The 144,179-nt window shown below is 40.6% G+C and overlaps 1 protein-coding gene across 2 annotated transcripts; it reads left to right on the top strand.

The window, feature by feature from the left end:
- The first annotated feature begins 57,726 nt into the window (after nt 1-57,726).
- LOC117540262 (ankyrin repeat domain-containing protein 50-like) lies at nt 57,727-105,962 on the top strand. 2 transcript variants are annotated; one of them, XM_034206851.1, is made up of 5 exons: nt 57,727-57,978; nt 59,240-60,363; nt 77,961-78,193; nt 100,374-103,918; nt 104,208-105,962. In XM_034206851.1, the coding sequence occupies exons 2-4, from the start codon at nt 59,855-59,857 to the stop codon at nt 103,913-103,915; spliced, it is 4,284 nt and encodes a 1,427-aa protein (XP_034062742.1). In that variant the 5' UTR covers nt 57,727-57,978; nt 59,240-59,854; the 3' UTR covers nt 103,916-103,918; nt 104,208-105,962. The 2 variants fall into 2 exon arrangements, with proteins under 2 accessions (XP_034062742.1, XP_034062741.1); XM_034206850.1 differs by having other exon boundaries at nt 100,374-105,962.
- The last annotated feature ends 38,217 nt before the right edge of the window (nt 105,963-144,179 follow it).

The following is a 144,179-nucleotide window of genomic DNA, read 5'->3' as shown; positions in this document are numbered from 1 at the left end:
GTATCTTCGTATCTTCGTATCCGCATATACGGCCAGCTCTGTGAGTTGTACACCAAAACATGTAGACAGTTTGCAAGGCTGTGGTAGAGATGCTTTTCAGAAAGAAAACACATTGTGGTGGGAAGGATAAACACACTTTTTAGACATTATGAAAGACATGTTTCAACACGTTCCAAGGATTCAAATGTCGTTATTTGTCACAAAAGCTTCAGTGTTGTTGTTGCCGATAACAATCTAAGTCTTCAGCTTCTCTAACAAAGCAACATGCAATACTTAACATAAAAAGAGAAATAGGGAAATAGACATAATGGGGTAAGTAAGTTAATGTTAAAGGTCCCATGTCATGCTTTTCCGGTTATTACCCGTCCCTTTGTGTGTTATGTAGCTTTTTCTGCAGTACACCCTGTAGCGAGTAAAACTCTAACACAGAAAAGACCTGTCTATGCTGCCCCAGAACGCCTCGTTGGACATTTCTCTTTTCCCATTGTTTACTTCCTGGGTACAGTGACGTGCCCATACCCAAATAGACCCATTGGTCCAAATGGACCAATCCCGAGCCGTTACTCACACACACACTCAATCTCTTCTCAGCTGCAGCCCCACCGAATTTTCCTCCCTGAGACGGCGGGATGCGACGTGTGTGTGTGTGTGTGTGTGTGTGTGTGTGTGTGTGTGTGTGTGTGTGTGTGTGTGTGTGTGTGTGTGTGTGTGTGTGTGTGTGTGTGGTGTGTGTGTGTGTGTGTGTGTGTTGTGTGTGTGTGTGTGTGTGTGTGTGTGTGTGTGTGTGTGTGTGTGTGTGTGTGTGTGGTGTGTGTGTGTGTGTGTGTGTGTGTGTGTGTGTGTGTGTGTGTGTGTGTGTGTGTGTGTGTGTGTGTGTGTGTGTGTGTGTGTGTGTGTGTGTGTGTGTGTGTGTGTGTGTGTGTGTGTGTGTGTCCCTGGGCTCACAGGGAGGGGGGGCAGGAGCTCCAACAAGCCGTTTAGGACAGAGAGTGAATGCACATACTATACAGAGATGCTGTATGAGAAACCAATGTGATTTTGGAACATTGCACAATATAAATGTATTCTAGTAGACCTCAACAATGGAATTATGATCAGTAGAAATGGCCATGACATGGGACCTTTAACTAAAAAGGTCCCAATCTGGGATGAATAACGTATGTCTTATCAAATCTAAATAGCAGGAATAGGAAACATACATATAAGATAGACATTTTTTGAAGTGCAAATATCACAAGGCTGACCTTTTTAAGAATTGAAAAAATGAAAGAAGTCAGACGAATCCGCCATGCAACGGTGAAAAAAACTAAACATATATAATGTCAGTGTTTCCAGCGTTATTTTTTAAGTATAACCAGTATTTTCCATAAAGAGTATTTTTGTACTGTTTCTAGGGTAAAGACCATAAAGCGTTAATGTTTATTTATTTAACACTCCATTTTAATAACTTAAATAACAACAGTATATGGCGATGTATTTCATTATAATGTAAATACTTCATTTTGTCCTCTCTGGGGTTCCATAAAGATGTTCATTTGTGATGATACATCAGTTCATGCAGTAATCTAGCATTTCTGAATCATTTCAGTATGAACAGAAAGAGAAACATATTTGAGTGCTTCAGTCAGGGAAACAATCACAGATGGATGTCAGGTTTGTCTTAGAGAGATATTGCTGAGCTCCACTGCGGATTGTATGTCTCATTTTGACACAGATTTTCCTTCAGTGCAGCATTTAGTATAAAGACGGAGCTTTGTTCGCTCCACTGTGTGGGAGTCTATTCCACCACATGTGCTCATATTTCACTTAAAGCTGCAGAAAAGTATTCCAAGGTGGTAAATCTTGAAATAACTTTGTTCCTGCAAGCTGGGGAAATAAATATGAAGCTTAAGTCTGATGTAAAAATCAGTTCCATGTTGATCACGACAACAATTGCAAACTATTTTACAGTAAAAAGAAAAACATTTTGCATTTTCTAATTTTGCTTTCCTCCTCCATCCTCTTTGCTTTAGAAGTTCAATCAGAGTTTCATATATTCTCTTTGGGCCTTCACAGAGTGAGGAGGCCTCAGAAATAGACACAGCATAGCCTGAAATTATACTATCTAAAGCTCTAAAATATGGATCACAGAACGGGGTGAGACCGATTCCAATCCGCATAAATAGACATGAAAGGGTAATGACTCACACACCATGCTCATTTCCTAACCGAGGTTTGCTTACAATGTTACTGAATTTCCCTTCTAACCTCGGCAGAAATGGCTCGGTAATGTGACTGATACAACTCTGAAGTTAACAACCCCAGGAGCAGAAACAGCAGATTGCTTGGAATAAATGAAAGAACTAGGTAGAAAAAGTGGGAGTCTAACATGAGTTTAGATGAGGAAAAGAGCGCCTCATGGAATTGTTGCTAACATCCATCGACAAAGAAACGTTTTTTTGTCACATAATAATACCAGAAGTTTAGGAAAAGCTGAAAAATCCTAAAAGTTTTACACTTGGCTGAGGTGGAAAAGTTGGTACATCACGATGTGATAAAGGCTGAAATTGTATTGACACACCTTGACATTGTGGTACCTTCTTCTTTCACTGTAGACACAGTGTTCATGTAATGCTGGGGTGGAGTGTCTGGGTTGAGTTAAGGAGCTTAATGTCACAGCCTCAACGCGCCCACCTACACTGTATGGTAATGTATTCTTACTGAACTCACCCAACATCCAGGTTTAAAGCTTAAATAATTCATTTATTAAAAAATCAGAAATTAAATCCAGGAAGAATATTTTCGTAGTGGCCCCTTCTGGTCCTCCTGGCCAAACGTTGGTACTGTATCAGTCCGTGATGTCGTTTAGCCCGAAAAAGACTTATTCGCTTTGACTTACATTGGGAAACATCGACTACGAACACCTCTGTTGGCTAATATCCTTAGATGTTGTCAAATTTGCTAAAAGCTAGCTAAAACCGAGTTACTTTGACTGAGCCAAGGCCGATGTGGCTAAGCGGATTGGAGGTGGGACTTAAAAAGTGCACATGCTCTATGGGCCCAGATCCAAGTGTTGATACAGGTATAGTTGTTGTCGAGAGTCAGGCCATTTAGGCTTTTTACGCCACTGAGAAACTTTATATTTTAACAGACCCTGTCTGCAATGCTGTATTCAGTTATCTTTTATACTTCCATGGGTTAAATGCCCCAATCATAACATCAGAGTTACTTCTCATTTATCTTATCTTGATGCAAACAGTAAAGGCCCCCTATTTTACTGTTTTTCATAAATATGCTATAGGTCTCAGATAAATATAAAACATGTCTCTGAAGTGTTTGGCTCCAAACACCAAACAGATCATTGCAGCATTACCCATAATCCCCTCTGTTTCAGCTCTGTTTCCAAAGTGCTGATTCTCTGTCTGTTACTTTAGATGAAAATAAGGAGCCCCTCCCCACGCCCCTCTGAGAGACATTTGGTTACAAAGAACTCAATGGAGCTCTAGGAGGAGATTCAGGTGATAAGGTGGGAGGGGGGGGGGTACCTTGGTTGGTGATTGGCTAATGGTTACACAAGTCAAAACATCGTCATGACATCATAAAGTGGCCAAAATCTGATCAGCTCATTTTCAGACAGATTTTTATAGAAATGGATCAGGACAAAAAGAGAGAGAATCTTTGTTCCTGAAACTTTCAGAGTCTCTTTACACAGAGGGGACACATGTTGATGTAGAAGAGACGTGAAGAAGAGGGGACACATGTTGATGTAGAAGAGACATGAAGAAGAGGGGACACATGTTGATGTAGAAGAGACATGAAGAAGAGGGGACACATGTTGATGTAGAAGAGACATGAAGAAGAGGGGACACATGTTGATGTAGAAGAGACATGAAGAAGAGGGGACACATGTTGATGTAGAAGAGACATGAAGAAGAGGGGACACATGTTGATGTAGAAGAGACATGAAGAAGAGGGGACACATGTTGATGTAGAAGAGACATGAAGAAGAGGGGACACATGTTGATGTAGAAGAGACATGAAGAAGAGGATTTTGCATAATAGGTGACCTTTAAGTAACTCACATTACATAGAAGTTTCAGGCTGAAAATGTGCACATCTTTAATGAAAATATAGTGAGGTAATTAGCAACACCTTCGCAGAGATGTGCTACATTTGAATTATACACAGATGGTAAAATGGCAACTTCTCATGCATATTCTCCCAGTAAAGATCCTGGTTGAGGTGCACAGAGCAGACGGAGAAGAGAAAGCAGCTGCCGGTGTGCCGTATCAGTTTGATCTGCACCAGTTAACCCCGTCTGCAGCTCCAGCTCTGTCTAATGGAGGCTGTCAGCTGCAGATCTGTCCTCAGCCCCCCCTCTCCCTTTTCCACTCATTATTTCCCCCACACACACACACACACACACACTTGGTGTTTGTGGCTGCTGCTCTAAAAGCTTTAGGTCTCCATAAAGTCAACTGTTGAGGATTTAAGAAAATCAGGTTCATCGAATGATTAATGAATCTGTAGTTTAAAGAATATACAAAAGGCTATACAATGGTTTCTTACAGTAAGATCAGATATTTTCTTAAACTTTTGAACTCTCCGAGGACCTTGTACTTTTTTAGTGTCAGTTAACAGATGGATGAAAAATTAATGGAAACACCAACAATATGTTTCATAGTGAGGTGTGTTTCCCCTGTGAGGCTCCAGAGCAGCTTCAATGATTCATGGCAGATCTCCAAATCTCTAGAGCTGTATTCATCCAGAACATATTCCATCATTTGGTGTTTTGATGGTAGTCCTAAACATCTCAATCAAAAAATCCTCCAAGTGAGATGACTACAGCATATTTATCTCATCATGTTCATACTCATCCAACAGGTGAGCCCTTTTCAGCTAAATTTAATGTATCTGTAGCCAAATGTTTGTCTAGAACACAAAGCGCATTTTTGCCTTGCTTTAAAATTCATTGCTAATACTCATGCAGTCATACAACAGTCCGCCAATAAATCCTTGCTTCTTGGAAGCTATTGCGTGAAACTCTTTTACAGGTGTTGACTGTCTGAAGGGTAGACAAAGGTCCAAAGTGTTGACATTTAAATTAACTTAGAGACTTACTTCAATTAACCTGTCAGTGTTCTAGTTAGCTGGCAAACGCTAGCTTTGTTGCTAGCCTATCTATCTATCGATCTAGTTACCGTTGGCCATCTATTTACCTAGTTACCGTGGGCCATCTATTTATCTAGTTACCGTTGGCCATCTATTTACCTAGTAACCGTGGGCCATCTATTTACCTAGTTACCGTGGGCCATCTATTTACCTAGTTACCGTGGGCCATCTATTTATCTAGTTACCGTTGGCCATTTACCTAGTTACTGTGGGCCATCTATTTACCTAGTAACCGTGGGCCATCTATTTACCTAGTTACCGTGGGCCATCTATTTACCTAGTTACCATGGGCCATCTATTTACCTAGTTACCGTTGGCCATCTATTTACCTAGTTACCGTGGGCCATCTATTTACCTAGTTACCGTGGGCCATCTATTTACCTAATTACTGTGGGCCATCTATTTACCTAGTTACCGTGGGCCATCTATTTACCTAGTTACCGTGGGCCATCTATTTACCTAGTTACCGTGGGCCATCTATTTACCTAGTTACCGTGGGCCATCTATTTACCTAGTTACCGTGGGCCATCTATTTACCTAGTTACCGTGGGCCATCTATTTACCTAGTTACCGTTGGCCATCTATTTACCTAGTTACCGTGGGCCATCTATTTACCTAGTTACCGTTGGCCATCTATTTACCTAGTTACCGTTGGCCATCTATTTACCTAGTTACCGTGGGCCATCTATTTACCTAGTTACCGTGGGCCATCTATTTACCTAGTTACCGTGGGCCATCTAATTACCTAGTTACCATTGGCCATCTATTTACCTAGTTACTGTTGGCCATCTATTTACCTAGTTACCGTGGGCCATCTAATTACCTAGTTACCATTGGCCATCTATTTACCTAGTTACCGTTGGCCATCTAATTACCTAGTTACCGTGCTTAAATTAGCTACTCTTTTAAGCTAGCTTGTGAATGTTTGCTATCTAGCTACCTACAGCCAAATTGAGGGCTTTCATCATTTACATTGAAATGATTAGTTAACACTAAATGTTGCAGTGTGTATTTGTGTGTAGCGTTCAGGCCGTGAAAGTATTTATAAAAACATTGTAGAAATGTTTGTTTTTTTAACAGACTGACCACACTCATACAGCCAACTCTCCACAGCTCCAAACATCGTGTACATTTTAAAGTATTCTTTTTTTTGGATAAAGTAATCACATATTGGTAATCTAAATAGTTAGTTCCTCGGCTAAAAATCTGTTACAACTTAATAACAGGTCATTAAAAATGCTTAAAAACTGTTTCTTTAGCAAGTAAAGGATCATAAAGCTGGCGAAACTATGCAAATGCAGAATTCCCAAGACATTATACGGCAATGTTGAAGTGCCTAGAGCTGGTGCATAAATGGACAGGACAGAATAGAAAAATAACACCTCCACTCAGTACAACATAATATAGTTCAACTGTGCATACTGTAGCCTCTACATTACCCTATACTGTAGATCATTATCACACAATTATTACAATTAATTCACACAATTTCAGTGTATGGAAAGTTTTTGAAATGTTTTCTTCATGGCAAAAAACATGTTCAGAAGTAAAAGTACCTCAACTCACTTTTGTTTTCTTCTTTCACATTTTCACACCGACACATACACACAAACAAAACACAAAAACAGACTGTGTAGCTCCATGCTAGATAACAATCTATTGTTTGTGTGGTATTGCAGAAACTCCTCGACAGCTCGAGGATGCAGTGAAGTCTTGTTCTGCTTTAGCCAGGAAGTAAGTGCCAAGATAAATGTGTTCCCGTTTCGAGGCGGGAACATGCTGTGTGTATTCTCCAGGCCAGGACTGAATGCCAGATTCACAGCGAGGTGCATCATTTCCCTTTTTCTTTTTTGCGACAGAACCAAAAACATTACGTCTGGCATGTAAGTGTGTGTGTTACAAACATTCTTATGAAAAATGCTGTGTATCTTCCTGTTAAGGGCCTTAAGTGCAGAACACACATATTACTTGATTTCTCGATCCAAGTACGTATGTCAGAATATAAACAGCCATTCAGGATGTATATTGTACATCTCAGTAAACGTTCTGTTGCTTCAATGAAGCTAAATGTTCAAACTAGTGTTTTATGTTGTATGCAGACCATGTAGTAGCATTGCTTTTTCAACAGAGCATCTGAAAGGTTATTGCAATGTAAATCAAGGCAATTTGTTTTGTACAGCACATTTCAGCAACAAGGCAATTTAAAATGCATTAAAGGTCCCATGGCATGGCCATTTCTACTGATCATATTTCCATTGTTGAGGTCTACTAAAATACATTTATATTGTGCAATTTTCCAAACTCACATTGGTTTCTCATACAGCATCTCTGTATAGTATGTGTATTCACCAGGTATTCACTCTCTGTCCTAAACGGCTTGTTGGAGCTCCTGCCCCCCCCCCCCCTCCCTGTGAGCCCAGTGTGCTCTGATTGGTCGGGACGTTGCGAGGCTTGTTGCTGCTGCGAGGAGCGGACAGGTTTCCGGGTCAGCGAGAACAAGCGAAACTCATCCTGAGCACACACAAACACTCACAGCCGAAGTAAAAACAATAAGTGTGGCTTGATATTGAGTAAGAAAAAGGTTTATAGCGCTGTGAGAATGGGTCTGCGGAGAGCATTTCTCCGCCATCCCAACTCGTCTATTACCAGCCTTCAGGGAGCTCTATGCAAGTCAATGGGGACTCCCTGTTAGTTAGCCAAGGGATCCTGGTGTGTGAGGTGCTCCGCGGATTGGTCCATTTGGGCCAATCCGGTAATTTGTTGTTGATTTGGGTGTTCACACGTCACAGAACCCAAGAAGTAAACAATGGAAAAAGAGAAATGTCCAACGAGGCGTTCTGGGGCAGCAGACAGGTCTTTTCTGTGTTAGAGTTTTACTCGCTACAGGGTGTACTTTGAGGGTTTGTGACTCTGCAGACCGTTTACATGCAGAAAAACCTTCATAACACACAAGGGGACGGGTAATAACCGGAAAAACATGACTTGGGCCCTTTAAGATATAGTGCAATAGAAAGCATTATGGAACTTTATTTAATTACATTTTTAGAAAAAGTAATTAAAAAGCCAATAAAGAGAAAACAATCAAACATTTAAAAGGTCTTGTATAAAATACAAGACCACAAGTTACGGTGCAGTGTTAGATATGAATACTTATTTGATTTGATAAAAGGCAGCTGAAAGTCGTACAAAAAATACTGCCTCATAAGATTTGCACGTTATACAGTGAAACATAAGTGGTTCAAAACAACCATTGAAACTCCTCCTGAAGCATTATCCACCTTTCTATAGTGGTGGAAGATCTGATACTTAAGTAACATTAGCAATATGTCAGTGTCAAATCCTCTGGTACACGTTTTAATTCAGTAAAAAGCTGATAAATGTCTTAAAAATAGTAAAAGTGAAAGACATGGCCTCATTTTATTATCAACGGAAACAACTGAAAAAGTTAAATTACAAAATATGTATTTGTCTCCCTACAAAAATCTGCCCTTCCCATAATAAAACATCAGCTCAACAAGAGCATGATTAATGTTTTGTTTCATGCATCAATCATCTTTGTTTGACCTCAAATAAAGTCAGCCCTTCTGTCCAGATATTGTATCATGTATTTGGAAGAACTAAAAACGCAGATTAGGTCAAAAATATTGGTCAACGTGTCTGTTAGATATGTCTAAAAAGCATCCTGTATGCATAAGAACCACCTGGTTAACACATGTGGTTTCACAGATATGCCAAAATGTATTACATGGTATTTATCAGTGTTTAAGGCAAATCAGGTCACCACTTCATTTATTTCAAAGGGCCACAATCACACTTAGTTTATAATGATTACAGCACTTCAAATCAACACCAAACATGTGCACTGCTGTGATTGGTCGGTTTTTGTTCTATGCATTTAACAACAGATGTACCTATGAATTAGACATACACATAATTATTAACCCAGAAGACATAAACATTGAAATACCTCAGTTGTCATGCATGATGTACTGTTATTTCGTGTGTATCTGTTCATACGAAAAATACATTAATAAATCCATGTTTTTCATTCATCACTCCCATACAATTTAACAAATAACTGTCGCTGATCACGACTGGTTCAGTTGAGGTGAAGCACATGTCAGATTGAAAAATATCCAAACTTTTTTGCCAGAAAACAAACTTCACTTCTGATTTCAATGAGAATAATTATTGTAAACTCCAGGCTGATTGTTCTCAGTGCTCTCACTCAGAGCAGTCTGATTAAATCTGCCACGTAGTGCTATTCATTATAAAAGCCCTTTCTGTAAATAAGTAGCTGCTGTTGTGATGATGTGTGCGCCGACTGAATGACAGGAGCTCCACTCCCACTCTCGTTTGCGCAATGAGATGTTTTGGCAGTTATTGTAACAAATCATTATTAGCTGTGGGAGTTCTGTGCATCATTGTCATCTATTCTCTCTCTGGCTTTCTGCCTCAGCTTCTTCCTTCCCGTTTCCCTCGCGTCTCACAGCCCTCCTCGTCGTGTTATCTGGAGGTTGTTTGAGTGGAATAAAGGCAGAGTGGGAGCCTGAGAGAGCGGCATGGTGCTCTCTGGTTTGCTGTGTAAGGCCCGGGTGAAAACCTAATTACTTGTGTCTGTGGGAGATGGACGTGTTTGGCCCGTCAGCAGAGAGCAGCCGGAGATTTAGGGGCTTCGACGGCGCTCTGCGGCACGGCTGCAAGGCATTCTGGGAAGGCTGCACCTGTCAGAGGACCACTGACAGCTTGTCCTGTTCTTGTTATACAGCCATGCGTGATCCCTCCCATTAGCAGGCCAATGACACAGTTGACTTGCTGTCTACAGGAGGCTGAGTAGAGGGGGAGGTTTCTCTACCGGCCATGTTGCTCCTGTACTTTGGGGCATTAAAGATGTCACTACAACCTGGTGCACACAAGTCAGACTGAAGCATCCTTTGTGCTCCAGTCAATCCTCGCTGTAAATACAGAGCTGAGTCCTAGATCAAATGCACGCTGAAGGCTCTTTGAGCATGTTTTCTCTCAGTGATTGTGCTGTTATGTTACATGTTTGTTGTTTGTTTTTCATGTATTGTATCTTGATATTTGTCCATGTTGATGTTACACATGGAGCTGCTGTGATGCAAGTCACATTTCAGACTTGATCAATAAAGTATTATCGTATCACACTGCTATCTAGAAAAGGCTTTCTCCGTTTATTTGTTTTCTATCAGTCTTTATTCTCCTGTCTAACAAATGGAATCATTCCGTTCAATTACCCATCATCCTCAGGAGTAATGCTGATATTATGACTCGGAGTCGGCAAGATTTACAGCAAAATGTGCCAAAGATCAGTGCCAATGGAGGAGGAAGTCTGTCCTTTATGTAATAAGACACTAACGCAGCGTCCACACCGCGGCGTGCGTTGAAGCTTGCCGGCGGGCGTGTTTGAAACTTGACCAACAACCAATCACATGAATCTCCCGCCCCGGACACACAAGCACACGGTTTGATTGGCTAGAGCTTGTACTGGCATATGATTTGATTGGCTGACGCTTCCGCCGAAGCTTCAAAAGTGGAACATTGCTCAACTTTTGAGGCGAGCAACGCGAGTAACGGCCCGTCCACACTACAGCTTCAAAAAAAGCTTGGAGCTGGGCTTGTCTGAAGCTCGACCAACAACCAATCACATGAATCTCCCGCCCCTGACACACAAGCAGCGGTTTGATTGGCTACAGCTTGTACTGGCATATGATTTGATTGGCTGACGCTTCCACCGAAAGCTTCAGAAGCTTCAAAAGTTGAACATTGCTCAACTTTTGCAGCCTGAAACGCCAGGAAAGCTCCGCTCTGCTTCCCACAATGCAGTTCGGCGAAAAGTGACGTCACCCCATTCAAAGTGAATGGGCAGACGCGTTGGAAATATGGTTGGAAACCGTTTTTGAAGCTGTCGAAGCTGTAGTGTGGATGGGCCATAAAGCGAAGCGACGTGACCACAATGCAGTTCGGCAAAGCGTGACGTCATCCCATTCAAAGTGAATGGGCAGAAGCGTTAAAGCTTCAACGCACGCCGCCGTGTGTAGGGGCCGTAATTCAAACTTTTCACATCCAACATTTGTGCAGAGTTTGGTTGAGTAAATGCTCACTTTTTCCTTTATAATCTTTTCCTAAAGTGCCTGCCATGCACAAATATTTTTCCCGAAAAACAATTTGTATATCATGATTTTAAATATGTTAAACGTCTCTGTAAATATGAATCTGACAGCAAGATGAGATTATATTAGATTTACTTTCCTGATCCAAATATGGGATTTTCTTTTTTGATACAGCAGCATGTTAACACACGCACATTAGTTTAAAATGAACAAAAACAGTCAACCGTTAAAAATACTGTATCTAGAGTATCTCTATCAAAAACACAATTTCGTTTTTCATTAATTACTTTGTTTGTAAATTATGAAATCCTCAAATTGAAATATGTATTTTATGTTGCCCTTTGTTACCTTTTACAAACATTATAACCACAAATGTTGAATACATTTCATTGTTGTAGCTTGTGAGATGTTGTTTACTTTTCATAATAACTTGTTTAAAATGAAAAGTCAGTGAAACACACTTATGAACCAAACCACTTGTAAAGTCACTAGTTTGGACCCTGCAGTGAGCTCCACTCCCCAGCTGCCCTTGAGCAACCCTCTACCTTCAAACTGCGGAGTGGATGTGTGTCTGACAGCAGAAGGCTGAGCTTCATCCTGCTGTGTTTTCTATGAGCCTCCGTCTCCCTGCAGCTACTCTGACAGGCCATTTCTGTAAACAAGAATGTGTTCGTTCTTAAGTGCGCTGTTAAATAAATGTTTTTTAAGAATATGCATCGCTGTCTCCTGCCGGCAGGACTTGGCCAACTTGGGGCCCCAAGCGACATTGTGAGATGAGGCCCCCCCCTGCAACCGACAGGAGTGAAACACATTTTTTTGGAAACAAAGTAGGCTACTTTGCAAATATAATTCCTGTTTATTATTAGTATCAACACAGTTACTTTGTATACAGTGAGGTAAATGGTAAATGTGCAGGTACGTCTGTATTTCCTGCCAAATACTAGCCTCAAAAAGATTAAAATATAATGAATGCAAATAAACTACTTCTACTAATAATAATAATCATAATCAATTCAATAATATAAATACTATATTATTTTATTATAATATAGTCAAGACAAAACATGCTTATGACATGCTCTGAAACTGATATTTCTTAAATCTGTATTCAAATGTAGTTCCCTCTGTCAGCAATGTATCAACAACTACACACACATTTCTCTCAGTATTTCTCTGTGTTGTGGTTGACATGATGATGACTGTTAGGAGGGGGAAAATGCTCCATGTTTTTTAAGCTGTAAACTTTAACTGTTATGTAAGCCAAGTAGACAGACAGTGTATCACTCTTCCTCCTGTACGTTAGCAGATAAAAGGCATAACATAATGAATGTTAAATAAAGAATGCTGGAAATAACTGCATCTCCATTAGCCTATATGCTATGCAGAGACTGCCTTCTTCATATCGTGAATTGCAGCTGATGTTTTAATATGGCAATTGGCAATTTGACTTATACAACATTCGCAAGTTGTACATTTGACTCATACAATAATTTCACCGACATCTCTTCACCTGCACTAGTGGCCGTATCAAAGCCGTGATTGGTCAGATGTCGATTCATTGCAACGGTGTCGGGTTACAGACGTGCTCCCCTTCTCACCTCTCACTCTCGCGGGGGGTGAGCGGAGAACTGAGCGGAGAACTGCGCACAGCAGCTGAGGCCCTGTGGGCGGGGCCCCCTGCGCAAGGCGGGGCCCCATGCAGCCTGCGTGATTGGCCTGTAGGGAGGGGCGGCCCTGCCTGCCGGCAACCAAGCAGCACACTCTGGGGAAGAGCCGGGACACCAATACGGAAGTGCCACACACTGCAGTTCATATATTGGCCGATAGGGACTGACTGCAGAAAGGAGCAATTCCCACAGACCCCCATGTTAAAATGCCCAACTTTACAGCAGAAAAAAACATGTTTCTACCCATGGATGCAATAGATATTATTATGAATAAAGTTAGATTCCACCTTCATGATTATGGATCTGTGAGTGAATTGTTTTCTAACACGACCCTTTTATTTATATTAGGTCTTAAAGTTTTTGCATAAATTAGGGCGTGGTCCCATTGAGTGACGGCTCTGTCAAGTGACTGCTGCTGTTAGCTTCTTGTCTCTCTGCTAGCTGCTCCGTGAAGCTAGCTACAGGGACTCTGCCTGCTCAGCTCATCCAGGAAACACAACTTGTAGCCGGCCGTGTTTGTTTGTTCTTAATGCTTATATATCGGACTATTGTGACTCGCTCTGCGGTTAAAACAGACGGTGCATGCATGAGGTAAGTGAAAATCGAGTACTTATTTATGTGTTAACTTAATGATTTTAATCAGCTACGTAATGAATCTTAAGGCTTGGGTTAGCGTGTAAGCGAGTGGTAGCTATATCGGTGCTAACGATGCTAATCGTAGCCTCCAAGTTAAAACCATAGACTGTATATATAAAGGTTAAAACGAAATAGACAAGTGTTAAGCGTTAAGTGGGATAATACTGTACAACAAACGGCTTCTGTTTGAGGTTGATAAAATAAGGTTACATCCTTGTAACTTAGAGAGATATTTTATTATGTAGGTAGGAACTGTATGCATCGCTAAGGTTAATTTAAATTGGCTATGCTCAAGTATGTAGACAAGCTAACGTCAGAGTAGTGAATGTGAAATCAACCTCACAATAAGATGTGTGTGTATTACAATTATTAATGTCATGTTTCAAGATGATTACTTAGATATTACAATATGGTTGGTTGAGCTGGAGTTCATTATTGAGCTTACACGTTAACCTCACAGTCATCTGAAGAACAAACCCAAACCCTCAGCTCAGGTACAGACTCTTTTTTTCATACTGTACAAAGAATCAAGAAATATATTGGTTTAAATTAATGAAGTATTGACTTGAATACACTGATATACATTCCATTAAACAATACTAAATACTAGATCACCTACACATCAGTTAAGTTGAGGGTTTTTTCCATGCAAAAAGTTACATTTAGATGTTAACAAGCAATATGATTTTGTCAGCTTTCTAATTTAATGTATTGAAGGCAAAGATATTTAACACATAGTGAGAACTGCTACTATTTATCTCTCAATATTGTCTGAAAAAACGTGGTAAAAGTTATTATTTCAGTGAGACAACAGAGCAAGCTTCTACAGTTGCACTACGTTTTGATAACAGTTACATATTATTTTCATAATAACATATATTTCAATGTTGATGAACTTCATACTGTTCATTCATAATCTGATTGTCTTTGTAGCTCACTGTTGAAATAAAAAAAACATTACAATTACAAAATAATTATATCTACAGCCCCTAAACACACAAACACACCGCTTTCATAAATAACACACTTGTTCTGCAATAATATGTTTTATGTTTCCTGTCATTTTTGTTAGGAAAGGACATGCCTGAAAGACACAACATGTTCTCCTTCTCTGAGGGTCAAGAAGAACATCCAAGAGGAACATTAAAAGCTGATGTTATGAGATTTTAAGACCAGTACAGGACATTCACTAAGAAACTACTTTTATTGTGAAAACACAGTCAGCTGATCGAATGCAGCTATTTCCACATCTACACTCCATCAGCTGATTATTTATATTTGCCTCACTTTATGAGCTTCACATCACCTGTGCCTTGTACCGCAGAGTTTGCAACGTCACAAATAAATGGGGCCAATCTTCAGTCAGATGTGAATGTGTAATCTAACATTTTCAGTAAGAATAATGGACAAAAGGAGAGCAAATACAATTTACTGAAATGTGAACCAAAAGTTAATCAAATGTACATATGGACAGAAGGTGTAAACCTATTAAATGTATAAGTAAACACATTTAGTCAAATAAAGTGACAGACTAGGCCTGTGCAGTTGGTATCAGCTTTGCCCAGCATGGGCTCCTCCATCAGGCCTGGTCCTCCTCGCAGAGGAAAGACCCTCAGTCCTCTCCAAACCAACAGACAGGACGTCCATCACACGGAGGTTTCTCCCTGAAGTCTCTGCAGCTCTCTGGACACCATGCTGTCTCAATCCATCCACACTGAATATGAGAGGGGGGAAATGAAAATAATAAATGCTTTAGACAATAAGAAACATACAGTTAACTGTTGAGTTGCTCAGTTTTTTAGATTGTCAATATTATTACTGTATAACTAATATCTCAGGTTAAGAGGCACATTCAAATAAAGATTGGTCTTTAAATAAATGTTGTCTTTTGAATTGTTTGTCTAAAGTCAAGGATCTAGAACTGGTACAGTCTGGTTATTATGCTGTTTGGAGGAGGCCTCACAGGTAAGAGCGCTAACTAGCTACCATCACATGTACCTTAGCTTGACTTAAATGTATTAAACGTATAATTAAGTGATATCAAAATATAAATAACTAATGTCATGCAAACATATTAATATTTGCTTGATTCCAGTGTTGAATTTAGCACAATTGCATACAAATGTTAAGGGGTTTTAAGATTCTGAAGTATTATGCTAAAAACTCAATAACTTAGATTATTATTTATAGTTTTGCTGAATAGTTTCATGTCCGCTTACCTTAGAAACGTAAAATGCGACGGCAGTGTGCAGATGGGGAACATGTTAGCTTAGCTTGGTAGCTTCAGCTAGCTCTGGAACTTCCAGCTCTGTGGCAGCAGGTCCCGCCTCGGCTCAGGCTGGAGTTGAACTCTGATGTCACTGTCGAGCCGTTAGTGGCCGACTCCGCCTACTAAGGGCCAGCGCCATGAATGCTTGATCGTCACGTGGTTCAGGGAGACTCAATAGTTCCCCGGAAGTTCGTGGTGGGACATTTGAATGCATGATTACCGGAGATAGAACTACGATTGTTGGTAATAAGTAGTGAATAAAGGTTTTTATTTGCAATATTTATACAACATATCGATGTGTATGTAGTTACATCAATATTTGAAAAAGTTAAATTTGCTAATATTTGAGGATTAAGATAAAATAAGAAGTACTTTATTGATACAAATTTGGGAAATGTTTGCTTTGCAGCAGCAAAAGACAAGGCATTGTACATAAGACAGTTAAAAGACTAGAATTAAACAATCGAAAATGTAAACATCTCAAATAGAAATAAAATAGCAGAAAATATACATAGTGTGAACAGCTATCTTGCCTGTAAACATATACATGTTAGGCTAACGTTGCCTTGCTTAAAGAGCCTGTTGCTGTTGTTTATTGCTTTGAATTGTTTAAAACAAATATGGTAGTCAGGACCATCACTTCCTAATGTTTGATATATTTAGAGGGAGGGAAGGAAGGTTTCAAAATTCTGATTAGATTAATTTCTACCATTTCTTTAATTCATGGTGGTTTCAGTAATCCCCTGGTAATTGAGGACATAAGTAACCTAAATAAGTAATGTCTTCTTTATGACTTTCAGAAAGGACAGGAGACCCACAGGGGCCTATCAATGATTGTCAACTGACAGTAAATAAATGGAATTCAATAAACATTGAATAGCATGCATGCAGTTTGTCTGAGCCTTATCCTCCGTGTTGTCCTGGCATATAGTATCCCCCATGGTTTGCTGTGCTGCCTGGGGATGCTCCAATCGCTCAGAGAAAGGAGTACAAATGGAAAGTTTCCCCACTGACACAGAGAGGAGGAAAGAATGTCTGGCTCAAGTCAGCAGGAGCAATTTAACTATCACAAAAGACAACAACAGCAACAACATATGTGAGGTAATCATATTTTTCACAAAACGAAGACGACACCATCGGGAAGCTTAATGTCTGTTTAATCAAAATAAGGAACAGGGAGAGGCTTGCAAAACTCTGGGAGTTGAGACTCAGGTGCAGGGTCTCATTGCAGGTCTTCAGGCTCCATTGAATCCCCGTGCGGTTCTTGTGCTGAAAGAGGGAGACAGGAGAAAGGGTTAGATACATCTAGCAACCTATAGGATGGGAAATTGCTGACCTATTTTAAACGTACCATGTGTTTTCACTCTCACTTAAGTCCCTCTCCCTTTGCCATCAATTCAAAATCAGCTGAACTGCAACATAATACAGACAGGTAATAATCAACAGAATCACATTATATGGCTCTGCTAAAAACACTCACCCATAAGTTATGTTATTGTTTACTGTTTGGAAGTCTCAAATATCCACTCTAAATCCATATCAATAGCGATGTATTACAAAAATAGCTCTCTTCCTTATTATTGTGTAACGTTAACTATATTATACTAGCTTGAACTCCAAGATGGATATCCTCATTTCACCACCTCCACCCACTACAATCACACGCCCCAATGTTATATTTAACTAATATGTAACTCCCTCCACCCCGGATAAAAGCACGTTAAGAATCCCCTTTTCTCTAATTCCACAACGTTGGAGGAAATAACATTAGGAGAACGGATTAATAGGCTGTTCGTGGTTAACGTGTGTTGCTAACTTTATCCGGTATCCTAGCCTAATCTGTTATATGTAAACGTTAAATATACTGATTGAAGGGATAATCCACTAACATCCTTTAATACACATGTGTAGTTAATTTGATTCAGATGTTCTGATAATATCCGCAATATAAATCTTTAAACGTCTTCTTACCTTTAAAAGTCCATCACGAACGGTCTATTATGCTGCAACCATAGACTGCTAGCCGCAGATCCTCTCAATCGTTCCCCGGAAGTTAGCTTGCCGCTAACTTCCGGGGAACGATTGAGAGGCTCCACAATCCGCCATTGCTGTAAAAAACTGGTCCATTGGAGTGATCTAAACCTGATATAAAAAATGAAGCCCATGTATCACAACTGTGTGGGTTTAGCATATTAGTTTTGGACAGATTGCACAGTGAGTTGTCAGGACTTTAAAAGACTCTGCAGAGGATGGACATGTTATCTCGAAGTTCACGGCTCTCTGCACGTGTTTCCGGAGTTGGAAAATTACCCGATTGCACAAACAGCAGGAGAGTGTTTTCACACAAAGACAGCTGTTTTTAGAGACGTCTCCTGACTCCACACGCAGCGCTCTGTTTGTTGTCACAGCAGAAACTCCATCTGTGTGTGTCTCATTGTGTAAAGCCTTCATGAGTGTGTGCATGTTGGTGGGGCTGACAGTTTTTCACGTGTTTATTCCCCCTTTTTCACTTTGAACACCTCTTTCTTGTCACCAAAACACTCCTCTGCATTTTTATCTGTCAATCACGACGTTATGCCACCATAATGTTCTGTACCAAAACTCTCCTGTCCAAATGTTAGAGGACAGACTGATTAATGGCAACCCACAGCAAACAGACCACCACAAAGACTGTCGTGTGAAATATGACGCTCGAGTAAACCAGTGACAGTTTTGTTTTTGTGAAGAGAAGAACAAATTATAAAACCTTTCTGAGACATTTACAATATGTTACATCCAAAAAGCCACACAAAGTCGTGACCCCACGCATTTTGATTCCACACATGGAATCCAGCTCTTTATGCAATAATCAGATTCAGTCAAGTGTGAATATCCAAAGCTTGTAGATCAAAATCACAGCAGATGGTGAACCTAGATGTTTTTGAATCTAGGGTTTTATCTGCGGTTTATTGTACAAACTACAAATAATATGTTCAATATTTAAACTAGGTCCCTCATTAACAAATGCAAACATAACACTCTAAACCAGTGGTTCCCAACCTGGGGGGCGCCAAAGATCGCAGGGGGGGCGCTAAGCCTCAGATGATTTGAGGCCAAATATCATATTTAGACTTTTTTTATTTATTTTTTTACATATAACGCAATACATAATTGTCACTAAAAGCCTTGTCTCTACATTACAATAAAATATAAAAAATAATTGATTAATTAGTTTTAATACAAATGTGTTAGTTAGTAGCTAATAAAGGCATAAAAAGACAGATGTATAATTCTTTCTTTAATAGAAATGTTTCTTCTGCCCGTAAAGTGTCCCAAACCAGGCTTTTCTGGATAAGCGCATTTTTAAAACATAGTCATTGTCCATGCCGGTTTCAGTTGGATTATTTGTCACAGTTGCTCCGATCAGATCGGTCTCCTCCATTTTGTAGATTATTTACGACTTTTGAATCCACATAAACACATCGGCAAAATCCGGCTTACTTTGATGTGTTTTAAACAGTTTAATCCCTTTGTGAATTGTTTCCCCTTGCGTCGTCCTTTAATTTCTTCATACAGCGGGAATCCAAATAAAAATTAAAGTCACTCCAATAGTGCTCCTTAATTACGCTTTCATCCTCCTTTAACAAAATACTTCACATTCATCCAGTTTGTGACAGTAGTTGTAGCATTTTTGAGACTTTTAAACTTTAATTACCACTGTTGCGCCTTGTGTGTGTGTGTGTGGGGGGGGGGGCGCAACTTCCAACAGAAGTCATTTGGGGGGGCTCTTGGGAAAAAAGGTTGGGAACCACTGCTCTAAACCATTCCTCAAGCCAAAGAAGGCAAACCTTGGTAGTTATACACAAACATTCTGTATGTGTCTGCATAGCAATGTGAGGTTCAGTGTGACACAACATGTATTCAGCTCCTGTCTTCAGGGGACTGCCAACACATCAATGTGCAGCCCATAATTTACGACTGCACAAGTGAACGCGCAAGGTCAGCTGCCGTCAAAACAACAAAAACAACATTGTTCACAGAAATGTGTATGTTTTGCAAATGTAGACATTACATTTATTTAGCCGAAGCTTTTGTCCAAAGCCACTTACAACAAGGGCATTCAACCATGTGGATATTGTTCAAACATCATCAAAGCATATCAACTTTCTTGAACGTCCTGAACTGCTTCAAGTGCTTATTTCTGAATGACTTTGATAAACAAAGGCAGAAACAGCCTGACTGTCATATCACCGCAGGAGGTTGCAGTGATTTATGGGATGCACAAAGCATGTGAGTTTTACACTGAAGACCACAGTTTGCATCCCCTCCCCTTCCAGCAGTCATCGGTTTCTTTTAACCCGGACCACAATCGCCGTGATGGCGCCCTGTGGAGTTATCTTGTAAACAAACAAAAGTTATGTTTACATAGTGTTCTGACCACTGACCAGCACCAAGTGTGTGTTTCCTCGAGGGCACACAAACAAGCAGCCTTCCTGTACTGTATGCCTGTTGCACATTACTCACACTATAGTTTTATGGAGCCAAGACTGTTGACAGATGAGAGTACTACATACACACATCTAGGTTGGCTGAATGGACCAAAGGTTCATCCATTGTATGGTTTTACTACGAGAGAGTGGCTGGGTGGGCGTGGTTCAGCTTGAAATGTAGCATTTGCCATGTCGCTAAGATGGAGATTCATAATTCATCTTTCTATCGCTGTGTTTTGGGTAACTCCCATTTGCTTTTCCCTTCTTTGTGAACAGCTTGCAGCATCACAGATTGTGACCGCTGATCACTCATACTGTAACGCTGACGTCTTTCGAGCTGCAGTCGGACAATAGACGCCTTATGAGCCGTCACGCATAATTCAAATGCCTCTGAGTGCTGGAAAAAAAACATTGGCTTCATTTGTGTTGTATCACTATTCAGGATTGTGATGGAGGACTCCTCCAGTCAGATGACCTCTCACTCTGTTCTCATGTGACAGAGTAAAACTAGAAAGAAAAAAACAACATTAATTCATCTCAGCCCTAACATTTGAACGGTTCTTGTTTGGGGTTTTTCATTGGTCGTATTCAGGCTGTTCTCATTCCCTGTTCACAGATATACTCACTCATTTCTGTACATCCCAATATAATCAATTAAACAGTGAACCATAAGGTGTTATGCTGTGGAGGCTGTGTACTGTCCCTAACCCTAACCCTAAAGCCAATCTCCACTTATCCCAAACCAAACCTACTGTATGTGATTTTGTTGGTTAAACCTAACAAATGTATTTCCTGTCAAGAAATAACTTTATTTTGATAAGACTTAATGTATGTAACAAGAGGAAACAAACACACACATTATACCAAATATATACCAAATATGAAAAATACTGTTCCACGTTCAGGTAAATATATAAATCCAACATATATGCTCAAAACATAATGTATGAGTTCATCTGTTTTTGCAACACATCCTCACTCCCAGGTCGGCCTATGTTGACGTTATGTCAAGTCCTGTGTCGGCTTTTTCCAACGCAAGGGGGGGGGCCTTAGCGTCCATTTTCAACGCAAGGGGGGGGCCCTTAGCGTCCATTTTCAGCTTTCCGGGATGTCCATATGCTTCTATGGACGCTCATGGAAGCACGGCAATCGTTTGTGTCGGCTGCCCTTAAAGGCAATGTGAGCGTCCATTCTCATTGGATAACGGAGAATTGTACACCCGGAAGTAAGTATTCCCCTTACTGTCGATTGATTTTACAGTGATATCTGCACTACTCATCGACTAAAAAACACCAGAGTATCCTTGTTAATTACACAACATTGATTGGTTTAAATTGTGTGCAATGCTTTTGTATTTTTCCCCTTCCATTCGGAGAAACAAATATTTTTTCGGAGTAAAGGATAGCAGAAGACACTACACTACCCAGAATCCCCAGCTATCGTTTGGACTACACCATGTGCTCTGTTTGACAAACCCGGTGATAGTCCTCAAGCTCTGTGATTGGAGAGTGTGCTCCGAGGGTTACGCCGATTCTCGAACAGCACTTGAAATGGGATGGAACCATGCACGGCAGACTGTCCAAAACTGGATTTGAACGGGTCCACCGCGTCCCCCCCTCCCCCACCCCATCCCCAGAACTATACATGCTGGCTATTCTGTTTCGCAACATGTTCTCTATCTATGGCACGTCTCTACTGGGAGTTGTAGTTATAAAAGACGTTTTCGTATTTCCCATAATAAGAAGTTGCCAGTATTAAACTGTGTACATCCCTGGAGGTTTAGGGGATAGGAAACAGTCACATTTAAAACATATAATTAATAAATGGGTGAAAATTGCTTGTGCCCATAATGGGCAGCATTAATATATATAGGCCTACACACATGCCAGCTAAGGTCAGAAGAGCTTTATTTAACAGCTGGTCTTATGTGTGTGACCCCTGTTGTTAATTGATAACATTACATTACATTAATTGATAAGCCTGAAACATGCACTTGTCAAGGTTCAGAGGCACATTTTGCAAATTTGGCAGTAGCCATCGATCAGCTTAAGATAATATATACTTTATTGATCCCAAGTTGGAACATTTGCGTTACATCAGCATGTGTAACAGTTAAATATGCAGTGGTGTTTATTTGTAAATCATTTAGTATAATCACACAAATTCTGTGTTTTATATTCAACAATTCTGTGTTCTTTATTTATTGATTGTTCAATACCTGACAAGGTCGGAGATGAAATATCTACATACATCTTATAAGAGTATAATACATTATGTATAATATCAGTTAAAATAAGTGCTTCAACATAGTTAACATTGCTGGAGGTATATGCACAAATATTGATAGATGTCTTGTAATGCACTATTGAGGAACCTGCGACCCAAGTTTTTCATTCAATGCATAACTACTACACCATAGTTGTGTAGGCCTATATGATATGTCAATAAACCTTAGAAAATCTTGAAATCTTGAAAGGGATGTGCAAAATAGTCATTATATACAGTCTTTAATGAACTATTAGTAGAGAATAACGAGTAATGAATATACTTTATAGGGATCCTATTAATATCTAATAATAAAAATAATGAAATTCAATAACATGCTTTAACCACTAGGTGTCCCTTTATATCAGCTGTGCAACTTTATGGTGTAAATACAGCCTATCTACCAATTGGATCAAATATAAAAGTCAGCCGAATTAGTGTTGATACTGCAAGGAGACGTATTGTGTGAAAAGAAATGTAAGATGTTGTTTAATGGCTGATATATTTATGATCAACGTCACGTTTTCAGTTCCTCATGTTTGTCTAGAAGTCTTCTCATCAGGGCTCTATAAATACAGAACTACGGCAGATATGTAATATTTAATGCAGCCGAATCGTGTATTACAATGCCGGTATGTGATGACTTTCAAAGAGAAAAGCAAGCACACTCGGAATAAAGTATTATTTTATTTTTTTTAAATGTTTTCGGTCTGTTTCCGGTATTTGTTAATGACGATGTGCTGTGAGATGTGAGACTGCAATTGCACAGGGGAAAATAACGTAGGCTATCTTTAGATGCGGATTTTGTTAAACTAATATGTTTGCGCTGTGGACCAACACTATACATTGACGGGGAAGGGGGTAGCAATAAAGATAACACCATTAAACAGTTACACAACATAACAGAAATAATATCGATAGCAGCGTCCCTAGCAACCACCTTGGTAACAATGAAAACGTTATGGACGCAATTTCCTGAAGTAATCTTCGTAATAACTAGCAAACTAAAGATCATGTACATCCACTGCACACATAATCTGAAATAACAACTCATATTTCTCGCATCAAATGACATCAAAACGCATTTGAATGGCCAAACTAACTTTAAAATAGGCATTTTCCACCGAGAATAAAACGAAGTTCCGCCATGTTTGTTTTTTCTGCAGGGAGAAATGTGAAGATCACGTGACGTCAAACAGAGCACATGGTGTAGTCCAAATGATAGCTGGGGATTCTGGGTAGTGTAGTGTCTTCTGCCATCCTTTACTCCGAAAAAATATTTGTTTCTCCGAATCGAAGGGGAAAAATACAAAAGCATTGCACACAATTTAAACCAATCAATGTTGTGTAATTAACAAGGATACTCTGGTGTTTTTTAGTCGATGAGTAGTGCAGATATCACTGTAAAATCAATCGACAGTAAGGGGAATACTTACTTCCGGGTGTACAATTCTCCGTTATCCAATGAGAATGGACGCTCACATTGCCTTTAAGGGCAGCCGACACAAACGAATGCCGTGCTTCCATGAGCGTCCATAGAAGCATATGGACATCCCGGAAGGCTGAAAATGGACGCTAAGGGCCCCCCTCTTGCGTTGAAAATGGACGCTAAGGCCCCCCCCCCTTGCGTTGGAAAAAGCCGACACAGGACTTGACATAACGTCAACATAGGCCGACCTGGGAGTGAGGATGTGTTGGTTTTTGAGGCTCCATAATCATTCTGAGGTTGGTGTCGGCTATGGATAATATGTGTTTTAGTTTCCTTCAACCAAAAACAGTTATGTTATGTGTTTGTGTAAATGGCAGGGATAACTTAGGAGCTTTAATTACATGTGTTTAACTTAGACACTAAAGTATCAATTGTTGGAAACCATCATTGAAAATGTATTATCGTTTTTTGTATTTCCTTTTCCTTTAATGTTTGTCTTTTTTCTCTTTGCTTACATTTGTTTTCATCCAAATACTCAAATACTGTTTGAATTGTGACTCTCATCACATGAATAAGTATTGATTCATATAATCCACTCTTGCAATTGAGTACAACAAAACCCAGTTTTGATTAACTTTCTGTTGTTTGATTTGACAAAGCTTTTTGGCACAATTCTTCAGTTTATGAAACATCGACAGAAAGAAACTCTTTATTTCCTTTCTGAGTTATTGCATTCTCTAAACAATAAAGCCATATTTCCACAAAGTAATCTGAACAAAGGTCCAACTGACAGGCAGAATGATGACAAATAAGCTTTGCGAACAAAATAACAATAAATATTGATTATTTTTTTAGGTTTTAGATAAGAGTTTTTCTCTCAGAAATTACAGCAATCTAGAAGCATTGATTTATTTGTTGAATTATAAGTTGGGTACCAGTCGCATTATTCACTTTAAAGTGCAGATGATCCATTCTGCATGAAAAGTGTCATCGCAGATCTTAAATCTCATTGTGTACCAGTTTAATGTCTTCTCTGCTGTCACTCATTTCAAGTCCGTTGTATAGAATCAAAAATATTGTATTAGTCCCGGGGTGCAAATTAGTTTTGTGACAATTGCTCCATTTTAATATAAAAATGTAATGAAATAATAGTGGATATAAACATAGGACATCAAAGCAAAAATGTCCAATAGAAATACAAATAATAAAATCAAATAGAAACAAATATTCAGGATCACATAAGAAGTAATACATAAACATGTGTGCATTGTACTGTATTTTATGAAATATACAAACATTTAAAAATATGTACAATACAATAAGTAAGTATTATTATTAGTAATGAAATTGACCAGATTATTGCTCAAATACAATGTACTGTATAATTCTAATTGTGCACACTAATCTATCAACCTTCTTTCCACTATGGCTTATTGATTACAAATATATAATGGTAAATGAACTGTACTTATATAGCGCTTTATCCTGTCTCTACGACCCCTCAAAGCGCTTTACATACTACATGTCATCATTCATCCTTTCACAACTCATTCATGCAGAGCAGTGCCACCTTATCTAGGAAGCAAACACTCACACACACATTAACACACTGTTGCCCAAGGATACATCGACATCTTGACTGCATGGCCTGCGATCGAACCAACAACCTTCTGTTTGAAAGACGACCACACTCCCTCGCAGCCAAAGTCTCCCTAATGATTTTATGATTTATTTATTTTTTACAAAAAAGAATATGGTTGGGAATGAGTGTTTCAATGAACATTTCTAAAATGTAAAACGAGGGCGGGAAAGACGTGAAGAAGATGTGGATCCTCTGTTTGACCTGCTTCAGAAGCTTATTAATGATCATGAGCATTTTAACAGCCTCACCATCACTCCTCACACCCCCCTCTACTCTGATATAAGGTTCACAGGCCATATGCCCCGGTTTCACTTTCCTGCACACACATACACTCACGCTCAACACACACAGAAATCACATGAACGCTCGCACACACACACATCTGATACATATCACCCACAGGTCTCCAGAATACATCAGCAGATGGTGAGAGGAACTGCGAGTGCTGGGTCTGACTTCTGATTCTCAGATCAGTTTCCATCAGAGCAGATCCAAACGAGGTCTTGCTCTGTGTTGAAACCAAGCTTTAACTAGAATATAAAAACGGTGTATTTGGGAATGATTCAAAGGCTGAGAAAGAAGGAGAAAAATAGAAGAGGGAGAAAGCATCTAAAATGCAAAAACACTTAAGAGAAAATATATAACAAGGCAAGACAAGGCAAGTTTATTTATATAGCACTTTTCAACACAAGGCAATTCAAAGTGCTTTACAAAAAATGAAAGACATTAAGAAAATGGCATTTAAAATCAGTCATTAAAAAGAAAAGCTAATAAAATAAACATTAAAAGAAAAAATACATGGATAAAAGTTACAGTGCAGTCTAAGATATGAATAGTTCAATTAAACATTAAAAGAAAAAGTACATGGATAAAAGTTACAGTGCAGTCTAAGATATGAATAGTTCAATTAAAAGCAGCGACAAAAAGAAAAGTCTTCAGCCTGGATTTAAAAGTAGTCAGAGTTGCAGCGGACCTGCAGGTTTCTGGGAGTTTGTTCCAGATATTTGGAGCATAATAACTGAACGCTGCTTCTCCATGTTTAGTTCTGACTCTGGGGACAGAAAGCTGACCAGTCCCTGAAGACCTGAGAGATCTGGATGGTTCATAATTTAGCAGGAGGTCAGAAATGTATTTTGGGCCTAAACCATTCAGTGCTTTATAAACCAGCAGCAGTATTTTGAAATATATTCTTCGACACAGAGGAAGCCAGTGTAAAGACTTCAGAACAGGAGTGATGTGATCCACTTTCTTAGTGTCAGTGAGGACTCGAGCAGCAGCGTTCTGAATCAGCTGCAGCTTCCTAATAGATTTTTTAGTGAGACCTGTGAAGACACCATTGCAGTAGTCGAGTCTACTGAAGATAAAAGCATGGACAAGTTTTTCCAAACCCTGCTGTGACATTAGTCTTTTAATCCTAGATATATTCTTTAGGTGATAGTAGGCTGATTTAGTAACAGTTTTAATGTGACTGTTGAAACTCAGGTCAGAGTCCATGACTACACCTAGATTTCTGGCTTTATCTGTTGTTTTGAACATTGCACACTGAAGCTCAGCGCTAACTTTTATACGTTCTGACTTGGCTCCAAAAACCATTACCTCAGTTTTATCTTTGTTTAATTGGAGAAAGTTCTGACACATCCAGTCATTGATTTGTTCAATGCACTTACTCAGTGTTTGAATTGGAGCATAGTCTCCTGGTGAAATTGTTACGTACATTTGTGTGTCATCTGCATAGCTATGGTAACTTATTTTGTTGTTTTTCATTATCTGAGCCAGTGGTAGCATGTAGATGTTAAAAAGAAGAGGCCCCAAGATGGAGCCTTGAGGAACCCCACATGTCATATTTGTCAACTCAGATGTGTATTTACCTATAGAAACAAAGTTGTTTCTGTCCTTTAAGTAGGATTCAAACCAATTTAGAACTGTTTCCGAAAGTCCCACCCAGTTTTCCAGTCGGTCTAGTAATATGCTGTGGTCAACAGTGTCAAACGCAGCACTGAGATCTAATAATACGAACACTGAAGTTCTGCCACTGTCTGTGTTTAAGTGGATGTCATTAAAGACCTTTACAAGAGCAGTCTCAGTGCTGTGGTTTGGACGAAAGCCTGACTGGAACACATCGAAACAGTTATTTAAATGCAAGAAATTACTCAACAGTCTTTATTTAAACTGACTTGAGAAAACGCCTATAGATTGTATTCTAAGCTACATTTTAAAAGTGAAATCCAGCCCCCAGACTGTACAGAAACAGGAAGTAGTGAGGATCTTAAATTATTGTTTTGTAATAAAATACAATAAAATTCAATTGTTTTATTGACATGGAAGTTTCAGATTACATTTTTGCCAAAGCATCAAAATAAATCTTAAGTAAAAAATGATGGAATTTTTTTTTTAATTCATCTACAAAATTAATACAATTAAATACATAAACAAATCAAATACATTTAAAATAAAAAATCATATTGATGTGAATATTTAAATGAATACAACATGTATACACCATCTCCTTGCCACAATGATGCCTTGCATTGCATTGCTGGCTGTCCTTAATACCATTATGCCTCATCTCCTAAGTGAAATTAAATCAACTCAATTTAATTCAATGTAGTTGGCACTATCCTGTCTCAAAAGCCTCATTCAACTTAATGATGTGCTGCTTAAAAATATTAAGGTAATTCAATTAAATATATGAATGAAACTCATTATGATGAATTAAAGTAGTACTTCTTTTTCTTTTTAATAGATTTTCATTTGTTAAAATCCTTTGGTTTGAGGCTAACAGTGGGGGTTTCTTTTAAACAAACAGAAAACCAAAAACATCCCAATGCATCCATATTGAGCGTGGTTTCAAACTGTTAAACAACATCTGCATGTGACGTCACAGTGTACCGACACACCCTGAAATGCACTTCTACATCACTGCAGAAAGACGAGATTTATAACCACTAGAGGTCAGCAAAAACACGATGTTCAGCTGCTTCAAAACTTAAAAATCATATTCAAATACTCATCAAATACCTGAGAAACTTCGTTTTCGTAGTATTGAATCCCTGCGTTGTTTTTGTTTTCACAAGATAGCTGTCTTTCATCCTACTTATTGGAAATGTACTGCTTTTTACACAGAATTGAAAACACAAACTGTTAGTAAATAGTTCTGCAAAAATTAAAGGTCCCCTATTATACTCTTGTTCATCAATATATCATAGGTCTCAGATATATACAGAACATGTCTCTGAAGTGTGTGGCTCCAAACACCAAACAGATCATTGCAGCATTACCCATAATCCCCTCTGTTTCAGCCCTGTTTCCAAAGTGCTGATTCTCTGTCTGTTACTTTAGATGAAAATAAGGAGCCCCTCCCCACGCCCCTCTGAGAGACATTTGGTTAAAAAGAACTCAATGGTGCTCTAGGAGGAGATTCAGGTGATAAGGTGGGGGGGGGGGGGCGCTACCTTGGTTGGTGATTGGCTAATGGTTACACAAGTCAAAACATCGTTATGACATCATAAAGTGGCCAAAATCTGATCAGCTCATTTTCAGACAGGTTTTTATAGAAATGGATCAGGACGAAAAGAGAGAGAATCTTTGTTCCTGAAACTTTCAGAGTCTCTTTACACAGAGGGGACACATGTTGATGTAGAAGAGACGTGAAGAAGAGGGGACACATGTTGATGTAGAAGAGACATGAAGAAGAGGGGACACATGTTGATGTAGAAGAGACATGAAGAAGAGGGGACACATGTTGATGTAGAAGAGACATGAAGAAGAGGGGACACATGTTGATGTAGAAGAGACATGAAGAAGAAGGGACACATGTTGATGTAGAAGAGACATGAAGAAGAGGGGACACATGTTGATGTAGAAGAGACATGAAGAAGAGGGGACACGTGTTGATGTAGAAGAGACATGAAGAAGAGGGGACACATGTTGATGTAGAAGAGACATGAAGAAGAGGGGACACATGTTGATGTAGAAGAGACATGAAGAAGAGGGGACACATGTTGATGTAGAAGAGACATGAAGAAGAGGGGACACATGTTGATGTAGAAGAGACATGAAGAAGAGGGGACACATGTTGATGTAAAAGAGACATGAAGAAGAGGGGACACATGTTGATGTAAAAGAGACATGAAGAAGAGGGGACACATGTTGATGTAGAAGAGACATGAAGAAGAGGGGACACATGCTGATGGAGAAGAGACATGAAGAAGAGGGGACACATGTTGATGTAGAAGAGACATGAAGAAGAGGGGACACATGTTGATGTAAAAGAGACATGAAGAAGAGGGGACACATGTTGATGTAAAAGAGACATGAAGAAGAGGGGACACATGTTGATGTAGAAGAGACATGAAGAAGAGGGGACACATGTTGATGTAGAAGAGACATGAAGAAGATGGGACACATGTTGATGTAGAAGAGACATGAAGAAGAGGGGACACATGTTGATGTAGAAGAGACATGAAGAAGAGGGGACACATGTTGATGTAGAAGAGACATGAAGAAGAGGGGACACATATTGATGTAGAAGATACATGAAGAAGAGGGGACACATGTTGATGTAGAAGAGACATGAAGAAGAGGGGACACATGTTGATGTAGAAGAGACATGAAGAAGAGGGGACACATGTTGATGTAGAATAGACATGAAGAAGAGGGGACACATGTTGATGTAGAAGAGACATGAAGAAGAGGGGACACATGTTGATGTAGAAGAGACATGAAGAAGAGGGGACACGTGTTGATGTAGAAGAGACATGAAGAAGAGGATTTTGCATAATAGGTGACCTTTAAGGGATACAGCAGTAATTGAACATATTATCAACATATTGCTCCATGGTGCTACGAGTAGTCAAAAACAATGCACCTTTAATTCACATTTACCGAGTTGTGCCTTCATACATAATGACATTTGACGGCTTATCATAAAATGTGCATTTAATGTGCTTAAAAATATTGAGCTCTAGCTGAACTCATAATGAAAAACATCCATCACTAGAATCGGAGCTGGGTTGGCCTTTCTTCCGCTGCTCATCATTTGCAGAGACTCCGCCATCTGGACACTCTCTGAGCTCCCTTCAATTCAGCGTCTCACTATTTAACGAGAAGCAATCTTTATAAGACGTGTCTCAATGCTACTGTGTGTCATTACCCAGCATGCCCGTGATACTAGCTGGTGCCACTGTCCAAAAGAAAATAAACAAGCCATAGAAAAGCCCTTCCACCTGAATATAGCATTGTTGTTTCAAAGTGGACACAAAGGAAAGTCATTGTACCAGAGCCAGTAGAATGGAAACGACTTTAGTATGATTGTAGTATGTTGGATCACAATGGTGCCACACATTCAACATGATTCTCAGGAAAATAAATACTGTATCGTGAACACTGTGGTTCTAACATGTACAGAAAAATATGCATTGGCTCAATGGGTGGGGCTGCCTTACAGGGCCAATGCATATTTATCTAAACCTATTTGTGTGTTTTAACCACTGACAGACCATTAATGTGTGAAGTGAATTTGGTAGTAGAATGTTATGACCGATTCATATTTCGGTAGGTCTCTTCGGTGTTACATTTTGTCGACGGTCTCTCTTCTCAGGCAGCAGATAAAAGCTATCCATCTCGGAGGAAATAAAGTTGTCTACATTACTATGGTGCGTTATTCGATTGTTCCGTTATTGATCTGAAGTTCAAATCCGTGAATATCTTTTTAACTTTATGGAAATAGGAAAGCCCTCAGCCCTCTCTTGTAACAACAATATATCCAAGCCTTTATCTATCATCAAGTGTCTTTTACCAGAAGAGGAATTTTGTCTCAAAAATTACTTGCGAGAGTATCGAATGAATATGAAAGTATTAATTATTTTAAAAAATTGATACTACGTCAATAAATATTTAATAAGTATTCCTGCCACCCTAAAGTTCATCTTATTAGAAGGTGAAATCTGAGGTATATCAATAAAAAGAAAAAACACCCAAAAAATAGAAATGAAGCTTAGCACAAGTTCAAGAAGGAAGACCATACCCCCTGGTGTTACACGTCACTGCAAGCTCTTCTCCCATTAAGTAATCAGGGGCGGTACTCCCCAGCTAGCAATCATTGCACCTGCTAAACCCTTTAAATCTGCTCTTCCCTCTCTGTCAGTTGTCATTTCAGGTGTCAACGCACAACCCGCCTCCACCCCTTCGCCTCCTGTCTCCTAATTCAGGGCCAAGCTAATCCTTCTTCCTCCAGACCAGACCAAACCATTATCACCACCACCAGTGTCTAGACCCCGGGGGGTTCATCGGAGCGGTTTTCCCCTCCTGAATGATATCCTACAAACCGGGGCCTAATCTCCAAACATCAGTTGATTCATTGTTGTAATCTGTCAATCATAATTTTCTATACCACGTGTCCGGTATTAAACATGTATTTCATACATCACGTCTCTCATGATTGAACTTAAAGGTGGGGTAGGTAATTTTGGAGAAACCAGCTCGAGTGCGCTTGAATTTGAAAATACACAACCGGAAAAAATCTGCCCCTTCCTCACAGAGCCCCTCCTCCAACACACACGAACGCGCACATGACCAATGAGGGCACGAGATAAGTTTGTGCCCAGATGGACGGCTGACAGGCAGGTAGGCCATCCAGTTACTTTAGCCGGGCCGGCTCAGATGATTGGTCGTGCTTTTTACAGCGCCACGGCTTCCACAGATGATGTTTTTTATGGATTTTTTGTCAAAGCACTTCAGATATTCATTGCTATCAGGATGTTAAGAGCATTCCATGGAATATAACAAAAAGTGTATCTCGAGCCGGTTTCCCAAACGTACCCCATCTTTAAGCCTTATTAGAAAGTGGAACCAAAAAGTGAATTTCAGATCAGCAACAGCATCTGTGTTTTTGGTTCAAGGTCCATCTGTCCTCTAAAAAATTATAATAAAAAACAAACCCACTCGTGCATCTTTGCAGACAAACTGCTGACAAACAGAAAGTAGAAAACAATACTTTCTGGCTCTTTGAAGCCATAAAGAGACACCCACTCTTTCCTTTTTACTTCAACTGGAGCTAAAGCTGGAACATTTACAGAGACTTTTGGGTCATGTTTGGGTAAATATAAACAACTTTGGATAAAACAATAAAGCTTGTTGTAGGTGGCTGTGGGCTTGTGTTGTACATAAACAATATTTTGTGTGTTTTCATCATTTTCTCCAGCTCAGAAACAACATGGAGGACGACACTTTGTTCTTTGAGAAAGAGCAAAGTCACCCAGGCTCGGACTGGCCATCGGGAGAACCGGGAGGTTTCCCGATGGCCTGGCGTGCTAAGTGGCCTGCTGGCCTGAGGACTTTTTTTTTTTTATGTAGGCCTATGTATTGTGAACGCAACGCTGCGCAAATGTGGGTCTGACTCTGCCTCACAGAGGGTGACTGGCTGTCTACATGATGTGGCCTGCCGACATGGCCACTTTCAAAAAGGTAAGATAAACTATTAAAACTTGTTGAGAGCTAAAACTAGTCTTTGCTTCTGCCTCAAAGAGGAGCAGGAGGGAGAGGGGGGAGACAGGAGAGGCTGGTTCAGGAGCACAGACACACTCACAACTATAAATGAACCAAAAACAAATAAATAAACAAGTTTCAATGTTTTTCCATATTGGATATGGGATGTTATTGGTTATGGTCATGTTCTTATGATTTTATGATTATTTAAATGTATACAGTTATGTTTCATATGGGTGTAGTCTCTTTATTTCCCCCTCAAAGTGCACCAGATTGATGCATTTAAGTCCAACATTAAAAAAAAATCTTACCGAGGGAGCATGCCCCCGGACCCTCCTATAGGAGTTGAGGTCCACCCCCACTTAAAATATGTTCACATAGGTTCCTAAATAGATTTGCAATTTTTTTTAAATAGTAACCCATGTCCATATGTTTATTTTTGGGTAGTAGATTTAGAGGGCTATCACTACGGGCAGCAACGCTGTAAATATTGACAAATAAATCCAGCAAAATGGCACAAAAAACTGGTAGTGGCCTGGCTGGGTGTATAATTCCCGGCCTGACTTATTGTCCCAGTCCGGCCCTGAAGTCACCTATATGTGATTTTAGATGCTTTTTAAACGCTGGTGTTTTTTTAAGACCTGCTAGGGAATACCAGTAGATTGTCATAAACGGCCCATAATGCCAGTGTTCCCTGAGTGGATAGCATTTCCTACAAAACACACCATTTTCCAGCACCTGGTACGCCGTAGAGCCCACTTTAGGCAATAATTGCATATTGGTTGCGGAGGGGATGGAAATGGCACGCTGTGAATGGCCACCTTTAAAGAGGTTGACAAGGCAATCTTCTCTGAAATGCATCGGAGTAACGCTCCGCGGGAGAGCCCGGGGGAGTAGCAGGGAGAGATGGAATAAATAGAAGAGAGGGGGACAGCTTGCAAATGTTCAGATCAGTTGTATATTTCTCGAGGCATTACGTCCCTGTTGTCTTCCTATTGTAGATCGTAATGCTTTTTTATCGCTGGAATGGAGAAACCATGCTGCATTCAAAGGAGTCAAATCAATCTAGTGGGTGAATCTTGGGACTCAAAGCCACACTGAGCAAGGTTTTCATGGAAAAATACAACCATTTCAAGACAACATATGAGAGAGTAGTCCCACATTCCCTCAAAACTAAAAATGCTTCCAAGTTGTGTTGTCTGTTGCTGTCCGTTGCTTTAGCACAGAAGTGACTTAGGTAGATCAAAGCCTTTTTTTTCCGGACAGGATTAACATTACAGGGGGAGGTGGTGAAGGAGCATTCAACAGGTCTCATGGGTACTTTAACTAATTGTTATAGACGCCACTGAAACAATCGTGAAATTATCTGTCGGTAATAGAAAAAGACATTCAGCAGGACAAAGCCAAACAAGACATGTGTCGTCACTTACAAAGGGAGAGAAGTGTGAGTACTTTAATAATAATAATAACAATACATTTTATTTATATATCACTTTTCAATATAATATAATATAAATATAATATATATATATATAAATATTATATATAAATATATATATAATATAATTTTCAATAATAATAACAAACCTGCTTAAGATGCCACAGGCAGATAAAGTACGAAAATGCAATGTAGGTGGTATTACATTTCATTTCACAACATAAAGCAGGAATTATGTTGGAGAAGTGTTAAAGAGGACATACTATGCTCATTTTCAGGTTCATTTACTTTAAAGAGTCCTCTCCTGCTGATGCTCAGGTGTATATCAGTATGTAGTGTCTCTACTTTAAAGAGTCCTCTCCTGCTGATGTTCAGGTGTATATCAGTATGTAGTGTCTCTACTTTAAAGAGTCCTCTCCTGCTGATGTTCAGGTGTATATCAGTATGTAGTGTCTCTACTTTAAAGAGTCCTCTCCTGCTGATGTTCAGGTGTATACAGGGCCGCCCCTCCCTACAGGCCAATCACGCAGGCTGCATGGGGCCCCGCCTTGCGCAGGGGGCCCCGCCCAGAGGGCCTCAGCTGCTGTGCGCAGTTCTCCGCTCAGTTCTCCGCTCACCCCCCGCCAGAGTGAGAGGTGACAAGGGGAGCACGTCTGTAACCCGACACCGTTGCAATGAATCGACATCTGACCAATCACGGCTTTGATAGGGCCACTAGTGCAGGTGAAGAGATGTCGGTGAAAAGACAGTTTCAGTCCGGCACAAGCAAGAGGGAAAAAAACAAAACATGAAGAAACTAGAGCATCACTCGAAGGTGGGTTATTGTATGAGTCAAATGTACAACTTGCGAATGTTGTATAAGCAAATTGCCAATTGCCATATTAAAACATCAGCTGCAAATCACGACATGAAGAAGGCAGTCTCTGCATAGCATATAGGCTAATGGAGATGCAGTTATTTCCAGCATTCTTTATTTACCATTCATTCAAGTATGTGATGCCTTTTATCTGCTAATGTACAGGAGGAAGAGTGATACACTGTCTGTCTAGTTGGCTTACATAACAGTTCAAGTTTCCAGCTTAAAAAACATGGAGCATCTGTCCCCCTTTTATTCATTTTTATGTCAATTTGCACATTTCATGGTGATGCTCAGCCTCTCCCCTTAAGGCAAGGCAAGTTTATTTATATAGCACCTTTCAACACAAGGCAATTCAAGGAGCTTTACAAAAATTAAAGACTTCCAGACAAAGGCATTTAAAAACAGTAAAAGATAATAAAAGAAACATTAAAAGAAAAAGTACATGAATACAAAGTAAACTTTTACTCCTATGTGGTTGACATCATCATGTCAACCACAACACAGAGAAATACCGATAGAAATGTGTGTGTAGTTGTTGATACATTGCTGACAGAGGGAACTACATTTGAATACAGATTTAAGAAGTATCAGTTTTTGAGCATGTCATAAGCATGTTTTGTCTTGACTATATTACAACTATATTATAATAAAATAATATATTTATATTATTGAATTGATTATGATTATTATTATTAGTAGAAGTTGTTTATTTGCATTCATTATATTTTAATCTTTTTGAGGCTAGTATTTGGCAGGAAATACAGACGTATTCACCTGTAAACACATACTGAACGACATACATTTACCATTTACCTCACTGTATAAAAAAGTAACTGTTGATAATAATAATAAACAGGAATTATATTTGCAAAGTAGCCTACTTTGTTTCCAAAAAAAAAAAGTTCACTCCTGTCGGTTGGGGGGGGGGGGGGGGGGGCCTCATCTCATCTCACAATGTCGCTTGGGGCCCCAAGTTGGCCAGGGGCGGCCCTGGGTGTATATCAGTATGTTGTGTCTCTACTTTAAAGAGTCCTCTCCTGCTGATGTTCAGGTGTATATCAGTATGTAGTGTCTCTACTTTAAAGAGTCCTCTCCTGCTGATGTTCAGGTGTATATCAGTATGTAGTGTCTCTACTTTAAAGAGTCTTCTCCTGCTGATGTTCAGGTGTATATCAGTATGTAGTGTCTCTACTTTAAAGAGTCCTCTCCTGCTGATGTTCAGGTGTATATCAGTATGTAGTGTCTCTACTTTAAAGAGTCCTCTCCTGCTGATGTTCAGGTGTATATCAGTATGTAGTGTCTCTACTTTAAAGAGTCCTCTCCTGCTGATGTTCAGGTGTATATCAGTATGTAGTGTCTCTACTTTAAAGAGTCTTCTCCTGCTGATGTTCAGGTGTATATCAGTATATAGTGTCTCTACTTTAAAGAGTCCTCTCCTGCTGATGTTCTGGTGTATATCAGTATGTAGTGTCTCTACTTTAAAGAGTCTTCTCCTGCTGATGTTCAGGTGTATATCAGTATGTAGTGTCTCTACTTTAAAGAGTCCTCTCCTGCTGATGTTCAGGTGTATATCAGTATGTAGTGTCTCTACTTTAAAGAGTCCTCTCCTGCTGATGTTCTGGTGTATATCAGTATGTAGTGTCTCTACTTTAAAGAGTCCTCTCCTGCTGATATTCAGGTGTATATCAGTATGTAGTGTCTCTACTTTAAAGAGTCCTCTCCTGCTGATGTTCAGGTGTATATCAGTATGTAGTGTCTCTACTTTAAAGAGTCCTCTCCTGCTGATGTTCAGGTGTATATCAGTATGTAGTGTCTCTACTTTAAAGAGTCCTCTCCTGCTGATGTTCAGGTGTATATCAGTATGTAGTGTCTCTACTTTAAAGAGTCCTCTCCTGCTGATGTGCAGGTGTATATCAGTATGTAGTGTCTCTACTTTAAAGAGTCCTCTCCTGCTGATGTTCAGGTGTATATCAGTATGTAGTGTCTCTACAGGGACATGTCTCCATGCTTTAATGTTCAATAAGCTCTTTATTGTTCTCATACTGCCTGTGCTGCAGCACCTCTTTTCACCCTCTGTCTGAAACCAGAGCCCAGTCTGCTCTGATTGGTTTGCTGGCCGGCTCTGTTGTGATTGGTCAACCGCTTACAGATGTCCCGCTTCTTAGCCAATCATATTGAGACCACACTATAGGAAAGGGAAACCCTTTCAAAAAAAGCACAATAGTTCCCATTTAACGTTTTGGAAACATTATAAGAGGAACAAATCAAAACAAATACTAGTTGTATTGCATTGCACATATTAAACATCAAATTAAGTCATAATTCTTGCAAAGAGAGTAGGAAGGGATTTAATTTGCTCTTGACAACTCGTACACAACGTGCACATCTCATGAGTCGTATAGCAACAAACACATTTTCTCTCAGCATTTGGTTCACCTCTGTGAGATAATGAAGCAGATTAATCTCAGTTTCCCAGTTGCATAGTTTGTACTTAAGATTGTTTTCCTTCTTATGCAAATTGTTCACAATGATGTTTTTACATTTGCATTTTAAGCACTTAGTTGATCCCCCTAAGCAATGTGCAATACATGCAACAAGAGGATAATCTTAAATGCATATTACAAACTTTGTAGAAAACAATCTGTGGTGTTTATTGCAGCTAAATGTGTGACAAAATTCTGCAGCGACCAAGAATGATCTCATGCTGGAGGAAAACGCTGTGAACAACATTTTCAGGAAAATACTGGGAGGGATTTTTAACATTAAAAACATTTGTGATTGATTTTCATTTCACATTCCCTCTCACACACTCTGCTAACAGTACGTGGGACTTTATAATGAGGCTGTGGTTTTATTTAAAGGCTATAAGTCTAATGAAACAGATTTTGATTTGAACACACACACACTCACACACACACACACACACACACACACACACACACACACACACACACACACACACACACACACACACACACACACACACACACACACACCACAATGCTTTTCACTGTCCCTGACTGTCATAGAACAAGAAACAGCTCCTAAGGAATAAAGAGCTCCTTGTTTAATCCCACGTTTTTAACTGCAAAGATTCTTTACGATGCATTTTATGACTTTAATACACTTTACCTGGCATTTATAAGAATTTTTACTGCACATGACTTCTTCAACTAACCCTCGTATAACCTCCTGGAGGCCTTCTCCTGCTGCAGGGCATTCATCATTAAGTCACCAAATTAGTCCGAGTGGAAGACAGAGAAGAGAAGTTAAGAGGCTCTGCTCAGAGTGCACTGACCTCTGAACTCCTTGGCCAGCGCACACTTGAGTGAGCGTGTGTGTGACTGTGTGTGACAGCAAGGGGTTAACCAAAGAATGCATGCAGTCTGCTGGTACCTCGGATAATTGAGCCATTTGTTGCAAGGTCACTGCAGATCAAACCCCCAACAACCTCGTGTTATCGGCAGCCTTGACCAGGGCCCGTCTTTTGGAACATCAGCACACGGGATCGACCTGTTTTGGTCCTTTCTCAATCTCCATCTTTGAGCGTTGGTGCAGCAGGAAACATCAGATGTATAGCCGGAAAGAACGATCATGCAGATGCAGAAAAAGGTTTTATATGGTGGGAATCTGTTAAATCGCTTCTCTGTCGTATCAAATGACAACACAGAGTGCAAAACCAGATATCTTTTTTATGAGAAAATGTTGGGAAATATTGCCTTCGAACAGCACTTACCCATATGTATTGTGTTGGAGCATCACAGCAGTTGCTACAACAGATCTCGTTATAACCACGCTTCTGTATCAAATGACAATGTGGAAACAATGTTGGTGCGAAGGGGTCGCTCATAGTGACAGAGTATTATCACCTGAATCTGCTGCTCCCCTCGGCTTTACGCTCACAGCTTATTGTTGCCCTCATGTTTACAACTTCTACTGTTTTAGATCGGCAACAACAGGCAGCGGTTCAAGAGTAAAAGCTCTAAAAAGTCACTCGACACTCTCCGTATAGTTGAGCATTAAGCAGCTAAAGGCAGATCTGTTTGTGTTGAGCTTAAAGGGCCTTTGTCCATTAAGCTTCTCAACACTCAGTGTTATGTAATGCATATTTTGGTCATGAGTATTGCGCAATAGGTCTCCATTGCCAGTAGATGTGTCTGTGTATGTGAAACTTTGTAAATGTATAAAAGTCATGTGTCAATATGTTAATGTTTTTATCGAGTACAACGTTGTTTGTTTGATTTGTATCTTCGTGTCCAGAATACATTTCCTTATGGGGTCAATAAAGTACATCTTATTGTACCTGTCGTATCGTAGTGTATCATGTACGTATCGTATAGCTACATTCTGAGAAAAGTGACCAGAAACATAACTACAAATGAATGGTAATGATAATTAGAAACACATTTGTGACAAAAACAAGTGCAATCTGGAAAATGTGTTTGCCTTGAAAGGTAATTTACAATACAATTTGATGTGGACGTCATTTTTAGGAGTCTCATTGGGCTTTAACCAACTTTGGATACATCTGCAGAAGTTTTCGTTTTTGAGTCCTAAATTGTTATGTTTTAATGCAAGTCAGAATTTAGGGGACAGTTTCCTTTATTATTATCAGATACATTTATGTCCTTTTCTTACTATTATTTAAGTTTATCTGCATATTCCGTAGTTTCAAGACACTGACACTCATTTAGTTTAAACAAAGAAAAACACATTACATTGGAAAAGTAAAGTGGAAAGACATCTATTATCATTTATCAAATAATCAGAATACTTTTATATTGAAGGTATTATCCTGCTTACTTGCAAGGTAGCGAAGTTATTTCATAAAAATACTCCTTGCAACAGATCTCAAGATATTACCCACAAGTCTTTGCCCTCAGTGCAAGCGATCACTCGGAGAGGAAGTAGAACAAACAGGACAGTGTGTTGAGGCCTGGCTCTAATTGACTTTATGGCCTCCACAAACACGAACTGCAGCCTCAGCTGAGAGTGTGTGTCCTTTAAACAACCAGACGATCCTGGCCATAAAGTCACACAACAAGCTTCTCCTCAAACACTGGAGGAAATGTTGGGAGGGTGAACAACACAAAGAAGCTTTTCATTTGTTCGTTTAACAGAATCCCATTTAATGACCCATGTTTTCCACAAATAACATATTATTTATCTTAGTTTATGTTATTGGTGTCTATAAAGGCCCGGGCACACCAAGCTGACACCAAAGAACTCACACAGATGGACCCCGACTGTTGTGTCGCCTCGCGTCTCTGCGTCTTGGCCATGTGTCGCACTGGAACACACCGCAAAGACTTCAGCCGACGGCCAAGAAGCACGTACGAACTGCACATGCGTGAGTGGCAATAACTCTCCCTCCAGGCGGCGGTAGTGTGTATTCGCCATTCAAAAGAGGCAACAACCGGAAGACAGACTGCGTGATAACCGAGAGAAGAAGAACAGACTGCGTGATATAAACAAACAACAAATAGCGTGCGTTCCATTTTCCCTCTACAGCGAGAAGCTCACGGGGCTTTCCCGAACCTGAGTCGAGAGCTGGAGTCAAATGAAATCTCAGATTTGCCTTCTTAATAGTTTGTTTGGGTCCCTCACTTCCGTTTCGCTTCTCATGCACTGATTCGCTAGCTGAACAGCCAATCAGAGTGATTTCTTTTGCCGACAGCCTTTGGCCGACACGTTGACATGTTGAATCGGTGGGTTTTCGGCCGAAAAGGTGTCGGCACGGCTGAAAAGACACAACGGTGCGGGACACACCAATCTGAATAGGGCGTGTTGACGCTCATCGTCGGCCTGACGCCCATCATCTGGCGGCCAAAATCGGCTTGGTGTGTCCGGGCCTTTAGTTGTTCAAACTGTATTTGACAGAGGAAAGATTGTAGTTTAGAACTGATACGTACGATTACCTTTCAGTTACACATGTATGACACTTTAAGGTAAGTAATTGCAGCATTGCTTTATCTATCATAAGAAAGAGAGATGCTTTAAAAGCTACTTTTATTACCTTTTGGATTATTGACTAATTTCCGAACAATGCTGAGAAATTTGAGTTTAAAAACGACTTTTTACTTCACAACTAACGTTAGAAAGCTGATGTGTTATGTTGGCAACAACACATTCAGCTGTTAAAGGTCAACATTATCATCAATTGGGAGTCACAATACTGGCCACATCGCTAATGTTATTCCAATATTCACACTCTTAGCTAGTCTCCTCCACTTGTTGAGAAATGTTTCTGGCCTTTTGGTTAAAATGTTAAATAATTAGAATTGAAGTCCTCTGTACAAAGATCTCATAAGATGAACATATTAGATCAACATAATGTATACATGCTTTGAAGTAAGTTTTGATAAGCAAAGAAACATAATCTGGGCCCCAAAAACCTGTCAGTGAGTCAAACCCCTGGGTTAACAATTAAATAACTTTTGAAACAAAAACCTGACCCTGCAACTCAGGACTCAGAAAATAAAAGGAATAACGACCCCTTGTACATTTTCAAAGTGGTTGTTATTTAACAGATACACAACATGATAAGGATATTTTAAACTGATTCCTGTGCAGAGGAACAAACGTCTTACACCTCATCCTCTCCATCAGCTCTGTCTTAATGCTGCACAAAACGTATGAACTGTTTTACAGTGTTCACGAGTCAATTTCCATGTCCCAGATTTCTGGAGATGACATGTAGCTGAAAGACGACGCGCTGTGTTGTTTTAGAATCAATTATTCAGAGGGGTTATGAATTTAAAATGAGACGTTTGTGTTGAATGTGAGAACAGAAACTGTAGTGAAACCATTAGCTCACAGCGGCTGAGGAGCAGTTTATGAATCCATTCATGAATCCATTTGGTGATTCATCATTTCCATCATTAAAATCATGAATTGTGTATGTGTTGGTATTTCCTATCAGTGATTAGCATCCATACCATGGCAAACAATGTAGTAATCGTGGAGATATTTCAGTTTAAGACCAAAGGGGTGGACCCACGAACTGACAAGTCCAAAGTTGAATTCCCCAGGGCCATCATGTGCAGCTATGCAATCAAATTAAATAAAACAGTCAATGATCAATCTCATATTTGCTCACCTTCAAACATTTGTATTTCTTGATCTATCTGACTTTGTTGTCGTGATATTACTTTTTAAGGATCCAATATTTCAGCTTTCAAAAACCTAGTCAGAGCTTAAAAATATTAGACTTTAAACTGGAAGACCATTGTTGTAACATCCTGGACTTTTCAGATAAAAAACAACACTTTATTTTTGTATTTTATACGTCACCTTCGTCTGATTTACCCAACTTCTGACAAATGCAAAAATATTCAGAATCAACAAGCTCATAAGGCATTAAAGGGGCCCTATTTCTCATCATTTTCAGGTTTCATATTTGTATTTTTGTTCCTTTGACATGTCTCCATGCTTCAATGTTCAAAAAGCTCTTTATTTTTCTCATCCTGCCTGTGCCGCAGCACATCTTTTCACCCTCTGTCTGAAACCAGAGCCCAGTCTGCTCTGATTGGTTAGCTGGCCGGCTATGTTGTGATTTGTCAACTGTTTAGAAATGAACTGCGATTTTAGCTTTTGCAGACCATTCACATGCACAAAAACGTATATAACACAAAACAGGAAATGGGAAATCTCCAAAAAACCACAACAGGTCTGCTTTGTTACTTATTGTTTGTGGAGTGCGAGAAATTCCCATCTGTGTTAATATCCAAACAGAGGAGATATTGTTGTCAGTGACAGAGAAAGAAACAGCCTACAGGCACACAGGGAAGAACCCTTGCTTTAGTGCAGTGCACACATTATCTTGGTTGTTGTGCCACTTTTTTTTCTTCTTTTTCTCTCTCTCTCTCTCTCCTCTCTCTCTCTCTCTCTCTCTCTCTCTCTCCTCTCTCTCTCTCTCTCTCTCTCTCTCTCTCTCTCTCTCTCTCTCTCTCTCGGGACATAAATATTTCAGAGAGTGGTTGTTAGTTCCAGTCTGCTGGGCTGGACAGGCCCGTAGCGAGGCAGCAAACACCGGTCTCTAGACAAGAGGGACACAAGCTCATGACCCAAATAGAGGAAATAAAGTCAATGAGAGCAATGTGGCTTAATGATTTCATAGGTTGTTGCACCTAGAGGAAGTATTTTGGGTTGAAATTAATTATAAAGACAGCAATACAGGTTGGTTTCTCTCTGTGATAACTTCTTTTGTAATTCTTGTTTTTTTATTTGTGCTGAAAGTGGATTTTCTAAGATTGGCCGAATCTTGACCATTGACTTCCAATAAATCAACTAGCCTTATTATTATCATAAAAGAAAAAGAGTTGGATAACAACTGCTTGAAGTAGTCATTCACTTTTTCAAATGTCAACATTTTCGTTTCATGGAGGTGACTGTATTGACTTAAGGCCCTGACACACCAACCCGATTTTGGGAGTCAGAGGCCGTCGGGCATTCGCGGCGCCGTAGTCAGGTTGGTGTGTCCCGCACCGTCTGCCGTGACACGCCTTATTTGGACTGCCTGACCCGATGCATGGCCGATTCAACATGTTGAATCCATGGTTGAATCGGCCATGCATCGGGTCAGGCAGTCGGACCAAGCAATCACTCTGATTGGCTGTTCAGCTAGCGAATCAGAAGCGAAACGGAAGTGAGGGACGTAAACAAACGATTTAAGAAGTCACACACAGACCAGTGTTGCCAACTTGGCGAGTTTGTCGTTAAATTTGGCGGCTTTCCAAACCCTCCGGCTACTTATTTTTGTCAAAAGCGACTAACGACTGATCTAACGACTTGTAATGGTGTTATTAGGGACTTTTCTGGTGTTTGGAGACTCACGTATTGTTCTGCAGTTAACGAGCTGCCGTGAGCCCCCTCACAGGTGCGCAGCTATAGCTTTGCCTCCCGCAGCAGCTCAGCTGCAGTCACAGCAGAGAGGAGACAGCCACACTCTCCCGCGTCGAGACAGCTTCAGTCACTTAATCACCTCGTCCACTGTGTGTGTGCCTCTCTGTGACAAGCTAAACATCCACGTAGGTCATCGTGTCACAGTCTAAACTGTATTCACAAAAGTACATAAAGGAGTGGGAATCAAACCCTGAGTTTAAAGGATGGTTGAAGCCATTTATTGGGCATACTATACTGCCTTTATTGAGGGATATTTCTACTAAAAACTACTCAAACTATTTCTACTTTCTACTATAATACATGATAAAATATGTATCATCTGCATTATGTTATCCCACTTTATGCTTTGCTCTTGCTGCTTATTTTACACTGATTTTATATCTTATTTCTTACTGATGTAAAGCACTTTGAACTGCAATCCCCTGTATGAAAGGTGCGATACAAATAAAGTTATTATTATTATTCAGATGGATGTTTCTGCCCCTCTGTTCATTCTCCCATTATCCTCCTCAATCTGCCTAGAAGTATTTTAATGTTGTAGCTGTTACTATAACCAATACTAATGCTAGGGCTGCAACTGACAGTTATGTAGGCACATTGTTATTGTTTCTTATCGCTGTGTGATTAAAAGAATAAACACAAATAGCAGGATAGGCAATGCAAAACTTTTATTTCGTACCTTCATACACACATTAGAATGAGCTTTTATCAACGCCTACATGATGATAACCTGTCAACATGACATTAATACAGATTGGGCAGAACCCAAATCTATCTCCAGTGCCGCACGAAACATGTTTTCGATGGACGAGAGTGAAAATGGAACGCACACGCTATTTGTTGTTTGTTTATATCACGGTCTGTTCTTCTTCTCTGTCTTCCGGTTGTTGCCTCTTTTGAATGACGAATACACACTACCGCCGCCTGCTGGTAAGGAGAGTTATTGCCACTCACGCACTGAAGTCTTTGCGGTGTGTTCCCGTGCGACACATGGCCAAGACACAGGAGAACACGGCGACGCAACAGCCGGCGTCGGCGAGTCCTCTGGTGACTGCTTGGTGTGTCAGGGCCTTAAAGGTCACACACCAAGCCGATTTCAGCCGATTTCAGCCGTCGATAGATGGTGTGTCGGCTAAAGGCAGTCGGCAAAAGAAATCACTCTGATTGGCTGTTCAGCTAGCGAATCAGTGCATGAGAAGCGAAACGGAAGTGAGGGACCCAAACAAACTATTAAGAAGGCAAATCTGAGATTTCATTTAACTCCAGCTCTCGACTCAGGTTCTGGAAAGCCCCGTGAGCTTCTCGCTGTACAGTGAAAATGGAACGCACACGCTATTTGTTGTTTGTTTATATCACGCAGTCTGTTCTTCTTCTCTCGGTTATCACGCAGTCTGTCTTCCGGTTGTTGCCTCTTTTGAATGACGAATATACACTACCGCCGCCTGCTGGTAAGGAGAGTTATTGCCACTCACGCATGCGCAGTTCGTACGTGCTTCTTGGCCGTCGGCTGAAGTCTTTGTGGTGTGTTCCAGTGCGACACATGGCCAAGACGCAGAGACGTGAGGCGACACAACAGTCGTGTTCCATTGGGACGTGTTCTTTGCTGTCAGTTTGATGTGTAGGACCCTTAAGATAACAGAAATGTCAGTTTAATGCGGTTTTAAAAAAAAAGGAAATCTTAATTAAGAGTTTTGAAAACAGCTCTTCCACTTTGTGAACCTATTTCATATTTCCTTTCAATGTAGTCTTATTTGTTTCAGATTTTCATTTCAGGAAACTAAATGTTGACATGTAGCATATCAATATCCATTACAAAAAATGCATAACCTAGTGATATTTGATCAATTAACTGCATATCAATTGGTTTGTAACAATATTTGACGCATGTTCAAGTGAAATAATATACAACATAAGGTTGATGAATGTGTGATAGATGGTTCTGCAGAGCAAGTTGTGGATTTCTGATAAGACATCATGAGCTTATTGGAAAAGATTCAGCATTCCCTCAAGTAAACATGACATTTTAATTTTGATCCCTTCTCTCTATCAGGCATATCACGTTTTTTCCCCTTAGTAAAATAAAAATACTTCCAAACTCATGACATCAACACATTTCTCTGATTTGAAGAAACAAAAATCTAATTTTCTGCCGCTCAGTGGCCTTCAAACTGCCAAATGTGCTCCCTCATTTCTTCCAGGGGTCACTCATGTGAAGCACGCTGTTTTCCTGTCAACTATTCATGTACAGGCCTGAGGACACTGAGCACGGAAGACTTGTCCAATCTGACAGCGAAAAGAGAAAATATCTATTACTCCAAAGGCCTTCGAGCTCTACACAGACATTATAGAAAGAAAACATAATCGAAAAACTGACATGAGGGAGGAAAAAGCATACAAAGAAGAGATATATTTAATGAGTGAACAATCGTTTGAATGCATACAAATCTAATGAGAATACCTACGTGGGCGCATAATAGGAAAGTAATTGAAAAAATCTCAATATTTCAAATGAAGGTCCATTCGCTGCATATAACCGGATACAAATGTATTAAAAAAACGTCTTTGTTGTATATATATAAAGTATAAGAAGAAAATCAAAACATTTTTAGTAACCCTTTGTCTTAATTTCTCTATAAAAACCTTAGAAAATGTTATCAGAGAATACTAATTGTAAACATAGACAAAGATACACAAAATATATGAGTACATTTTCAACAGAAACAGGTTGAAAATGTAATTGCAACACTGATATATTAATATTAATATTAATGTTTATGTGTATAAAGTAAACTTATTAGCTAAGAATTACACATTTAAACATGCAGCAGATATGGAGCAACATTCATAGTGAAGTTTCTGATGAATGTGGGTTTAATGATCACTCTCTTCTTCCTCTGTTTCGGTCTCCACCACCTCCTCAGAGAAATATCTGTCCCATTAGCAGCTATATGTTCCACTATGTTCACTATTTAGTTACTAACTCACTCGTTTGCCTTCTTTTTGGTGCTTGTCAAATAGTGTAAAGTGGATTTTTGTACCTTTTTTGCTGAGCGGCTGGGGCACAGTAAAGTTGCGGGCCTTAACACCGAAACAACACACTGAAAGACATTAAAACATTTTGAGGAGGGAGCTGCAGAATCGCCTGCTAATTTTGATGTCTCAATTACTGACAAAAATGAGTTGATAGTAGATTTATTTCTCCTAGGTATTGAAAGCATTTCATTACATTTGAGCGGAGTAGAGGGATGCTTTATGAAGGGACTGTTTGCTGCGTCGAATCACTTGAAATATTATTCTATAAATAAATGGACACACTAATCAGCTGTGAATGCTACCAAGGTACATGCCAGGTTTAATCTGTTTTCGCACAGCTCATCATCGCCCACAGTAACAGAAATTGATCATGCATCTGAATTATTTCTGGTGGCTCATGAGCACACCTACACATACATTTTCACAGATGTATGCACACTCAGGGCACACAGAAAGAAAACTCTTGGAGTGCCACCGCTGCCCCACCCTGTGATTGCAAATTAGCGCTTTCAGGCCTGTGGCTTCGGGCTGCATGATTGCCAATTATGTTTTACTCAGCCTCTATTCAGAGACTGAGTGAAGTACTGTTGCATGAGCTATCACGGTCAGCATCCTCATTGTTCATTATTACCACATTATCATTCTGGGGTGGTGAAATATTGATTTGCTTGTCATTGTGTAAAAGTCATTTGCAGAATATGACTCAGTATTTGTTCAACAGGGACCACTGCGTACATTTTGAGAGGCTCCGTCTGAATTCTTTTAAATGTCTCCACCTCCCCCAATGGTACTCACCTCATTCTGGTGTCAGCCATACTATTTCAATTGAAATGCCATAAGAGGACACAGGCACAGACACTCATCTCTCAAATGTATGCACATGCACATCGACATCACCTTGTGTGGTTTGCACAACACCCGGGTGTACATATCTGCAGTGCTTAAGATAAGAAGTGCCTTTATACATCCACCATAGGAGAATTACAATTTGACGCAGCAGCACAAGGGAATGAAGTTATCAAAGAAACATTTCCATAAATACCTATAGATTCAAAACAGTAATATCTAATGTGTAGCCCGGGTGTAAATAACACTATTAGGACACCCGGGTGTAAATAGCATTGTTAGCTACGGACACCCGGGTCTAAATAGCATTGTTAGCTACGGACACCCGGGTGTAAATAGCATTGTTAGCTACGGACACCCGGGTGTAAATAGCATTGTTAGCTACGGACACCCGGGTGTGAATAGCATTGTTAGCTACGGACACCCGGGTGTAAATAGCATTGTTAGCTACGGACACCCGGGTCTAAATAGCATTGTTAGCTACGGACACCCGGGTGTAAATAGCATTGTTAGCTACGGACACCCGGGTGTAAATAGCATTGTTAGCTACGGACACCCGGGTCTAAATAGCATTGTTAGCTACGGACACCCGGGTGTGAATAGCATTGTTAGCTACGGACACCCGGGTGTAAATAGCATTGTTAGCTACGGACACCCGGGTCTAAATAGCATTGTTAGCTACGGACACCCGGGTGTAAATAGCATTGTTAGCTACGGACACCCGGGTCTAAATAGCATTGTTAGCTACGGACACCCGGGTGTTAATAGCATTGTTAGCTACGGACACCCGGGTGTAAATAGCATTGTTAGCTACGGACACCCGAGTCTAAATAGCATTGTTAGCTACGGACACCCGGGTCTAAATAGCATTGTTAGCTACGGACACCCGGGTCTAAATAGCATCTGCCTTGTTGTTTATAGTATCTTGTATATTTTTATTATTGAACTGACTGTTTTTGTACAGCAGACATGTTGGCTGGCCATGCAGGAAAAGTACATTAGATGAATAACAAGTGCATTCGACTTAGTTGAGCTTCTTCTGTCCTTGGAGCCACATGTAGGATGTCTGTGTTTTTATTTGTTATGTGGTATTTTTCACTCGATATTAGTGTTGGGTGTGTTCCCTGGAGCTTCAGGCGGAGTTAGTGGTGGTTTTACAGGAAGGTATTCACCTGCTCACATGGGTTTTTGCATGGACAGAGATAGGGAAGTTAAATATTTTGTTGATAGCAATTTCTACCTGCGATCGCAATTTCCCTCGCAATCTGACTTGCACTGCTGGTGCTGTATTAGATTGTATTTTCCTGTTTTTTGTTATAAATGGTAAATGGATTTGTTTGTGTGCGTCAAAGTGTTTCCTCTCGTGTTAAACCCCTCGCCCCAGCTTTTATTTTTTCGACTGCCTACAGCCGCAATAGTCCTGGTATTGTTAATGCTGAGTCATTTGTATCATGGCATGATGATGTAAAAATGTCTGCTGTAACATAATCTACTGTGCTGTATATGGTGATAACTCCAATAGGTATTAATTCTATATTTTGCAGTTCATTTAAATTATTGATCCTTTTTTTTTTTTTTACCCCTGTGCTATTTTATATGCTTAGGGCCTGGAGAGTGAATTATACATGATATAAGTTGTCATAAAAGATTCAGAAACGTATGTATTTTTGGAGGGTGTGTGTACCTGCTGGAAGTTTCTGTCATCATTATTCAGCTGTTGGTTGACTGCTGCTTTGGAGCCAGCTTCACAACAAAGCTTCCTTTTAGCATGCCGTCTTCCACCTTTTCTTTCTCTGTGCTACTGTCACCTCTATTTGTTGGGAACTGCCACTGGAAACAATGTGCAATATCCAATTTTGTTTATTTTTAAAAGGCAACATTAGCCTTTTTGTGCAAAGTAAAAATGAGCAACAGTAATGGCAAAATAATGGTATACTACTTTAAGAACAGACGTATACACATTACAGTGACCTTTATGGTAATTATCTGATACATGTGGAACAAGCAAAGCAAATAAATACTTATTCTTTTAGCCATATTAGTCAAACATGCACAATAACCATAATTACTGCCTTCCATAGCTCACTTGTTACAGCACTGTGGATCAGCAGCCAAGTCAGAGAGGAGAAGAGACACAAAACAGAGAAGACATGGACCAGTCCAACTCAATTTTCTAAAGCAAACCTAGTGTCCCCGAGCCAAACCCCAATCACCAAATGTGCGTCATCAAGCTGTTTATAAGAAGGCAGAGAATATTTCCGAATATTCACAAAAGAGGGGAACAATCACGCTGATTCAGCCTTCTGAGGACTTGGACCAGTTTGTATTTTGTCGGCAAGAAATTACTGCAATTATGGGAATTCGGCAGATTGGTGAGAACAGTGGGAGTGGATATACACATTGGTCTCGGTGTGATAAAATGGAATAAACAGCAACATGTGGCGTTGCAGTTTTCCTGGGGGGGGGGGGCTTGTAACTTGGCTCCTGCTGATACTGGAATGGAAGGCAGTTTGGAGAGTACTCGTGTTTTGCTGAGCACTGGCTACATAATCTGTGTGTGTGTGTGTGTGTGTGGTATGAAAATATGCTTTTACTATCGAAGGCCTACGACTAAAAGGTTCATTCTTTTTATAGAACATCTTGATGAACTTTACAGAGAAGATTTACTCCCTAACACTACTAGACTATGGGTCTATGCACACTAGACTGGAAGCACCTAGGACTTTGAATGATTTCTTGTAATAACGACGTCCTCTGATATCTCAAGCATTTGCAAATCTGCCATGTCCATAACTTGGCAAGTAAATATCACTGCATATTACCTTTATTTGGCCAATCACAGTAGTTATATGACATTAGCCTTGTGCAAATAAGCATCTTGTAATTTCTGAATACTTTGTCTACTTTTATCTCCCCAGTTGAGACTTATTGAAGTTGCATTTTGCAGTATGCAATTAAACATTTTTAAAGGGTTTTTGGGCAGCCAGTGTCTTTATTGTCAGTGTTCAATATAAATTAAATAACATAAAATACACACTGTTTCCACACATTCATGTAAATATATCGTATATGTATATATGACCCAATATGTATATTCACTTTAATTAATCTCTTATTTCATAGTTTTTTATCATTTTTATTTGAATCTTTGATTTCATCTTTAATTGTATTAATCTTTGTGAATCTGTGCTGTCCTGTTTTTCATACTTACCCTGTTGCTGTTAAACCACTGAATTTCCCCTCGGGGATTAATAAAGGACCTTCTTATCTCATTTTATCTTGAAGAGGGAGACAGAGGGGATGACATGCAGTAAATGGTCCCAGAGAAGATTCCAACCCGGTTCGTCTGCATTGGTACCAAGAACCAGTTCAGGGGCCGCTTACTCCACCAACTGATTTGACACCATTTTGGGTGTAACTTCAGGATGCCCATCTGGTTTTCTGAATAAAATATAAATGTAATTAGTATAATTGTAATAATATAAGTTAAAGTCATAGAGCATCATTTATCATACCCATGGGATAATATTAATACATTTGAATTAAAATACAGCTTTTGCTCATTCAACGCGATAGGGGTAATTTATAAATCCCATGAGATCCTCTGGAATACAAGTCCTGTGGGAATAGGGCTCAAGAGTAGAGTGATGCAAGCAGCTCTTTGAGGCTGTATATGTTAGGGCTGGGTCAAAAGTTCAGGACCTACAATGGCAGAGACCAGATGGAGTCAGTCTTTTAACAAAGTTTAATAAAGGAAAAAAGGAGCAACTAAAAAACAATCTACAAAATGAAGGTGGATCTAGTTCACACCGGTGGCGGCGGCAGGACTCAGACTGGCTCGAGCAGACACTGGAAAAACAGAGGAATAAACAAGGTTACTCTTCAACAAAAACAGCAAGAGAAAATCACACTAAGCTAGGATACTACGACGTTCAGCTCTACCGAGTGAGACGGAATTATCTGGCACTGTGAACATGACCAGGGTTTTATGGAGGAATTGATTAGATGAGTACAGGTGCTCCTCATTGTGAACCAGCTGAGCCTTCTAACGATCACCACACCGCACAGGAGAGAGAGAGAAGACAGAGGGGAGGAGGAGAAAGCAAAACACCTAAACCATAACAGTATATGCTCAACTTGTACCGAGAGCTAAAGCCTCAAATCAGCATGCTAACATCATGGATGTATAATAAGAACTGGATACAGCGTTGGAGGCGGGGTCTCGTTATTTCCTATGAGAGCTGCTCATTGGCGAATGAGGACAAAATGGCCCAACTTTTGAGAGAGCGCAACGTCACAGATTACCCATCATGCCTAGCTGTCAGAGCAGAAGAACCCGTGGGTGTTTCTCAATGTCGAGTAAAGCTGCTCCAGAGCCACTATTTCAAGCACACTACGTCATTGAGTGCCGCCTGTTCCAATGTCCAGCATACTTGGAATTCTACCGAGCCCGGCGTACTTCGTAGCGAGAAATTTCGAGGCTGCACATGTGTAGACTCCACGGTCTTAAAATCCCCACAATGCTTTGCGCACGGACCAATTTCCCCAAATCTCTGGCGGAAAATGTAAGGCGGGGCCTCTCATATGACGCACACCTGCACACTTGCTCGCCTGTTCCACTCTTCGTTTTCCGAATGCCAGGAAGGATTCTTGCCTCGCTTCTGAAGCAAGACGCTCGGAAGACATGTGCTACCAAGCAAGCGTACTCGAGAAACACCCCGTATGTGCGCTCACAGAGCATGCGCCCCTTAAGCCCCGCCCCCAGAGCTCCCACTCTCGGCTCAGTAGAATGTAGTGCATTTTACAACTTTAAGGACCGAATGATTCTAATAAAAGCTATAAAATAGTTCATAGTAGTTTATTTTGTTCTTAAAAAAGTATCCGCTGATTTACGTCTCTTTCCCGATGTTAGTCAATGGGGAAAAGTCTTTCTGGGCCCAGTGACGTCACGGACTGATACGGAAATTGTAGTACCGCCGTTTGGACACAACGAATATTTTCATGAGAGTCCGGCGCATTTCCTGGGGGCTTGCTTGGCTAACATGCTCACAACGACAATGCTAGCATGTTGACGTTTAGCATTTATTTTCTTCTTTTAAGACCATCTTAGCCTTAGCATGTTAGCATTACTATTGCTAATTAGCACCGGACTAAAGTATAACTGACACTTATGTATATGTCATTTGTATTGCAAGTATTTGGTCATAAACAAAAGTACATTTCCACCTGATGATAGCATGCAATGCAAATTAAGGGACCACCCATTTATTGACAAATCAATGATGCTAATAATGGTTCACTGCAGTCCTATACATTACATAAAGAGAGAGGGGAAATAAAAGCCCCGGACCGATTATCTTCTTCCCGTCGTTTCGTTGCTTATTTATTCAGGAAGAGATGAAGTATCGTGGGCGGTCGATCCGTGGCTGTGATAACTCTGGAGGGCGGTTCAATATATGGATTTGTTTATCTCCTCTCTGCATCCACAGGGGGTAACAACAGGTTAGGCATCAGACAGAATAGCAAACTCAATGAACAGCAACGTCTTCAAGTTTTCAGGGAAGGAAGTTCACCTAACGCTGAATTACGTGAGTCCTTGATGTGATATTTACTGTTTGAAAGCCTCTGCAGGGAATCAAGCTTCATATGTGACTGAATTAATTGCTGGTAAGTAGAGGGAGAGTGTTTTCATTTCCCCCAATCAGTGGACCTCCTACTGTTGTTTCCAACACTCTTATTATCTCGGCGGAGTGCTTATTTTCCTTTTCGATAAACCTAACAATGGGGATCATTATAATTTTCCCACAATATTACAATAGGGGATTCTTATATGTTTGTGGAGCTCAGTAATGAATGTGCTGTGTTCATATTTGTGTTACTCAGTTCGTGGGTCTGGTGGACCCGCTGCCTTTTTGGGCTTCAATTCAACACAATTAAACTATTTTATGTTAAAATACTCAACAGATGTTTACTTCATCCCAATTGCAAGCAATATAAACAGCATACATGGTTACTATTTGCCCTTTTACATTTGTTAGATCACATTAATGAATTAAAGTGCTACTTTAATCAGATGCCGTTGGTACCTGTACATGTGGATAGATATGTAAATTGTAATCCCTGTACATTTTGCTGTATGATGTCCTTGTGTTGTTCTGTTGTTTATGTTGTTATGTCTTCTTGTGGAACCTACTGCTGCAGGTCTCCCTTGAAAAAGAGATAATTGATCTCAATGGGATTTTACCTGGATAAATAAAGGTTTTGAATTTAATTGAATACTTGTTTTTTTGCCCGCTGACCAGTGGTCCGGGGGCTCGTCTTTTTTTTGTAACTAGCTGATGCTCAATCTCATCCTCTTCTTCAAAGTCACTGACAGACTCAACATTCTCATAAATGTGATCCTCACATTCTGAAACCTCTTCCTCCTCCTCTACATCATCATCAAATGGTTCACTCTCTTCCAAAATCATTTGCAAGGCCCTCTGAGCAGAGAATCTGTTGGCCATCTTGATCAGTTGTGATAAGGACCCAAACTGGCAAAGCTTTATTTATTGTGTCCCGCCCCAAATTTGCAGCTTGGATAGAGTGTGGAAAAATAAAGATTGGTTCCCGCAAAACATAATGCGGGAATGTGAGAGCAGACGGGTGTCGGTGCAATTTAAAAGTTTTAGAAACACATGAGAACCAGTACAGTGTATACTGATACTGATGCTCTCTATATTAGAGCCAGATGAATGCGTTCAGGTGCTGCTGTTCCCCATGTTTAGGAATGTCCACCATATGTCCAACATAATAAACTATTATAACCAGGGGGAAATAGGACTATAACTGCCTGGTCGGGATTGGAGCTGATGGTCGCAATAACAAACTCTCACAGGCTTTGAACATTTGGATTCTGCATTATCATCATGCTACACTGAGACTGTTACAATACTCCTACACATATTTTCCTTTTGCAAACCCTCCCTCTCCTACTGGCAGTGTAAGTTGTGTAAATCACAGTCATTCTTCTCACTTGATCAATGTAAAATAATACGTCAGCATACTCAACGGTTACACAACTGTTTTTTTGGTAAGTTGTGAGGGTCACTGTCAACCCTAACCTTAACCAAAGTCTTACCTTAAATGCTTTGAATGTCCAAATAAAGCATAACACGTGCAACAATGCTAGTAGCTTTTATGTGTTGACCTCTGTCAGAGGTTATGTCACATTCTGTTTACCAAAACAATTTGCGCATACCCTTACATTAAACCAAAATAAATCTTAGCCCTAACCCAAACCAATCCTATCTGTGACCCCTAACCATAACTGTTTACCCGGGTTAAAGCCAAACCCCAAACACGGATGGCGGCAACACAGATTGGAAGTGAAAACTGACTCCGCAGGTATCACTGTCAGTTATTAGAACCTACTGCAGCTACTCCTCAAAGAAAAAGTCCCTGAAGCCCTTCCTCAGTGAGTGATAAATACGTTGTAAGATCAGCAGCCTCCAGCTAGATCAAAACACATCAACCTGTAAGCCCCATGTGCATCCCTGCTGGGGGGAAGGGAGAAGGATTTTTTTTTTTAAATCTCACTTTTTTGCTTTACAACTTGCTCACTTGCACTTTAAATGTGGGTTATGCAACATATTACATTTTCTTCTGCAGCTGCAGCAGAAATACAGCAAGCCGCAGTGAAAGTCAAAGTGAAAAGTGTTCATATTAACTAACCCCAACCCTGTAGTGAATCTCCGAATAATATTTACCAATCTTGGGACATTGCTAAATAAAAGCACATTCACATTAAGGCTGTAAAATAGTGGGAAGCTTCCTCTAATTATTCTCAAACATAATTCCCAAACACACATCTGCCTGCTGCTCACTAACATCTGGTGTTTCAGCTGTGAGGTTTGAAACACATCAGGTAACGGCTGGACTGTGAGAAAAACCTGAAAATGTTTCCAATTACTTTATTCAATTTCCAGATGATCCATAAACATAAACACCCAAGTATGAATAATTAAGTTGGAATGATACAAGTAGGTACATTAATAGTAAATTATCCTCGTGGTATTGCTTAAATGATAACTTTCCTTAAGCAGTATACAAGATATCATTACGCAGATTCTTGCTCAGCTGCCAAATGTTGCATACATCTCTGGTGCTGTTTGAACCCATTTGTCACAACCATGGATGATGTTGCAAATGCAGAATGAAAACAGGGAGCCAACAACTGTTACAACATGTTTTTAAAGAAGGAACTATTGCATCTAATGCACAAATATAGTCCAAAAGACATATTAAAGTGTAACATCAAAGAACCATCGCCAACACCCACAACTACCACGGATTGAGAAGCATGAGATTAAGCTTTATTTAAAATATATTCTCATCAATTGCATCTAATCTCTTAATGCTGGCAGTCTCTGTGTGTAACACATCCAAGTTGTTTTGAGCCATGAGCAACCACCGTGATGCATAAGTCTAACTAATCAGATTGTGGATTTCGTCCTTACTTTGTTCTTCAGATGTATGTCTTATTTAAAAGCCAGTACCAGTTGTTTTGATGCTGCTTTAAATAAAATATTTTCCACAGGATTTGAGATGTTCTTTGAGATGGAAGAGGCACAAGGACAGAGAACAGAGGGGCATGTTTATGAGAGAGAGACTGATAAAGTATTTCACTCAGCTCAATCAATTTACTTAATTTCTTCAAAATAATCCTCTCAGTATCAATGCCATTTTTCAAGAAGTCCCGCTTACATGTATTTAGAAGATGGTTTATCATCCTACTCCCTTTCGGACAAATATGATTTATTATTATTATTAATATGAAGACTTTTTTTTTTTTTTTTTTTTAATATACAAATATTACCATGAATGTGGATAAATACTGTATTATAACAATACGGTATTCTGTTTATCACATTTGTTATTAGTTATTTTTTAATCTGTTCGAAATAAAGACTGAAAGAAGAAGAAAAGAAGAAAAAACAATTATTTTTTTCTTTTATCTGTTGAAAAACAAAACTAAAGTACTCTTGCTTTTTTTGTGTTTTTAATATAGGATGTAGTTAAAAAAACACCATAATTTTGCCTTTAAATGTTACAATAGCAAATGTCATATATTAGACAGTATCACAGGAGATGGCAATACCACTTCATGTGCTTTATGAGGGCACCATTTCTATATTGATTAATTAAAAGTATTTTTAAAATACATGATAATACCAAGGCAAAATCAAACTGGACTGACATGTTTCTTTCCATTCTCCATTTCAATTAGTATTTTTTACAATTGTATTTATTTGTATGTCTTAAGTATACTGTATGTTGCATTATTGGAGTAGCATGGGTCTTCACATGTCCATTGCCAAAACAACAGTGTAGCTAATGTGCATTTTACACTAACTCTCACTAAAGAAATATTGGATATTATTATGTAGGAGAGGTTAGCACTCCATATCCCAGAAGACACCGCGCGGCTCGCTGTGTGTGTGCTCTGCATGCAGTGCAGAAGTGTTTGTAGGCGGAGAGTCAGTCGGCTCACTGTGGAGCTGTGTCGGGCAGCAGGAGGAGCACACACCGACAGAAAAGAGACATTCAAAGAAAGGCAAGACCGTCGCTCAAATGCACACATTTGGGCTTTGAATTGCACCGGAGCAAACGGGACTAATAATGTACCTGAACACTTCGCTTTCAACGTGGACATAAAGGGTGTCGACTACGGAAACAGCAACCCCCACAAAACAGCAGGAGGACCAGGGAAGAGGTGAGAGGAAAACCGTTTGGGAGATATTTGAAACTGTAGCGAAAACAGTGAAACGCTCCACAATTGGCTTAAATTGAAGTTGTTTAAGGAGCAGTTTTGTTTGGCTGCAGTTACACGACAGGTTAGGGTTTTCCCCCTCAAAGCATGCAACTGATGGCTACTGTGGACGGTTTTTTAAAAAGCCCCCATAGGTGTCAATTCTATCTGAAATGGGTGAGGTTTGTGCGGCCATACAAAAGACTTGTGCTGCCTTCTCAGTCCCCGGGTGAATTCATGTCGCCTGCTCTGATTGATAATGTGTCGCCTTTCGCATCCACACACAGCTGACCCTTGATGTATTTTATTGTTGGAGGTGGGGAGCGCCTTAGAAAAACAGAAAGGTGGCAATGTATCGCAGCTTGTGTGAAACCTTGTTATTTGGCAGAGGTACAAAGTAGCCAGCAACAGTGTGTGTGTGTGTGTGTGTGTGTGTGTGTGTGTGTGTGTGTGTGTGTGTGTGCGTGTGTTTTCTTCACTGGAGACACTGGGTAATATTTGCATCTGCTCCAGAATAGAGACAACTGTGATGAAGGGTTTCATCAAAAATATGCATTTAGCCAAAAAAGCATCAGAAATCAAGCTTAGATTGTATGCCATGTCCTACATCCAGATGCATTATCATTGCAATTAACACCATTCCTAATCCAAGACTGTCATATATTACATTACTCTGGATTAAACTAAGATTCCTGCCACTTTAAAAGCAATTAAACCCTTTTTGAGGTGGATTACCTTTCACTTCCACCCATGTAAACGACCTGTAAGTGCAGGAAAGGAAAGGGGGTCCTCTGGTTTGGAACCCCCCCACCCCTTTTCTACAGTTCAGGACGGATGTGGACTGTTTGGGATGTAAAGCCACATAGGAAGGATGGGGGGGATCAGTGGATAGACTAGAGAAACTGGACGAACCCCTGCCAAGAATTGAGTTGCAGGCAGTGATGTGGAGGATGAGAGCAACAAACAATAACTTGCAGCACCCACCTTTTTATTTGTAGCTGCAGGAATAGAGTTAACCCTTCTTTGTAGGATGTGCAAACTGTTGCAGCTTATATAGGACAAGCTAATACATGTGCATATGTTTTAATATTAGTGATTGTTCATTCTTGGCTCTAATGTTGTCTTATATCTCAACAATGTCTTTGAATTGGATGGTTAATGGTGCATTAGCATGTGTTTTATTATGTGACCTAATTTAGCCATCCTTTCTGTCTCTGTTTTCCAGGGAAAGAGCCAGGCTTTAGTATGTTATTGGAGAGATTGACTTGGCGCTGGCAGTCCCCTCCATGTTAATGTAATGGAAACACGCTTTGGTCACCCTCGGTAGCATCTGAAATGCATCAGCGGAAATATACCAGCAGCTCCCATGGCTAATTGTATCAAACGGCAGTGGCTCGAGTTTGCCAGTGGATGCACTCAAGAGCCGGGTGCCCTGCCATGCCCAGCGCCATGCTAAAGCAACACACTCATAATAACAAGGAGCACTCAGTTCAACCAGTGGGAAAGCTGTGGAAAAAGTTGGTGGAAAATCTATGGTTTGAGCCTCAATTTTGATTTCCTTTTTTTATTTTGACCTAGATATTCTGTCATCATAGCTTGGCTGCTTTTTTCCTGCCATCTGCAGCAGCTTCCTTTAAACCCAAGTTCTCTCTGGCTTGTTGTTAACATCAACACCAAGGACGGATAGACTGCGACCTGCTTTCCGAGAGGCACTTTTTCAGTCAGCAAAATGGATGTTCGGATTTACTGCCGACCTCTGCTGGAGTTGAACATGTGAGGGTCAGAATGAAGGGACCCCTATGAAGAGGAGGATTAGGAGGAAAAGCAGCACTAGATCAAAATGGCCCAAACCAGTTTGCTGCAGGGGAAACGCTTTTACTGCCGGGAGTGGGTCTTCCATAAGATCCAGCATTGCCTCCAGGAGAAAACCAACAACCTAATTGGAGTGACCAGCAGCACTCCATGTAAGCAGCCCCAGGTGACGCCCGGCGGGGGGGCGTCCAACCCCAGCACCCTGACAGCAGGATCCACAAAGTCAGGTAGCTCCTGGGGGGTGTTGCTGGTGGGGGGCCCGGGAAGCGGGAAAACGGCACTCGGCACGGAGCTGTTGTGGCCCTCGTCGACGCAGGGCACCCAGCGGGGGATGCAGCAGCAGACTCTGGCCTACCACTTCTGCCGGGCGGACGACTCGGACACGCTGTGCGTCGGCGGGTTCATCCGAGGTCTGGTGGCTCAGATCTGCCGCAGCGGGGTGCTGCCGGGGTTCGAGGAGAAGGTGCGCGAGCCAGCTGTGCAGAGCACTCTGCAGCCCGGGGAGTGTGAGAGGAACCCCACGGAGGCTTTCAAGAGGTAAGGAGCAACAAGTACACACACACATACTGACATCTTCTTCAGTTCTTGCTCCTCACTATCAGTTACTGCCAGAGGATCTCACTGATTAGCACACTTTGAGACAGGGCAGCAACTAATCCATGATCTGATGAAGAGTCGATTAATGGAGAATTAATAGACAACAATTTGGTAATCTGTTCTTTGAGGCAGATGTCAAGAGAAAGTGCCAAAAAGAGGATTATTAATTTTCAGTTTTATATCCTTATTAACTGAATATCTGTTTTTGTTTTTTAAACTGTTGGACAAAACAAGCATTTTGCAGACGCTACCACCTTTTTTTTCATTCCTTATTCTCATTACCTGAATGATTGATTGGAACAATAACAACAATTATCTGTTGAATTGCTAATAAAAGCAATTTATTGTTGCATCCCTGCTGGAAATCACCTGCAGTTTCATTTGTTAGGAATTAAAACCTGCATAATATTGGCTTTCAATTTCACAGTTGTTGTACAGGCTTATTAATCTACAATGAGGGCGTTCCGATGTGTTCCCACAACACCAGCTTCCAGGTAGTGTTTGAAATCTAGGAATCCGTTTTGCCTAGAAATGTAAAATGCCCCTCCCCCTCCCTTCCCTCTCCAACTCCTGACCCTGTTGCACCCCTCCCCCCCCCCCTATTTTGACTGCTCACACTCATTGCATAGCTCCGCCTCAGCAGCCCCTCCACTTATTTGATGTCACGGTTTTGTTGGTTTTCCCCCCCGGTGTGGCATGCTGGGTGGGACTGTCTCTCCGCTTGGCTTCCGATCCGAGAAAGGTCAGATATTTTTAAAGTTGCAGCCGAGGCTCAGGTGGCCGGAGACTCATGAGCAAAAGACTCTTTGAACTGCGACTGACTCACTGAGGCACCCGGTTCACTGCACTGAAGAGAGATAAAGTGCACATGTGAAGTATTGTGGACTTCGTGCACCGTGCCCGGGCATGTAACATGATCAAGATGAACTGTTATTGTAGGCAGAGGCTTTGAACAGAGCTGCACGTGAGTGTGTGTGTATGTGGTTTCCTTGCACGACTTGTCTACAGTGTATAGGTCATGCAGGCTATGCAACGCAGGCTGGAATGCAGCACTGAACACACACACTCACACTTCTTGTCTGGCCATCTGGCGGTGCTTATTCCACCAGTTCAACATCACACACAGGGGGGGAAGTAGGTCAAACGTTCAGCAAGGTAAATATTTTTTAATAGCTCAACAAAGCAACCTTTTTTTTTTTTAACCCCCCTTGTTCCCAGGAAGTATGCGCTCCTCTTGTCATCTGCTTGTAATCAAGTAGCTTCTAGCGATGTCTCTGACTTCAGTTTGACCCTCTCAGATAAAAGGCAGGTTATCGTAGGGACAGAACCAGACACTGAACCCAGCTGGTTCTCACTTCAGCTCTGATCTGTGTCACGCTTAGTGTCCGGGGCCTTTTGACAGTCACATTTGCTCCTCTTCGCATCATGAAACAAGTTTTCTGGCAAAACCTCGAGCTCTAAATCTGCGGACAACAAAGACACCATGCTTATCACCGCAGCTTGTTTTGTTTACGAGCCATATAAACACTTCGGCAGATGCCTTATCGCCATGTGAGGTGTAAAAGCACCGTTGTACACAAATAATCCACACGACTCTTCTACTGTTCTAGATGCTATCTGCTTCCAGGAAGATTATCGGCTGTATCTGGCAGTGACATTTAGAGAATAGAAGAAAATGAAGGGTGTACAACTTAATTATCATTCGCACTTTATGACCTTTCATTACAGCAGGGATAAACATTCACAGAGGGGTGCATACCTCATTTCGATTGAGCATATTCTGGCCTGTGCTTTACTCAATAAAAGTTATACAAGTTTCATTGAGTTAAGGGCCTTGTTTAACACAGATTTTTTTTTTTTAACCCCCCCACCCAACTTCCTTCCAGCTGTGATTTTAAATGATAGCTAGTGAGTGAATGCAAGAGGCCCCGTCAAATTCTTTAGCAGAGTCAAAGACAAACAAGTGTGTATGTTGATAGTAATCACCCGGCTTGTGCTAATACATTGAAACTGGTTCAGACACAGGTTTTACGTCCACTCAACCTGATCTTTGACATCTGTATGTCTGCAACCACTGACAACCAGAGCTTTTAAAGCTATGTTTTATCTCAAAAGGTGCAAATAGGCTGTCTTGCACACTGTCTAACACATGCAGATGTATATACAATTATACCTATTAACCATGGTTTGGTTTAAGGCCTTCAATCTGGCAAATGTGTGTATTTCTGCCCAGCGCCGGGTTTTATAACTTTCAATCAACAATTTGTCTTAGACTTTCCTTTGTAATGCCACAATGCACACACACATGGGATGGTTCCAGCTTCTCAAATGGAAATATATTTTAGTTTTCTCAATCTCTAGTGATAGCCAAGCGAATATTGTTGGATTTATGGACCATATGTTAGATAATGGCATTTTAAGATGTCTCCTTTACCTACAGTAACATAGAATGGACATTTTTAGTAGAACTTGCATGAAATGATATTGACAATAGCCCTTAGTTGCAGCCTTAATATTTAATGGAAAACCATCATGTTGTATTGATTACATCCATATCCCCCAGCTTCACTAGAATGTGTTTTCATTTCATATATTACAAAAAGTAATGTGTTGAATTATCTTGGCACACGCCTTCAAGCAAAGGTTATGATCCGGATAAAAAGCAGTTTCACCTTTCCTCTGCTTCAAGTCTACCAGAACAAGCTGATGTCTTGTCCCGACAATACACTTGATTCTAGGGCTGTAACGATACACTAATCTCACGATACGATACACGATATTCAGCTCACAATACGATATATATCACGATATTCAGCCAACGATACGATTCGATATAATTCGATACACTTATATCATTTTCTGAAAGATTTTAAAGGGACAGTGTGATTTTGGTGACATCTTGTGAGTGTTCCATTGACTTGGATTGAATTAATTCAACTGAAAACTGAAAGCATCAATTATACAATATGGCTCTGACAGAGAGTCTACAGCTTGCAAATGCTGGACAAAATGAATCAAAAGATGTGGTGAGAAAATTAGTTTCATTTATTGAAACAGTGCAAACTGTAGCTTACAAGCCTTTGAAACGTAAGTACATAAAGTGCAGTATCACAATGGAGAATTAAAAGGTGCAGCAGGTGGCGGAACACGGGGGATTTGAATGGGACTTGTTAGAAATTTAAAATCAATGTTTTGATGGCATAAAGTACCTTAAACATACCGTCAGTTTAAATGCTGTTTTATACTGAAAAACCAGAAGTTCTCGTGCACAACCAGTTGTTAAGCTTTTATTCTGAAAATCCTTCATCTCCGGTTAGCATTTAGCATGTGGCTAATATACCATTTACTATAGAGGTGAATTTAGTAGCGATATGACAGGGAGTGTTGCACACCGAAACCTACTGATTTCAACACTACAACTATAGACGTCGAGATATTATTATTGCTGAATATTAAATGAAGGTACAGTTTATTTGAATACGTTTGTTTACAGACGTGGGTAGCATGAGACAACATCCGGAACTACCGGAAATGATACCAGCCGTGAGGTATCTTTGGAGTATTGATTACAGCTTTTAAAATGTATTAAATGAAAAGTCATGAAAGAGATAAGGAGGAGAAAAGGCGTGTTTAGTTATATATTTAATGTACAATGTCTGAATCCTCTGTTATGCGCAACAACGAACATTGGAGACGTGGAGGGCCGGCCCCCAGCAGCGCCAACCGGCACACAGGGAGGAGCCAGCAGAGGATATTTAACAGCTGGAAAGGTGGAGCTCCCTCTCTTCCCTTCGCTCAAGACAGCCAGAACACAGCTGTTTTTCTGACTGAACCATCTTCTGCTTGTAACATTACCGTGCTTTTTATGAATTAAAGTTTACATTTGAACCTTCTCAGAGACTCAATTGGTCTCCTTTTTAAAGCTTCTCTCCTGGACGCGAGAATAACGAACACAGTTATCAGACTTAATGTATCGATACCCGCGGCTGAATTATCGATACTTTCTCGGAAAACTAAATATCGATATATATCGCAGGATCGATTAAATTGCACAGCCCTACTTGATACCCTTACTTGCATTGCACTGCACTATCTGAAGGGTTTGACACTTGTATTGTGCCGTCAAGGATTGTATCTGTAGACAGAGCCAAAGCACATTCCTCTGTTTAATGAATCGCTGTATTGCCTTTATCAAAGGCCACTGTCGTATTTTGACTGGAATCCTCCAGTTTGAATGCATTTTAAACAACTAGCGATTGCCATCCAACATGCCTCACTTTCTCCCTTCTGGACAAAAGAGCTGGCTTCAAATAGGTGGATTTAACCCAGGCATGTGGGTCAAACTAAAGGCAACAGTTTTTTTTTTGCTGATTGGACAAAGCTGCCTTTTAGTCTAGGTGTGACCTTATGTTGATCTGCTGTTGGGCCGAACATGAGTGAGGCTAGAATTGCAGCTGGACAAGTTTGTGTTTCTTTGTAAAGGGCACAGACTTCAGTAATGATGAATGGCCGGGGCTTACATTTGTGAAAGAGATTTGAAGTTACTTGGAAGTGTTTTATTCCCATAGCGGAAGACATTGATACTGCGGTCCAGATTTTCGACAAAACGATTGATTGATTTTTTATTTTCTGGCAACTACATCAAACATGACTTTGTAAAACGTCCTCTTTGTTCCAAACAAATGTAGATAATTTAGATGAGTAGTGACGTTAATCAAAAAAAGAAGCAGGATTAAATCGGGTCGAATAGCCTTGAGTGAACATGAATATTGTTTGGCTTTTAAAGGTCATTTACCAAGACATCATGACATTACCAACTTCCAGCAATATTTTGAGATCTAATCATTACATACATGTGAAAAATAAACCTTTGAGAATAGTGGAAAACGGTAAATTAAAGTCTCCCTTTGTCTGATTTTGACCATAGTTCAAATTAGGACACATTTCAGTTTCAATAAACCCAACTAAGACGATTTTTATTGAGTATGCAAGGGAGCTTTGTGGGTTTTCTTCTTTATGTTGACTTTGTGACTGTCGCACATTGGGCGGCCCTGCTTATTGGGGTTAAGGGACGCTAAATGAAAGCGGCCCGTGTCTTTCATGTGGTGCACGGCTGTGGAAAACTCTCTGCAGATTAGGGCCACGTTTTAGGAACAAAAATAAGGCTCCCAGTGTGACGCATCGACTCCAGTGGAGCAGATGAGAAGAAACAGCAGTACTGGTGTGGCTGCAACGATGACTCAGCAATCTTCGACCAGCCTCAGTCTCCACACCACAGGCGGGTGTGTGTGTGTGTGTGTGTGTCTGTGAGGGTTGTGTTGATGTGCCTACACGCTTGTGTGGGCATACATAAGTCATTCATATTATTGTTATACCCCACTCAAATAAATTAAAGCTCATATGTGATGGCGCCTGAGATCCTTTGACAAATCCTCCCTGAAAAATGTTTGGTCTCTAAAAATACCCATCGTACGTTCCTAGAATCCAAGGTTTGGCTTGAAATTGATTATCTCGTCTAACTTGTTGTCCAAAACCGGAAAGTAGCCTATCCCATTTACAATTAGAGAAAAAAGTATTTTATGTAACTAGAATCTGTAAATGATTTTTGCATGATTTAAAGTATTGGAAACAACATATTTAGGTATTATTTATGTGTATTTTGTCACTTTAAAACTCAGCTAATCTGCTTTACAAAGACTTTGTGGGTGTGGATTGATCACATTTGATTGACAGGGCCTTGGCAACAAAAGCAAACACTTGCACATCTGCTATTACATTTTGATTCAAATAATGCTGTGCTCTGATTGATTGATGTAAACATGTGACATCACCTATTTCCAAGTGAGAGATCTAACTTCGTAGTATTGAGAAAAGCAAGGCAGAAATGTCCACGGTTCAAACTCTGGCCCTCTTATTTTTCTTGCATATTTTGGATCCCATTGCTTATAATAAGAATCTAGTCGAACATATTTGGTTTTTAGGTCTTTTAATTGAAGTGTTATTGGTGATGTATTCATTGTTTTAGCACTATGCTATTTAAGGATATCACCATAGTATAGGGGTGGGCGATGTGACGATATATATCGTCGTGACGATATTAGGTCTCCAGAGATATCGTATCTATCGTGATAAAAAAAAAAAAAACTTGAAAAAAAATTACTGATGTGAAAGACATCAGTAATTTCTCTAAAGCTGTCTAGTCAGGATTCAGACAGTATTGCACTTTATTTATTGTCTTGGTTGATTCTGTTGGCTTATATTTTATTTTATTTGCGTGCATATGAAACGCTAACCATTCCCATTGAGATCATTAAAACTGTCATTTGAACGGCGATCAAGCTTGAAGCCACAGAGACGGACACGATCCCCTGTCCGGCTAGGGTTAGGGTTAGCCAACACACTCTCACTCCATAATCGTCCAGGAGCGACGTTTGGTCAGTGTCCGTGGCGTGCAGTTGTGACGCTCCTAGGCTCCTTCAGCGTCATAAAGGGACGCAAATAGCTTTCAACTGATTGCAATGTATTCCCATCTGCGGCGGGATTTGACGCTCATGGAAGCACGGCATTCGTTTGTGTCGGCTGCCCTTAAAGGCAATGTCAGCGTCCATTCTCATTGGATAACGGATAATTGTACACCCGCAAGTAAGTATTCCCCTTACTGTCGATTGATTTTACAGTGATATCTGCACTACTCATCGACTAAAAAACACCAGATTATCCTTGTTAATTACACAACATTGATTGGTTTAAATTGTGTGCAATGCTTTTGTATTTTTCCCCTTCGATTCGGAGAAACAAATATTTGTTCGGAGTAAAGGATGGCAGAAGACACTACACTACCCAGAATCCCCAGCTATCGTTTGGACTACACCATGTGCTCTGTTTGACAAACCCCGTGATAGTCCTCAAGCTCTGTGATTGGAGAGTGTGCTCAGAGGGTTACGCCGAGCCTCGAACAGCACTTGAAATGGGATGGAACCACGGCGGACTGTCCAAAACTGGATTTGAACGGCTGGGGGAGCGGGAGGGGAAGAGGCTCTCCGTGCGCGGCGCAGGGGGCTATGACAGCGGATGGAGAGCCTCTTCCCCTCCCGCTCCCCCAGCCTCACCTACTGATTTTAATTTCACCATATATCAAGCCCGATCGATTTCACAATGTCAGCACACGTCTGCTTTCGTGTTGGTAGTTCAGTCCGAGTTGTTTGACACGCTAGTGCTAGTGCTACCTCAGAAAGTTCATTTTTATACTGAGAAACTGTGCCTTGAACTTGAAGCCATATCAAAATGTTGAATTGTTCATTCAGGGATTCATTTCAGAAATAAAACCAGCTTGAAATGCTATTTTGGTCTGTTACTCCTTTTTGTTTTAGTTTCTGAAACCTTGTCGGTGGTTGTACTGTTAAGTAACTTGAAAAATAACCATAATAACCGACATGAAAACATATCGTGATAAATATCGTCTATCGTGATACTGCTTGAAAAATATCGTGATAATATATTTTTCAATATCGCCCACCCCTACCATAGTATATTCTTCAGTTTCAAGTCCATGCCAAAACTGATTTTCGACAGTACATGCTGTAGTACCCGATGGTATCAATTGGGCTCCCCTCATTCTGGCATTAGTTCAAATGTAGTCTTGTAAAATCTTGTTTTGGCAAAAAGCATATCAAAAACGAAATTATGGCTTGTTTGCCCTAAAAACCAGTTGAAGGACATGGCTTTGTTTTGGCTATTGAGGCAGACTAATGCCTTTCTGGAATCACGACATCCCAAATTCTATTAGTATGATATGCCATCTCTTCCATCCAGCTCACACTGCTGCCTTTTTGTCACCAGAAATCTGCTGATCCATGTACAAAATCCTCTCTTGCCTGGCAGCGGACACCTTGCAGGTTTACTTGTCCGTGTTGAAATGCATGAGGACTGTGTGTATTCATTCATGTGTTGAGGCTTTTGAACACAAAGACAGTTGTGTGAGGAGAGCAGAGGGAACGGTTCGGAGGCAAACTGTGGCAGGAGTGTCGGCGGGGAGAAGAGGGAGGGGGTTGAAAAGGATGAAATTTCAGAATCCTTTGACAGTATTGGATAGCCGGCCAGGAATGCACACCTCGTCTGGGTTGGGAAGAGCTCGGGGGCTTAGAATAGTTATCCTAGGTATGTGCGCTTTCCAGAAACACTGTGCGGTGTTTACACTTTAGCAAATCATTAATAGCCTGCATTATAGGGGTTAAGGAGTTTGAATGGTGATTGACGAGGCTGGATGGGAATATGTTTCATTAAATATACATCTCAAAAACGTTTTAACAAGGTAGGTTTATTGACTTCCAATGGCAACTCAAGAAAGTATCATATTTTTTAACAGCAAAAATATGATGTGATGTAATTGAAGGGTGGGGAATTGGTTAGATGTCAAGATGGACAACGCTCCAAAATGCAGCCCCTCACCCTCACAAAAACAATGTGATCACTGTGTGTGACCCATCCCATGACATGCTTTTTAAAATCAAAAAGCATCATAAGACTTTATTCTAATATCATCAGATAGCAACACGAAGTTTTGGTTTCAAGGACATTAGTTAGGGTTGTTTGCGAGGCTCCATTTTGGGCTCGTCTCTAAAAGAAACGGTTGTTTTTGTGTAAGATTTTGGCTCTCACTCGACCTCTCTTCCCCCTGACCAAGCAGTCTCCAGGACATTGTTCCTCAGACAGCCGGAGGCATTTGTCTGCTCAGGATCCAGCACAGAATTGATTGTGCAAATCCATTAAGCCGAGATCAGATTCTCACATTGTCCAGCATGTTTTTAGAACCGCAGAAACAAGCACTTTTTAAATACTTGCATGACCCAATTGCATTGTTTTTTGTTGCTGAAGTGTTATGTCAGAATATGAGGTAATGTATTGCTGACAGCTTGTAGAAAACGCCTACCTTTTCATCACTGACGTAGGTGTGTCCTGAAGGGCAACATGCTTCAGAGGTTCAGCTTTTGCAGAATTGGTCCGGGTATATTAAACAACTGGTGCCAAATGGAATTGTTGTGCCAATACCAACATTATACATACATTAAATAACTTGAAAACCTTTCCCTTACACATGCAGCTGTACAAGAACTTAATTAACATAAGAAAATGAAAGACGTCCTTATTAAAATTGGAAAATATTATAGCCGCTTTCACACCAAGTACTTTGCCGTACTTAGTTCCCAGCACTTAGTACCCCCATGGAACTAAGAGTCGATCACGTTCACACCGGAATAAGTTCCTTGAGGGAAGATTACGCAAATGAAGCCGCTGACGTCACTTCTTCTTCACGGCATATACTGCCACCTGAAGTCCCCGGCTGGAAGTCCCCGGAGTTGGGGACTGGCCTTCCAAGTAAATCGCCAGAACGCCGACACCTCCTCATCTCCACCGCTCCCATGTTTTTTTTTTGTGTTGCCATAAGTTATTCTCTCTCCGTTGGTGCGCGAGGCTAATGCTAATGCTAATAGTGCTAATGCCAGCAAATACAATGGCGGCTTCAAAAAACTTTTCAGAGTTTTACGGGGCGTGGTTTGCAATTTGCCCAGCCAATCGAAATTGGTACTTTTTTCTCCCCAGGATAGTACCACCTCTCTAGCAGGCACTAAAAATGGGGGTAAAAGTTCTCTGAACTAAGTTCTCTTTTTGGTGTGAACGCAAAATTCCAGGCGCTAACGGAACTAAATGGGAAAAGTACGGGTAAAAGTACTCCGGTGTGAAAGCGCCTAATGTAAAATGGGTAAACAAAGCTATTCCATGCCAATTTTTGGACATCAATGTCTGTAGAAATCTTCATAGTACTCCTCCAGTATTTGTTGAGAAGTGGTGGACCAACTGACTGACTGACCAAGAGAAATTGCCAGCAAGTGGGGCTAAAAACAGAGGAGATGAAATCTTCAATGAGGAATTGATCAGCATCTGATCTTTATAAATTCCAAACAGCAGCCGTCTCTAAGAACTCAACCCTAACTTATGTAGAAAACAACTCTCTGAAATGTGGGCAGAGTAGCTTCACGTTGAGGGAAATGTTGATAAATTGTGCACTTAGTGAAAAAATGTCTGCATACTTTCAAGGCCTGTCTCTTTAGACACAATGCGGTTTAAGTTAAATGGATTTTTAAAAACCTTGCTCAATTCTCCTCTGATGAACAAATGGTTGCAATGGGCATTTCTGTATTTAAAAAAAATAACTTTAATTTACTGCTGCGAGGTTCTCAGAGGGTTATCTGTGTCATGAAAGGCTCTCAGCACAAATGAATATAAATATGCCTCTCCCCCGCTTACATAACTGCATTTCTGCTCCTGTGTACCACTCTGCATCAAACCCTTGACTTATAAAAAGCTTTGCAAAACAAGCTTTATTCAACGCAATTCATACCCACTTTGCATAAACTGTAATGAAGCCGTTTAGATTTAGAGTTGATGTCCAATCAGATAAAAGTGGAGTGTGATGTGATAACAGATTGAGGAGGAAACAGGAGCATATGGCTGATGTAGCGGGGATAATACAGCAGGCCGGGCTGTTCAGAACATTTGCTCTCAGCTCCAAACGCATCAATCTTATTGTCCGCATCGGTGTGATTACTCTGAACAGCATGATTGCACTTATGCATAATGTACAAATTGCATAAGGAAGTACGAGGGCAGAATCTTAACGGTAGTTGTCTCTTTGCTTTGGGCGAGCTGTTGTATGACTCAGCGGTTGTTGAAGTTCTCCTAACTTTGCAAACATGCTGACGAGCTTCCTGCAATCGAGTAAATGAAGAGATGCGGGTTTCTTTTATTGAAAAGTATCTCTAGTTTTCTGCTGATACCGTCTGAAAGGTTTGTCAGTATCACTCTGCGTCGTGGTGGTCCGTCTGAAGCTCCACTCACCAGTTGGTCTCTCTTCTATTAATAGAGCGGTGTCAAGGCCGGACCTGGATTGAACGTTTCACCGTCTGTTTATGTTGGGCTTCGGCTGTATCCTGGGCAGCGTTTATGTGTGTGATGTTTGAGTATGTGGCATGGATTTCAGGCTCTACGCCCGCTCTATAAAATGAGCCGTGTAAATTTGTAAGGCGCTGGCTACGAGCCCGGTGCTGCCCTGTCGGCCCAGACATCTTCACTGAACGTCACACTGAAAGCTTCACTTTGCACATTGTGGGGAAAGCGGCCGCGGATGCAGTCGCAAACACACATGGAGAAATGGTAGATGCAATTCACATCAAGTTCTTTCCCCTTTTTCTCTTGTTTTTTAGTAGCAAATCAACTTAGCCATATGTCGAGGACTTAAAAGTTGGAACAAATGTGCAATCCCACGGTGTGTGGCCGAATCGCTTTAAATGTGTCTGGCTCAGGTATGCCGCAGGTTTTTCTGGCAAACTAAATCGGCTTTTCCCGAGCTTATTTTCTCTCCATCTCTGGTATCCCGGGGAGTTCTCTTTGTCTGCAGCCCTTGTCTTTTGACTCTTTGACAGCCCGAAAGTAGCTGGATTGTGAGGGAAGAATGCCTCTTTGTTTTGCCCACTTGCTGTCACCGTGGATTTGATTGTCTCAGTAGGCAACATGGCCTCAGACACAGCCATTCACACACACACACACACACACACACACACACACACACACACACACACACACACACACACACACACACACACACACACACACACACACACACACACACACACACACACACACACACACACACACCCCTGTGGATGGATATTCCTTTTGGCAAGGCTCCCAGATGGCGCCGCAGGTTCTCTGTGGGCTGCAGCCATCATATGGAGTGATGGACTCTGTTTCTGAAAGGCTGAACAACATGACGACCGAGTGTGAAGGTTGGACACACTTTGCACTGACTTCCTTCCCACTGAGAGTTCAAACTGCTCTGTGTTTTTGGACTGTTTTGCGGTACAACACAAGTTAATGGGATACATTGCCTTGGGCTTTGGAGACTTGTGATGATCATTTAACCAAATATTTAACATTTTAAAACCCATTTTTTATGCATTAAAACTAATCGGCTACATTGCAAAAAGAGTTCAGTGTTTTGAATACAAATTATCTTTGATCTTTCATCCCAGAAAGGCAACCATTTTGGAAAGGACGCTTCAAATGAATGTTTTAATTTGCAATGTTAGTTATTGGCATTTATGTCAATCAATCAATCAATGTTTATTTATATAGCCCAATATCACAAATGTTACATTTGTCTCAGTGGTCTTCACAGTGTGTACAGAATATCAGTATGACAATACGTAAGCCATTGGTCAAGATAAAGTGTGATTTTAGAAGAACTGAAATAAGCAGTACACTTTATTATGAAGCCTAAAATATGCATATAAACGGTCTTAGTAAATGCCAATCATCAGCACCAAATGTTCCAATCCAATGTTGTTTTCCCAAAGACTATCATTACACAATCTATTATGCTTTTTGAGGTTTTCCCTTTCCTGTAGTGTGTTCTATGGGTTTTTGTAATGGGTCAATGGTCTGCAAAAGCAAAAATCCCTGGGTGTTTCTCAATGTCGAGGAGGCTTGCTTGGTAGCACATGTACTTCCGAGTCACTTCCTTCAGAAGCGAGGCAAGAATCCTTCCTAGCCTCGGAAAACGAAGAATTGTGGAACAGGCTAAGGGGTGTGCGTCATATGCGAGGCCCCGCCTTAAATGGAGCGCGATTTCCGCCAAAGATTTGGAAATTGGTCCGTTCGCAAAGCATTGTGGGGATTTTAAGACCGGAGGATACACATGTGCAGCCTCGAAATTTCCCGCAGCGAAGTACGCCGGCCTCGGTTGAATTCCAAGTATGCTGGACACTGGAACAGTCCTTCGGCGGGACTCGATGACGGAGCATCCTTGAAATAGTGGCTCTGGAGCAGCCTTCCTCGACATTGAGAAACACCCCCTGTGTTACTCCAGAGGGAGTTTCTCTCACACACTCCCCCCCCCCCCCCTGCCTGAAACGCCTCCATTGGACTCTAAGCGATTGACCAATCACAACAGAGCCAGCCAGCCAACCAATCAGAGCAGACTGGGCTCTGGTTTCAGACAGAGGGTGAAAAGAGGTGCTGCAGCACAGGCAGTATGAGAAAAATAAAGAGCATTTTGAACATTAAAGCATGGAGACATGTAGAGACACTACATACTGATATACACCTGAACATCAGCAGGAGAGGACTCTTTAAAGTAGAGACACTACATACTGATATACACCTGAACATCAGCAGGAGAGGACTCTTTAAAGTAGAGACACTACATACTGATATACACCTGAACATCAGCAGGAGAGGACTCTTTAAAGTAGAGACACTACATACTGATATACACCTGAACATCAGCAGGAGAGGACTCTTTAAAGTAGAGGCACTACATACTGATATACACCTGAACATCAGCAGGAGAGGACTCTTTAAAGTAGAGGCACTACATACTGATATACACCTGAACATCAGCAGGAGAGGACTCTTTAAAGTAGAGACACTACAAACAAATATGAAACTGAAAATTGGAAAAATATGGCATATTTTCACTGAGGTAAATAATATTAAGCATTACATAATTGATGGGATTTTTGTTATGCAATATTCAGTTTTGACTCTTGCACTTCTCTATAGTAATGGCCTCTTCTCTATGTCCCAGTAGGTTGAACTGAGAGCACACAGACCTTCACTCCAGTCCTTCCCGCCCCCATGTGCTTAAAGATAATGAGCTATGGGTAAAATATAAGCCTAAAATGGTACATACTTAAAGGAAATGGCATTGGAGCCGCCACAGGCTTAGTGACAGGCTGTTGAGCATCCAGAAGAAGTCTCATTAAAACCGTTTTTATGACAAAGAATACAAGCAATGTCAGCTCCATTAGGAAAGAGTGGTAGGTGAAGAGTCCCATCATCTGGAAGGGGACCGCATTTAACTTCCCCTGAATCCTCAAATGCACTGCAGCCGTCCCTCCACTCTTGAATCAAGTTTTCATGTTAATTGATTTGCTCAGCCTCTTCTTAAGTGTTTGATTAACCTAAACCCCCCCCCATTAAAATGTCACTAATACGAAGTCCTCAGATTTTTTATCACGGCCAGTTGGGCTAGAAGTAATTTTCTGAATGTTGGGCAATTACTTTTTCCCCAAACGGACATTTTACAGCTCAAACTGTTGCAGGCTAGCTTGCAGTATGGAGATGATGCAAGCTTAATGTAGCATTCAAACTGATATATCTCTGTGTGCTCGGCTGCATATTGATGCGATGCTTGATGCAGAGTGCCATACTTCATGTTGACTTTATCACTGTACGCCACGGGGCTGGTTTTAATGGCTTTTCCTATTTAAACATCAATATTTACCGTAAGTTGCAGGGATACTTGTTTGTTTGACAAATCTTGCATGTGTATTTGTCATGATAGTTGCTCAACACATTCCTCTTCACATCTGTGATGAAAACTCAAGGCTAAACATTTAGCTCTCGGCTGTTTTTTGTCGAATAAAAAAAGCCCGCTGAATTATAGATGGCTGTATCTACTCTGGATGTTCCTGTGAGCTCAAAGCATCCACAGTGGGCCTGTTAATGGATGCAATATGTGCTGGATGGAGACATATTTAAACGCTTAACTCCCGACCAATTGAGACTGATGAATTGAGAATTGAATTGAGAATGGTACGGCCCAAGAAAATCACATTCTTGGTTACCATGTTGCACCTCCAGATAGCAAAACATCATCTTTCATGAAATAATGTCTTGAAGAAATACTGAATTGACACCCGACACCTGACACTGAGAAAGGTGAACTATATGTAAAGTAGGGCTGCTCAATGAATCGTATTTTAATCGCGATTTACGATTATGGTTTGCAACAATTACGAAAACAACGTAATCGAAATAAAACGATTATTTTTTTATAATTATTATTTTTTATGGTTTTTCAGTTGAATTATATTTAAAGTTCAGGGTAATCAACTGTTAAAAACATACTGTTAAAAAAATGTTTCTCCAATAAATTGATGTTTTCAAAGTCAATGAATAATCGCATTTAATAATCGCAATTACAATTATTGACCCAAATAATCGAGATTATGATTTTTGCCATAATCGAGCAGCCCTAATGTAAAATGGTATTCGTCATGTTAAGAGATGAATAAACTTCAGATATTTAATCATGACTGAGCAGCACAGAGTTATGCATTATTGTTATTTTGATAGATTGAAACATTTACACATAATTTTACAACAAAAACTACACACATCAACCACATTTTTTACATTTGCAAAATATCATACTGTTCTCAAACTTTTGCTTTCATAAATAAAAAAATCCCCATCAGGAACCAAAACAGTAATAACACTAGGACCGATTTACCAAGTAATATTTTGAAGAGGTTAATGCGATTTCACACTCTTCCTCCTGTCCTCTGTCTCAGCTTCAGTGTCTGACAGGGTTCTCACGGTCATTACAAACCTGAAAAAGTCATGGAAATTCAAAATGCTAATTCCATGCCCTGGAAAAGTTATGGAAAACAATATTTTTCCCAAAGTTTTGGGAAAGTCATGGAAATGTAACTAAAGTTGCATCAAATATAATTTATATTTTATCTAATCGCCGACATAGTAATACTATAATGATAATAAATACTGTATGGTATAGTAATGAACGTAAAAAACTTAAAATGTAACTGTCGAGGTGTTTTGCTGGTGAGAGATTTGAGTTGCTTTAGCCTGTAGAAGCTAGTAAGCCTATTTGATTTGTTTTAGATAGGCACAACAGGTTTCATATGCAGACCTTATTTTCCTGTTCCATGTTAAAATAAACCATTTTCAGTGGTACCGCTGAGAAAGAGTAATGTTTTTGGTCATGGAAAATTAGGTAAAGGTCATTGAAAAATCATTGAAAATCATTGGTGAAAAAGTGTATGAACCCTGGTCTGAATCACTGAAGGTCAGCAGGTGCATGTTTTTGTTTTGTAGTATTACATCTGGCACAAGGGTACCTTCAGTGAAATACTCATTCAACCAAGATGCACCACACAGAGACATGGAAGTCCTTCCTCCCTCTTGGCATCTGACTGTTTAACCCTCCCTCCGAGCGTCAGGCACTCTGAGTCAATATGCTGGCACCTTGTTATCTCTTATTGGACATTTTACTTAAATTCTTATGTTTTATATCTGTATCTTTTATAGCACATTATTACTTTTTAAAATGATATAATACATTATATTTCATTTTATTTATATTTTATTGTATTAATTCTATTCATGGGACAACTGTCACGAAAACCAATTTCACCCTGGGAGATTTTTTAGTATTTCTGATTCAGATTTTCAGTATAAAAATGGTTCATATTTTCTTCTTGAGAAAAATCATTTGTTCTATTGGACTGTATGTGTAGTGTTGTAGCTTGTGGACAAATTAACAGCTTCCAGTCTAATGCAGCCAATTTAAAAAGTAACAACAAACATGGCCATTGAAGCTCAATCTGACCGACTCGTGCTCTGCCTCCAGTATCTACTTAGTGCAGCCAGAACTTGAGAAGAGGAGACTGAGTAATCATCCCCTGACCTACCATATTTCCTGGAGGTTCTGGGAACATGATTCATCCCTCTGAAAAAACAAACTTGTAATATTCAAGTTGACACTTAACAGTACATCCAAATGTAATAAGTGTAATTTAAGCAGACGCCTGGTGTTTGCTGGCGCCAGTCAGAGTGAAAATGAGATTCTGATTCAACATCAGGCATGCTAATGGCGAACAGTAGCCTAATGCTATCATTAGCAGGACATACAATGGCGTCATTAACAGGAATTACGATTTTGTTACAATAGTTAACTAATTTAGACAACTTCTCATTTTCATTTGTGAAGCTCCACAATGTCTAAAAGAAAGAACATTTTATTTGTAATGTACTCGACATCTGCCTTCAGACGAGTGCTGTCTCTCTGAAATGCTTGTTAAACAAAAACATATCTTATTGGTCAAACCGAAAGATGAAAACATGATTGTGAGGGAAACTTCTGAAGCAATTGGAAACAGGACTCAGAGAGACACGAGGAGAGCTGGAGCTTTGATCAAACACTGGTGGTTTATTTGGAGTTACGGCCGGAGAATTGACAAGACAGGTGGTGTGTCACGAGTTGACACAACGGTTGCCAAACCAATTCTGAAGAACTCTTTCTGCAGCTCGAGGTTTTAACTAGTTCAAAGTGTAATACTGAACATTCTTCATCAGCGAGACTAAACAATTATGGACCCTGAATCTAACTAGAACTCTCGTCCATAGGAAAGAATGTGCGTCAGGGAACCTACGTCCCTGAACAGTAAACTACCTCATGGCGGCTTGTGCTCTGTCATAGACTGGCAACAGCAATGTGCCCAAGCTGCCCTTCCTAAAGAGAGATAGCAGCAATACCCAAGGCCGTAGAACTATGCCATGGGGAAAGAGACAGTGAAGAGAGAAAACGATGAACTGGGTCGAAGGTTGAATACCTAAGCAAATGATTCCCTAACAGTTAACGTTTTCTCTTTGTCTTTTCCCTCTGTCCTCAGGTGTGTCCTCTTGCCTCTGCTGAGCGTTAAGCCCCCGCAGCAGTCTCTCTTCCTGCTGGTGGACTCCATCGATGAGGGCTGTCAGCTGGGTGAGGGGGAGCAGAAATCCCCCGTGGGCTCCCCCAGGACCATCGCAGAGCTCCTGGCCAGTCATCTGGAGTTCCTGCCTCCCTGGCTGCTGCTCATCTGCTCCGCCCGGCGACAGAACAAGGCCATCACTAAGCTCTTCACAGGTAAACAGCTGCTGTCTGTAATGGATTGCCCTCTTGGTCAATTAAGGTCATTATTCTCTAAGTGATGGCCAAATAATTCATTTAAGGTGTCATGACTGTTTGATGGATAAGACTATTTGCAGCCTTCTTCATTCACGTTTCAGCTTAATGGCAGCTCATTGTGTGTCTACATGTGATGCATTGAATTAGAAAAGCATTTACAAACAACTGATGCAGAAAGCGTTCTCACATCACGACATGCCTAAAGACGTTAGGGTCACCACTGCAGACCACGTACAAGTAGCAGCGCTTCCTTGATGTCCTCTAACTCCACACCAGCTGCTATTATCTCCCTGTCAGCCAGCAGCTTCCTGTGTGGTGATGAGCTGGCATTACATTAATCAAGAGCCTGAGTGTGTGGGAGGAAGACTCCTCCGCAGACTCGCACTGCTGTGTGAGCCCTCTCTACCTTTCCAAAAACCCTCTTAATGTGGGAGCTTCTCGTGCCTCATAAAACATTACGTAACATCCAGCAGTACGCAGTGGTTTCTGTGCTCAGGAGAGGCATGAATCAGGTTCAAGGCTGTGTGAGCTTCATGTATATTTAACCTTTTTTTTGCCCCAAAGCATCCTAATAATTTATATTCTTTAGACCAAGTGTTGTTAAGCAAAATATGTAGATTTTAACAGAAGTTAATTTCAGCCCAAATGTTACAATGGCCTGTTGTCAACATTGCATAATGGTCAAGTATTTGCAGGGTGTCCGCGGGGTAGGGCTGCACGATTTTGGGAAAAAATCTAATTGCGATTTTTCTGACAAATATTGCGATTGTGATTCGAATTGCGATATTTGTTTTTAAGCGACCCAACGGAAGTTTATTGTAAAATGCGGCCATATCTCCGGCTAGGAAGGTCGTATCAACGTGCTCCCGTCTCTAGCACCCCCGCAGCCCGAGCTACGAGTGAAAGAACTAAACTTACATGAAACTTCCGTTGGGTTGCTTTAAAGTCAAGCTTCAGTTTAAGATTCACCCTGTAATAGAAACATGTGATGGAGCATTACTAACCTGACTTATGCCCCGGCCACACGAGGACGAAAACGGCCATTTGCGTTACTGTTTAGTGTCATATAGACCATTCGGCCATACGAGGACGACCGAATACGGCACTAAACGACTGAGGAAACGATAACAGGTCCCAAGGTGGATAGAACGGCATACGCAACGCTCTGGGGGGTCCAACGGCTCCGTGTGTACGCCCTATACGATCATTTTCTGATAATGATGAGGCAATAGCCCCGCCTCTCCCCACCTCTGCTGCTCACCCCCGCGTCAAAGTAAACTGCACACTGAATTCAGATTACCAGGTCACCTGCAGCTCCTCCCGCTGTGATGCGGCGGTGAACGGAGTAAAACACACACACTTCAAGTCAGATCATCACCCTTAGCTATTTTATTTATTACCTCTCAAACTACCTAAACTAGTTATAAATATGTTTATTTTTACTGTCGGCCGGGTCACTCATTACTGGATCAGCTGCTGCATGAAACAGACACTGACGCTGTCCGAAGAGAGGGAGGAAAAAGAGAGGCTCCGTGTATTTTATTATTATAATATATAGATTCGTTATTCATTTGTTTTAAAGCTCAATAAATAACAAAGAAGACCTTTGACCGGCACTTTTATAATTTTGTCGGAAGATTTAAACTTTAATACACGTTGACTGGCGAAAAACTCTGCCCGGTTCCCTCGGCCCCCACCGTGGAGAATAAACGGAAGGGTAACCATGACAACCATGCTTCTTCGCTGCTTTTGTGGAGGAAGTTACAGCGCCACGTACAGGCTCGGCATATGTACTGCAGCTTCTCCAGCGGTTGGAGCTAAACGGAGCGGTCTCGTGTGGACAGACACTATCCGGATGACTATTGCGTGTGGACGGAAGCTTTTTTGCGATTGCGTTTGCTTTAATCCTATGCGTTTAGCCGTTTTCGTCCTCGTGTGGCCGGGGTCTCAGATGGTTTGTTTCACCAAACCATCTAAAGCTCCATTGGAAGCCATTTGGAAAGGGCAGGCACTTTCAGAAGCACTTGGCAGGTGATTGGATCAATCTGTCTATCACCTTCTATCATGGGCCACTTCTGATTGATTAACAATGGCTGGTACATGTGGAGCACAGCACTTCTGATTGGTGTACTGTGGATGACTGACATGCGATTTGATAATCGCATAATTTCAAATCGCGATTTCGATTTAAAAGCGATTAATCGTTCAGCCCTACCGCGGGGTCTTAAAAAGTATTAAAAGTTGATCAATCTATTTAGCGAAAATGAAGGCTATTAAAAAGTATTAAACAGCATTTTCCAAGGTATTACATTTTGTAGCTTGTTTTCAATAAGTATATAAATGGTCCAAAGAGGTTGTGTTCTACAGTCTGCCTGAATGTAATCATTGCGTAGGTGTGTAGTGTGATTCTGTGTAGTTTATTGATGGCATCCCGTTGGGTTTGACGTCATCTGGACAGGACATCGCACGCTCACTGCTTGATAGCGCGTGAAGCTCCGTTTACGCCGGTTGCTAAGCAACATCGTTATGGGGAAATGCAAGTTTGCGTCCAAATGGTTGGAAGATAAGGAGGAAGGACAATCAATACTGTATATAGTCAATGTGAGGTAAAGTGCGTCGCCAAGGTAACCGGTTAAAACTCAAAGTGGCGATGAGGTCTTAAAATTTGTGGAACGGGTCTTAAAAAAGGTCTTACATTTGACTTCAGGATTCCTGCATATACCCTGATTTCCCAAAACATATATTACATACTACTTCTATCACATTTTCATTATCAAATTATAAAGATTTAAACAGAACTTGCCGTATTTTAGCCCAACTGTTACAATGGCTTGTCAACAATTATTCCAAAACATGTATTGGGTTTTGTTTTATTTATAAGTATTTATATAAATACTACCTACTGAGGGAGGCTTGTGGCGCAGTGTAATAATACGTTGGTGTTGGGTTCAAGGGGGCACAGGTTCAAACCCCACTGCAGTCAGCATGTCGTTGTGTCCCTGGGCAAGACACTGTGGGGATTGCCCACAGTATTGAGCATTTAAGTCGCTTTAGATAAAAGCGTCTAACAAGTGACATGTAATGTACTGCTTCTGTCAAATGTTCATAGATTTGAACTGACTTCATTTAAACCCAGATGTTACTGTGGCATGTTGTCCAACATTGCATAATGGCAAGGGCCGGTTGAATCTACACACAGTTTCTGTCTAAAATAGTAAGACACTTACGTTTTTATATATGCAGCTCAAATGACTCGAGTCCAGACTTAAGTTATCTTATAAACTGCGTGTATTTGTGTGTTGACTGAGTATAATTGCACAATGCAGTTCAGTGTCAGCATTATCAGAGCACCTGTCTCTCATTAGAGTGATTGTCATGTGTTTACACCGTACCTCCACACTATAGTTTGAAAGTAGTTTGTAAATGATCGGGTGCAGTGTTTGGGATTAAGTGAAATCTTAAGTGTAGGCGTCGGACTGGTGGAAGTGAAGTTTAGATCTGATCGGTGTTGACAGTGGCAGTTAGAAAGCGACTTGTTTTTTCGGGACACCAGAACTCTTTCTGAATCTTGTCATGCATCTAACGCGACAAAGCAACTGCGATGCAAGCTGCCCACTTCTTCATAATCGCAGAGACATGTCCACCCACGCGTCCCTCGAACATCAAAGCCTCCACGTAGGTGCCCGTGCTAAATTAGATTCTGGATTGGTATCAGAGTGTACTATGAAACATCCTCACTGCATTTCCCCAAAACTTTGAGCCCACAGACAAAACAGAAGTTTAATATGTGTGTGTGTGTCCGTGTGTGTCCGTGTGTGTCCCCGTCCCAGATGTGAATGTTAATAGGAACATTTCATGTGCAACTTTCTTCCGAGTCTCTCGGGCAGTTCTGTGATTGCCTATTTGTCGTCCGTCCTCTTATGTTGCCAGCCAAAGAGCGGTCTGTTCTTTTTGTTTCTGATATGGTTTGAAGGGAATTTCATCTCGGAACGATCTGATAAACTACAGTCACAGTCTTATACTCTTTCTTTCTTCTTTGGACTGGCTCTCATCTCATTCCCCTTTTTGACTGCTTCTTTGATGATGGCCAATCTTTCGTCAAGCTCTTATTTCAATTGCCCAGGAATTGGTTTAAAAGAAAAGCGAGTCGTTTGAACAGAGGACCAGAGCCAAACTCACACATCAGATGAGATGCCTCCATTCAATAGGAGTGAAGGTCAGGATTTAAGTGAAGTCGCTTTGTTTGTGCAGACACGCCGTTCTCGATGTGATGGCTTCTATTATTCCAGCGTCTCATTGGATGCCATTGAGTTTGTGCGCTGAGATGCTCCTACTATACGCCTCAGCCTTTCTCCTTGGCTGGTGCTTTCGGCTGCGCCTTTGTTTTGTCTAGATTCAGTCTTCTGCTTTTAGTTTCGACCGTGGAAATTCTTCTGCTAGACTTGGCTATTTCCCCCCTCACACATAAACGGATGTAGGCATGCAGGCAAACTCACTTCCAGCATCCTCCATTAGCTCGTATGCCTCATTATAAATACATTAGTGCGAATACTCCCAATTCCTGCAGCACTGGACCTAAAATAGACCAAAGGACTTCAGAATATGAAATTGAGGCCCCTAAAAATACCCTCTGTATTGTTTACAAGTCAGTGACTGGCCAAAAACGTCCACTTTCATGCTCTATGCAAAGCCAACTCTTATTTTATATGAGCAGTCTATTTTGTCTGGGGTGGAGGTTGTGTGGGTTTCCCAGTATACTCTGGTCTGTGGTGATGGGAACTTTGTGGTTGTGTGGATAGAGCTTGAGGAATGACCTTTAACCAGAGGGTCGCTCTGCAGAAAAGTCGCTGGACTGGAAACCCGCGCAGATGCTTACAAGAGCTCTAACATTATTTAAGAGAAGAGTTTCACTCATCCCTGATTTGTTTGAATTCCCTTGAGTCTGACAGATACTATATGCATCAATAGGAATGTTTTTTTCTTTCCAAAAGAGATGCCTTTCCCCCCCACGAGCAGCGCGTTGAATTATTTCCTCGTGTCTGTCGGAGTGGAATGTGCTTTGGGAAGTTTTCAACACCTCTGAGACCGAGCAGGAAGAAGGAGGCATTCTGACTTCAGCGGCAGAATGCCTCGCTCGCATCCGCTCTGCTAAAGCCTCGCAAACAAAGACCGTTCTGTTGGTGAGGAGGAGTACAAGAATTTTGCAGCGTATCCTCCTGGCTGACTCACATTATATGATCTCTCCGTTTTTAATTAAGTCTCCATTTGTTATCTTTGAAATGGACGTAATGCAGTGTTGAGACTAAAAACGGCAGTTAGTTCGATCGGGAGCTGCTTCTTCACGCCCCAAGTGACAGCAGAAGCAGCTTTTCCTCCACATATCTCCCTCTGTGAGCTGTGCTACTAAGGCCATGTTAGAGGTAGCGGAGTGGAAACACTTAGGCAGCGATTTTGGTTGGGAGCCGGGGTAGAACCTGTGCCAATTTTACAAGGCCTCCGGCAGCAGGGAGAGCAAGGGAACGGGGGGGGAGAAGGCGGGGTGGAGGTGGGAGATGTGGCGGAGGGGGCAGGGCGTCTAAATAGAAACAGCCTCTCAGACATGTGTCGTTTTCAACAGCTCATACCTTAGCCTCTCATCATCCTCTCACTCATAACGGCGATGATATCTTAAAATGAGACGGATCTTAGCTTGTGCTGACACGTATAACTTCTCAAATTCCAGATATTCAATATATTTTAATTCGCTTTTTGTGGACTCCGTTTGCTTGATTTTTCAAATGTACTTATGGTATAATTAAAATGATTATAGAGTGAATTCAATCCTAATCCTCTCCATAGCGTTTGATTTATCCTAGTGTGTGATCTTTTTATCGAGTGAAGCCATCACTGGACTGTAATAGCTACCATCTGTCCAATATTGTTTATGGTGCTTGCTTGTCAAAATCACTGTTAATCTAGTGGATACGTGTGTGTAGCCTGCTGTCCTGTAGCAGGGAGAACTGCATGGAGAAGATGAAAGTGCTGGGAGTTTTAACATATTCATAAATAATAATTTGATAAGAATAGGCAAGTATACTCATACGATCAGTAATTATTAAAATCATATATCAGAATTGGGGTTGAGTATATAATTACTGGCTCGCTCAAATCTGTGCATCAATTGCATCATTATTGATGCACAGATTTGAGCGAGCCAGTAATTATATACTCAACCCCAATTCTGATATATGATTTTAATAATTACTGATCGTATGAGTATACTTGCCTATTCTTAACTCTTCAAAAAGTACATTTACCATTATATTTAAAGGGGCCTATTATGATCATTTCCACTTTCATATTTGTATTTAATGTTCAAAAAGCTCTTTATTTTTCTCATACTGCCTGTGCTGCAGCACCTCTTTTCACCCTCTGTCTGAAACCAGAGGCCAGTCTGCTCTGTTGTGATTGGTCAACCTTTTTAGAGATTTAGTCTCTTAGGCTACAAATAAGAAAAATAGTGCCGCTTTAACCTTTATGTTTTTTGTCTCAGAAGCAGAAATAAGCAGCTTTCCCACATAGTCATTGTGACATCCAGCTAGCTAGTCATCCAAGTTTAAAAATCATCTTTTCAAATCAGAGTGCTTGAATTTCCCTGTGTGAACTAGCTTTTAATAAAACAGCAGCAATTCAATAATTAATGTATTTATTTAAGAATTGACGACAGAGTTTCATATTCAAAGAGTATTCTAGCAGTAGGCGTCATTCACAATTTGTTTTTCTCTCCTAATTTCCTGTCATCTCCTGACATGCATTACCCGAAAAGAGGTATTATACCACCTGATGAGAAAAATAAAAGACTTGATTTGTTTCTTAAACTATTATCCAATCTGCCAAATCGTAACCCTAGGAGATAAAAAGGGCTTTTTGTCAAATCTGAGATAATCGGCGTGAGCAGATTATTGCCTCTCAAGTGTCTCCTCCCGTGCTTGTCGTGACTAATCCACGAATACAGGAGTAGCTAGATGACAATGATACAGCACCGTTTTTAAAGGGAACACAAAACAAAACCCTGTGCAATCTGTATTTAGGATTTTGAGAGAGAAGCCAACATGAGCGAGGGATGAGGAAGTATGGAGCGAAGACATGGATTTGTCGACTGCGGTGCCAGTAGTTATAATAATATAGCATCAGATGGAGCCGTGAAAGATAACAGCTCCCCTTAAACAACCACATTCCTGCTCTCCAGAGTTACAGCAACTTCAATTAGATTGATTTCCTCTATCATAAAATACATTATTATTTTCATGCTTTTTCAATTTTTACCGTTGGTTCTCACTGTCGGTCACAGGGGGCACTTGGCAGGCGTTTTGAGGGTGTACCAGTGAGAAACTTGGCCACACATAAAAGCCCCTCTTAGTTATGAATCACAGCTGTAATTAAGACGGTTATATTCCTGGCTCAGTCTGAAGAATGTCGGAGTAGCGCGTGGCCCCTTTAAGAAGACACTCATCCTGGGAGGCATTTAGATGCAGGGTCTACTCATTTCCTTCCTAAGATGACACATGAGTTTTTTAACTCAAAAGTAATGAGCAGGGGATCTTTCATAATCTCGGTTATTTGGGTCAATAATTGTAATTGTGATTATTAAATGTGATTATCCATTTACTTTGAAAACATCAATTTATTAAAAAAATATATTTTGTCTTTTTTTTGGACGAGCCCTCATTTTTATTTTTTTTATTTAAAGAAAATGTGAACAGTATGTTTTTAACAGTTGATTACCCTGAACTTTAAGTATAATTCAACTGAAAAACCAAAAAAAAAATAATAATAAGAAAATAATCGTTTTATTTCGATTACATTGTTTTCGTATCGTTGCAAGCCATAATCGTAATCGCGATGAAAATATGATTAATTGAGCAGCCCTATAGATATGTCAATATAAATTCCAAAGCTATTATATTATAAAAGCTTCACTTTCAGGAAACGATGACTCTAGGGTGGGTCTGTGTTTGTGTTTCCTGTATTTGAGAGGAAGGGGCAGCCCACCCGCACACTTGAACCAAATCTTCCACCTCCGTGAATGGACCTTTCTTTCTGGCCAAGAGACAGAACTGATTTACCACCGATGATCACAAATGAAAAGAACAGCCGTGTTTTTAAAGTATGCACCCTCCTCCACCTCCCTAAGCAAGATAAGATAAGATAAGATGAACCTTTATTAATCCCCGAGGGGAAATTCAGTTGTACAAAGCAGCAACAGGGTAAGCGTGAAAAAAACAGTACAGCAAAGATTCACACGGATCAATAAAATCTAAAATAAATAATAAATAACATAAAATCAAGGAAATAATGACCCTTTGTCCTGAGGGTGAATCCGACACACGCTCGTTCTGCCGCAAAAAGGTCAAGAAAACTCTTAACATCTCACCTGGATGTGTTATTTCTGTATACTTTCTTTCTGGTCTAATGTGAGACCTCACTGGAGGGACGGAGAGATCTTCTGGCCGACTGACAACACAAACACAGTCGTAAAGCAGCGAGGACGGTTTATTTCTTCTGGGCTGAGGAATGCTCCCTGAAGTGAGACAAAGAGGGCTCTGCTTTCCGACTCCCCAGTAAATGACATTTAGGGGCATCGTTTAGACCAGGGGTGCCCAACCTTTTTTGAACCGAGAGCTACTTTTAAAGTTGCCAGTCTGCCGAGATCTACCAGTCCAAATAGAGAGGCGTAGCCATTACTGACAGCCTACTACCAGGTAAATACACACTTCTACTTGTATAAAACTGACCTTTGTACGATTAATACTCCATAAAAATACTGCAGATCCTTTATCTTACCTCTTTCTAATCTACACACATACAAGTATTTAACTGAAGTTACACAAGTGTTGTTGATACAGAGTTGGAGTTTATTCACACGTCACTACAGTGGGTAATGTTTTCAAGAAACATTGAACAGTGCTGCCACATATGACACAGGGAAAAAATAAAATATTCTGAACCCTTTCTTTGCCATTTAAAATTAGGCTTACTAATAAGACAACTCAGATCTGAAGCTACACAGGAATCTGCTGCCAAAGTGCAATAAAAAAGACAAAATTAATAGAATCAAACCCTTTTTTTGTTGCATTTTAGTAGAGTATAAAGAGAAATGCCTTTTTAAAATAGGATTCAAGCAACACTAGTTTCTTAACCTGAATTGATGATAGACTATAATCAATTTAAGTTTGCATTCTTATACCATTTTGTACAATAATTATAATGAATAAGTTCAAACAAACTAAAACTTACAGCTGATTAATAACGGTATCTAACTTGAGTTTTTATTATATCAAAAACCTGTTGAAATGCTTCTGTTATTTTTACTGTCCCCAAAAAGCGCGTCGGCAGCCTCCAGGAATGCTTCTTTCACTATGGTTAATTTCGTCAGCTATTTTTTTATTTAGTTTTAGTCTTAGTCCTGTGTTAAATTTCCTTTTTAGTTTTAGTCATATTTAGTCACCTTCATCCTGTTTTTATTTAGTCAAGTTTTAGTCGACTAAAAGTCTGAGCATTTTAGTCTTATTTTAGTCAAAGCAAACTAATTATTTTAGTCTACTTTTTGTCAATGAAAACTGTTGAGTCTTTTTGAGTCATCAGATTATATAGAACATTTCAGTCAAACTAGTCTAGCCAAAACCAATATTTTGTCATTTTAGTCAAACGTATTTCACAATAAAATTATATCTTGTCCTTATTTGATGAAAAACACAGGTTGAATGATTAAGAAGCTTTGCAGAGAGTATCTGCTCAGGTTTGTGGTGTTTTTGTGTTATGGCCACATTGCTTCCCTTCTGATGAAACAATGCATTCGCTTTTTTTCTCCGCCTCATTGTACCGAAAATGGGCCCAAATATCACAACGTTTCTTTCTCCCAAGCAGTGGTGGCTTTAGACTTTTTCGTTGTCAGTCATTTTGACGGACAGGATCGTAACATTTCCGTCATAATCCATTATTATCCATCGAGTGCACAATTTATCAATCACTCACGCTGACGGGGGGGTATTCGGTTAACGCGAGTGCGACCACTGCTCCCAAGCCCTGTTGTTGCCATTTTATTTTCTGTTAAATAAGGTTAGTTAGACCATGAGTTAGACCCGAGTCTTCTTGACAGTTCATATTGTGCCGCTGCCCGGTGTAATTCAAATGTACCGCCGCGCGCAGCACAGACACACAGCTGCTGCCCTGCCGCAGCACCGGAAATGGAACTGCTGGGAGAAAAACTGACTATCAGAGATGTAACGTTATCTTTGATAATATTTTGTCTCCTCATTTTTCGTCAGCGAAAGTAAAGAGAGATTTTGGCATAGTTTTTATTTAGTAAACTACATTTTCGTCTCGTCACTTTTCGTCAACGATATTGCATGATGATTTTGTTGCAGTTATTGTTTACTGCCGTCGGTACCGTCTCGTTTTCGTCATGGAAAAAAAGGTCGTTGACGAACATATTTCGTCATAGTTTTAGTCAACGAAATTAACACTATCTTACACAACTTCGCCGTTGCCGTCCATGTGTTTCGCAAGAACGTGACACGATAAGATGCTATGGTAGCAGCCTTGCTCTTGTTGTTGGGCCTGGTGAAAATGGACTGCTGTGCATTTAGCTGTCCTTTCAGGCCCCTCCCCTTTTGGAGCGTAGGGCAGAATTAGGAGGGAATTCCGTCTCGTAGCGGTTGTGCACTGTTTTGAAATGCCGCTCCTAAATTACTCTTCTTCGATAAAGCCACGCTCGCATTGCAGATGAGAGACAGAGGACTTTGAATTGGAATAGATACAAAAATAATGATCCTCCCACTCGGAGTGAAAATTATATATTTTGGGCTTTTTTGCTTCTGCCATAATTGCGGTCTTGTGTGTGTGCGGACTGTCACTCCTGTTGACACGGACAACGTCAGCAAAATAGTGCCCACTGCCCACCAGCCACGCCCCGACACATGGGGTCTAGCCGGCCAATGACCAAGCTTTGATGCGTTCAAGTGCATTATTCTGGCACGGGAAGATTATGTTATAGGGCAGGGGTATTCAACTAAAATTCAGCGAGGTCTAGTTAGAGAAAATGTCCCCATGCAAAGGTCCGGAACATCAAAATGTCTAACTTGCGTTATGAATTAGTGTGATATATATTGAAGTAGCTGTAGCTTTATCAACGTCTGCATGTAATCAACAACTGACTGCCAATCAAATAAAGAAAGTGCAATTCAAAAACAACAATATGTATTGTCAATTAACATTGAACTATACAGATATACAGTAAATACTGTGGATATGTGTAATGTTCCTCTCTGGCGGCATTTATAAATAAAATAGAGAAAATAAATAAAATAGCTTTTGAAAATGTGTGCATCTTAAAAGTGCTTAATTTTAGATAAATAAAATAAAGTGTAGCAGCAGCTTGAGTTTCCCTTTTTCTTTGTTAACCGTTTCACATCATGACTTAACTGTTTCAGACGAGTATAGAACAATATCAGTCTTTACACATCATAACAATTTAACAGTTTTAAAGTTTCTCTTTCTTTCCCTCTTATATTGCAGTCCCTCACTCACTTTGTTTAAATTCAGTGTGAGAATTGAGCTCGAGCTTGTCCTGCCAGGAGTTTGTAAATCTGGGCTGAAATGGAGTCAGGGCCATTCTCATACACATGCAGGTGCTCATTGGTTACTGTGATGCAAACACAGGTATGGTGAAAAAAGAGAGAACTATTCGAAGCAGAAAAAAAACAGCGTAATATATAGGGATGCACGATAATTATCGGCCTGATAATTATCGGTCCGATATTAGGAATTATGACGTCATCCCGATAAACCCGATACCAGTATTAATAGCCCCGATAATATACAATATATTTTTTGAGTAAAAAAAAAGAAAAAAATACTGCGGTGTGGGTGGATTGGGATGAGGGGCGCTTGTTTTTCACTCGGCTCCTCCCGTTTTGCCAGTACTGTGGTATTAGTGGTTTAGGAAGAGGGGAGTTTTTCACAAATCCAGCGCTCCCTAACTCATGCCTGGCTGTGACGTAAATGGTGTGCGGCCGTGAAGCCAGGACAGTAAACAAACATGTCGTCGGTGGTATGGGCGTTGGAGCTATGTGCAACTCAAGGCATGGACGCTGCAATCATGTTGCGCACTATCCGTGCTGAGTGTGCTGACTTTTCGTACAATGTCCCACTGTCTGGCTTCCTGCATAAAGTCAAGTGCTCGGCGCAGTTGTGGCGAAATGTCGCTCCTCTGTTTTCATTTAAACAGCTCCTTCTATCCGTTATCGCAGCTAGCTAGCACCAGATGCTAACAACAACAATGCACGTAAGGTCTCTCTCTCGCTCGCTCGGGCCACACATACACACACCCTCCCGGTCCTCCAGATGGCCAGTCGGTGCCTGCCGGTGAGCGTGGAAGTGTGGTCTGCCACAAGCGGGCGGCAGGAGCGGGGCTGTCAGCATCAGCTTGTAGATGGTATTTTAAACTCGATGCGCTCTGAAACTACGAGGCGGCCGAGGAAAAAAAATACACATGCGTTAATCGCGTTAAAATAATTAGTGGCGTACATTTTTTTTTATTATCGGTATCGGTCTTGAGAAGCAGGAAGTTATCGGTATCGGTTTCAAAAAAACAATATCGTGCATCCCTAGTAATATACCATCTGACAAAGGCCTGTGCTATAATGCTTCAATTAACTGCTATTCTTTATAATATACTCAGATCAATAGGAGACAGAGATGTTAAGTTATAAATCAAGGGTTTTTATTATTATTTACAGCAGGGGTGGGGAACCTTTTTTCCTTTCAATTTTTACAACATCCTCCGAGGGCCGTACAAATGATTGAACTCAACCTCTGCTTAAAAAAACTAAAATCACAGCCCATTCATTTCGCCTTTCTTTCATGCTGTGCAAAGAAAAAGCAACCTCTTAATCCAGATATCTCACCATGACTCACGCATGCATGCATGTGCACGGTTGTGGCATGACCACCATAACAGAAAGATATGGACACAAGATGTGTGTAAATGTATTTAGTATCCTATCCATGACCATGTGAACATGATTTAAGTGGGGGGGGGGGGGACCTAAACTCCTCTAGGGGGGTCCGGGGGCATGCTCCCCCGGGAATATTAAATATTGAAGTTAAAAGCATCAATCTGGTGCACTTTGAGAGCAATATGAGGAGATCTATGGATACATCTTTCAACACCCATATGAAACAGAACTGTAAGCAGATTTTTGTTTTTGGATATTTTACAAATCACTCTCCTTTTAAACTCTATTCTTGTTATTTTTAACAACTTTTTTGTTACTGTCATATAGTATTTTATACCTGTTTTTCATCTAGTCTCATTAATAACTATAATGATCATATCAAGGTGTGCCTTAACCTCACTAAGCTGAGGTTATTTGAGCCTCTCAGGAGAGAGCTCTCTTCCACCTGGTTGTAGAAAAGCTCTTTAAATTCGTTAGCATAGCTAGCTAACCAGATGCTAATAACAACAGATCGCCACTGTGCTTACAACTAAAGACACAGCCACATAAACACTGTGGCATGTGTACGGCTCCTTATGGGTACTGCAATATTTGAAGGGCTGGAGCGGCGTTCCGGTGCTCTCTGTCAGCACTCCTTTCAGACGAGACATACTACGTGAAGACACGTTACGCTCGTGTTGTGTTCAAGGAACCTGTCCATGGCCAGGAAAAACAGGTACTCGCTTGTTTAATGATTGTTGCGGTCTAGATTTCTTCTTCTTTTTTGAAGTGAGAAGTTGTCCGTCAGTCGGACTGACGGACGGACTCCCCAACCCCAAAACGAAAACTCTTCGGTTCTCCACGAATTACACAAAAAAAAGCGGGAGGCGCCGAAAAATCCCCTATTAATGTATTGATTATAGCTCCGGGTCCGTCTGGGTCCGGATCCGGACCGCGGTCCGCCTGTTGCCGACCTCTGTTATAGGGCCTTAACGATAAAACAGAATATTGTTGTTCTATTTTTAGACACATCTCACGATCGACTGGGAATCTCTCTTGATTGGTTGGGCACCCCTGATTTAGACGGTTGGATGTTCAGCATCATGAATGCAACAGATGAATTTAAAACGTAACTAGAAAAGTAACATTTTTATGAGAGCGAGTTGATGACAAGAACCATTTTCACTACTGAAAGGCATTCTTCAAACTTAAAATTGAAGTCTTTATGTAATCGTTTATTCCAATTCCAACAGGTTCTGCATTCATCACAAAGACTAAATTGCACAACATTAAACCAAAGAGCACATTCGACAAATGCCTCCTGCTTCCAACACATTATTAAAGCTTGTTCTGTCCTCCCTTCTTAAAAGTTTTTAGTATTGATCTCTCTGCTTGATTTCTGGTTTAACGAGACCAAGGACAACATATTTAATTAGCTTAACTCCCTCCTTTCTTAAAATCGGCTTACACAGACAAGCAGATTTATGTCCATGTTGGTGTTCCAGTTGTCGTCTGCGAGGCTGCACGTCGAGCCTCACTTTGGATGAGCCGAAGACCATAATCCTTGCTGAATACTGTAATTTACCAGCATGCAGTCTGACAGCCGGGCAAATTACAGGTCTACCGTGTCTGTATCTGTAACACCTTGGGTGCTCCACTGCAGTAACATGACTCTGAACATGGCGGGCGAACCGGCTGGCCTCTTATCTCCTGAGGTGATGCCCTTTGGTATGTGGCATGCCCCTGCCACATTTTTATAGACTTTTATGGAATTTCTTTCAAGGCAGTGATGCAGAGTACGACATGTCAGATTCTGCTTTAATTAAAGGGTAATCTAATTAAGTCTTAATTTAACTTCTGTTGGAATCAATGCTGTTGAATTCCTGGCACATTTTTGGGCTGGTGTTGCTGGAGGCGTAAAACCGTCAAAGAAAAAGGTTTTATTTGTATATCACACGGTCTCTTAACCTTTATGCTATGAATGACTCTGCAAGTACCTGACTCTACAGCAAGCTGCCACACCTTTCCTCTTTCTTAGAGGCTATTTACACGGAAACGCAAACCAAACGAATTCGATATAAAAAAACTCTTCCATTCACACGGATACGGCTCAATAAACGTTTCCGTTCACACGAGACCGCTGGAGACGCTGTAGTACATATGCCGGGCCTGTAAGTGGCGCTGTACTTTCGTCACAAAATACACCAAAAGCAGCGAAGAAGACCCCGGTGCATGGTTGCCTGGTTGCCTGGTTGCCTGGTTGCCCTTCTGTTTATTCTCCGTGGTGGATTTAGCAACATGTAGTTCATGTAGTTCTCCATGTCCACTTGTTGCTGATGGTTGTGGTAGAGGAGCTGTAGATTTTTGCACTAACATCTGCAGCATGGTCAGTAGCAGTAGCTACTGACCATGCTGCAGCAGAGGTGGGGAGAGGCGGGGCTCTGATAATTTTCCATCGTTATCAGGAAATTGATCGTATAGGACGTACACACGGAGCCGTTTGGCCCCCCAGAGCGTTCCGTCCGCAGATCTATCCACCTTGGGACCCATTATCGTTTGCGGGGTCCGTTTCCGCGGTTCCGTTACGGCCTTATCTGAACGAAAGGACTATACGAAGGTGAAAAGTAGCGGATACAACCCGTTTGCGTTCCCGTGTAAACAGCACCGTAAACTGTTGTCTAATCATTTTCCTGTGGAATCCTTACCAAATGCTCCCAGACCTTCCTGGCACTGGCCGGTAGCAGATTATGGCTTGTTTGACTGCCATGCTTCACTTAGTAGTTCCTTGTGCAGGTGAATAGAAACATGTGCCGGTCGGCTAAATGAGGTCACCGGGAGGTCAGCCGCTATAATAATGAACAAAAACACGGACAGGGATTGAGGATCCTTTGTGGATCAGGGAACTCCCAGCACTAAAGAGCTTACTGCCACCATGTAGACTTAAGACTTGTGTCTTCAGAAACAAAAGAGTCATTTTAGTTTGACAAGCAGGCCTTAATTAAATGACAGTTTATGGTGCTTTGTATCATGGGATTTATTAAGCACACATATGCCCTTTTTAACATTTAAGAAAATAGGATCATATGGCATTAAAATAATTGTCTGTACAAGCTTTACTTTCTCCATCCATTACAGGAATTGGTAAATGGGCATTTTTAATGAAGTTAATTTTGTTTGTTTGTTTCTATTATTTCTTGCTGAACTCTGTTATTATAGTTCACTTTTGGAATGTTTTCACTTGGTTGACATTTCCAGTCATTTGTGCAGCTGCAAGAAGCTCCATGATATATAGTTACATCTCTCCTGTAGAGATATCCATTATGGGATACAGTGAGTGAAGGCGCACACATGTGGCCAGGTGCACAGGCTCATGACTCAGTCTCTTGTCACCAGCTTAATGAGCTCCTGTCATTCAAAATCATGTGTACAGCGACTTTTCTATTTGGTTGTTAGGAAAATAAATCTATCACTTCTGGTGTGCTCTGCACGGATGATCATAAGATTGATATTTTATTCCCAATGCCGGTGGTTTGATAGGTTTATCAGAATGCACCTGCAAATAATGCTATGCTATAAAGCCTCTTTAATGCAAAGAGTGAGAGGGCCTAGATCCACAGTATGTTTAAAGGGGCCCTATTATGCTTTGGGGGGGGGGGTTTCCCTTTCCCATAGTGTGTTATATAGGATTTTGTGCAAATACATGAATGAAAAAACTCCTAAAATGAAATATTTATCCAAATAGGAATTAACACGTTTCACCTTGTCAGATATTGTAAAACAGTGAGTATAATTCACTATAAGTAACATTTTAGGATTAAAGTTAGTTTCCTGAAGCCATCCCTGGTGCCTATGATGATCATTAATTATTGCTTTCATGGCAAAATAAGTTTTAAAATCCACCAGTGGTGCAGTTTGAGAGAGAAATGTGTCTACTCCCCAACTATCGTACGTTTTGACTCACCAAAAAGAAGCAGATATTCAAATAACTACTGCGCAAACATGCAGCTCATTCCTCAAATGTTCCTACATGTCCTGATGAATCAGTTAAGGAATATCAAAGTCTGAGTAACACCTTTTTTTAAATGGGTAAAAACAAAGGAAAAAGCCATGTTTGAGAAAGCACTTAGTGTGTTTAATGTGTTCCTGTTTGCCTCACCCCCCGTCAGCTCTGTTCAGTTACAGCACAACAGGTTTGACTGGAAACCATTTTCACATCCCGTTTGAAATCAAGATAGAGGCGTGTTTGGGCAGGAGTATTTTCATGTGCTTTGCCTCAAAGGCAACATACATTAATTGTTAAAGTGTAATCATTTCACTGTCTCGCCTGGTGTTCGTTTAGTACAGCAGGAAACATAGTTAACTTAAAATGTAGCTGCCAATCTCAAAAGGATTTCCTCCTGCAATAGTTATCTCTGCAAAGTGGAATTATCGCCCCATTAGAGGCAACGCTTTGTCTTTTCTCACTTGTGAATAAGCCACATTAATGTGAAATCAACTCGAAAGTGTTATCTCCCTTTGTCTGTTAGAGTAGAAATTGGAAAGTGCACATAATCTAACAAGGAACATTATTTATTTTAGATTAATAACATCACTCATTTCAAAGCTCTGCTGTGAGCAGACCGTTGGAGCGGACTCTCATCCACATACTTTTGTTTGGGAGGTTGGCGCTCTCGTGTTTTTTGGAGCCCGGGTCCCTGCAGCTGTCGAACAGACGTTTGTCGACCGCAGGTTTACTGGAGAGACTGAAGAGAGGGCTTGGGTTTCTGTTTTCTTTATGGATTAGATGACCTAAGATGGTGTCTCGCAAAAAAAATCAGAGAAGCTGTCGTTCAGAAATCCCTAGTTGATGAGCTCGGCCCTCTAATTTCCCAACGTGCATGCACACACGCTGCCTCGTTTGTCATCTGAAAAATGAATCTAGAAGGCAAACAGTCCCTCTTTTGTACACAGGGCTCTGTCTCCTGTGGCTGGTATCCAGTTCTGTAACGAGCAGCAGCTGGCTCAGAGGCCTGTACTCGGGAGCTGCATCCCTCACCCCGATGAATGTGTCATTTGTTGCTTGTTTAGCAGTCGCTTTTGTTCGGTCTCTGAACCATCCTCGCTCACACACATAAATAGCCCGAGCAAACACAATACTCAGCTACAGTTTGTATAACCCAATTACAATGGTGCAAAAACTACTTCTTCATGTCTGCCGGGTTTTTGGAAAGACAGATAATGGTTCTTGGAAGGCATTTGGACATTAGTACCCAATGAGAGTTCTTGTATCCTTGTATAATGCTTAATAGTAGTTCTTGTTACACCACAGTCATCAAATGCAGGTTGAATGACGTTCCCCCTGCGGTTGTTTTGGTGCTTTATCTGCAGGAGTGAGGCAATAATAATGTCATGACCTCACAGTTGACATCCAAGCCGTATAAAGTGATGTTTGCGGATGACTAAAGTGGAAATTGTGGGTCATTATCCACCATGTGTAGGAAATCAAAGAAACGCTTTTGGTTTGGTCTGACTGGAGGCTCTTGCTCGTTGTATTCTTTTATTTCTTGTCTATAGAAATCGTTTTTTAACAGAGGCTAGAGATGTTTTCATGGTGGCTGCAGCCAAATGTCTGTCTCCTCCTCCTCCTCCTCCTCCTCCTCCTCCTCCTCCTCCTCCTCCTCCTCCTCCTCCTCCTCTCCTCCTCCTCCTCCTAGTCACTGTATCTTAATAATTGGCGTGTCAGCGACCGTGGAATGTTGGAGAAACTGTTTATCATAAACTACAGCACCGAAGAATTTTTTCTTTTGTTCCCTTGAGAAAATATTCATGATAGAGTAACATCTCCAGAATGTGTCAGTGATGCACATGCAGTCTTCTTCCAAGTCCCCTCTGTGAATAGAACAAATCAACGTCCAAACAATATTAAATCAATACTTTGCTAAAGTCACCGGCTGCGTGAAAAATTGTTTTTTTGTTTCCCCCCGTTAATGGCCTCTTCCCCTTTCCCAGCCAGTGGGTTTCCTGTCCCAACTGGAGCAAACCCAGAATGTCCAAAGAAGGAATCGGGTCCAGAAGGAGTAGGAGGACCAGTCAGGGACATCAAAGAGTCACACACATGGGCACAAGATCATACCAGGCATCAGATGTCTCGAAACTAAAATTATAAATGCTAATTTAATACAGTGTGCCTGTGTCGACTGAGGCTCTTGTTATTGTACATTAGACTCAAAAGCACGGCTGGGAAGCATGTACATTAGCTAGTTTGGCCTTTAAGCTAAACAAAAGCACATGAAACAAAAGACTAGAAAAAATAAGAGTTAGAAATCCTGTGATGTTTGCATGAGAGCCTGAAATTGGAACTTAATAGCTTGAAGATTGAGCCATAAGACGAGCGAGAAACAGGAGTGCATATGAGGAACATTTGTTAAATTCAAGTGTTTCTTTATCTTTTTGATACAAAGCTTAAATAATCCACTGCCAAGCTTAAAAGGACCCAATTGAGTTTTTCCTTGTCAACATGAGGAATCAGTCAGCTTTATGGAGCAAAGACTTTAAATACACACACAATTGGTAATGGTTTTCAGTACTTAAAGGTAGGAGTGCTTGAGTGTTTTTTTACATACCTATAGCTACTTCACAGATTCACTTTGCATCGTCTCCTGTAATGTCCACGACTTCTCCGGCAAGGGAGTGGGAACTGGTACTGGGGGTCGTGGAGCCAGAGAGAAGAGGGTGAAGGGAGGGTGGCACATTCACTGAGACATACTGAAAGTGGGTTAGGGTCAGTGGGTTTGTGTAACGATTTAGCAATGATATGGTATAACACTGTAGAAAGATATTTCATTGCTTTATTAATTAAAAATGTGTGCACAGCTGCCCCAGTGGCATATATTTGATTAGATTTATTGACATGTTTATTCAAAATAATCACTTTTTTATTACATTTTCTCCGTTTTTGTTCCAGTTTAGTAGAGCTAGACTTGTCCTTCTTTGAAATCCTAAATAACAAAAGTGAAAGCACCCTCCTTCCTTGTCTAGAGTAGGAAACTATGGCACAACATATTGTCAGTAATGTCCAACCTAAGATTGTAATTATTAAAATCAAAATAAGTTGTTCTCACATTCAAATGTTTGCCACGTAGGTCATTTACCATAGTATCTTCAATGTGAATGCCCTAAATTCCAGTTAGAACCACAACAAAGCTCTCAAGGACAAAGTAAGGAAGATGATTGTGAGGCACGGTTAGTGGAGGCGCGCTTATCTTAAACAAACTCAGAAGCAGATGATAAAGAAACCCCAGCGCTCCTGTTGTTTACCAGCGCTTGTTGTCCAAACTGTCAGTAGCAGCTTGGGAACTCACGTTAAACTCATCGTCTCTCTTATCTGGCTTCCAGGTGTGGTTGGCACCGGCCCTGTGTGGAGTACGATTTCACAGCCTTGTCTACCCACACAATAGCAGTCAGAATAACAGAGCTTAAGCCTAAGGCCTGGTGACAGAGTCTGATTCATATGATGTACAGGCAAAAGTTGTGTTATATAATCAAAGCAATCACAGTTGAGTGGTAAAAGTTAAAAGTCCTGGCATTGAATTGTACTCAATTTCAAAAGAGCAGTTTCCTGTCAGTACATGAAATACTCAGGAATGAGATTAAACTACTTTACTTATGTCAATACTTTCATGTTGTGTCCATCATATAATGCAGCTTTTTGGGGAGAAAATGCGGTTGCTTTTCCCTAAGCGGCAGGTCTGTTAGTCATTGTCAAATACAGTATGTCAACAACACAGAGACCCTCTAGTGACATTTATTTCCTGTTTTAGTAACCCCCCGAGAACCATGGGAACTGTATATGCAAAAATAATCTCGTTGCTCTCTGACTGGGGCTTCACAGATCTTGAGCAGATTGTTTTAATATGGAGGGAAGTTCCTTTTATGTCCATTAGCTGAGGCATCACGGAGCCATTTTCCCAGCTCAGAGAGGCATTCCCATTAAGGATCGTTCATTAAGACCCACTGTGATGATTTCCCTTTTTTCTCAAAAGGCTTTCTAAAGGGGTGTGCTGGGAGCATGTAGCATGGTAATAAGTGAGACACTGGAGTGATGTTTTACAGACCACAGATGTGCTACAGGCATGGAAATGATGTCTCCCTTGCTCTCCCCCCCTTTTGACTCTTTCTTTCCTACATCCTCAGCCCCTACCACAGATGATTTGCTCCTGCTGATTAAGCTCTAATAACCTCTGCAGTGAATGGGCGAGTTGAATGACCAATAAAACCACAACCTTTTTAGATTTCCATTATGACCAGGGAAATCCCTTTGAAGTCCTTCTTTTTTGATGAATACATTTGGTTAAGTTTAATGTTACATAGTCATTATATCAGTCGTATTTCTACTGAAATGAACATGTACTCTGACCCAGGCACACTTTGAACTATTACAGCTGAAATTGGATCTGCATCAAACTAGGGCTGTGTTTTAATCGTATTTCAATCTCGATTTTGACTTGCAACAATTACGAAAACAACGTAATCTAAATAAAACGATTCTTATTTCTATTTAAAAAAAAATATATTTTATTATTGGTTTTTCAGTCAAAACATACAGTTCAAATATTTTTTTTAATAAATGGATGTTTTCAAAGTAAATGGATAATCGTTTTTAATAATCATGGTATCAATTATTGACCAAAAATAATCGTGATTATGATTTTTTGCCATAATCCCACAGCCCTACCTCAAACACAAACAGTATTGCAGTAGTTTTCATTTTGCGTAGTGTTCTGCCTAATCGTTTTTTTTACCTGATCATTTCTGCTTCTAGCAGCCATAGGGGTTATGCACTCAATTCCTCTTAAGGGTTCTTCTTGAACAACATAGCTTTACTGTTAATCATTCTTTGCCTCAGGAAATGAATGGTTGGCTTGACCTTATTATCCAAAGGGGCAAGATCAATGGATAAATACTGGGTATGATCTCAAGGTCAGACATAAGATAATTACTCAAGTGGCTCTGTGGGAAGAGTAACACTAATCGTCATCAACAATGATTTCTACAACTACTGCCACTACATCTCTTAGATTCGTCTTATAAGAGATTTTGTATGCGTTTTTTAAGCTGTTAGATCCTCTTAACATCATCCATTTGTAATCAGACTCCTCTAATGTGCAATTCCTTTCTTTCAGGATTCCGCAAAATCAGCCTTGATGATCTGCGCAAGGCCTACATTGTCAAGGATGTGCAGCAGTACATCCTCCATAGGCTGGACCAGGAGGAGGCCCTGAGGCAGCACCTGACCAAGGAGACAGCCGAGATGCTCAACCAACTCCACATCAAAAGCAGTGGCTGCTTCCTCTACCTGGAGCGCGTGCTGGACGGCGTGGTGGAGAACTTCATCATGCTTCGCGAGATCCGTGACATCCCCGGCACCCTCAATGGCCTCTACCTGTGGCTCTGCCAGAGACTATTTGTCAGGAAACAGTTTGCCAAAGTCCAGCCCATCTTAAATGTAATCCTGGCAACCTGCAGACCACTCACCGTTAAGGAACTGTACCATGCAGTCTGGACTAAAAACATGACACTGACTATGGAAGAGTTTCAGAAAAAGATGGACATTCTCTCCAAGTTGTTGGCTGGTGGCCTTGGGAATACTAAAATCCTTTTTCACTACAGTTTTGCAGAGTGGCTACTAGATGTTAAGCATTGCACCCAGAAGTACCTGTGCAATAAAGCAGAGGGACACAGGATGCTGGCGATGAGTTACACTTGTCGGGCAAAACAGCTCAAACCACTCGAAGTGCAGGAATTTGCACTGCACCTTGTCAATTCCAATCTGCAGATTGAGCCATTTAATCTGGCTCTTTGGATGGTTTGGAATGGAACCCCTGCAAAAGACTCTCTGACCACCTCCATACCAAAAGAACAGGAGGTCCTGCAACTTCTGGTCAAAGCTGGAGCTCATGTAAACAATGAGGACGACCATGCATCGTGTATTGTACAACAGGCCCTGGAAAGAGAGGACTCAATACGGACATTGCTTGACAACGGGGCATCTGTGAACCAGTGTGACTCCAGTGGGAGAACTCTACTGGCCAACGCTGCATACAGTGGAAACCTTGATGTTGTCAACTTGCTCATATCTAGAAGGGCAAACATGGAGCTGGAAGAAAACCATGGACAGACGGCACTTACTCTGGCTGCGAGGCAGGGCCATACCAAAGTGGTAAACTGCTTAATTGGTTGTGAAGCCAACATAAACCACACGGACCATGATGGATGGACGGCCTTGCGCTCAGCAGCTTGGGGTGGACATTCAGAGGTAGTATCGGCTCTGCTTTATGCAGGTGCCAAAGTGGACTGTGCCGATGCTGATGGAAGAACTGCTTTGAGAGCTGCTGCTTGGGGTGGTCATGAAGACATAGTGTTGAATCTTCTCCAGCATGGGGCTGAGGTCAACAAAGCAGACAATGAAGGAAGAACAGCTCTCATTGCCGCAGCATACATGGGACACAGAGAGATCGTTGAGCACCTCTTGGAACACGGGGCCGAAGTTAATCATGAAGACGTGGATGGAAGGACTGCACTCTCCGTCGCCGCGCTGTGTGTTCCTGCAAGTAAAGGCCATGCTTCTGTTGTGAGCCTCCTGATTGAAAGGGGAGCAGAGGTTGACCACTGTGACAAAGACTGCATGACTCCTCTCCTTGTGGCTGGCTATGAAGGACATGTCGATGTAGTTGATCTACTTCTGGAAGGTGGTGCTGATGTGGATCACACAGACAACAATGGTCGCACTCCCCTTCTCGCTGCTGCATCAATGGGCCATGCCTCTGTTGTCAACACATTACTCTTCTGGGGGGCTGCTGTGGATAGCATCGACAGTGAGGGGAGGACTGTGCTGAGCATCGCATCTGCTCAGGGTAACGTGGAAGTGGTCAGAACTCTGCTGGACAGAGGGCTGGACGAGAATCACAGGGACGATTCAGGCTGGACCCCGCTGCACATGGCTTCGTTTGAGGGCCACCGCCAAGTCTGCGATGCCCTTATTGAGCAAGGTGCTCGTTGTACAGAGGTTGATAATGATGGTAGAATACCGCTGATATTAGCCGCACAAGAGGGACATTACGACTGTGTGCAAATTCTTCTGGAAAACAAGTCATGCATTGACGAGAGGGGATATGATGGGAGGAATTCTCTCAGGGTGGCTGGACTGGACGGCCACAGGGACATTGTTGAACTGCTGCTGAGCCACGGTGGTGATATCGATTACAAAGACGCAGACGGACGCCCAACACTCTACATACTGGCACTTGAAAATCAGCTGGCCATGGCAGAGTATTTTCTTGAAAATGGAGCAAATGTGGAAGCTTGTGACACTGAGGGAAGAACGGCCCTCCATGTGTCCTGCTGGCAAGGGCATGTTGAAATGGTCAGGCTACTGATTAACTATCATGCGGATGTGAACGCCTGTGACAATGAGAAGCGATCTGCCCTCCAGTCTGCCGCATGGCAAGGACACACAAAAGTTGTGCAGTTTTTGATCGAGAGTGGCACACATGTGGATCATACTTGCAACCAGGGAGCAACAGCACTAGGCATCGCAGCACAGGAGGGTCACATTGATGTTGTGCAAATACTCCTTGAGAATGGTGCTGAGCCCAACCACGCCGATCAATTTGGACGCACAGCAATGAGAGTTGCAGCTAAAGGTGGCCATTCAATGATCATCAAACTTCTAGAAAAATACGGAGGCACAACTCTCAATGGCTGCAATCCATCCCCAGTACACACCATGGAAGAAAAAACACCATTGGGTATGACTGGTAAAATGCAGTCCCTCACCATTAAATCTAGTAGCTCTAGCAGCACAGGAGCAGGAGATATGCAGTCGTCTGGACGGGGTCTACCCAACGGACCTGTCCATGCTTTCAGTTCACCATCAGAATCTCCTGATTCCACAGTAGATAGGAAGAAATCCTCACTTTCAAACAATTCCCTAAAGAGTTCAAAGAACTCCTCCTTGAGAACCACATCATCTACAGCCACGGCCCAGACTGTGCCCATCGACAGTTTTCATGGACTGACATTCACAGAACAAATCCAACAGCACTCACTGCCTCGCAGCCGTAGCAGACAGTCAATTGTGTCCCCTTCCTCTACGACTAAGTCTATTGGTCAGCACCCATCATCTCCATCCAATGACTTTGACTGGGACCAGTTAAAATCTGGTCCCAAGTCAACAAAGGGAAGTAAGACCGGAAATGGGACATCGAACAGTAAAGGAGGAATCGGAGACAAGAAAAAAGTCAAGAACAGCGGATCAACCCAAAGTCAGGTTCTGGAGTACGAGATGACACAGTTTGACAAGAGGATGGCTCTCAACAAATCAGTAGCGAACATTTCAGTGAAGGATCCCCATTGCAAGATCGTGATCGGTGGTTCAAATCGGCAGGAAAGGGGGCAGAGCCAGGATCAATTATTCATCCAGCAGCAGAGCTGCTCTGAGAAGAGGAGGAACGGCATCATGACCAACCCCAAATATCACCAACAGGGTAATCAGGTTTTCCTGAGTAGGGTATCGGTTCCTCGGACTGTGCAGAACAGAGGCCACCAGGATGTTCTAGAGAACTATCCCATTGGGGAAACAGAACTAAGCCTTAAACAAGCCCTGAAACTGCAGATTGAAGGATCAGACCCTGGGTTTAACTACAAAAAGGAGACTCCATTATAGCTGGTAAGAGATACTTTTCAAAATAGTCCTTCAGAATTGAATCTTGTGGCGAAAACATCAACCATTTGTCTCAAAGTTCAAATGAAGTCAGGGTGATGTCACGTAGGCAAGACTTGTCTCTTCATTTGCAGCGGCTAATAATTAGGCTGATAACTGACTTTTAGTTAGCACTCAAAGCAACCGTCAGTAATTGGAGTTAATCAGACTTGCATGAAGAATACTTCAATCTGGATAAGCAGATGTTTTGCCCTCCCAAACAACATTAACCCAGATCATTCCTGTACTGTTTCAGCTGTCTTGAATGCCATTCGTCATGCAGACATTGGAGGGAATGTGCCAAAGCAACTGTTTTCATCTGCGTAAAAAAAAATACTGGATGTTTTTTCTCATCATGGTGAGACCTCAAAACAAAACCAAGGGACGATTGTTGAATGCAGCTTATGTGAACTGATACATCGATGTGCCTACATCTGTTACAGCCTTCTTCGTGTATTCATGCAAACTATCATTTTAATTTAATGTAATGCTATTTAATAAACAGTGTATGCACTTTTAAGAGTAAAATGACAGACATGCATTTGTTCTATTCACTTTGTATCCCATCCATGTTTTATCAAAGTAACTGTTTGAGAGAAACATACCAATGTTTTTTTATTATGTTATATTATGTGTGTCTCTTTGTTCACACTGACAGCAATGTACCACCGAGTACATTGTCACAAGACCAGAGGACATAACAGTAACTCATGCCGTGGTATGATTTCTAAAAGCATTGATAGTCTGCCTTTCTAGAGACCCAAAACAATCTGTGTTAACCTTGGATCAGTGTGCTAAGCCTACGTTGTGTGTAATATGTTAATAGCAATGGCAATTTTCATCACAAGCATACAAGCATATTTATTTTTTGGAAAAAAGCCACTTTTGCTGCATTTTTTTGTTGCATTACGCTAAACCATGGTGCTGTGTTCAGAAGTTGCCTGCAGTTATTTTTGGACTCCCAATTTTGTTGGTTTTGTGTATTATTACAAATATGTAAGAAAGAGGGAGTTTCATTTCAAATGTAAAAAAAAGTTCATTTTGTCCCTATGGGATTTCTCAGTTGCTTGTGTGTTATTATTTTGTGTGTGCATAAAACTATTTAAATAACCCATTGTGTACCGTCAGCAAACGTCTGGTGCTAAATGCAGCAATTTCAAGTGAAAGCAGTGTTTTAAAAAAATAACAAAAAAGCAAATACATCTGTCTGCAGAGTTACATGTTACAATGCAAGAAACAAAATCAAAGCTTTGTTGCCTTCTTGTCATGTGGTTCATTTCCAGTCATTCCTGCTGGATTTTTTTCAGGCGCATGGCACAAAATGGTTTAAAAAGGGTTCAGCCATCAAGATGATTCATAGCTGTGAATGATATGCAGAGTTGTAAAGCCAAAGTTGGATCCAACGTAACTCTGTCCCACCTCCTCCCTGTGAGAAGCTGGAAATCGGTTCAACAGGACTTAACCCCTCAAGAGAGGAAGGGGGGGGGGGGGGGCTCGACTGTGATGCTGAGGGAACTGAAACATCTGTTTCTCATGAACTGTGTGGAGAGCTGCGTTAGCGTTTACAGGCTCTGTCATATTTTTACAGGCTTTTCATTTTGTCAACAGTGAGCTATTTTTTGCCAAGAACTAGGATCGGGGGGTGGGGGGGGGAGTAGAAACATATAGCATGCACAAACACTCAAAAGCCCTAGTGAAAGCATCAGCTCTTCAGTACTACAGTAGCTCAAACGTCCGCCATGAAGGGTCGTTAGAAGGATTCAAGGCAGGATGGGGTCTAGAAGCAGTGTTGGAAAACATTCTGTATAGTCTTATTCAGCAGTTCTCTCGTTTGTCTTGACTGTGTTTCGTCTGTCATCTTTGAGTTGACTGTCAGTGATTGGATTGTAAATAGCTTAACATGTAAATTCAACTTTCATTTAAAAATAATTCCTGTATTATATGAAGTGGAATTTTCTGATGTATATTAAAGTGCTTAATAAACATATTTGCTTTACTGCTGAAAAATAAATGCCTTTTTTTTGATAATTTATTTACATGCTAATAAAATGTGATCTTGCCGGTGGATATTTAAATTCATGTTTAGTATGTGATGTAAAATAAATGGATTTCTTTGAGCCGAATACTCCTGAATCCAAGGCCAACCAATAGAAATGTCCTATAATATGCCATTCATTTTTAATTGAATGACCAATTTATATATTATAAATACATTTGTAATACATTTCATAGTATTGTATGTCATAACAAACAATTAGGTATATCAGAAAAATATGATTAGTGTGTAATTAAAAACCAAAGTGTCACAAAATGTTATATAATAAATATTCAGCATCAAGTGTCCATAATAAAATATTTGTACTGTTTTACAAAAAATGTTAGTCATGAAAAGTGTTAGGTAAGTCTTAAAAACGTATATTAAATAAATAAATATGGGTTAAGTCCAAAAAAGCTAGGTTTAGTACTGATGCTCATATGACTGAAGAAGTCCACACTGTTTTAGCATAAATATAATATACACAGCAAAAAGCCAGACAGATATTTGAGAGGCTGATGGTGATGGCAACTAGAACATTGTCAAATCCTTAGTGATTACTTGTTTTTCTTTCCTAACTTGATTTTCTTGGAATCCAAACGCCCTTTTTTATCCACTGTAGTTGAATTGAGGCTGCAAAAACACGAGCTATGCTTTTAATAGCTACCTCCATGTTGGTCATTTGGTGGTGGAGGGCCAAACCAGGACACAGCAGGCATCAAAACAGATGGATCAAGCTGAAGTGGAACAGATAAGTGTGCCAAGTGCTATCAACAACCCCCCACATTTGATGAAATACTATATAAACGCTACATATCCCCCGTCATATTCCTTGGTTGGTACTACAAATCATATCTTGTGTAAATGTTTAAATTCAAAATAGATGTAATAAATGTCTTTCCATGCATCTAGATGAGTGAGCAACATTCCAGCTTTTGGCTCAAAGAGTTAGGATTGGACAAATTTGTTACGCAAACTAAATTGGCTTTGCTTCCTTCACCTAAAACATTTTTTCCACAGAGCAGCTTAAGAGGTATTTAGATTTCCGGCCTTTCAGCACAGCCTTCCGTGTCAGTTTGGACAGGGTGTGTGTTAACGATTAAACCATCTGGCGCTGATGTCATGTAGCATGTAACGTCCAAGCTTAGAGGGTCTCCTCCATCTGCACATGGCCACATCTGGTTCTTCTCCACCCATGCCCTTGCTTTGGATACAGTGCTAACAAGCTCCCACGCAGTATACACATCATGGCGACAGTTGTGGTCGGCTAGTTCCAGACACATTTCAAACCCAATGGCATTAATCTATGTGCCATTAAGAGCTGTATGTGTGCAGGTTTTCATGCCTCAAAAACACACATTTCCTGAATAGCAGTTTTTAGCTCGAGCTAGCAGGAGCTACTGAGTGAAACCAGCTGCTTTGTTGTTTTGTTGTACTGAAAACCTGCATACATATGGCTCCAAACTGGCTCAAGGTAATTACAGAATGAAAAACATGTTGATTGTTGTGTCCTTGTGAGGACATTTTTTCTCAGTTTGCCCCGAAGGACCTTCAGAAGGAATGCAAACATTGAAGATATTTGTGCCGTTTGGCAGAGCTGGCTGTCTGGCTTCCAGCTCTCTGTGATCCTGTCATGTTGTGTTTCAGAACAGCTCATCATCACAGGGTACAGGTGTAACAAGACAGAATACATCAGCCCAGTTGACAAGCCTGTGAGCAAAACACCTCCAGTGTGAGACCTGGTGATTTCTGTAATGGTTTTCTAGGAGTGATGTTTTTCAGTGGGTGGAAAATGCAAGCAGAGTGGACCATGATTAAAAAACAAGATGCATTTTCAACTGTTTCTTCAATCACTAAGGTATGATCAAGCACAGTATTGCTGAAAAAGGACTTTAGTGCTCCTCAAATCTTGTTTCCATGGAGACATTTCAGTTTTTGTGCTCTTTTTCATTTTCAATCAAATCCATAGTTATTCCCTAATTGCACAGTGAAAACATCTCAGCGGACAAAATGTCATTTAATGTCATTGAACATTTTGTAATGTAGCAATCATTTATTTTAACTATCATGGCATATCAAATGTCATAGTATGGTATTTCATCAAAAGTTAACAATATAGAATATAACAAAAATGTCATAATAACTTTTGTCATGAAATACTGCATCTCATTAATATGTAAGTAAGTAAGTAACACTTTATTTATATAGCACCCCTCTCAACAGGAATGTACAAAGTGCTTTACAGTACACAATTCAAAGTACAACTATAAAAAGGCATACAACAACAGCAGGTAAAACATAGGATAAAACACCAATGAAAAACAGCTACAAATTCACCTCCTCCGGCACCCCAGAGGCCTGTCGGAAAAGGTGCCCCTTAAAAATCTCAACTGAGACAGAGGCTCTCAGTTTCTGGGGGAGTTCATTCCAAAACCTTGGGGCCACCACCTCAAAGGCACGGCCCCCCTTAGTTGTTACCCTTGTTCGGGGCACCCTTAGGAGGCCTTGCTCAGAGGACCTCAGGGCCCGGGTTGTGCTGTGAGGGTGGATAAGGTCGTTGATGTAGGCTGGTGCTATGTGAAAACCAATACCTTGAATTTGGTTCTGAGATGGACAGACACTATATCGCATAATTAAAAGTCATGTGATATAGTGTCTCACAACATTTTTACTAATACATATATTGGTTTTTTTTGGTCATAAAAAGTGTCAAAGAATCGCCTCCGACACAAAAAAGGTAATTTATAAAAAGTCTTCGGTCAGTTTAAAATGTATTCAATAGTCCTATTAAAGCAATAAAGGTTACAGTATATGTCTAAAACATTTAATAAATAGTTAGTCTTGACATAGTCATAGTATACTATGTAAAAAAGCATGTGATGTCATTTAAAAGACATAACATTGTTTGCTATTATAAATTGTCATAAAAGTCATAGATGTTATATACAAATCTAAGAGTAATATGTTATAAAAATAGACATAAAAAGTACTAATATAGTATGCTATAAAAATCATTAAATAGTCACAAAATGTCATAGTATATAATGTCATGACATGTCTTTAAACAATCATAAAACATGTCATATGATATAAAAATGCCATGGTCAAATGTGCCATTAAAGTGTAAAACATTTAAATGATTTAAGAATGTCATGAAACATTTGCAATATATATAGTTATAATTATGTCATAAAAGGTCATCTCACAAGAGTTGCAGGAAGTATATTCTGTCATAAATACTGGTGTTGTTAGCTTAGCACACTGTGGGAATGAGATGGTAAATATATTCAGTTTAGTGTGTGCACTTTTTCTTAGCTGTCCTCAATCATAGGTTGGATCCCTAAATTGGCCCTGGGTCATCATTAACATTTAAAACCACTGATATGAACACATCTGGCAGGGCTTCTGTCACATCTGTTATCAAGACAAAACTGTGGATAAAACGCTAGAATATAAAATACATTTGTAAAGCTGACCCTTTCCACTACAACTCCCACAGTTTACAGCAAGCGAGACTGTCTAAGAGTACATCTTGTCGGTCCATTTTTATTCTCCAAATGTTAATTGCTGTTCTGGGAAACTGGCATCCACGCACACATAAATAGTCAACTTATGCAGATCAATGCCAGCAGTGATGTGGTGAGGAGGCAGCCAAGTGGCAGACTCATGGAAACATTTTACAAAGCGATATTTAAATCAGTAGATCCATTTTTATAAAGTCACAAGTGCAGCTATGCAGAGCCCTTCATCATGCAGGGTTTCAAATTAGATTGGCTGTCTTTGCCAGAGTGCTGTTGAAACAGAGCTGAAAAGGTGATTTTCTTTCCCAAAATCACTGCAGTTACTTGACAACTCTGAAGAGAAAAACAAGTTGAAGTTGGAGATCCACTGACCTGGAGGGAGGCTTCAAATACAGCTACATTTACTGAAAGCTATAATGTTTGGAAATGGTTTAACAATTAGGGCCAATCAGAGACGTGTCCTTGTTTCTAACCTCAATGTATCCAAGACAGACTTTGGCTGACCTAGCAGCTGCTTCCAGGGGTGGTTCTAGGGGGGGCCAGGGGGGCCATTGCCCCCTAACACTGACCTCTGACCCCCCTGTGGCCCCCCTAACAATGACACGTTTTTTTTTTTTTTTTTTTTTATGTTAAATGTGTTAGTGCAAACATTGCACTATAACTTAAGCTGAAGCTAACAGTAATAACTATAAGATCTATCTGAAATAAATAAGTGTACTGAAACAAATACCAGTAACTGTATTGCATTGTTTCCTTATGCGCAATTACTTCATACTGTCTAGTTCTCTTTTTCGTCCTGCATTTATTGTGCCCCCCTCAGAAAATAACTGGTCCCCCAGTGGCCCCCCCAGTCAAATTGGTCTAGAACCGCCACTGGCTGCTTCTAAAGTGAGATGATGTAACCTTTTTCAATTTTCTAAGAAATAAAAAGCCACAATTCAACACACCCTGAAGTAACACTGCCACAGCCTGTACTTGGTATGACCCTTAGACTGTATAAGAGAATCAAACAAAGTCACTGTGGTTCAAACAAGTTGCTTTTGAATATAGTTTTGAAGCCTTAAGTTTGGCGTTTTGGCCGTGATGAGGTGGTGAAATACAGTATGAACAACCCAACGCATAACAAGACATTTTAGGCACTCACAATGTTAACTTAAATTAAGTAAAAATACACTATAGCTAAACGGTTTAAAATTCTAATACCAAAACTGCAGAGCACCCAAACCAGACAATACCACGATAAGTGACCTGTCACTCACAAGGTAAACCATTATTACAGTTTATTACATTACATGTCACTTGTTAGAAGCTTTTATCCAAAGCGACTTACATACTCAATACTGTGGGCAATCCCCACAGGAGCAATTTGGGGTGAAGTGTCTTGCCCAGGGACACAACGACATGCTGACTGCAGTGGGGTTTGAACCTGTGCTCCCCCTGATCCAAACCCCAACGCACTAGACTACTATGCCACACACCTCCTGGCTTATGCTTTGAAATCATTCACCCATGTTCTTTGAAACATGTATGATCATACTAAAGTCATAAATCAAGTAAGAAACTGTGTCGTTTTCTCATAGACTTCTCTACAATCAGACTTATTATTGAAACCAAAGGGGTCGCCCCCTACTGGCCACATTTTTTCTTAGCGATCCCACAACGCCGACACATATAATACGAAAGGAAGGCATGGAGATATAAAAGAATAGATTCCACCCACACCAAGAAGGTGTTGCATAGGAAGTAGAACAAAGACAAAAAACACATCACCTATAAACATACATATAACACATGTGAATGCATTAAGAGGAGAGGCTGTGTCTATTTTGCACCCCTCCCTCCTCAACAATTGATCTCGACATTAGCCAAAACCCATGGAACCACAGTTTCATTTATAACTTTTGCATCAATTCAAACAACCTCCAAAAAGCACAACTTAAAAGCCAGAAACCCTTGAACCTCCTGAAGTAGTAATTTGGTAATTGAAACACCATTATGACCACTTAGTGCTATAGTGTAGTAATCTTACAGCTTGTGGACATCCACAATGCCAACCAGCAGCCATTACCACTTTGGTTTCAGATGCCAGCCTGCTGAATTTTACACACTTTCCTGGCAGGGGTTCAAACACAGAGCAATGGATTCAAGCAAAGCCATTATAATCTGAATTTGTGTCAGTGTGGAACATCAGGTGGGTATTCATGAGCCTTCGGGCACCAATCGTTTATAACATGGCTTAGCAGAGCTTGTAGTGTTCATCTGCCTTTATAAACAGCTCTCAGATCTATCAAAAGGACACTTTTATGAATTCACATTTCTCACAAAAGACATTAAAAGACCTTTTTTCAAACAGTACCATCTGTTGCAGTGCAGCGTCAACTCACAATACAAAAAAGCCTTGCTTAAAAATAGGCAGCTATGAAAGCAGTTGCTGGTCGACAACAATGAAGGCACTCATGGCCAACAAAGCTGGAGAATGAGAGATTAAGCATACTGTATTCCTCTTTGTTGCCTGTTTACATAATCCCTGCAGTCTCTCATCAAGCAGCGTTGATGAAAAGCTTTCATCGACCCTCTGTGGAAAGCCCGTCTTCTTCTTTGAAGCTCAACACAGTGGCCAAACATGCACACAGGTGTTCCACTTTCACCAAACAGCACACATGGAACACCTGACAGTGAAATCTAAAAGTCATAATCTGTGTTTCAGAGGAGACAAAACACTAAAAAAGTGGTCTTTTGAGCGTGGGTGAGTTGGCTATAGTGCACTGTCATACTCATTAATCATAACGGCTGAAGCCAAGGACAATATATGGACTAGAGCTCGGCACAATGAGAGGCTGTAGCTCCACAGGCTGAGATATTCTTGTGTCGGACAAAAGCTGTAAACTAAAGCTCACTATTTTATAGCTCCATGCTTTTTTCCCCCATCACAGTCACTCTCAGATGCAGCAATGATCTCACAATGCAGTCTCAAATCCACACAGTTTGTGAAGAAATGTTCCCAACCAATGGAGCCTTTAATCCGCACCTTTTCGACTTTAAAAAGGTTTGCTTTAAGAAGCTGCTGGGAATTACAAGCTTTAAAAATATACAGGGGACCAAGCTTTATCTCGTGAAGCCCAGAACTAAAAGTTAAATAAGTCAAATTCAATGACAGGAACACGGTGAGTAACCAAAAAGTTCAATAGTATTGCTATTTAGATACATTACATGACATGTTACTTGTTAGACGCTTTTATCCAAAGCGACTTACTGTGGGCAATCCCCACAGGAGCAATTTGGGGTGAAGTGTCTCAGGGACACAACGACATGCTGACTGCAGTGGGGTTTTAACCTGATCCCAACACTGCGCCACACACCTTCGATCCAAAGACCCTAATTGGTCAGTCCCAAATGTGAAACTGATGGAATCTTTGAAGGTATTTTACTGTAAATACCGAAATCTCTGCAGTGTTACTAGCACCAAAGTCTATTTTGAATTATTACATATCATTAATCTAACACATCAATCTAAGATGCTTGTAGGTAGCTGCTCTAGTTAGGATTGCATTTGCATATAACTTAAATATACTATTAACATTTGGTAAAGTGCCTTCTTAATCGTTTGTTTGGGTCCCTCACTTCCGTTTTGCTTCTCATGCACTGATTCGCCAGCTGAACAGCCAATCAGAGTGATTTATTTGACCGACAGCCTTTGGCCGATTGCTTACCGATTCGACATGTCGAATCTAAAGTCATAATGACACCTTTTTGGCCGAAATGTTGAATCGGTAAGTTTTCGGCCAAAAAGGTGTCGGCACGGCCGTAAAGACACGACGGTGCAGGACACACCAATCTGAGTAGGGCGACACGACGCTCATCGACGGCCGAAATAGGCCCGGTGTGTCTGGGCCTTAACAAAGATTTGAAAAAGAAAGACCTGAATCCAGAGAATCATCCGTATTGATATTAAAACATAATTCACAACATAGTCATTTCTGAACCACCTAAAGCATCAAACAGCATGTTCTGTCCTACAGTATCAAACGTCTAGATAGATCAATAAACACAGCACCACAGTGTTCATTTTGATCAAAGCTCTAATGATCATTGACACCCTGTGAACCCCCCACAGCTCCCTCCTCCCTTCCTTCCTCATTGCATTGTAGCTGAACATTACAAGTACAGACAGAGCAATGTCTGAAACACAGCATTCGCTCATCAAGCTGAGAAAAGCGAGCGCCACCTGGGCGTGTTATTGGTACTGAGCTGCTAAATCGGCTTATTATGCTGAGCTATTATCGCCTGGAGTTTAGGACATTTCACAGTATTGGCAAAGGTTTGCTCCGACTCGCTCTCACTACCTGGCCCTGTCTCTCTTCTTGGCCCTGTCTCTCTTTATTTTCCTTCTTTCATGTACTTTCTTTTCTTACTTGCTTCCAGTCACAACAGTTTCCTCCTGTCACTTTCTTTCTCTTGTCTTAGTCCACATATCCCTTTATGTGGATCTCTCTTTCGTAATTTTGTGTCCCCTAACCCAGTCCACTCTGATTCTTTATTTCTCCCCCTTTCTTGCTGTTTATGTCGCTCTGTTTTCCTTCCCTTCCTTTGACCCACTTTTTCCACATTTCCCTCATTGTCTATTCACTGTTTACTTGTTGTTCTGCTTCTTCGGAGCTCAAACTCCATTTGTTTTCCATTTTCCCTTTGTCTCTTTTAGATTTTTCTTCTTACTCATATTTGTCATGTTCCGCCTTCTCTGTCGCTCTGTTCCCTCTTTGTCTGTTTTTCACCCTCCCCTGCCTTTTTTCGCTCCTGCTCCCCGTTTCCTCCCTCCATACAGGCTGCTGCAGAGTTCATCTCGGGACAAAACCCCTCTCTGCTGCTGCTGCTGCTGCACACACACCGTTTGTCTACTGAATCAGGGGTGTAACGGGGCCCGGGGACAGATGGAGAACCGTGAAGAAGCAAGAAAGACGTTCTCCCAGTTTCATTGACGCACATAGCGGAGAAATATCAAAATGACAAGGCGGGCTAAGACTAGGATGCCACATGATATCACAAATGGATGCTATTCCGCAGCACATGAGCACATGGAAAGTGAAACCTGGCACTGACTCTGCCCTTTTGGCTTTCATTTTGCGATCTATTTGCTCCATCCTGCTACTGCCAGTATTTAAATTGTTTCTGTCAAGAGTGCTTAACAGATTTGACCCGATTTCACTTTTGCAGCAGATGTTTATCAGCAGTCTCAAGACCTCACCAGATATCAGTTTGCCCGATGCACAGAGTTGGAAATTGAGGGATCAGATATACTTTGGGACAACTACATACATTTTGTTTATCTAACACTACAATAATGCAGTAAGAAAAGAATCACACTGTGAGGGAACATCTCCAGTATTGGGATGCCAGAAAGTCGTTTATTGGCACTAAATGTTGAAAATGAACTCAGCTAGTGAGATTAGCCACGCTGGCAGAGTTTCCCTGGAGATGATAATATTGGCCAGACCATCATGTTTCTGACACTTAAGTGTGAAATATGTGGACAAGTATTGAATATATTAACATATAATTCGGTACACATATCCGTGTCCCCCTCAGGTAGGGTGACCAGACGTCCCCGATTGGCCTGTCCCCCGTTGAAACTGTCCCCGAAAAAGTCCCCGTTTGTATACGTTAAAAACACATAGCAAGGTGAAATAAAACGTTTCATGTCAGGAAACACTGGTTAAACAGACTGCGGTCAAGCCAGCCCCCACTTCGGAAAACACAGTCAAGCCAGCCCGCACGTTGTATTGCTGTGCGCGAATATCCTATGCATTACGGTAGAGGCCTGTAAAAACTGCCTTCAAAATAAAAGCGTTTACTCGGTCAATAACAAATATACCTAAAAAACACACCAAACATATTCATATACACTGGATCTTAAATTAAGAAATATGTACTATATAATGTGATCAATAATAATTTAAAACAAACTACGTATAACTACCATATTATAACTGAGTGAATGTAAAATGTAAGTATACAGTTATGAAGACATATCTGACATTTCCACTGGGTGACTAATTTCAATTGATGTTGACACCATCTCACAACACTCCTAAAATAACATTACTTTCTGAAGCACAATTTAAAATGTATGCTGTTTAGAATCTCAAATTAGATCTATTGTCCATCTCTATTTAGATTATTTAATGAAAACTGTCCATAATCAAAGAGTCATTCGAAGTCAATTTAAATACTTATTTCACTTCAGGGTGATAGCAGGAGATCCCGTCAATGTAGAGTTTCAAAATAAAATACCTTTGAAGTCTCATATATGAGCTGACTTCCTTCTGTTTGTATCCAACAGTTCAAATGTTCGAATTACATTGAACCAGAATTGTCCCCCTTTTTTCTTTAACAGTGAAGACAATTGGATATGTTAACCTCTTAAGCCCCATGCCTGTTTTCAGGTTTCAGGCTCAAAAATGCTATGCCCAAAACAAAGGACTATAACTTAACTTCTAAAAGGGTTATATGAATAATTTATTTTATCAAAGCAAGGTCACATCTGTGAGTTGGATGTAGAAGTGTCAGAATCAATAAAGATGTTTCAGTGTCAGAGTAAATCCAGATGGAACATAGTCAAAAAGTGTAAATGTTTGTCTCCGCCCAAATAAAACCCATTGCTTATAGTGATAACCACCCTTGAATGATGGGTTAGTAGCCTAAAAGCTTTAGGAATCCAAAGTATAACATATAATAAGTACCCTGTATCAAGATTGAGGCAAAACAAGTGAGAATTGACCTTTTTAGAGAAATTTTGCAAAACAAAGTCCAAGCGGACTAAGCTTTGGGCACATTTGGTTCCATCAGTGCCATTTAACCTTTTTCAGGTACCAGACTGTAAAAATCATTGTATAACATTTAATTATCACTATAGGTATTCATTCCATAAAAATAAAAAAAATTGTAAAAAAATAAAATAAATTAAGTGTGCGTGGTGTGTGTGTGAAGTGTGTGGGAAGTTCCCTCTTTGCATGAGGTGCATGTTACTTGCACAATAAAAAATAGGAAACTTAGGAAACATTTGACTCCAACTGGAGCAGATTTATTAAAAAAAATTAGCAACACACTATACAACAAGCATTTTTTGGGTAAAAAAAAAAAAACTTTATACAAACCCTGAATGTTACAATATTACTCCAGTAAGTCATGCCATTCCCTGTAACAGTTATTTTTGGTAGTGAAGCACAGAGGGACCTGACACTTCCTGCAGTGTCTTCACCCTTCTGTTGCCAGCATCAGAGCACCTCCTGCAGTACCTCCTGACCTTGGTGGCATCTTCCCCATAATACTCGGGCATCCAGAAGCCATATCCTCATCGCCTTCCTCACTGTGAAAACAAATGTGGAAAAAAAGCGTCAGCTAAATTAAATGTCGTGTTAAATTCAACATGTATATGTCTTGTTTATTTCAACAACAAGAACAAGAAACGGCATCCATCTTCTGTGTTTGTTGTTGAGTGTGTGAAAGAACATTATATCACAAGATGGATGCCGTCGTGTTATTGTCACGTGTGTGAAATTACTATAGATGAATACACTCTTACACCAAATAAATAACAAAAAGATAAAAACAGATGAATACTCTTACACCAAATAAATAAATAATAGATACAAACAGAGAGATTGCATGCCTTTCCGGTGACGGAGGTTCATAATCAGAGTCATTACTACTGTCCCCTTTATGTGTGACGAGATCACTATCTTCCGACGGAGAGTCCTGAAATACGATGTCCAATGCCTCCTCTTCGGACAAAAAAGTCTTCTTTCTGGCTGCCATTGTTACAATGAAGACAAAGAAAACAGATCCTGCTGTTTCGCTGATCGATCTGCCGTTCTCTGCTCTCCTGTCGCCACGGGACATGCTATGCTATGCTATAGCCTAGTATGCTGCGTAAAAAGAGGCTGTGGGTAAACCAGCTATACTGCCTGTAGTTATACTTACGCAAGATCCTATCTCTGGAACCCATTGGTCGATTTGGGTGATTGACACCTTTTTTCAAAATACGTAAATATGTTACGCCTGCGGAGGGGGAGCTATGTAACAACAAGGGTAACAACAGCAGAGGTACTCATTAAACTGAGCGCCCTCCAACCTAACAAGGCCACTGGCCACGACAATATCCCCTCCAAATTCCTCAGAGACACAGCAACCGCCATCTCACCAGTCATAGCTCACATAATTAACCTGTCCATAAAACAGGGAAAAGTACCCAAAGACTTCAAAATTGCAAGAGTAACCCCCCTGCACAAAAAGGGCAGCAAATTGGACCCAGGCAACTACCGCCCTGTTTCTACCTCCATCTCGAAAGTCATGGAAAAAATAGTATATGAACAGGTCGAAAAGTACCTCGCGGAAAAGAAACTAATCTATGAATTTCAATCTGGCTTTAGAACATCCCACTCCACTGACACATGCCTTCTTTATTTGAGCGACCACATCAAACAAGAGGTGGACGAGGGCAAGTACTGCGGCATGGTGATGCTGGACCTACAAAAGGCTTTCGACACTGTCAATCACCCCATTCTGATTGACAAGCTAAAAGCAATTGGTTTTGATAAACTATCGGTGAGCTGGATGCAATCCTACCTGGAGGGGAGAGAACAGATGGTGGATGTAAATGGTACTCTGTCCCCCCCCCTCCCAGTGAGCTGTGGTGTTCCACAAGGAAGAACATTAGGTCTGTTACTGTTCCTAATTTATGTAAATGACATGTCATCAGCATGTGACTGCAACTTGTTCCTGTTCGCGGACGACTCAGCCCTGCTGGTCTCTGACAGGAACAGGTTGCAGGTTGAAAAAACCCTCAGCTCCGAGCTCGGCAGAATCTGCACCTGGCTCGCCGATAATAAATTATCATTACACCTGGGTAAAACAGAGTCCATTCTCTTCGGTTCGAAACATAATCTCAGCAAATCCGACGACTTCTCAGTTGCAGTGGGTGACATTATTGTCACAAGTAAGAAGGAAATTACATACCTAGGATCTATTCTTGAGGCAAACCTCTCCTGTGACAAAATGGCATCCAATGTTATAAAAAAAGTCAATCAAAGAACTAGATTCCTATACCGGATCTCCTCTCTGGTAAACAAAAACACCCTGAAAACTCTGGCAGGAGCACTCATTCAAGGGTACTATGACTATGCTTGCACGTCATGGTACCATAGCACCTCCAAGGCGCTAAAAATAAAACTTCAAACATCGCAAAATAAACTGGTCAGACTACTGCTTGACCTTTCATCTAGAACCCACCTCACCTCTGCCCACTTTGACAACCTAGGATGGCTTAGAGTAGAAGACAGAGTACAGCTACTTGTAATGGGCCTGGTCTACAAGATCCACTACACCTCTATGGTACCCATGTACATGTCAAAATTCTTCCCAAAGGTCAAGGAATACCATGATCATAACACCAGAGGGAGCTCCACAAATCATGTGAAACCCAGATTTGGCACAAAAAAGGGGGGATACACGTTTCGCAATTATGCCACATCAAAGTGGAACGCTCTTCCCACAACTGTAAAGGAAAGTAAAACTATACTTACCTTCAAAACCTCTCTTAAAGAGCACCTTCGGGGGAGAGCATTGCAAAACTGGCCCCGGTAATGGTACAAATCTCAACCTGTCGTTCAATGGACAGCTTCCCCCCCCCCCATCTATGTATATACTCGCATTTTAGACTCTGTTACTAACTGTATATCTGTAGACTTGGTATGTCTTAAATGTCCGGTTAGGATGTATTAGAACGAAATCTAAAATGAAAATTGTAAACAAGCAATCTGTATGTAAAAAACCACCTGTATGTAAATTGTAAATAAGCCATCTGTATGTAAATATGTCTTATATGTCTTAAATGATATGATGAATTGGAAATGGGGGACCCTGATGTAAACAAGACGAAAGTCTTTCTCTGGTCTGCATCCCCTTAACAATTGTATGTTTTGAGCTGTACTGTACTGTACCCAATATACAAGCTGTTAATAAACTTTTCAATCAATCAATCAATATGCGTAAACTGCATCTCCCGCAGCTGAAGCCACGGACTGTTAATCGTTGGACCTACTCTTCCGCCGTGAATGAAAGGATTGATTATCAGTAATCATTTTAAAGTGACAAGAGACATTGGATTAACCTTGAGCAGCGTTTTTATTCCTTTGAACACAACTTTTGTTCACAAAACAGCCAAGGTAAGACCTAATTATTGTCATGGATTTGAAAACTGATATTGTTTACTTGCTATGTTCTGGCTGCTAGCTCGGTTAATGTTGTGCCTGTAGTGATGGGGTGTATACCCATGGAATCTGTGGAATCTCAGCTTTCAGAAAATGTGTTGTTTGTGCAGAAAGTATGAATTATAAATGATCGTTTTTGTGAGTTATGAGCAGAAATAGCAATTGCCCGTTTTTGCCATGGGCTCATTTAGAGGCTTCTTGTGAGACTTCTTTTTCGTATCGTCAGTTAGCCAAGTTTCCTCCGGTCAGATGGGTATGGAATATCAATAGTTTCATGAATGACACTTCAGATATAGCACTGTTGCTACATATAGCATTTTCGGACCCGAGCTCGGGTCCGTGGGGCTTAATGTAAAATGTAAGTATGCAGTTATGAAGACATATCTGACATTTCCACTGGGTGACTAATTTCAATTGATGTTGACACCATCTCACAACACTCCTAAAATAACATTACTTTCTGAAGCACAATTTAAAATGTATGCTGTTTAGAATCTCAAATTAGATCTATTGTCCATCTCTATTTAGATTATTATTTAATGGAAACTGTCCATAATCAAAGAGTCATTCGAAGTCAATTTAAATACTTATTTCACTTCAGGGTGATAGCAGGAGACCCCATCTAGTCAATGTAGAGTTTCAAAATAAAAGACCTTTGAAGTCTCATATATGAGCTGACTTCCTTCTGTTTGTATCCAACAGTTCAAATGTTCGAATTACATTGAACCAGAATTGTCCCCCTTTTTTCTTTAACAATGAAGAAAATTGGATATCTTAATGAGATTTTGACCGCAAAACTCAAAATATATACATTTAATTTAGCTGACGCTTTTATCCAAAGCGACTTACAATTACCGATTACAGGGACATTCTCCCTGGAGTAACTAAGGGCTAAGTGCCTTACTCAAGGGCACACTAGTGGTGGTGTTCCTGGCGGGATTTGAACTCACAACCTTCCGATCTTCAGCCCACCTCACTATCCATTAGACCACCACTATCCCAATATGTCCCCGGTTTTAATTTTGAAAATCTGGTCACCCCCAGAATGATTTTGAGCAACTTTCATAATACCCTCAACAGTTCATAACGCCATCATCAGGTCAACTTTTCAATACTCTTTTCAATCCTCTAATTCTCTCATACACTTCAAGATCTTGTTCAATAATTTGAAATACCAGCAAAATGTGTGGGATTCCATTACGCTTAAGCTTTTGTGTTAGCATGCTAGCATAAGCTTAGATGCTGAACAAGGTAAACATCGTCATCAACACCTGCTAACCATTAGCGTGGTCATTGTAAGCATGTATGCATGCTGAAAAATATTTTTTTACAAAAATATATATATTTATTTTCAGGATTGTTTTTCCTGGCGTGTCATTGCCATAATAGCTTTGCTAGCCTTTTTTAGGCTGTTTACCCCAGAGACACTTTGCATAGCTGAGTCGCTGCACTGTTGCCACAGTATTAGTAATGGCTTCTGGCTGGGGTTTCTATTCTTGCTGTAGACATTCACTTTGCACCAGTCAAATCACTAGCCAAGCTTTTGTGTGTGACACTAAACCCTGAAAGTAGCTATTCAGCACAACTAGTGCATGACCTTTCAATTCTGCCTCCCCTAGATGTGCACTGGGCCTGATCTGGCAACCCTGGGCTTCCCCTCACATCTCTCTGTCACCCTCCCTACCTCTCCTCATTAGCACTAACCCTATTCCAGGTCAATACCTATGGCTCTTACACACTTTCATTATTACACAAACTCTCACACACAGTGTGAGACCTCATTAGGAGCCATGGCAGCCAGCCAGGGGAGTTTCTGTCGATGAATGACCAAGAAGCAGTGATGGAGCAGGACGGACTGATGAGTTCCTCCCTGATGGATGCTTTCATGAAAGATAGATTTAATAAGTATTACTAAAGATGAGGGGCGGAACTGTATAAATTCATTTTCCTTTAATTGTTTTTCATTTCCTGATGCTAGCGGTGGGCCGTGTGGCTCTGGGGACGGATATGTTTTTCTGTTGTTCCGTCCACCGCTTTGGTCCAGATTAAAATGTCTCAAAAACTGTTAGATGGATTGCCATGGAGTTTGGTTCAGACATGCATGTCTCCATCGGGGTGAATTGTAATAACGTTGGTGACTTTTCATAGCTTGAATTTTGTTTTTCCAATATCATCAAAATAAATGAAATTCCCCTCCGCCTCATGTACCTTATGTTAAATGCTAATTGGCAATTGTTAGCATGCTGACATACTAAACTAAGATGATGAACATAGTCTACAGCTTATCAGCATGTTAGCACTGTCATTTTGGAAGCATGTCAGAAGAAGAATAGAAGTGCAATTCAGTGTTCACTCTACGCTACGTACGTACACAGTACACACATGTACAGGACCTATACACATTAACGTCTGAATACACACATGCACAAACACACGCGTTTTTATAGAGAGGTGCCAAAGTAAAGAGGCTGCCATGTTGGAAGTTGGGGGTCCGGTGCTTTGCTCAAGCACACCTAGCATGCTAATGCTACAGTTTAACTTGAAGAAATTAAGTAGCCCACACGCTAACAGTTATTAGCATGGCAGACACATTTCGAATGGTAAGAGGTTCATAGTTTATGACCACATTTTGAGCTGTCTACATATAATCCTCATCAGGTTTGTGCCGTGCTGCCTTAACCAAACTGAATATTTTGTATAGTAAAGGAAACTGGTCTATATTTGTGTGCAACGTGTGAAAGAGCACCACCAGAGAATGTGCTTCTCACAATATTATCCAGAGGTCCATGTTTTGGCTGTACTTCAGTTTTCTTCTTGTCTGTGATAGAAGCAGCAAGACACATTGTTTAAAAATAGTAAAAATAGTAAAAAATGTCTTTGCTGCAGCATGAAAATACTGATAAAGCAATAAAAAGGACTACAATCTATAACGAGCAATAACAAGCTAATGTAACAGAGTAATGACTCATACATGTATGACATAAAGTATTGATATTTTAGTGTCAAGTGCTAGATTATTATATCATACATGACTGTATATTTAACTACTATGTGTAATGCTCTGTGTAGCCCTGACACCTTTTTCTAAATTGTGCGATATTTTCAAAGAGCACATTTTAAAGCCTTTTCGTTCTCCCTTTCTGTCAGATATTAGCTTCCATCCATCATGCCAATCTCTTTCAACAGACTTGCTTTCACATTATCGGATTTCCTCCATTCTTCCCCACATTTACAATTTAAAGTTTGAAAGTTATGGATGGAAAGAAAGACATATTAATCATGCACAGGCAAATTCTTACTTTGTCTTGTGGATTTATGGCAAACCTCAGCTGCACTGCTGCTCTATATTCAACAGATATTTTACAGGTAGTCTCCGATATGAATAGAACAGTTTTGGAGACTGGAGGGCCGCCAAAGCTACATGATGGATTGCTTCCGTGCTACAAGGATGTACAAGCTTTCCACTGCTGGCAGAATATGTCCAGCTGAATGCATTATACCAACCCCTACGCTGGGATCAGTCAAATCCTAACCAAGGTCCACAGAAAGATTAACATATAAATCAAACTACAGGCAAGATCCTGCCCTTCATTTGATATCTGTGTATAGGGATGATGTGCAGGCAGGGAGGTTTGGTAAGGTGTTGGCCTCGGTGTCCCTACAACTCAAGGATGCTCCAAATATTAAATATGTTATGCCTGGTGAGACATTTCGTAGTCTGCAATGCAAATGAGTAACAGAAACACATTTAGTTCTTACTTCTGTTCCCAAAGCGAGAGTTGATTAGTTACTAAAAAAATACCTTTGAGCTTTTCTTGAGAGAAAAACAAACCTATAATTAATATGCTGCAAAGCTTTTTCAAATAGCTGGAGGATTCATTCCTCAATAAACTTTGCAAGGCGAAGATTTCGGTGATTGTTCTTTTTATTGCACTGGCATTCAATTTATTATGCAAGAGAGGGAGATGAATGCACACTGTCTCCCCAAAAAGTCTCCAATGTACAAAAGTAATTTAATCAGTTAAATATTAAAGTCTATATATCTTGTTTATTAAAAAAAGATAAACGTCTATATTACAAATGGATTTTCTTTGCGCAAAGACAGATTACTTCACCTTACGAGTGCATATTGCAGTTATAAAAACATATTTAATAACCGAGTTTATAGCTTTATGTGAAATGAAAATGCTTTATACAGCAAATCAACTCAAATGAGTTGCCTTAAGAGTACTTTGTAAACTCCCAAACAAAAAAGTGGTGTTTTTAAAACCCTGCGCCTGCTAGCCTTCAAACATGTGTAGTAAACAGCCTGCATATCCAAAAGAACCGTGTATAATTGCACGTTACACTAAAATACTATTTTCATCAGTACACTCCTGCAAGTAATCACTGTATTCATAGAACAACAGATCCGTGCTATGAGTTTAGTCAAATATGGGTTTTTCACTGTTTTGTAACTTCATTCAAAATGAGTAAGCTGCCAACTTTAAAATATATAAATAAATCTGTGTGTCATGCAGGGGCCGTCTCTCCCTACAGGCCGATCATGCAGACTGCGTGGGGCCTCATCTTGCGGAGGGTGCCTCAACTGAGCCGAAAATGCGGCGCAATTAGTGTGGCGCGGCACGGTTTCGCCGCTGCGAGGCTCCACTAGCCCCCCCCCCACCAACACTTTGCGTGGGGCCTCATGTTGGCCAGGGACGGCCCTGCTGTCATGGCTGACCTGATGCGGACACAGAGCAGCATGTGATATGGAAACCTAATGAACACTAGAAAGAGTTGAAGGACATTGAGAGAAAACTGACAGTTATACACTGATGACAAACAGCCGACTTATTGAAACTAAAGAAGGCTACATTTTCCAGACAGCGTGCTCATCTGTGCTGAAAATTGAAAGTGCACACACTGTAAACTGGTTGAAAGTATTTAGATACGTATTTGTTTTTTGGGGGGGAGGGGGGGGGTCATATTGGAAGACAGGGATAAAATAACCTGTTCCTGACAGTGTCGGCAATTTTTTTACTTTGTGTTATTTTGGTTACCAGCTAACTCTTTTCACAGTCTATGTATATATACAATAAGCAGTATTTAATTCCACTGTACAGTAGTGCTGTAGCGACGCGTCGACGACGTCGACTTCAAAATATCGTCGACGACATATTTCCGCGTCGACGCGTCGCCACCATAGACTGTATATATGGTCGCCACACACACGTGGGTCACCCAAAGCAACAAGCAGTTCGCAATCGCACTTCTAACACAATGGAGACTGAAACCTCACAGGATTGCGCACGAAGCCTTCTAACGAAAACATCTCGCCCTAGGTCTTCAAAAGCATGGGAATATTTTAAAGTTAGTCCAAAACGCAAAGATATTTATATATTTATATCTCACTGAGACTGCTGCTTGACCGGAAGCAGCAGCTAGCTGTGGTGGCAACCATTAGCAGCTAGCATTTGCTCTCCGATGTTTACATACAAATGAAATTATGGATTATAAATTCAATAATTTTTTTATACATAGACGTTAAAAACCTATGGATTAACCGATTCAGCCGCGTTTCTCATTTTATTGCCATTGAACACGTATTTTGATCAGATTGACAGCTACGGCGGTGAGACGATCTCCCTAGAAGCTCTGTGAAGGTACGTGTTGTGATGACTGTATTTGCTTCCCCTGTCGCGAGTCCGGATCACTCAGTGATGATACTATGTACCTACATAATCTGTGGAGTCTCAGCTTTAATCGGATATCTTGTATGTGCAGCTACGATAAGTAATAAGGGTTATCTTGAGTTCTGTGCCAATGTCCGTTAGCATTTTTCGCTCAGGGGTCATTTAGATAGCATTTTAGTTTGCTTCTTATGAGACTTGTGTTTTGTTTTGTGTTGGTAAACATGGTTTGTATCGTCAGTTAGCTGAGATTATTTCCGTTAATCTGGTATAACACATTAATAGGTTCTTAAATATTAAGATCCCCTGAGACACAGTATCGTGGAAAAAAAAAATGTACATTACTTTTTTTTACATTACGTTTTTTATGAATTGAACAACAGAAAAATAATCGTTCGATTAGTCGACTAATCGATCAAATAATCGCCCGATTAATCGTTTTCAAAATAATCGTTTCCCCCCAGCACTACTGTACAGTCATTCACTGTATTTACTTGCACATTATGACACTTGCAACATTTGATTGCACTATACTTTTATTTGTATTAATCAACTTTTTTTGTTTTCATTTAATTTTAATAACACTTATATTTCTACTTCTTGTTGCACTATTCCTTTTTTTAAATCTTATATATATTGTATGTAGCATTGTTGGAGGGGCCTTGGACTTTTTCATTGCCAAACTACGCAGCAGCTTTTGTGCATATGAAAATAAAACCTTTGAATCTTTGAATAAACACAGGAGAAAAAACAAACAGCATCTGGACAGAACTGGAAATGGCAAAAGTCAAGAGACCGTCTGCAGAGAGGAAGAAAACACTCACTGCGAGACAAAGAGGAAACATCTCTCCTCGCCCCGTTGAGTGAAGAGCCAGCTGCATCTCTCAGATTAAAGGCCAACCATCATGTTGTTTCCTTCAAACATCAGGTATAATTTTACCAAAAAGCTACAAGAACATCTCCAGACAATGGCAATCTTCCTGGCTGATTGTTGTTAATGACTCATGATAAAAGGCAAAGAAAATTGCCTGAATTGCTCATGTTATGCATTTCAATACGTTGCAGAAAGCAGCAGAGAGCCGGCTGACTGATCGGATCTGAATGAGTCATTACAGCAAGGTAAGGGTCTGCAGAAAGCCTCGGAGAGCAGACCACCCACTCACGTCCCCCATTAAGACGGCCGGCTCTTCTTGCACATCAACACCCCTGCAGCAATTACTGGCCAGCCTGCATGCAGGGCGAATGAATGGTGAGAGAGGACTCTTAATGAGACATGGGTCAGTGAAATGTCAAAACTGGATGGTGAATAGAGACTTTTTTGTTTACATGACTAATTCTAGTCTTTACACCTCTAGAGGGAACATTAGACATTAATGTTACCACCTACATACTCTCAGTTCTGTTCATTGTTTGAAACTAAAACAACAGTCTGGATGTATAAGTGGTTTTAAAGAGGTGTTTTTATTGAGCTAGGTATTTTTATTTTATTTCTAAAGGACAAATTGAATAACTTAAAGTATTTGTTTCTGAATAAAGTGTTTTAGAGAAATAATGTGGCTTTATTTACTCAAAGGCTTTATTTGTCAAAAGCGACAGAAACACAGTATCTTTGGCCGTAAAAACGTTAAGTCTCAGCAGTGGCGGTTCTAGAACATTTTACATGGGGGGGCAAAGGGGAGGCAAGAGGTCATGCCAGGGTGGCATGGGAGGGCGGACCGTACGTGGTATTTTACACTGTATATAACCTATTTATTGTTAATTCATGCCCTAACACAAGTGTTCTTAATGCACAAGAGAAACAAGGTGTTCAGACAAACAATCGGGTGCCCTTTGAGTCCCCCAAGCTTACCTCAACCATTTTAAATGAAAGGAAACTACAAAATGTATTTTAAAGCAATGAATTAATGGAACAGGTTGTTTTGCATTACAATGTAAAATTAAATATATATTTTGTTTTAGAAAGACACAAAAATTGGTTGTCTTAGACAGACATATTTGCATGTCCTCACTAAGCATTATTACATATTAATTTAATATTAAACAAATCAAAATGGCCAATTATCCCAAAATGTTGCTGCTAATATAATCATATGCTTGTCAACTTTAACTGATCAAAAATCAATTCTGAATAAATACTTGAATTATCTATGAAATTGCAAAATTGTCCCTCAGTTTGTTTCAACCCCGTCACGCCATACCATTTACCCTCCTATTAAAATAATGGATCAGTGCATGTGTGATCTGCATTGAGGGAATTACATCACAAAAGTGTCAGTTTCTTCTCTTACCTATATTTCAGTTTTTGTATTTTCAGATTAAGATTGACAAGCTCAACATTTCAACTCTGTTATATGAATTAATAATAGTAAATAATTGTTTATTACAAAAATAAACAATAGTTTTGCAAAATATTACAATGTTGTAATGTCCTTGACTTCCATGTGGTGCCATATCTTAGCTAAACAAGGTCTCATGCCTACTTTTTGTCAAAAACTTCAACCCTGTTACATTTTTTCAAGGAAATTCCTAGTAATTATTTATATTTTGTGCCTGAGGTGGGAACATGTAAGTAGTTCACTACCAGATGTTATGACCAAACATTTTGGTTTCATTTTTCAAAGATATAAAGACCCACAAGGCACCCGATTCAGAGAATACTCAGAATTCTGCATACTGTTGACATCACCCATCTCTTCAGAGAGCTACAGGTGACCTGTGCAGCAACACATTTCAATCAATATTTGTCAATACTAATAGCTGCTAGATTGTGCTGCTGTAATGGAATATGTAAGGAGAATAAGAACATACCATGTGGTCCAGCTGGAGTTTCATCTGCCTCCTGATCCCTGCCTCTGTCCCTCTTTCTGATACTTCATCTTTATTCCTCACATATATTTCTTCTTCTTCACTAATGTCTTCATCTCCTCCTCTTCCTCCTGCTCTGACCCTCCTGGTCTCTTCATCTCCTCCTCTTCCTCCTGCTCTGACCCTCCTGGTCCTTTCATCTCTCTTTTCCTTTTCCTCTTTCTGTTCGTCCTGATCACTTCTCATATGTATTTTGTTGTTGTTGAATCACTCCTATACTCTGGCCTGCAAGAGTCTACTTGTGAAAAGCACTGGTACAAATGCTTGTATAACTTTACGCGTTAGGGCCATGTAGCCTAGCTAATATGTAGCATATCATAAATATAACATCAGAAAGTATTGATCAAGCGCACACAGGCAGCTGTGTTTGGATCCAGTTTTTACGGTAAAGGATGTATCCTGGTTTCATTGATCTGGCCTCATGGCTGTGATGTGTAGTTTACGTGGATTTAATAGTAGGCTACCGCGTAGTTTAGCAAAGTGATCGATCTCCCAGCTAACGCTGTCTGCGTAGTATTTTGTAACGTAACGCCCCAAACAGCGCCCGTCTGTTAAACGCTATCGATTCAAACTAAAGCGTTTTATTAATATTTAGTTTCAAGCTCTCGTCCTTAGTAAAAACAAAACTAGTGGAAAGGGAAATGCTCCCAGGGGAAGCTGGTCCATAGGTGCTGGGACAGCTCGCTCCCTCTCTGCAGCGGTGTGAGCCGCGGGCTGTGTGAACGCCGCTCCGCAGTTTAATGCAGGGCCGTAGCTGCGTTTTTAACGGGCCTAAAATGATATTTAAAATGATTCACTTTTAACTAATGTAATGCTTGTTTTGTTGCTTGAGAAGCTTGTGGAAATAGTGTAGGTTTGTTTTAGTACAGTTTTAGGGAAACAAAAGTTAGGGGGGCATATGGGGGGGCAAGGCTCTACAGTGGGGGGGGGGGGGGGCAGCTGCCCCCCCTTGCCCCCCCCGTAGATCCACCCCTGAGTCTCAGGCTCCTCCAACAATAAAACATACAATAAACATAACAGTAAAAACATAATAGAATCAAATGGTTCAAGGTAGATACGAATATGCTCACATTTCCAAACAGACTTACTAATGGCGCATTTCCACTACAAGGCCTCGCTCAGCCTCGCTCGGTATGGCTAGGTCTCGTTAGGCCTTGTTAGGCCCGGCTCACTTTATGCTGCGTTTCCATTAAAGTTTAGGAACTGGGGCAGTAACTATAGTAACGCAGTGTAGGCGGAGCCGTGACGTCATCTTCAATGAGAACCACAGAAAAACAACATCAGCCGTTAGCTGTTAGCCCTCAAGCTCAAAGCTCCTCATATCTGTTCAGAAACTAGACAAAAGTTAAACAAGTACAAACCACAGACTGTCTGTGTCATGGTGAATACAGTCGCTGGTTTATTTATGTCTGTAGGCCGTTGTTGTGAGTGTGGACGGAAGGAGCATATACAACGTTAGCTCAGGGTTGCCAACTCTCACGCATCTGGCGTGTGACACACGCGTTCACTCTCAATCTCACGCTCTGACGCTGCCCAAACTATTCTCACGCCAAAAACAAGATGAACGGCGATCGTTTTTGGTTGGTTATTTACAATTTTGAGTTGACAGCTGCTCAAGCTGTTGATCCGCTCCCTCCCCGCCCCCACCACTCTTAACAACGTTGACAGACAGCAGAGCAGTGGGAGCCGGTTGGTCAATCAGGTGTGTTGCGCATGCACAGATCTAAGATCCAGTAGAAATTATAAACAAGTAAAAGTCTGCTGCTTATTGTTCTACTAGGCCAAAATAGAGTCAAAGAGTATATGAGAGTGAGAGTGTGTTAATTAATATATTTGGCAGTTTGGAGTAAGTCTGTAGATTTGTTTGTGTGTGTGTGTTTCATGTATAGGCCTCTCACGATAATTAATTTTGTTGGATACATTTTCCCGGAAATTATTGCGATAAACGATAATATTGTCGGCACCGTTGTATGACCATTTTAGACCACTGACATAATGTTAATATATAATAATAATGCAAGTACATCCTTTCAAACTGCTAGTCACATCCTCATGTAAATGGCAATTTATCAAGTTCATTTTTATTTATTGTAGGCTACGATAAGTCAATGAATTGCTTATCGCGACAGGCACACAATAAAACAGTGAAACAAACATGTGTTTGACTTTCATTAGTGAATGAAACTTTGTGCCCTTTATAGTCTGTGTCCAATATTGTGTATTTGTATATATATCCTATATGCTAAGGTCCCGCTGCTGACACGATAGCAGTCATTTAGTGCGCATATGTGTAATTAAACCCATGATATCAAAATCTCACTCCAGCCAGGTGCCCAAAGTTGGCAACCCTGCATTAGCTTAGGCAAGCTCATTTAGAAAACACGCATTTTAAAAGGGTTTTTCGCCTGCCGTCTGTCTGCAGACTTGTCAAAGCAATAATTCATGGTTTTTACTAACCGGTATCAGTATGTTGTTACTTCGGCATCATTTAGAAACGTGTATTACAATTAAATCACGGTCAAATATGTTCATTTTGTTGTAGTTGTAGCCCCCTTGCCAGCGATTCTCTCTCTAGTTTAGCATACTCAGCCCGACTCAGCCTGGTTGTTGGCCCGCTAAGAACCTCGATTTTATGGGGCCAGCAAAACTGTGAAATAGTACCCGCTAGCCAGAACTACGCCAAGTGGAAACGCAACCAAAAACGGGCACGGCACGCTTAAAGCGAGTTCCGCGCAGTAGTGGAAATGCGCCATAAGTGCTTTCACATAAAACATAAAACACGGTATGAATTCTAAAAAGACAACATGTATATGAAATACTGTACAGTAGAATTAATACTGAAATAATAAATGTGGGTTTGAGGACTTTAAACAGATTGAAGTCCTTATTGTCTTTCATCATACTATCATGCATGGCTTCTTCATGCATACAGTGTCTGTCGGGAGTCACTGTGCTGTGCAAAGAAAAGCCACTGGACCGCAATCATTTCCTCACCTCATTTATTAAACTCAATGACTTGTGCAGGAGCTTCATGTCTGTCGCTCAGTGTGTCCTTGTTGGATTCATTGCACCTTCACTGTTGTGTTTCCTGGCAAGAGAACACTTGGCAGCTAGCTGCAGGTGCAGAAGAATATGGGTCACATAGAACTGTATACCTCATCCTCTGAGACACGATGACATCGGACCGGCCTTGTACCACCACAGGAAGACATTAAAGGCCTGTCTGCTAACAAAGATGTGCCTGCATCCTCTTCCTGTGATAACACTGAATACAGTAGCAAGTGAAAGGTTATCAACGAGTGTTTTGAAACTGCATGTTACCTTGAATGCTTGAAGAAAACTGTAGCTGGAGAATCCTAAAAACTGAGCAAATGTAGATAGAGGGTGAAAGGAGTTGCTGCAGCTCAGGCAGAGGAATATAACGACCTTTTTGAACATTAAAGCATGTTAACAGGTCCTTTTTAAACGTATTTAAAACAATTAATTGTACTGTTTGTTTGCACTACCGCAGGTCTGTCCATGAGACAGTATTTGCAGAAGTGTTAAATAGTACGACATCAGCCATTGTTACATCCACCATTTCAGAAAGACAAATACAGCAAAATACAAGCAGTGAATTTTTCATTTTTTTCATTGTACTTCATCTCTGTCTGATTTCTAACAACAGAGACCTTTGACTTTCCTCAGGAGGTTACAAATAGCTCTGTCACTTGGTATGAATCCACTCGGCTGCCTTATGTCATGTATCACAGTTGTATTGTGCAACTAATCCCGAGTTAAACCACAATCTGCCACCAGCAGTTAGTTCCAGTTTCTGTTGCTATTAGCAACCCACAGTTCTGTGGCAGTTTAACTGTTACATCCAGAACGAGACCAGGCAAAGACATGAAAATGCCGTTTTTGGAGCATTAGGGCACTTTACGTACAGTAACAATCATTTGTGAGTCACTTTACAATGTTTTTGTTAATGTTTTACTGTTTTATTTGTATTATTTATCTATAAAATGTTACAAGAAGCCATTCATCTGCTGTTTTGTAACTGCTTGTCCCGATGGATGTCCATGGGTCCATGTTGTATTACCTCATTTTCTTTTTTTCGTTCCATTTATAGGGATATTAACAATAGTATGGCTTAGGAGTCAATGCAGGATGTCCCCTTCACATACACAAGCACACACTCACAACCACATATAGTCATACACTTTTAATAATCACATTCCCTTTCTTTGTTTACACCCATTGGCATTTTATAGTTTTTTTTATTAGATGTTATTCTATTATTTTGCCATCAATATTGAACTCATATTATAATTTGTTTATTTCATTACATGTCACTTGTTAGACGCTTTTATCCAAAGCGACTTATATACATTCAGTACTGTGGACAATCCCCACAGGAGCAATTTGCGGTGAAGTGGCAACGACATGCTGACTGCAGTGGGACTCAAACTTGCTACCCCCCCCCGATTCGAAGTTCAGCGCACTTGTATCCAGTTACTTGTTAGCCTTATACTTTAGGTTTTTACGACATATCTAATTTTAAACTTTAATATTGCACTTCTTGTTATTTTTACAATCCAACGTTCACAGTTTTAAAGTTACTTTGTGTATGGGTAAAACTCTCTTGAAGTTAACTTATCTCTAATAAATTCACAGCGTTTGTCACCAAACATCACAATTTGTATGCTGGCATCATACTTTTAATAGGTTCACGGTTGAGGAATTAAAATGAGAGGAACGTATGCACAGGGAGACGGCCTTTAATCTGCAGAATACTAATAAACAAACAAAAAAGGGAAATCTGAAAGCTTGTAATCAGAGAAGACTAAGAAGGATGCAACTAAATCTGAAAGCCTCACTCAGAAAATCAAAGGATCGTTTTGCTTGCCTCCACAATGTTACAAAACAGACGGTTCACAGATAAAACTGAGACTATTGATTGACCCTGTAATTGATTGATAGGTAGGAAATCGGATGGGGAGAAGATATATTTCTTCCGCTAAGTCAAACATATTCCGATAACCTCAGCCTTCAGTGTCATCTGAGAGCAGAATGAAGCCAACAGCAGGAATCATGGGTATCTTGTTTACACAAATAAGGTATTTGACCTTCTGCTGAGTTATTCATTTCCTTTTAAGTAACTCCTGCACAAAATTCAGCTCAGCACACGAAAGCTGTTATCATGTCAAATTGACTTGAGGATGACAACAAGAGCAGTAACGAAACGTTTCTTTAATAGAAACATATATAAATGAGCATAACCATAACCCCAATAAAACAAGTCCAATTCAAATATTTAAATTTCCCAGCTTAACATTGGTATTGTCTTACATTGTATTGCAACCCTAACCCTAGCCCGACATTTAGAAACAAGTTTTTTTCTCTGTGATTGTGACACATTTATGTTTGTTATGATTGTTATTGGCATTGGTTATGAATGGCTACAGCTTTAAATGTGACTCCTGCAGCACAGAAACAGCCTCTTTCGACTCCTGCAGGTTTAATCATTTCCAAGCCAATCAATAACCTCTCAGCGGCTGTCCAAACGTGCTCTGCAGTGGTTACCATCCCCCACTATTACTACACACACACACACACACACGCACGCACACACACACACCATGTATACATTACTTACATGCATTTCCTGGAGACTTATCCTAACCTTAACCATAACCAACACATGCCTAACCCTTACCCTTACGCTAACCCTAACCCTAACCAAGTCTTCACCCTAAAATTAATGACCTCCATTGTGTCCCCATAAGGGAAGTCAGTCCCCACACGTGACTATGTAAACAGATGTAGGTACCCACAAGGATGGTAATGCTAGGCCACACACACACACATACACACACACACACACACACACACACACACACACACACACACACACACACACACACACACACACACACACACACACACACACACACACACACACACACACACATAGTACAGGCTAGACAGACAGATGATCCACGCTGGACTGATACAAGGAATCACTAGATTGAAGTGAATGAGAGAACATTCATCCCTTTGCCCACTGCAGACCATTAACAGTCCTCATGAACAGGAACTGATTTTAGAGTTTCAGCGTCATAACCTGTTTCCCTTCAAAAACGAAAGGTCAATACTCGCATCAGATTGCATACAGCCCCTGTGTTTGCCAATTGAAACTAAAGGTTAAGGAAATGCAAAGCATGTGAGACTGGTGCTTCTTCTGAAGGACTCGCTAACTGCTTAGCAAAAACATTTTTGGTTTCAATGTTGGAACTTTCCAACCATCAATCAAGTTGGCTAACAGGGATGGCAGACTTTGCAAATAAGCATAACGACATCATTTGATTAGTACACTCAGCTTTGAAAATCCCTGGTTTGATCGTGATCGGAAGAATAGGCCCAGAAAATCTAATTTGTTGATTTGTTCTTAGGGACTAATATTATTCTTCTTAATACATTTGAATGTGAAAACGTATCATCCTGACTTATTAAAAAAAGTTCTAGAAATACACGTCTGTTTCCATGCCAACAAATCTATTTAAAGATGTGTTTATTTTATTAGCTTTTCTTTTTAATGACTGATTTTAAATGCCATTTTCTTAATCTCTTTCATTTTTTGTAAAGCACTTTGAATTGCCTTGTGTTGAAAAGTGCTATATAAATAAACTTGCCTTGCCTTGCCTTGCCTTGCCTTGCCTAAAGAAAAATCACATGTGAAGAAACACTATGATGTAATTTACTCTATAGTGCAAAAAAAGGTAAACTCCATCCTGCTGTCGTTAATGTAGAGCAGTAAAGTCTACTATTAAGCAGCAGCTAAAAATAGTCCTCAACAAACGCACCATTAACTCTGCTTTAAGGGATGCTTGCTAAAAGCTACAGGACCGTGTTGTTTTAGAGAACTAATGAGAAGTATATTTTGAAATAAACTCTATTTATGGCATGTTTGTCTAGGAAGATTCACATCCTTAGGAGGAATGAATGGACTTGGTAAATAAGGCCAAAGACAGGGTCGAGAAGTCAGAAGGTATTAAGAGGATCATAACATTGCAGTTGTTTTTGTGGGATTAATACACATTAAAAGCAGATATCTTGAGTTCAGGGAGATAACCTGTATTTTTTTTGATAAAGGCGTACAGCAACTTTGTTTGGTGAATTAAAGGGAACTCATGTCAGATTAGCTTGAAGTCAAATGGTCTGTTGAAGATTCTGTCGACTGCATTTCTATTAATGCAGTGACAGCAGTACTCCTTCAAGCTTGAACATTGTTAATAAAGCAGTGTGTGTGTTGTCCAGTCCGTCACACAGCCTGTTTGATGGAAACCATTTTCTCCTCTAGCCTTGCAAATTGGATTTCCCCCTGGATAATAACTGGTATTGCATCTTGCATCTGATGAGCACGCACGCTGACTCTGAAAGGAGGAACTGATCTGTGCACTCAACTGATTATTGATTTCTATTTTGGTGAGCCTTTCCTGAGAAGAGCGGGACCTTTCTGTTGTGTGCTGGGAAACTGTCACCATCATTAAAATGGCGAATGTAAAAAATAACGTAACATTGAAATGTCAATACTGCATATTATTATGTCATAACAGGTGGACGAATAACTCCTGGTGTCACATACTGTTTTTTTAGTGCTTTATCTGTAATGTATTGCTGCTGAAAAGACTCCATGATTGTATTAACACATCCCCATGCCTAAACAAAGGAAAATGCTGTTTGCCAATGACTCACAAAAAGACCAAGCTTAGGTTGATAATGAAGTTTTACACGGATCACAAACCGAGGTTCCTTTGGGGAAAGTCCCGTGTTTGTTTGACAAGGGTTGTGCATGAACGCTTGAGAGCTTCAAAGGAGTGCATTTATTCAATGTGTTCATTGAACATGCTCATGTTCTTGGTTAATGGTGAACTGATTGAATTCATTTACAACTACCTTTCTATGCAGACTGTCAGCCTTCATAAGGACTACGGTCACTAGAGGTCGCTGCCTACGATGAACATAGATATTGGTGTTTAAAATCCGCACCCGATTTCGCCGTTTTTGGGGAAGGATGTTCTTAGTTGACAGTCGCAAAGGCAACACTACTATTGCCTTACTTATGATTCTGTGTGTGTAATCTGATTGAATTAGCTCTGGAGATACCTGCTGTAGCGGGAACTACCACAAAGGAGGTTTAGAGTCTAGGTGTTCTGCAAAATGGTGTGACGGAGAATGCATATGCAAAACTTCACAGATGATGGTTGAATGAAAAAATGGGATTGGTCCGTGTTAGCATGTTGGGTAGAAGCCATTTCCCCCTGCAATTTCTGTCCTGGTCCTATTTGGGCATGTCCTGATGAAGTGTCAGAATCACGAGAGCACCACCATCTAAGTGTTTGTAGAGTAATCGGTCTTTCTCTCGGATATAAATGTAATCAAAATGTTTAAAGTGGCTCTTTTCCAGTGTCATTACCCCACTGTGTGTGACTTCGGTACTGATCACAGTTCAGATGAAAAGGTGCTCAAACGGTAATCCATCCAGAGAGTAAAGTGTGGCTGCAGAGGTAGACTGACAGTTTGATTTTTACAATATTGATTGTGTTGTCATAAACATAATAATGTAGTTCATATTAATCTCTAGCACATATTTCCTTAAGTGGAGCTTGACTGCATGAAAGTAGTCCAACGATATGCAAATGTCAAACTGCTAACGTTGACAGAAAATGATTACCTTGGCTCTGACTGAGCTCCTGGGTGTGTCTCCTTCATTAATCTCTCCCTCTCTGTCTGTCTGATCGTCAGCAGAGCCGGTTAAAGACGGGGGTGGGGACGGGGAACCAGGACGGGGGTGGGGTTCACAGGTGCAACGGGATTCCAACATTTTTTAATGGCGTCTTCTGATCAATTAAGGCCCGGCTGAGGCACCGTGTCCATACATATTTCATGACTATCAGCGGATGCGAGCCCGGCTCCCTAACCCTCTCACCTTCCACCCACACAGACACACCCTCTCCCCCAAATTCACCAGCACTCTGTCTCCCCCTAAGGCCCAGATGAAAGGGAGGCTGGACTTGTTAGCATCCTGCCTCAGTTAGCTCCGGACAGGAAGGTGGGGTGCCACAGCGGGGGGGGGCCTGGGCAGCTTCACCCTGATCTGTATGAAGCTCCGGATTCCTATTTGTCTTTGTCTGCCAGCACACTGTCTGCAGAGGGTGGGCATATGTTAGGAAGACACAGGAAAGGTTTGTATTAGTCAGATGCCAATGTGTAAAGGCTATAAGAACTATTCTGCAAAGATCAAAGCCTATCTATCTGTATTTTTGTTCACTATAAATGTATTGTTTACCATCTGCTAAACCTTCATCTATTTATCTACTTTTACATGATTGATTATTCCATCCATCTTGTTTTCCTTACCTTGTTTGTGAGCATCTTTCCAGTAGCTATCTGAATCTTCAGGACATTATGGTTGCCGTGCACTTTTTCCTTTTCCTTTCTCTTGTTCCTGATTACTTCCATGATTACACAACAGAACCCTTTCATGTAATCAAACTGTGGATGGAAGCCATTTTGGTTGAAGGGTGCAAGGGCCCTGCAATTATGGTGGTGGGGGTTGGGAGAGAAGTGGGTGCTGGAGGCTGTTGGCCAGTAGTCTGTTAGTAATGCATTGCTTTGTAGTCTGTTTCCAGCCAGCAGCCCAATGCTGATGTTCTAAAAGACAGACACTGCAGAAAGACGTGATTCCTTTCAGCTCGCTCAGTGTAATAAACATGCCTTTTTATAATTCATTTAGATTGTTTCCAACTTTGGATTTAGTTGACATTCTTAAGATGACAGCAGTGATTTACACAATTAATGACATTTCCATGTTATTAATGGAAATTGCTGGAACAGATTGCATTCAAGTTATCAAACCTAATGGCCATATGATTTTTAGATTTACTTTAACAGAAGACTGAAATAAAATCACACACGGCACAAGCTGTACTCTTCATTATTATGAAAAGGACTAGGAGACTTGAAGCATGCACTTGCATCACTGTTCTTTATCTTGAAGCAGGTTTTAAATTGGTGCACTCACAAAGGAATTTCTTGCCTTAAAATGTTAAGCTCAGAGTATGTCCCGATCAAACAGATCAAAGTCTCTTCTCAACCTGTACGGAGGCTGCCTAGAGCCCCCCACCCAGGGCCGCCTTAATGCACGGGCTGACCTGGGTTGAAGCCCAGGGGCCTACGGAGATCAGGGGCCTATCATGAGCCAATAAAAAAGTTTTTAAAAAAAAAGTAAATTAAAAAAAAAAAGTTTTTTATTTCGGATGTTTTTAAAAAACATTTAAATAAACAAAGTCTTGGCTTTCAGAATATGAAACTTTTATTTCCAAAATCACACGATAAATACATTTTTGAAGCTTGTAAAGGGAAGATGACAGCTCTCACTCGCCACTCACTCCCCCTCCCTCCGGCTGAAATTATGAATGTAAGGCGTATAGTAATCATAGATAACACGGCAGGGTCCGTTACAGTTTGTTTTCATCTGGTTTCAAATAAACAAAGTCTTGGCTTTCAGAATATTAAACTTCTTTCGGCAAATTCAGAGGATAAATATAACTTTGAAGCTTTTAACGGCATAATTACAAGCGGAGAACGGAGTAACTTGACGTCACAGCAGGCGTAACAACAGCCGGTGTTTCTCGTGAGTGTTTTCCCCGGGAAACAAACACAATACACACAAATGCAAAAACACACACACACACACACACACACACACACACACACACACACACACACACACACACACACACACACACACACACACACACACAGTTTCGAGACAAGCAGCTATTACAAAAAATGCCGAAGCTTACAGGTTATTTTAAACCTGTAGGCCAGGATGAGGAGGAAGGACAGATGAGTTCTGTACCGAGCGGCAGCGGTGCCGGCCGCGGTGCCTCCTCGGAGCCAAGTAGGCCGTCTGGTTCTGATAGCGATGGAGTAGCGGGAGTGGAAAAACAGACAGGAGGGATGTTGGAGGAGATGGAGAGGACGACGAGGACTTGCTACGTGGAGGGGAGCCATCAGCCCCAGGGCCTGATGGCAGGTTAAGGCGGGCCTGCCCCCACCTGATTCCTTTCTCTGCTCTTGAGAAGACATTTTGATGCATTCTTGAACTTGAAATGTCATGCTTTCAGGGAGAGAGGACTGACTGATGACTGTCAGCTATGTTAAAGAGGAGAGGTTAACTTAAATACTTTTATTTTTCTTGATGTGTGGTTTTTGTTGGGTTTTTGGGGTATTTGAAATGTGATAACCAACCGGATCCTAGATTCTACAGTGGAACAGAAATGCATGAGGACATTTTTAACCCTTTCATGCATGAATTATGAAAGCCTCACTCAGGATTTTTTTACCAAGTGTTTCTATTGTCTGAGATCGCATGATGTAGTATTGTTAGATGTGCCAAGAGCAAGGACTGTCTTAGGTAAGACAGCTTTTATGTGCGCAGCTCCACTTGCTTGGAACAATCTTCAGCAATAATTGAAACTGAGCAATCTCATTCCTCTGCATGTTTTTAAAGCTAGGCTAAATTAAATGCTTGTTGATACTATGGGCACTTGTAAATGTCTATAACTATGTAAATGTATCCTGTAAATATAATGTATAATGTCCTTTATTGTTTTATGTTTCATGTGGAACCTATATGCTGCAGGTCTCCCTTGAAAAAGAGATCTATGATCTCAATGGCACCAATCTCGTTAAATAAAGGTTTGAAATTAAATGAAAATGCTCTTGAGGCATTAAAAACAAGATTTTAACTTTAGTTTTTTTTAATCTAGTTTTTTCAAATGTAGGAAAAACATATTTGATATGTCCACTATGCGAGTATGCGTTAAAGTCTAAACTGAAAACTTGGAAATTTGGAAAAAAATAGAAATAAAGATGTGCAACTTCAAATTACATTATAATAACTTAAGTATATATATTAAAGGCCCAAACAAAAAAAATGCAAATGAAGTATTTTCAAGAAGAACAGTAGCAGTAACAGTATGAAGTTTAGTTGAAATATAGCCAGTGATGCATGACGTCCACTTTAGTGGACAGGCGAATAATCATGATTTCCTGCAAACATAAAATAAATACTTTGACAATTTATGAATTATATGATTCCTTAGTTGTTACTTGATGTCACCAAATGTTTTATACCTGCAGGGAGCGCTTTCCATGAAAGGATTGGCAGGATATCGGCAGGTGACTTGGTCCATCTGGTTTTCTGTCGTTCATCTTGGTTTAGAGACATTTATCATGCACTTGCACTGACTTTCCACTGAGTGGCAGTGTATGGGATGATGCAATAGGGTCCTATGTAGTGGCTGATGGTGCAACTATGCAAGCAAAACCCATGCATATACAAGAAAACACCTTTTGAATAGCTGTCCACTGTAGTGACCTCTATGCGTGAAAGGGTTTAAACAGCTGAAAACATACAATGCATGAATTCAGAAATAGTGAGACATTTTAATAGCACAGGTTAAAGTGTTTTTCTTTAACACTATCATTATTGACAACGATCTTCCCCCAACCTCAAGAAGATTTAGTCACCTCAGCTGTTCATTGGTTTTGTTTGGCCATTACGCCAATCCAACAAACCGTGATTAGTGTGTGGCAGAGCAACATCATTTGGAATTGTGTTTATTGTAACCAGGTGAATATAAATCAAATAATCGCTCACCTTCGATCTATGTTTTGGTCTCCACCAACTGCTCAGGTAATTATTGGATCTCTCTAGTTGCTAACTGCTTACCAGCCATGATGAGCTGAAAGACTGCAAAAAGCTGGGGCAGAAAGAATAGGAATTGCAAATGCCAGTGACAATTCTCTTTGGGTTTATCATTATGAGCAACACTTTACACATCAGACATAGTTTGATTAAGCCATTAATAATACAACAATATATTGAATAGGGGAGCATAACTATACTCAGACCATAGAAATGTCATAAAAACCATTCAAAGTCATTTTCAAAAGCTGAAACAACCCATGTTCCATTTAGTTCTGAGGACCTCTTGGATTCTGGCATCAGAGGTGGTCAGAAAAGCCTATTTCACTCCTCATTAATTTGCATGATAATTAACTTTTTAATTAGCATTTTGATAAGCTATTCATTTCATACCCCATGATGCACATTTAAGCCGGCAGACAGAGTGCTTTGGGTCCATTCAAAAGGAAAATCTAGATCCATTGTGGCCTGTTTACTGAGTGTTTACTGGTGGCTAAGAGGGGAATGTTGGACGAACAGAGAGAACGTTCACAACATTATCAACCCCTCCTTAGAGAAAGCTTTCACTTGGGCTGTAACTTCTCCAACATGGTGTTATTTCCCTCGAAACCGTTGATAACTGCTCCCCAGTCAGTGAGAACTCTCATAATGTCTCCGTGGTGGACTCCCCTCTCTGGATGGACTCAGTGTTTGGCGGTGTCTGATGCTTTCTTGTTAATATCTTGCTGCCAAACAGCTTGCTATGACATTAGTCGCTACAAAACATTGACTACAGCATTCCATATTGCAAATGTCAAACATTTTTGAAATAGCTTTCTCTTGAATAGTCAATATGAAATTGAATAGCAGAATATTATTCAGACTTGATGTCACCGAATTGCAGGACATTGTAACATGTGGGAACTTGTTCAAACCTTAGTGGTTATGGCAGAGAACAGATGTTTAAAATGTGTGTATACTGTATGAGACAAAATTAGCTTAGAAAAATATTTTTGACCACTACAGATTGATCATATTACTTTTCTAGCCAAAGCGCCAAATATACAGATTTTTCAAACAATTCAATGTTAAAGTTGGTTATTCCTTAATTCCACCTGTAATTTTAACTAAGGCAACTTTTGCTGCTGTACACATTTTGTCATCATCACCAAATAAGAACAAAATAGCAATTAAAATGTCTCAATTTTGGACTCAAAAACTGCAGTACAATGTGGTATGTATTGATATACTTAAACACATTTTGAAAATATGAGTAATGACCCAAATTTAGCTTACAAAGATTGTTTGCACCAATGCAGATTTTCTGATTATCAAAGTCCTTAAAGTTGATGGGTTAGGACTGTTACATTCTGGATTCATTCCTCAATCAATTCCTTATTTTAACCAAGCCAATTTATATGTGGTAGATGTGTTTATCGTCACCAAATACTACATCCAAATTCCATCCACACCATAACATCAAGCAGATTTACATTTCAATTCAGAACTGCATGGAAAACATTTCACACCCAGTTGTCAGGTGTGACGCCTGTGACATATTTCCGACGCTGCGACTAACGGAGTGCATTCCTTCTCAGCGATAGGATCAGATGCTCAGAGTCTTCTTGTGTTCATCGTCAGCTTACAGAGGTGTCACAAGTTCATTCCTTCACAAACCATTTTACGAAGACACTTCACAGACAGTTCTGGTTTGATCTTTATTCAAGCCACAAATGAAAGGCTCTATGCAGAGCTGTATCCGTCACGGGGGCGGAGGATTACTTTGTTCTATATAACATGCCTTATGGATGGTGACAAACTGCAAATGCACACCATGGCAAGTGTTGAAATCAACTCACACATTAACATGTTCTGGCTCATTTCGTGGTACTTTGCATTTTGATAAATCTTGCACTAATGCACATTTCTCAAAGATATTGAAGTGACTGTTATTTTGTATATGTTGCTTGTTGTGCTTTTATTCATGTCTTAATGTGTGCATATGTATAAATGTGTCTGTTGATTGTGTATATATAGGTATATAAATACTTGCATACATATTTTTATATATATTTGTTTTTGTATTCGGGATTGAGGGAAACGGTATTTCGATCTCTCTGTCTGTCTGTACACACAAACTGAAAGATTGACAATAAAGTTGACTTTGACTTTGATAAATGGAAGAGCCCATTTTTACAGGGTTTTCTTATGAAACCAAGAGAAAAATGGCTTAAAACCAAAACTATGTATAGAAATGAACAGCTAAACATTAGGACATGTGACATTTAACAGCCAATGCTTTTTCACTAAGTGGTTCTGGTCATCTCTGGCCATTATTTTCCTACGGAGAATTTATTCTAACGACATATCCAAACTAATGATAACTGCTAAGCGGGAACAAATCTGGAAATATGTACAGCTGTTGACATACCACCCGTATCTTTGTGTGTGAGGACGAAGGGTGAGATGTGTGGGGGTTTAGTGGTATTCTGGCACGGCCTGGAGAACGGTTCATGGGAAAAGACTGTGTTTATCCTGATTCAGACAAAAATAAACGTGCCAACAGCTGTCACATTGGGCATTCTCAACGGACTGGCTAGCACAGCTGTAGTGTAAAGCAGTGTGTGCATCTGTGTGTGTGTGTGTGTGTCTGTGTGTGTGTGTGTGTGTGTGTGTGTGTGTGTGTGTGTGTGTGTGTGTGTGTGTGTGTGTGTGTGTGTGTGTGTGTGTGTGTGTGTGTGAGATGCAAATCCACTAAATTGCATTTGACTAATCAAATTATTCAGGAGGTAAATGAAGAAACATTCACTGACGGTGCAAGAAGACCTCAGAGGGAACACAAAGCTATTTCGATACAGCAAATCCTGTTAGCATTGATTCATGGGGAGGCAAAAACCATGATATAATTGTTAAAAATCTCTCATCTTTACTCCATTAGCATTGGTCTCACACAACCAGGCTCACGGCAATTCGTGTAATAGTCACAAAATTAATTTAATCTATTGATTCGTGTTCACCAACACAATTTTCCCCTTTTTTTCGTGTCACACAGAACGATTTTAAAAGCAATGTATTTCTATTGGTAGTATGTTTCGTGCCTGCACCACGTCTTTTTGGTCTTTTGTTTGGAA

Source organism: Gymnodraco acuticeps, unplaced genomic scaffold (assembly GCF_902827175.1).
Source record: "Gymnodraco acuticeps unplaced genomic scaffold, fGymAcu1.1, whole genome shotgun sequence".
NCBI classification, from domain to species: domain Eukaryota; kingdom Metazoa; phylum Chordata; class Actinopteri; order Perciformes; family Bathydraconidae; genus Gymnodraco; species Gymnodraco acuticeps.
The sequence above is the reverse complement of the archived record's forward strand: the minus strand, read 5'-3'. Positions and strand labels throughout refer to the sequence as shown.

Bases quoted from the DNA above. Each gene is read 5' to 3' on its own strand.
- LOC117540262 (XM_034206851.1), top strand. From the start codon at position 59,855: ATGGCCCAAACCAGTTTGCTGCAGGGGAAACGCTTTTACTGCCGGGAG. The intron at 60,364-77,960 runs GTAAGGAGCAAC...CTCTGTCCTCAG, and splicing joins CCCACGGAGGCTTTCAAGAG to GTGTGTCCTCTTGCCTCTGC. The intron at 78,194-100,373 runs GTAAACAGCTGC...CCTTTCTTTCAG, and splicing joins CATCACTAAGCTCTTCACAG to GATTCCGCAAAATCAGCCTT.